The 144,179-nt window shown below is 43.1% G+C and overlaps 1 long non-coding RNA gene across 7 annotated transcripts; it reads left to right on the top strand.

The window, feature by feature from the left end:
* Positions 1 to 49,166: 49,166 nt before the first annotated feature.
* On the top strand, positions 49,167 to 106,627 carry LOC122158300. Of its 7 annotated transcripts, none has more exons than XR_006168199.1 (7): positions 50,954 to 51,336; positions 51,434 to 51,545; positions 52,705 to 52,837; positions 57,564 to 57,774; positions 62,925 to 63,053; positions 71,226 to 71,396; positions 105,923 to 106,627. It is a non-coding gene; the product is annotated as an uncharacterized LOC122158300 (long non-coding RNA). The 7 variants fall into 7 exon arrangements; XR_006168200.1 differs by lacking the exon at positions 105,923 to 106,627 and adding an exon at positions 82,911 to 82,959; XR_006168201.1 differs by lacking the exon at positions 62,925 to 63,053.
* Positions 106,628 to 144,179: the final 37,552 nt, after the last annotated feature.

Below are 144,179 nucleotides of genomic sequence, written 5' to 3'. Positions count from 1 at the left end.
TGTTTTTCTGATATTATAAACTGAGAACTGCCAGACAGGCAGTGTGCTCTGCTATGTGGAAGAGGCCTTGGTGGATGATGACGACTGAATTTGGAATGCTACTGCATTGAGTGAAACAAATGGATAAGGGCTGTGAGTGAAATCCCTCTTTCTTGTTCAAGTGCCGGGCTTGAAAAAGCCTTCAGGGTGCACACATCTTCCTACAGTTGGTGGGATTCTGGTACCTCAACTGCCTTTGTGGGTGGAGGCTGCTAGGGATCTTTCTGCAGAAGTAAAGGAATAATCTGTGGCAGATTGGATATGAAGGACCTACTGTTAAGACCACAAATAAGCATAGACCAATGTGTTCTGTACTGAGAAAGAAATTTGTGGAGATATGTTCACAGCTCCCAGGCTGTTAGAGGCATTGCTTTCTTTGCCCTTCATCAAGGAACTGAATCTCAGCTTAAAGCAGTTGGATTTATTTTGTTCTGCTGTTCCCACTGGCGGGTTCCTTCAGACCCTAATTGCTGTAGTGGTTAGAAACCCTCTTTAATTTCCAACCTAAATGCATTCATGGCCAATTTATATTGTGCTCTTGTGCCAGTGTTGGCCATTAACTTAAATAGTTCTTTTGTCTTGTGGTGTTTATCCTCAGGATAGATTTGTAGAGAGCAGCCTTCCCTCTTTCACCAGCTATTTTACTAGTCTAAACAAGCTGAGTCTCTTTGGTCTTCCTGTGTTAAACTGTCTCTTTATGGTAACTGATCTTCATCTCTTACCCAGTTTGAAGTCAGCTGTGCTAACACAGATGCAAAACTCCTTCCCATCTCTAGTGGCTGTATCTTCCCGAGTTCAAGTGCATTTGCTCTATGGAGCCAGAGGCCCAGCATTACCATTCTCCACATGTACACCATGGATCATGTATCCCTGCTCTTCCCACTTCTGTATGCAGAAGTTAGCAGAATAATTCAGTCTCATTATTAGAAAGATTTGTGAAGGACATCAGCTATATGTCCTGCTGTAGCAAAAACTTCTGTATTTCATTTGAGTGGATAATGCAGAGATTTTGCTTTAGGCTGGCTTCTCTCATGTGGTGTTCTTGATCTCTCCCTCCTGTCTCCTCTTCTATTTTTTCTGGCAGAGAAATGCCCTTATGAGGGTAATTGATGGGATGGTGTGCAAGAGCAAGCCCTGCTTTCTTCCTGCCTTTCCTTCCTGCCTGCCAGCACAGTTGTATTCAGCTGGAGGATCATACTGAATATTTCCAGCTGCTCTGACATCTCATAGCTTGTCAGAAGTCTGAATTTCTCCTTCACTGGCACAGACTTAAATGCCTTTTGCTAGACCTTCGTCTTCATCACACAAAATATCAGTGGTACATTCAGTTTTCATGATGAGGAGCGATCCTACTGGGACAACATCAGTGAACTTCTGAGTTAAAACTGGTAAGCTTTGAGGGTTTTGTTCAGTGGTATTGGCAAGACTCTGGAACAGTTCCCTGCAGGTCTAATTATTTTTACTAGAAAAAGTCCCATTGCAATGAATGGGAAATTTGGACCATACCGTGATTTCAATTGACTTTGTATTGTATGACTGTCATGTTGGAATAATTCATAATGTACCACGAGATGGGACTGCACTGTGAGAGGAACGTGCTTGCTGGAGTGTCTTATATAAGGAAGACTATGCTCTAGCAGTAGTTCAGTATCACATTCTGACTGTGGTTATTGTTTTAATTTGCAGTGTCTTGGCACTGCAAGCGGTCACATTTGCTAGTGTTTGAAAAGAACAAGGGGAATAAAATATGCAAGAGCATTAGAATATGATTCGGCATTTGACATAAAACCACAAAATTAAGGCAATCCAGACACATGCCTATTTTTCAGCATTTTGTTTGCATCAACATGCCCCTCAGTTTCAGCTCTGTGATAGCTAGCACTTAGCAGCGTTTGTGATGTTTAAGAGTAATTTAATTGATTTAGAGATGTATGTGATGGTGGTATTGTGCTGCAGGCTTTTTCCCTCTTATTTCAAAATCCTTCTTTACATTGGAATTGTAGGTGGGATTAGCCTTAGTCACTGAGCTGGACCTACAGAAAGTTCATGTGTCCGTGGGGGTCACAGCTAATACGGTAGGTACTTGGAGAGACATTATTTCTGGCTCTGGCAGTGGATTTCTGGGCTAGCCTTGAGCAAGTTATTGTCACTCCTTATGCCACTCTTTCACTTCAACCTTCTCTGTTCATGTGCTTTGAGACCCTGCTAGGTGTATGCAGGAGTTGGACATCCCCAAAATATCATCTACCATTTGGTAACCCACGCAACAGTGGGTATGTTTGTGTCACAAGCGCTGCTCCACTACTGCATTTATGAGTATTCCTAGGCCTGATCTTTGGAAAGGTCTTTCTCATCCTGACAAAATGCAGTGTAGAGAGGTCTAGGATTGCTTTTTTGTTGTTGTTTGTTTGTTTGTTTTGTTTCTTTTGAGGGGATGAAGGAGATCTTGAAGATAAATGGTGTGGAAAAAAAGTTCAATTTTTATGCTGTAAACTTTTCTTGAAACCTCCTAAATCTCTGCATTCTTAAAGAAGTTCTTTGTGAAGTTACTCAGGTCAAATTTCCTTTATCTCAAAAACTTCTGGAAGAAGATCTTTAACCAACTCTCTAATATAGTCCTGGTGGAGACTGCGCAAGATATAGTTCAAAAAATCTGGGGTCAGAAACACTTTGTGTTCTTAATTTGTATTCTTGGAGGCGATCTGCTCCCTTTCGTGTGTGGCAGGAGCACTATGTCCTCCTATTACTCATGCTATACCTGGGTTGCGGGTCAAGGAAGGCATTTTATCTAAAGAGCTGTGCCTCATCCGCTGTTAATGAAGGCAGGAGTATGGAACTGAAACGTAAGAGATCAAGTTGAAAACTCTGAGTCAAAGCTGATCACTACATCTTTCTCTGGCTTCAACTCCCAATTATAAAGCTGAGCAGAATGATGCTCCTTTACTTGCAGCTTGAGCTTGTCCAGTTTGGCTTAGGACTCCCATGATTCCTGTGCAGTGGCTGGCATAGGGCCTCAACTTCTGCAGAAGAACACCAGGCGTGGTGACAACAAAAGTGTTTAATAATGTCTGTTGAGAGATGGTTTGTAAAGTGAGAATCCCCAGCACAGTTCTTAGACTAAATGTTGATCCATGCATTAAAGACAGAACACTCTGTTATCATTTAGATAGAATACAAAGATATAAAGCTTATGGTCCACACACTGCACATCCTAATTCTGTTGATTGGAGACAGCTTTGCGAATAGAATAATAAAACACAAAACCCCAAAGGTTTTATCACAGGAGTACTTTAGAGGAGCAAAGAGATGTTGTCTGCTTTTGTTTCCGAGGGCACCCTCCAGTCACTGTTATGAAGCAGGGCTTATTAGCTCAATAATTAATTCATTGACTTACAAATAAAGGGTGCAACACACCAGGGTGCACTTTTTAAATGAGAAAATGCTACATTATAGCTTCCAGATTATTAGTGAATTAAATCTATAGAGTCAGGATAGCTTCAGTTTAGTGGGTCAGTAAATAACTTCAATGAGTGAAGAATGTGGGCAGGAGAAAGGAAAAAGCCCTGAAAGAAAACTTCCTACGGCTTGATCCTCTGCAGATGAGTTGCACTTACAAAAGCCAGAGGAAAACAGTCTGGTCATGGCAGGAGCATCTAACAGGGCTGCTGACAGCCAGGATCGTGAGAAAATAGCAACAGGTTGTTTTAATCAATAGAGAAGGAGGGATGATTGATTCTGAGGGTAGCAAGGGGTTACTCAGCCAATGACTAGCCCCTTATCAAAGTTATCTGATAAAACCCTGGATTATGCTTGACTCAGAGTCCTGGCTGTTTGAGGAGAGTTCAGATCTGGATTTTCCTCTTCCCCCAGTGCTCATCTCTGTTGAAATGCTGTTGCAGTTGGTGCTCTTTGTTCTTCAGAGAGAAACAAATCCTTTTCTGCTGTAGCACTGGTGCAGAGACTGTGAGAAGAGATACCATCTCATTGTGGGATGGGGACAGAGCCAGAGCTGGTCAGGACAATTATTTGCTAGGTTTATTTTATACTCAGCTTCTCCATGTCAAAAGTGAATGGGGAAACTACAAGGTAAATGTAGGAACGTTATCAAATTATTTTAAACTTTGCTATCCTCCCCATCTTTACCTGTCTGCAGAGCTCCCAATCCTTCAGGAATATGTATTGTTAAAAGTGCTGGCACCCCTTCTTCAGGGCAAAAACACCGCGTGGTGCAATGGTGCTGAGGTGCTGAGTGAAATAAAGCAGGTGGGAACACTTCAGCCATCGTTTAAGCAGTTCTGGAACTCTGCCCTTTTTCCTGTGCCTGACTTGAGCTTTTTCTTTAATGACTTAGCCAACTAGCTCCAGTACAAATAATTTGTGGGATGCATTTTCTTTTGAATTTCTGGCCACAGCCATTTGTAGCTTATTAGTGTGTCTAAGCATGAGATTGTCTTTAGAAGTATTGCATGTGTCTTAAGGTAATGAGCCTATTCCATTGATGCTCTGAATGAGATTACTCTGTGCTGTACCAGGATTACAATTTGTTTGTGCTACAGCATTGTGCAGACACCACAGAAAAGACCAAGACCCTTTCACACTTTGATAAACCCACATAATGAGAAAGTTCCTTCTCTGTTTAGGACTGGCTGAACATTTTTGAGCTGTATCTTTTCAGCAGAAAGTATTTTTGCCAAAATGAATACGTATGTGGAAAAATCTACTGAAGCGACAGAAAGACGCTTTGCATTTGCAAGAAATAAAACGTATTTAATCTTGTTTTACAGCTGGTGACCTCAAATATGATAGGGCTAAATGAACCATTCAGTATCTTTTAGTGAGCCTGTGGCAGAGCTAGAATCTCAGTTTTGCTGCTGTAAGCCCTATTTAAGGAGATTTGGACACAGAGTCGTCTTGTTCCTCCTTTATGCCTTTTAAACTTGGAGCTGTGGTTTTTGTGGACCCTGTGACAAAGGAATGGGCAGGCGAGGAGGTGAGCAGTCACAAAAATGGCAGGTGTATCCCTGTCTTTTCTGTTACTGATGAAGATCACTCAAACCTCGTGCCTTGATTTCTTTAAGGTAGTGTTGCCGTTTCAGTTTTTATATGGTTCTGAAAGTGCAACCTGCTGGTTTTTTTGCTTGCTGAACACTGGGCCAAACAAGTGCTTGTTACTTGTCACCACTGAGAGCAGTGGATGGTTTGCACGCTAATGCGTTACACTTAGGGTTTCAAGGCAGTGCTATCTGTAAATACCTACAGGAGATGTGGACAGGTCCTGACCCAGCATAGTCCTTACACACTGCTCCTGCTGCCTTCATTAGTGACATTGAGCAACTCATTAGTTACCTTCTATTTGGCACGCTCTAAAGTATCTAGATCAATTGGAAGGTAAGAACACTGGCTGACATGCCAATTCTTTGCTGCATGAGGTTTGCTCAAGAAATCATGGGCAAATGCATGAAAATACAGGGAAGATCTGTTTTGAATTCTAATTTTCCTGTTTATGCTCAGACGAGTCAAACTATTCTCAAGGTATTTCAGCATGTAGCATAAAAACTGCTAATTAAATAGATAAATCGAGCATGTATGTGCTGAAGTATTTTCTGCTGCTGGATGCAAAGAGCATTTATGTGAGGTATCAAAGAGCAAAAGGTGTTATAGGTGTCTCAGGTGCTGCAGATCACAATTGAAATGCTGAAAATTTACAGGGCAGTTGATGAAAATGAACTTGTATGTGTTTTTATGATGAGTGGTGAGGCACTGGCACAGATTGCCCAGGAGATGGTGGAGGACCCATGCCTGGGGAAATTCAAGGTCAGGCTGGATGTGGTTCTGAGCACCTAGTGGAGCTGTGGTTGTCCCTGTTCACTACCAGGGAGCTGGACTAGATATCTTTAAGAGTCCCTTTCAGGTCAAACAATTCTTTGATTCTGTTGGTGATCCTGGTCACAGATGCATCTTTACATAGTGCTTATGTAAGTGTGTCTTAGCATAATATAAGGAAGAACACTTTCATGTCAGGTAGCTCCTTAATTATTAGGTATCCTTCTTTTGGTTAAAAAAAAAAACAAAACATCAAACTGATATCCAGAAGTAACCGATGTCAATCAAACAAAGGAGGAGGAGGAATCGGACTAAACTGTCTCAGTGTGAGTGTAATCCCCGACTGTCTTCCTTGACTCAGCCTGAAATACAGGCTGTCAGTTCTGTTATACTGTATTAAAACATTTTCTTGGAGATCAGACTAGAAGCCGAGCAGGGACTAAGCAGTCCTTGTGGATGGAGCATAAGCCTGTTACTATCAGTTCTATTTTGCATTTGAAAGAGAAGACACTGCAGCCAGGTCTGGCTGTATTTCCCTGAGTGTTTCCTTATAGCACTAATTACTGTCCCCGGAGCCCATGTCCAACATGCCCAGAAGGATAAGACCAATATCTTGTGCTCAATTAAGGTGTTTTTTCTTTTTTCTTTTTTCTTTTTTAAATATAAACCAAGGCATTTGACCTGCTGGTTTGTGGGTCCTGTTGCTAGGAGTAAATCTGACCTTCGGTAATTAGTGCTGGACAGCTTCTTTTGGCCTCAGCTCTGGGATGAAAGGTTAAAGCGCTGCAGTGCTGTTCCAAATCCATTAACCAAACAGAGTCTTAAGGAGCCTTTGGACTCCATGACCTTACCCAATCTCTAGTAAACAAATTCTTTAAGCTAATCAATGCAATGGAATGACTTTGAGGCCTTTACGTCTACTACTCTGTAGTGTTTTTAATTCAGTGCTGTATGGGGAGTGATGGTCTCCTGCTCTTAACATTAGGCTGATAACGCTCTGAGCTGTGTTTCCTGCTTCTTGCTAGGAGGCTGCTCTCCACAACACTATTTTTCAGACAGCAGCGATGTGCAGTTCTGCTATTAGGCACCTCTCGAGCTGACAAACGCGCTCAGCTCTTTGAAGCCTAAAAGTACGTGACTGGCCCTGTGCAGGAGGTGAGATTTTTGCACGCACAGCTGCAGCAATGTGAAAACGCTCTGTGAGCAGCCTGCGCCATCTTCCTGTCAATGCAGAAGCAAAAGGGATGGGAGCGATGTGTAAACACGGAGAGATGTGAAGCCCAAGAGAATGGATGACTGAGTCACATCTCTGTGATAGATGCAGACATAATGAAAAATCTCAGGTTTCTTGGGGACACGCAGAAGATCCCAGTGGTCCCGGCATTACGAGAGGCCCATCAAACAGCATTAGCAGCCTAATTAAGTGTGCAGCTTAAACTTAATTTTCCTGGTAGCATTAACACGGATTAAACATGATTCATTTTGTGATGTCCTTGGTTCTTATTTGGTGTTTTTCATTTGCCTTCCCACCTTGTCATTCTGTCTCAATCAGTGACACTACTGTTTTTAGTCTAAAAAACGCACCTGAGTAGTATTTAAAAATAGGATTTTCTGAGCGAATCTTTGAAATATACAGCACCTGAGTTCCTGTCTCTCAAGAAAGCACTCCTTCTTTTAATGAATAGGTTAATTATGTAAAGCATGAACACGGCAGGTAAATGGTGGAAGATTTGCCAATCTCTAAATGAGGAGGAGGATCTGTTTTATGAGAACATTCTGTATCGTTCTGCTTGTTTTTCTGCTGTGCAAGCCAGGTGAGGCTGTGCACCAGCACCAATACGAAACTGTAGGTATCCAAGTATGTTAATTCCCATTTCTGCTTTGTTTTCTAATCTATGTGTCCATTTCTAGTGCAGTCATACAGTACATTCTTATACAGGAGAGCAACAAAGCAGTACCCTGGGCATGAGTGCTTCTCTTTGTGGCTCTCTACAGAAATCTGGAAATAAGTGAAAGATTCAGATTCCTGAGGGTAAGAGGTTAATCTTTTCTGTTTTTTTTTTTTTTTTTTTTTTTTTTTTTTTTTCCCTCCCCCTAGAAAGACATCTTTTGCTTTTTATAATTATTTAAGTAATTTTGAAGTGCTAAATCTTGCTCTGGAGGTAAACCCCAATTCTGTGATGCCCAGAGATTGATTGTACACATGGTATTGATTGGCATGCAAATGAGTAGGCTGTATGGGAGCTGTTCTTTAGGGCTGAAATATTTGGTGGTCTCTTCAGTCTGTTAGGAGTTAAAACTCATGGAAATGACACTAAAACCTGCGTGTTTGGTGGCAGAAATAGTGGCTATTGAAAACTGACTTTCAGGGATCTGCATGCCGATGTGATTTTTAATTAGGTGATCACACTGCTTTTCTGTTTGAGTCTCTAGGTAGATTAACAATATTAACAATAGAAACTACAGGACGACTTGAAATAAACCGCAACCCTCTTTTTCATTTTGTGAAAGGAATGCTCTGAAAGGCAGTCAGGTCCTCCAACCTAAACAAACAGGCTACCTCTTAATTCCTTTGATGTGTCCTTGAAATCCGCAATTAGCCCTTACTGTACTGGGAATCTCCAAATACGTCATTCTCTGACAGAATTGAATATGACCAGAAAAACCTTCTGAAGCAGGATGCTACAGGATGCTATCATAGGATTTTTTTCATTGGTTGTGTTTTGTTTTTTTTTTTTTTTAATGCCTGCTGTTAAATTATTTTTTCCAAGTGGATGCTTATTTTATTTTCAATATCCCACTGGGCTTACAGAGCCCGGAAGGTTGCTCTCTTGCTTCTGCTGCTTCTTTATTGCTGTAATCTCACTGTAATGCAGAGGGATTTGGTCAAGAGAAGCATCAGAATTTCTGTGATGAATGCTTTTCCCCAATGCATTGAATTATGATTTCTTAGTAGGAGCGCTCAATAGTGCTTTTTGATTTCTAATTGTAGCATAAAGGACAGTTTCTGCTTGAAGAAGCACGCGTCCCATAAGCTGAGCCAGGGAAAGGGAACAACCTGAATGATTTCTCTTTCTAAATCAGCAAAATTTATAAAGGCCATCAGAACACGTCAGGGGCGTGCTAAGAGGTGCTTCAGCACAGAGAAGGTGCGATCTCGTGGTTGAGGTCACACAAGAAGGAGGGAGTAATTAGAGATGGTTATTTAAGGCCTTCTCCTACAGGTCTGGTTACAGCAGACTCTTTGGCCACCCTATTCCTGCATTCATTTGATATTTTACTCTGTAACTCGAGGACCAGGAACGAGCTTAATGCTTACAAAGCGGTGATGACTGATGCTGGGGTGGGGCTGGACCCACACCGGTCACCTGGAGCCTATGGACTGCTTTTACCTTTAAAACATTGTTCCTATAATGACAGCATGAAAAATGAAAGCTGCCCCAGTCCCCCTGCTTCTTAATGTTCAGAGATGCTATTCACAAGCCTGAAAGTAGTAAGGTAATATATCTGATTTCAAAGAGACAGACAACTTAATTGGTGTATAAATTTAGAGCTAATAACACATACTTTTTTTTTCTTTTTTTTTTTTGGTAATATATTCTGTATACTTTGTATGTTAGCCGGGTAATTTGTTTTTGCTTGCTACCTTAGGAAGCTGTGGGATGGTGCTATTTATCTTATTTCTTGTGGGAGATTTTTGTAAAGTGTATGCTGTGTTGCTGGGAGAGTACATAACAAAACAACCATTGCAATTTTTACTAATCTGAAGCCATTTTCTGTAAGAAGCACAGAATGAGCCTTGAGCAGAAAAAGTGCATTTAGTTTGGGGCTGGTGCATGAATTTTCCAAACAGAATACCTAATCAGAGAGTGAAGTTTATGTAATAACAATGTGGTTGGAAGTGGCTCCTTTATTTATTGATATAAGTCATATAGAAAACAGAATGTTGAGAAGCAAATTGTCTGCCAGTGACATTCCCTCTCAGCAGTGTCAGAGTATTAACTTATGCACCGAGTAGTCTCTGTTCTAAGGGCTCTTGAGGGTTGGATATTTGGAAAAACTTCTCTGGAGGAGTGGTGGTGCAGTGGCACAGCTGCATAGGGAGGTGGTGGAGTCACTGCCCCTGGAGGTGTGGTGATGTGGCACTAAGAGATGTGGTCAGTGGGCAGTATTGGTGGTAGCTGGACAGTCGGACTAAATCATCCTGTTAGTCTTTTCCAACCTCAATGATTCTATGACTTATCAGGTGAAAAACCTCCTGGGTGGCCCTTCAGATGCAGAAGATTGTGCTCCCTCCCACAATCCTATCTCTACTCCCTCCCTGCTGTTGGGAGGTTGTGGTTTACGCCACTCTCCTTTCCTCTAAGACAAAGGGACCACAAAGGGACCACTGTGAGACGGTTCCTTCCCTTTCCAAGTGCCAAGCATGTTTCTTTGGTTTTGCCTCCTCAAGCATACACATGCACTTGCATATGTAAGTGTAAATAAAAGCAAAATGCCTATCACTGAAAGGCTCCCTGCTCTGCCTGCTGAGAGAACAGATTATGAGCATGACAGCTGTGAGTCACGTCATTTGAAGTATTGCTGGAACATGCTTGTTTCCTTCAACATGAAGCAAGGTGTAAAAGACGGGGGTTTTTTATTTATTTAAAAAAGGGAACAAAACGACAACTTCACGCTTTCACAGAGAGATGACTTTCCCTGCTATACTATTTGCTAAGTTAAGGAGCAGCAAGACTCTGTCTCCCTCAGTGCCTCCAGTTCAGCACAGGACCAGAGATGCCGGATGGAAGACAGGATTGTGTCTGACCCAGCTCTGCTCTGCTGTTTCTAAACAGTAGTGCACTTTTTTTTCTTTTTTTTTTCTTTTTTTTTCTTTTTTTTTCTTTTTTTTTTCTTTTTTTTTTTGTTTTTTTTTTTCAGAAGCAAAAACAAAATGAGAGAAGCAATAGAATAGTCTAATTCTGCTTTTGCTGAGCCATGGTTCTGTGAAGAAAACATGGCCAAAAAATATGCAAGCAAGGCAATCATCCCCCCTTTTTTTTCTTCTTTTTAATGCAAAGCATCACTGTGGCACATAGTTCAGTTGCCTCTTACACTCCATGATAACTCTGGGGGTGGTGACCATCACAATAGGGTAGAACTGTGAGCCTAACTTCAACACTCCTCAAGAGCAATCTGATCTCTTGAAGGTCTGACACCTATTGATTCTGAGGTTTGCACTGAAGCACAGAGCTTTGTACCCGCAGTAATTGACTGCGTCCAGCACCTCTGTACTTAGAGTAACAGAGTTCCTCAAAGCTCTTTATAAAGAAGGGAGAGATTCTTCTGATCATACAGTAGCTTAGATTGGAGAGGACCTTAAAGAGCTCCACCCCCCTTCTGTGGGCAGGGCTGCCATCCGCTACGTCAAGCTGCCCACGGCCCCATTCAACCTGGCCTTGAATGCCTCCAGGGTGGTGGCATCCACAACTTCTCTGAGCAACACGTTGGCAGCCTCAATCCTGCTTTGTAACACCCATCTGATATATGTTCCATCTTTGTGCCCCAGCTGTGACAGGAGATCAGCCTTAAGGGAAGCCTATCTTTGGTTTGCATGACTACTTCCTGTAGTACATATGCATCGTGATTTGGGACTTCTGTTACACAAGTTTCTCTCTGGACAGCATTTATCCATGGTTGACTTTCTCCTAAATGCTGAGAATGTGACCAGCTTTAGAAATGGGAGGTCAATGCAGTGTGAAATGAGGGCTGTGAGAAAACTGGCTTTAGCGCCTTGGGCATCCAAGCAATTCCTGTACTAAGAGCTCACACAAAGCTTAAAGTAGCTTTAGAGACTGTAATGTTTCACACTTATAATGGCAGAGTCTTAAGAAAATACATGGCATAGATAAAGCACTGTCCTCTGCTCAACCTGCCTGACACTTTGACAGAGCTGGAACACCCCCTTGTTAGGGAGAATCCGCAGGATTTACTCCGAGTTTGATAGCAGGGGCTGGATGCAGCTGAACGTCTAGTCACTGTTCATATACAAAGTGTGTGCACTTTAGGTTGTTGAACAAAGAAAAAGTTGTGGTATTGTTATGATTACATTTTACTTCATTTAGCAGATTCCTGGCATCTTCCTCGGTGCAACATAGCCTATCTGTGTCAGCACATTAAACAATTACTGTTGTTTATTATTTATTATGCGCTAAATGCTGACAATGTGACACACAAAGGATATAGGCTGAAAGAGAAGCATTTATGCAGATGTGATTTATGCTTCTTGCAAGCTGTCTTTGTAAGAATTTTGAGCTTTCGTATTTGCACATTTCAGGTTGGGGGGTTTTACAGGCTATTCAACTAATTCAGTCCCATCTTTCAAACATCTGTCGCCTCTGAAAAGTTCTGAGTGTAAAGAGGAAACTGTTATTTATAAGAAGAAGCTGTCAAAGATCAGCTCTGCTCAACAATCTAAAGCATTGCTTACGTACATCAGCACTAAACTATGCTCATTTGGATAGCATGAATGGCTAATTTTAGCTTAGAATTGGAAGCAATTATGGGTTCAGGAAAAAAAGTAGGGCTGTATGTCATTAGTAATTGATTTCTTTTGTGGAAGAGCTTGGAATGAGCAGTTAAGAAAAACATTGTTAAGTGATGCAACCTGTCGCATGCAATACGCAGATGTTTCCCAGATTTCTGTGTATGTGCCTCAGGTGGATGGATACTTGGTGTTGTTCCCCCTCCTTTTTCTGATTCCTTAAAAACCTCTATTGTTTTCTCTCATGTCTTTCAACTTCTTCTGTAAAGCTTACAAGCCAAAGATAGATCACATTGGCAGCATTGTGCTATTCCTGCACAACGTGGACAATGGTATGTCATAGCGTAGGAAGCAGTGAGTCACTTGTAAGACACTGTTGCCAATTTTAAACATTTCAATGTCTTACAAATGAATGAATGTCGTACCTGTGCTTCTTGTGGTGAGCCATGGTAGACTGACCCAACAAAACAAAGATGTCCTGTGTAGTGATTAAAAAAATACTTGGAAGCACATATGCAACATCAGACCACTGTTTCTTCTTCCCTTTCTGCTTCTTGGAAGAATTTGTGATCTTTCAAGAGACCATTTCTTCATCATCTAGGGAACAGCTACTTGGTTGGTTGGGGATCCTGACCTCTCACAACCATACGATGGCTGGGGATGGAAGGGACCTTAGAGACTTTCCAGCTCAAACCCTCAGACATGTCAGGTTAAAGAAATTCTTGCATTCATTTTTCACTGACACTCACATACACAAGGAGCTACCAGAAATAACAGACCAGTTGCTGGGACTGAGATGTCATCCTTTCTGCTGCCAGTGCTGTACGCTGTCCTTAGGGTAGTTAGAGTCCAGCCAAAAGAGAAAGAATTGCTGCTTACGAGGATCATGGTATAAAGGATCAGTTCATTATAAACACCAGCTCTGGGAATGCTTTGGACTAAGAGAATACATTAGCCTCAGTGGAGATAGCAAGTAGGGAGAGAAACGATGAAATGATTGTTCTGTGTCTGGAAACCAGAATTTCAAGGCTGCATTGGAGAAGCATTTCTTTTCTGGGAAGGGTTATGTTTACGAGTTTTTTTGCAAGCAGACATGAACTGTGAATCTGGGTTGATTAGTTTAAGCTCAGTGTTATACTAATATGATGATGTGGCTTTTGGATGAGAGCTAGCTTGTGTCTAGTTAGTTCAGCGTGTGGGCAGGGTGAACACGCATCTGTCTGCACAAAATCCTCTTGACCTGCCAGGTGGGATCCAGTTCCTACAGCATTGTGTAAGCTCATGTGACACATGAGAGAATATCTGACATGTCCTGTAAAGGGCTGGCAATGACCCCTACAATAGGATCTGACTTATGCTTGTCTGGAAAGGTAGCTAGCAGCCAAACTGGATTCCCAGCAGCATCTAAAAAGGGCTGAACACCTATGTGAACCATATGTTTGCTTTGCAGATCTACGACACGTGCCTGTTTTACACAGATATCTGGCAGAGATTGGCCTTCTCTGCATGGGGGTAGGCTGAAATGGGATTTGATATCCCTTTTGTTATGAGAAGTACATTTAGGAAATATTGGTTTTACCAGGCCAGGAAGCTTGAAGATTGAGAGATTCTGATTTACAAAGACAAATACGTGCTGAAAAGTTGGCTGAAGAATAAATATTTCCAGTTTGCTAAAGACATTTTTAATTTGATTTGGGTTCGAAGATGATGAGATCGCTAATTTCATGAGCGACTGTGAGGTCAAAGGCCTCTTACTTCAGGTCTTGGAGAATATCTGCCAAGTACCTCTGCTCTAGGACTAGCACACCTTGCTAGCTAAGACAGCAGAGCTGTAAGGAATCCAGGGTTCACTCAGAAGCCAGTTGTGGATTAGGTCAACTTTTGTCATGACATTTTTTTTCCCCAATAACATTTTTTCAGCTCAATAAACCATTTTTTATGATCTTGTTTCAGCCAAAAACTTCCAAGAATCTCCACTCGCAGTGTCTGAACCACTGGAGATATTTGGCATGAGTACTTTCTTTCCTTAAGATTCTTTATGCTGAGAAATATTGCACAAAGCCTTCATTTATTTCATTTTTGAAATTCATATGTAAGGTTTATGTATACCTCTGACAGATTGTAGGCTGCGCTCCCATCACTAATCCTCCTGTGTTCCAAAAGACAGAAAAAAATCTGTGCAAAATTTGTAGGCGAGAGCAAAATATACATTTGTATTTTTGCACTCAATAACTTTCTCTTACTACGTTAAAACTGAGTCTTAACATTCAGTTATATCAAACTTTATCGAGTTTGATGTCTCAGTTTCTCTCAACTTTCTAGATTCCCACACAGTAGTCAGTGTGCTTTTGTAGAGTTTAATTTCTGAATGTCAAAGGTATCATTGCAAAATACTAAATGTCCTATAAAGTTGAAAAATCTGAGAAATAACATTGCTGCTCTGATTGTTTTTACCCGGAGCCTCGTGGTTCTGGGTGGTCTCACAGTTGAATAGTAGATGTTTCTTGTTTTTGTTGTATCTGGATTAAAGAAAACAAACAAACAAAATCATTCCCTTTTATTCTGATTTCCTAAGGGATGAGGCTTGAGATTATTTTCTGCCTGCCAGTCGGTCTCTTAATAACTTCTGAATCCACTGGCTGGCTGCAGCCACCTTTGACATAGGATAGCCAGCTCTCATATATTGCAATCCTGCCTGTTTTTGCTGATCAACAGCTGGGTCAAGGAGAAAGGCTTTATTAGAATTCCCCCTGAGGGAATGGCAGGGATTCCTGCACAGCATGTTGGTTTGGGTCCAGTTCCCAGTTGGTCTCCTTATGGGGATATGGAGGCACCTGGAAAATGATGAGACCAGAGTGGGAATAGGTAAATCTGGAGGTGTGGAAAGGAAAGAGGAATACGTGAGGGTTAGGAAACATGAGGAAGGATGGGATGTTGCAGTGTGTGTGAAGAAGGGGACGCAGTGAGGAAGATGGGCTTGTTGTAGGAATGTGCATGAGATGGGAATGTTAAAGAAAAATCAGTAAGGAATGGAGATATATCCAGTGCCTCGGAAATATGTTTTTAGGCTTGATTTCAACAGATACACTGTATTTCAGCATTTTTCTGTTTGAACTCCAGTCCTGTGTAGTCCTCAAGGCAGAAAGAGAAAGGTGAGATGTATTTACAATTCTGTTTGTGCATTTGTATCCCAGCTACTTGCTGGGTGACAATGAGTAGTTAGACAACTGATTATTGAGTGTTTGCTGATGATCTGGCTAATCTGAGTCCAGAGTGAATGCATTTAGCGTCTTGATTTCTCTATTGAATAATATTGTGGCATTGGTTGCACACAGTACTTTCTAACATCTTATTAACTAAACAAAATCACAGAGTACTTTTAACAATAAGTGGTTTGTTTGTCTGCATCAATATGAATTCAAACCATTTTTACTGTCACTGCATACATATAAACCATCTCCTTCTGAAAATTAGATTTGTTCTATGTGAGAAAAATCTTAATAGAAGCTCCCATTACCCAGCACGTCCCTGTACATGGGAATTCTTCTGAATTTCACCAAGTTTTGCAGTAAACAAATGCAGCTCTTGGAGGATTTCATCGTATGCTATGGAATGAACTTGTCAGGTTTTCAAACCCTCTGCAACAATACAAAGAAGTGATTCAGTGTTTTGCTTCCATTGTTAGTGATTCAGGAAAGGAATATTTGCAAAGATGTAGTGTAAGACAGCACCAAACTGGGTGTCATTTTTGTTTGGAAGATGCTATCATTATGCTCTGTGCCTTTCTGTTTTGCAGCGTGACGTGTTTTGATCAAGAGGAGATCAATGTAGGCAGAATTAAATGGGCAATGTGAGACCAGCAGCTGCTGTTTGACATGCTCTGTCCACTGTTTCATTTTATTAAACCTATGAGGAAAGATCTTGAGCATTAGTGATGAATGTGAGCTCTTGGGTTTTGCCTGGTAGTTGCTATTGTTTTTCGTATGAAATTGGTGCAGTAGCTCATTAAACAAAAGGCAATTATATGTATTAGCAATAATGATAGAATCATATGGAAAAAAAAAATCACAACACATAACACCCCCCTCACTCCCCCTCCCCACCCGCCCAATGTAATTTTAGAAGCATATTATGCAAGGGGTTAATTTGAGAGCTGTTTTTTTCTTTCACGTTTTGAAAGCTTTGCTGTAATTTTCTATGAAATTTGAGATCAGTGAGTCTATAATATCTTATGAATAATTTACAACACCAACAGTCTTTCTGTGGAAGAATACTAAATTAATTAAGGCCTGGAGGAATTTCCATGTGTTTAAGCCACATTATATCTTCAAGGTTTTACTGCTTCAAAGACACTGAGATGAACTTCTGGATTTTCAGGTGTTAACGGTCACAGGAAAACAAGATTGGTGCCCTTGTTTTAGCCTAGAAGAACTAAAAGTCTTGAGAGTGTGTTTTCTGTGAATCTATTAAAATGGTGGTAACTTACACTCCGTTTGTTCCTTCGCTTTCTGGGATGTTGCATTTAAAGGCATTGCCATACTGTCTCCCACACCACAGGTGGGTTGAGAAGTGACACACTCTGCAGCTCCAGAGCCACTTGTTAGGGTGACTCATTTCTCAGGGTTGAAGGAGATGGGAGCCATCTCCTGATGATAGGATCAGGCCATAACTTCGCTATCCCTGCTCTGAAAAGCACAAAGTGTACTTTTAAGTGCACCAGCCTGTGCAGGTAAGCGTTTTTTTGGACCTGTTGGTCAATCTGCAGGTTGATTGATCAGCCAGAAACCAAAATTTCACAAGTATTGAGCCACAAGCATCTCCCACAGCTGGTATTACAGCAAAGGCTGAATATGGTGAGAACACCATTCTTCTACAGATACGCTGTTCATTTAAACAGAACAAAATAGCTGCTCTCCAGCTGCTCTCGATGCCCTTGAGTTGAAATGCAAATACAGAAAAAGCATGCACCACTGTAACCAGCTGACAGCCGTTCCCCTTCCCTGAAAGCCATTCAAGCAAAGCAAAGAGGAAGTAAATCCCCCTCTCCCATAATTAACCACTGTCAGCATCCTCTTCCTTCCCACTGCTGACCCACTACCATGAGCAGAGTGAATTTGGTCTTGAGGAGAACCCCTTCAGTATCTTCTCATTTAAGTTCCCATTCAGTAGTATATTTATTGAACCAACCTAGTACATACCTCCAGGTATGGACTCAGAGTCTCTGAGTACCTCACTGCCACTATGTCCTTCTTACAACATTTCTGTACTATCCCCACTTCAAGGAGAGTGAGATTACTTTGATGAAGCTTCATAGGGGGATTTGTGACACACGAGAGGAAATGTATGTGGTCATTTTGGTATATTCCCCATTTAACACCCCTTCTACTTTTCATACTGTTTGCATTACTTTGTACCTGTTTCCTGTGCTGGGACAAAGTAAATAATTTTCCAGCTGGGAAAACCTAGTCCTGTTTTTTTTTTATGACTTAAGATAGCTCACATTAATATGTAGTTCCATCAGCCAGCAGTAGCTGTTGCCCTGACCAATATCTCTGCACTTTTTCTCAATTTGTGTTCTACCTTGTCTATTTTATAGAGCGTGGATGGTTTAAAGACAGTTAGGACTTCCTGAAGTTTCTGGTAGAGCAGGAATATGGAGAAGATGTGGATGGAAAGGACTCTGTGTCATTATGGCTACCAGGACATCAGAGATTCAGCTTTTGCACAGTGTATGTGGGTAGAGGAGTTGGAGATGGTAGAGCCAGTGCTGTCAAGGCTTACCATGGAGATTTCATGTTATGGAATGAACTTGATCAGACGCTGTTACACGTAGTGTGCCTGTCCAATGAGTTGCAGCCCAAAGGTCACAAACCATTGTGTCCCAGCCATAGATCCACAAGGTAGCTGGGGAGTCTGGTCCTTCCTCAGCATAGAGCTCTGCTCCTTGCAGGCATGCACTCAAACACTTTGCTGAATGAGGCTTGCTCTGGCACCACAACAAATCTGTATGTACACTAATTCAGAAAGGAACCAGGGCACGGACATAGGGTACAGAAAGCTGCAGTGTCCTGCTGTAGTCAAATTAGTGACTGTACGTGTTCAGGCTATTGAACAAATTAAAAGTGAGGGTGGAGGAAAGACAGTCAATGAAGCCTGTATGACTGTAGACGTTGGGGGGAAGTCGGGCTAGGGCCCTCAGCAATACCCAAATTGTCCTGTTTGCCAACATCCATGGAGAATTTACACATCAAAAGGAGGGAGCGGAAATGGACATGAAAAGGGACAGCAGTTGCCAAGTTAAATAAAAGCCCCTCAGTGAACACGAAGAGCAGTAAGAGCTGTTTGGAAAGTTGGCTGCAGAAGAAGAGGTTATGTGAGAGCTTATACCCCACCGCCTTCTTGGCCCCTTGGGAACCAATACAGACATGGAATTCACTTGACCCGCAGGGCTGCACAAAATATGGCCACACATCAGTAAAGCCTGCTGCTGAAGTCATAGGAAACAAAAGCAGGACTGTGCCAGATGCCAGACAAGTGGGATCAGGTAGCAGGAACCACAGCCTGACTTCAAAACGCTGGAGTAATTCAGGGCTGCTGAATTTCCACTAGGCTGAATCTGAAGAAAATAAAGGGGGAGAAATGGCTTCTTTTTTTTCTTTTACTTTTTTTTTCTCCTAGTGGCTGAATGTAGGTTGAGTTTGAATAAGCAAGAGGCAATATTTCTAAGAAAGGTTTCTTTTTAAAATATGAGATTTCATAGCCTTGATATTAAAGCAATTTCTTGTTGTGAATGAAGAACAGGCAGTGTGTTTAGGTTGGTTACAAACATCCAAATCTTTCCTTGCCTCTTTGCTTACAGCAAATTCATAGGTAGTCTTGATTTTCCCCGTCCCATTCCAGTCTCCTTTCTACTACTGATTAAGACACATTGTCAAACAATGTTATTCCTGCTTGAGTGTGTAAGATGTCTTGAAACGATCTGGGGTTTCCAATGCAAGCACTGAGAGCAAAACTAATTGTTGCCTTGAGCAAGAAGCTTCCGATGAGATGCTGATCCCTTTTTTTTCCACAAGCCCAAACCTGAAAGACTTCTATGGACACCAGTGCAATCTCTATGGATGTGCAGGAGAGGTGAATCTGCCCTCAAGTCCTCCCTCTCGTGTCCCAGGGCTCAGAGAAGGGGGTTGAGTGGAGGATCTACAAGGGTTGTTGCCTCATTATGCAATCTGCCTCAACTTTGTGATCAAAGGCTGCAAGTGACCGGAACAGGCAGTGTCCTGAGCTTTCCCATTCACTAGGCACAGCAGCCTTAACCCAATACCACAGTTTGAGCTCTGATGCCCATCATGTCTGTGTCTACCTTTGTTCCAGCTCCAGGAGGCATGCAGTGTGCATATGTAGTTGGGTGGTGCTGAGGGAAGCAGAGGGTGCTTAAAGACACTTTGGATCAATTAGGGCTCAAGTCAGGGAGAGACGAGCCAAATTCCTCTCGGGGTGGCTCTATCTTCAGTTGCAGTACGGTGCGGATGAGATTACAAGCAGCTTCCTGCTGACAAAGCTTTGGAGGAATAATAATAACTATGGAATACTATGGAATTTGGGAATAATAATATTGGGGAGGATAATAACACCCTCTAGGGAATAAGGTTGTCTGTCTGTTTCATACGACCACGACACAGAGCAGCTGTAGCTTCTTATACGTAGCAGGAATTAGCAGCTTCTTCAAGGTCTACATGCCAGTTCCAGTTGAAATGTTCCCAGCATGTGTTCTGGCACTGCAGATGGGAAGAGGATCTCCCGGCAAAATAAAACAAGGGGAGCTTCCAGATCTGCTGGAAATCTCTGTTTCCTGTGCCTGGGAGTAAATAGCACTCAGAGATTTCACCTTGGCATCTGGTCTTCCTCCTTCCAATCACTTAAGAGCAGGTAGGCTTTTGCTGCATTATTTTCTCTTTAAGAGCCAGATTTCTATTTACTTCATTGCATTTATATTTATTGCATAGCTTCATCAGTTCAGAGAGGCTCTGCTACTTTAATTAAGTTGAGACTGTAATACTCCTAAAAGATGGTTTAGGATAGTGAACCCTGAAATCAGGACAATGTTGCTAGAAATAAATAACCTGATCTACATTTCTCTATGAGAATATGAGCCAGTTGTGATGTAATTGATTTATTTTGCCACCACAAAACCTCTTTGCTAGATTTAATACCTGAGGCTAAAGGGGCTAACCTTTTGGTTAGTTTTAATAGTGAGAGGACATTGCAGGAACATGCCTGGGGGGTGTAGTTTTCTAAAACTGTCTCAGTAGATGAGGAAAGTCCCCAGGATGAAAATCCTGTTTTGTAAGAAAGAGTACGTGTGTGTTTCAGTGTTGTGTCCTGGCTGGCAAGCCCTCCAGGATGGGAGGGAGTTGACCAGTGTGCCAGCCCTGGGGCAGCATGAGAACAGTGACTGCATGCGTGCTGTGCAGCAGAAGAGCCGTGTCCCAGTGGGGCTGAGCCCTGGGATGGTTGCTGTTACTGATCTGCTGTTTGTCCACCAGCTGCTGACCTTGCCTGCCAGCTGCAGACATGGAGATGGCATCGATTCCAAAGGGACAAAACTGGGCGAAGCATAACACGGCTCTTCCTTGGCTGGCCCTGCACAACAGCAGGGGGATTTGCTCCTTAATTTAAAGGGATCAGCAGGCTCAGAGAGCTCAGGGCTAGCTAAAGGAAGAGCAGAACAGACAGGCAGAGCACGTCTGAGCTCTTAGCAGCAGCATGCAGGCTGCTTTGCTGTTTCAGCACTGCCTTCTGGTGTCTCCTCCATTGGAGCCAGCAGTGCCGCAGAAGCAGCTGCCTGCTTCCTCCTCTGATACCCAGCAAGGTGCCATGGTGGCAGCTGCGCCCGTTAGGAGAGCTGCTGAGGATGAGTGACTGAATCCAGGGGGATTTGCTGCAGGTAGGACTGGCCTTGGGCTGTGTGCATGCTGGTCTGCACAGGCAAAGCACCATCTGGTGAGAGGTGAGTGCTGCAGGAGGCAGCAAGGGCAGGGAGTGCTTTTCCGAGCCAGCCGTGCAGACACTCACGTGTATGTGTGTGTATTTATATACACACTGCAGCAGGACTGCTAGGAAAATAAGAAAGGCTGGTGTGAAATCACATCTCTATCAAGCACAGATGCGATCTCCTAATACATAAAGCAAACAGGCAATGATGGCTGAAGCTAGAAAACCCTCTGAGCTGTAGAAAAAGAAACAATCCCTAAAGTGAGAAATCAAACTGCACTGCCTGGATCTATTTGCTGTGAGGTTCAGAAAAGGGGAGAGAAATCAAGTCAAACTTGGTGGATTTTTGATTGGAAGAAGTTCTGCATACTGCAAGAGCCACAGTCAAGCCAGTTTCTCAGAGATGCCCTTAAGATGATAACAGTGGTTGTGACATCAGGTGTGTAAAGGAGACATCTGACAATTATGCCTTTCATTTTCTTTCCCATGCTTGAAGCAAGGTGCCTTTTTGATGTGCAGTGCACACGAGTGCATGCATTTGTATTTATACACACTCCCAGCTCTATCACTTCAGTACAGCCGTGAATGGCTTAGCTGAGCATTTAAACAAATGTGGGGCTGATGTACACACTCCAGCATCCAATGCAACTGTTCCATTTTGGCATTTGCATTTCCCTGCAGCTGTACAAAACATGTTCTTTCTTGAGGCACTGTGGAATTATAAAGCTGCCATGTGGATTTTGCTTAAGAAAAGCCATTCCTGTGGTTTATTTCCCAAACATTGATGAGTTATGTGACAAAGCAGCTGGGCTGAGGGGTTCGGCACCTCACAGTGCCCAGGATGATTGGATGCGTGTGATGCACGATGCCTGCCCAGAAATGAGCCCTGGTTCTGGAGTTGAGTGATGGAAAATAAAAGACCCAACAAAGTTACAGAGGTGGATATCTTTCTGATGCTTAATGCCGAGCTTGGACAAGCCAAGAAATTCCTACTGACACTGTGTTACACAGCCAGAGCCAGAATTGTAAATAAAACGGTTGCATTAGTTCAGATATGAAGAATGTTTTTTCCTGCCAGTGAAGAGTTAAAAAATCAGAAACCCCATGCTCTCTCTTCCCTGCGTGTTTACTACTGGCCACTGCGGGAGATGGAGTATTGGCTTGGAAGGCCTCTTATTGACCTTATTACATTCTTATAAAAAGCAAGCTGTTTTCTGGTTTAGAGCAGAAATTTTCTGCTCATAGAAAAATCTTTCCTGGATATTTCTGGCGCTGGAGCCAACCTCGCTGTAGGAACTCCGAGGCCTCCCAGGTAATGGCATGGTCTGCAGGAGGCCATTAAGTGGTATTCTGCAAGATGAAGAGGGCACTTCCAGGCTTGAGTTACGTGAGAGTAGTTTAAAACCATGGTGCTCACTGTAGTATTCACCGCCTGCCATCAGAACTGCTTGAGAATCAGGCAGCAAAAGCATTTGAGCAACCAGTTGCTGAGAACAAGAGAAACTCTGACCTAGGAGAGGGATTGGACTCGTTATTGTGTGACCTTGTGGCTCAAGGAAAGAGCAAAACTTGCACAGGCTGCAAGATTGTGGACTGTCATTATATGCACCAGGACTTGTTCCAGCGATTCCTTCTCTTTCCAGAGCCTTCTGGCTGGAAAATGAAGAGCCTGGAGTGAAAAATACATTTTTTTCTTGGACTGATACGGGGAGAGGAGTGCAAAAAGGATCATTATTACTATTATTATTATTATTTTTACTACTGTAGAATTGATGTTTTGGAGGGAAAAATATTGCAATGTGCTGTCTCTGACAATGATTTTTAAGTCCTAGATGCTTTTGAGAGTGCATTGGTACCAAGCTCTTCTGGTGAGAAAACATGAGAGGGAGACCTGGTTTTATTGAGGAGCCAAAGAGAAAGGCATGAGGGCTGTATTTCTTGATGCTCTTGAGAACTGAACTACACAAGGAGGAAAATAAGGCTGGCAGGACTCTCCAAAGGCCCAGGGTGCAATCCATCCCTGCTCACAGTCATGAGTCTGCCTCTGCAGCTTGTATAATATGTGATCTGGGAGATAATATATATCTTGTATAATATGTGATCTGGGAGATAACGTGGGAGAAAGCTGTGGGTGCGGGACTTGTGCTCTCCAACGAAGAGCTATCTAATGTTCCTTGCTACCTGTACTGTGATTGTGGAAAGTTTCTCCTTGCGTATTTATTAGTCACAACTCATAGCAGATCAGTGCAGTTTGTAACTGTGACAGTAACTGACTCTGTAAACCATCTGATCAAATCTCGGGTTAAGATGACATGGCACATGCAAATCATATGCAATGCTCATGCACAGTTCATATACAAAGATCACACTCTACTACAAGCTGGCCTTCCGTGACTTCAATTAAAGCTTTGCCTAAGTCAACTTGAGCTTTGTACACATAGCTCTGTGTGGGCTTTGCACACGATTTGCATATGTCATGTAATGTGGTATTGTATACTAGCTGTCTCTTCCTAATTAATACATGATAAAAAACTTGTAGAGAATAATGATTAAGAAAAATTTGCGCATAAGGAAATTGCTTGCAAATGACCACACTAGCAAAATAACAACCCAGTAATATTGCAGTCCCATTTATTTTCTGTTAGGTTTAATCACCACTAATAATTCAGTCAAGGGTAATTAATCTTTGCTGATCAAAGTACAGGAAAGGGCTGAAGTACTGTAGCTGCATCATAATGACATGTAATGCTGATGATGCACAATTGCCTATTTGCAGAGAGATGTGAAGATGTCCTCATCGGCATACAATCAATGAGCATGAGTTCATTATCTCTCAGTAGTGGATAGAGGTTCAAATAATGAAGTAAAAGAGCCCCCAAACACATAGGCAGATGCTTGCAACTAATTCTGAGCTCATTCCCTGAGCTGTTGGGAAACGGAAGTAGAAACCATTGATGAAAAGGACACTTTATATTTTTATTACTCTTTTTTCTTTCTTTATCGGTCTGTCAGGATGAAACTCAGCTTATGCTGAACTGAAGAAGCAGAACTCCCAGACCCCTGAGATTCCATAACAGGGTCATGTTCCCAGGTTCCTTGTATTCCTTGAGTCAGTATCAAGATGGAAGTTTGTTGCCTACTTGGGATCAATGAGTACTCTGTTAAAAAAGATTGTTTCTCTGGATGTCTTGATGCCTTATAGCTGTTGGCTTGGCCATCTTCCCCTGGGACAGGTGGTTTGGTGAACCATGGACTGTGGGCAAGAGATTGTGCAGTCAGACCAGAGTGTGGCTGAGAGCTCAAGGTGGTAAGCAAGTGATATGTCCATTTTAGCTCCTCCTCTATTACTTTTTGAAGGAAAGTTTCAGAGCATGATGTCTGGAAGTAGGCACAAATCCAGCTGGATCATTTTCATCCCTATGGCCAGGGAAATGGACAGGGATGTGTTTCCTCTGGGTTTACTTCGGCTAAGTATTAGATATATAATATGCTTGAACTTACAAGGCTTGAAGTCAATGCTGTGCTGCTCTGTTTTGCAGATGACATTAAAAAAAAAACCCAACACCTAATTTATTTAGTCAGAGTTCACTTATTTTAATCTTTCAGCTAAGTCCTTGTTTGGGAACTTTGATCTGAAAGTGATGTTTGTTTTCAAAGTACCAAGAAACATTCTTTCCGTGTCTGAATAATTTGCTTAAAATTCTTCTGATATTCCTTTCTACTGATAATGCCATCAAGTATCAGTGGTATTAAAAAACAGCAACACCTACTAACTAAAAGACAGACAGTATTTAGAGCTATAATGGTCCTGGTGAATCAGGACTGGAAATCCATCAGTTTTTTGGCTGCTAAATCATTTGCATGCTGGGCTGGCATTTATCTTCCAGAATAGAGAAACCTTTCAGAGAACAGCAAATATCTGGCAGGAGGCCAGAGGCCTTGGATGTAAGACAATTAGCACAACAGGGGGATAGATGGGCTTCCGGAATTAGACATGAATAAGAAATATTTGTAACGTGCATTTTAAATTATTGGTTTGATCACAGTAAATGTTTGTCACATTTCTCTTATGGGAAGCACAGTGCTGTATTAGTTATCTGGTTTTGCTTTCTTCTGCAATTAGTTTCAGCACTGAGTGGTAGGACTGGTACATACTGCACTTGTTGTCCTGCTCTTCATCTTTAAAAGGCGACTGTATTTGGTTCAAAACAGATAAAATGGCAACTCACTGGTTGTTGCAAAGACAGACTAATCCCCCTTAATCTGCTGCCTCTCTCTTCATACATAGCTTTAATTAGACATGAGGATTTAAGCCTTTGCATTCTGAGGCATGTTACAGTCAAACTAATAATTAAGAGGATATATTTAGGTGGTTTAAAAAACCCACTGTACTTCTAAGTAAATCTTGATGTTTCAAATTGCCAAAGGGTTTCAGGCTCCTCACAGCGTCACAAGCTGTAAATTTGCTCTTACAACTGTCAAAGGGAAATATCCCGATCCTAGAACATAAACAATCTGTCAAGTCTTGAATATTAAAAGCTTTCAACCGTCTTGTGGTACACTGTTAGGATGACAAGGCACAGTTTCATTGATTAGGATCACACGAGCAGAATTCTGGAATATCTTTAAGATTTATCTAATGAAGATGAAGAATTAATGAGGGCTCTTAGTTTTGGCTAATGTTAGGGAGTGAAACTAACAGAGACGAGATATGTGGAAGCATCCTGCTGCTTTACGTGGCTGTTCAAACCTCAGCAGGGACATAATGTCTGCTTTTGGACACTGCCTTCCATGAAAAACATAGGTAAACTGAGAGGCAGCAGTTCAGGAGGGAACTGAAAACGTGAATCTGAAAAACGTTATGTTTTATTTGTCTAGAGAAGAGCAGACTGGTTTGTGATTTGGTGATCTTCAGATGTGCAACCAGCAGCTGCAGAGCAGAAGGAGGAATCTGGTCTCCACAGTGGATAGAAGTAGTAGTAATGGGCTTAAAGTTCAGAAAGGGAAATTCCATTAAAGCATTAAGGAATTTCCTGATGAAAAGGTAGTTAAAAACTGGGTGATACTGTCTGGGTTAGATGTGGAAGCTTATTGAAGGTTTCCTATGGCAGGCTAAAGCAGTATCTGTTAAAGGTTGTTTAAAACAATGTCCTCATTGGCTTGAATAGTTTCTTGAAATTGTTTTCAGCCTCATTTCTACAGTTTTCACTAATCATTCTCTCCTTTCACACATGGTCATCGTTTATGGCTTGGACAGTTGACAAATAGCCTCCAGGAGGATGCAATACATTCAGGTGCATGGACAACCTTGAGGAATTCTCCCCTAAGCTCTAGTTCCCATGGGACGCAGCAATTGTGTGAGATGTGCAATTCACTTTTCTGAACTACAAAATATTTCACTTTTAAATGCCAGAATATATTGAAAGTTACCCTTTTCATCCAAAATCTACCTCTGTTTACTGTTTTTTGGGTGATTGTTTTGGAGGTAAAAGTAGTTATCTTCACTGAGAAGTGTCATTTTTTACTTGTTCTAGAAAATGCATGGAAAAAGAATCTTCCACAGAAGATTCAACTTACAGGGAAGACAAGGAAACATACAATCCTTCCTTGCTCTTTTGAGTTCATTCCTACATGGGGAATTCCTAGAACTGACAATCTTTTTATGGTATCCACTGCAAAATGAAGCAAGGAAGCCAGGAGCTGCAGTGACTTCTTCATGATTTCACTCTTGGGAGGCATATTCCAAACTTATGAGTGTATAGTGCTAGCAAGAAAAAAACCCTGTTTTATGATCTATAACATCTGGTTATGATCACTTCACCCCTGGTAATGTTGGGGAGAACAGGGCAAAGGCAAAAGGCTTTCCTGAAAGCAACTGCTCCACAGCAAACCTAAGAGGAAGGTCTCTATCAGCTTCCCTTGGTTGAGATATTATCAGGTATTCCTGAATGATTTCACAAGGTGAGTCAGGTTTCCCTCCATCAGGGTCCGCCTTCTCCATGGTAATCATGTCCCTTCTTTCTTGCAGTTTTTCTAATCTGTCAAGGTTCCAAGGGCAGAGTTCCTAGAGCAGGCTGGCTCCTTGGGCTTCATTCCTAGCTGCATTTCTTTTGCACCATTTAACTTCAATCCTAGTTCTTTCTCTCCCTCTGAGTCTTCAGTCTAGCCTAGTTTCAATTGTTCAAATGACATCCAAGGTATTTTGAAACACTGGCTTAAAAGGTTTTCATACCTGCACTGACAGTAGTCCAGAATAACTGGCACTGCGGGACATCTCAATCTCTCCATCTTCCGTGTCAGGAAAAATAAAGTGGCTCAAAACTTTGCAGGAAGCATCTTCCTCCTTTTACCACATTAGTATTTCTCTTGGCTATTTCCAGCCACCTTACAGTTGCCACATGGGAAATATCTGCAGTGCCAGATTTCCAGTCCCTGGATTTATATTGTAATAAAGCCTTCTAAACATCAACACAGAAGCTAAAGCGTAAGTGCAGCCTTTTAACTGCAGTTTCCTATGTACAGGGTCAGGTATTTAGGAGGGCCAACTATCTGATTACTAGTAAATGTAAAGCTATATGTATAGAAACCAGCTATACGTGTACAAATATATGAAAAACTTCATGAGGAAGACAAGCTGGCTTTGGAATTGTCTTTCCTTGAGTGAGTAGACACCCTGTCCCAGAGCCTTGAGGTGATCTGGAGACCATGGTAATGGAGCACGGTTCTGCATCTCCCAGAGACTCATTCAGATCTTCCAAGACTTGCTCCTTTCCCCTTTGCCTAATTTCACTGAAAGCTGCTGGAGATAAGAGGCAAATTCATGGTTAACTGCAGTGAGCCTTGTGTTCTGAATGTAGTTGAACCAACCCTGTGTTTTACTGCAGACTGTGCCTGGCTCCATGAGAGTTCCCTGATAAATTAACAATCACCAGGATGTTCTTTAGCAATGTTGGGTTTGTTAGGTGAGGCCAACCAGCCCAGCATATGGGGTAATGTCAGTGAGTTGCACTCTTAAGTATGACTCAGTCTGTTGTTCTGTGTTGCAGTTCTGGGGAAGTTTTGTCATGTCAGAACCTGCAGGGTAGTGACATCCTTGTAATTCCTCTGGAAAAAAAACACAAATACAAGTCAGAGGCTTTAACATACCTTCATTCTGATTGCGCTGTGTATAAGCACAATTTCAAGTTAAGCAACTGAGAAAAGAATGACTTGAACTCAATAAATGACAAAATAAAAATAGTTTCGTGCCAGGAAGTAGGAGGAATATTTTTGTAGCAATAAGCCTTCATCAACCAGAGTGCCTGTAGGTATCCCCTTCTTGAGTACAACTGCACCCATGTGCCCTCCTCTTGCTTCTTCTCCTCCCTCCACTCCTTAGCTCTGGTATTAGCACTACAGTCTGATGCCACAAGGCATCAGAAAAGGGATTTGAGAAATTGACTTTGTACCTTTGATCCTGGGCACATTACAAAGCACTTCATGCATGTTCTGGCTGCCAGCATTTGTATAACAGGTTCTCTGCAGACATGGCATTTGGGGGTCTGTAATGCTCTTGAACTGGGCACGGCACCGCACTGTTCCTGTACAACATAGGCAGAGCTCCAAACAAGGTATCTACTTGGATTAGGAGTTTCTCGGTGACAGTGTTAGTAATATGCAGTCCTGCCATTCTTGTGCTTCTTGTCATTCAAACCAGTTGACTGTGTTTCAGCAAGTGAAATACTTTACTTGCTGCAGCTGATCAGACCTGCTGTGAAATCATACTTCAGTGACTGTAAATCAAATGCGCTCCATCTCTCAACATCATTTTAACTATGTGTGGGATATTAATTATAGGTTGTCTTTTTCAGATCTGTACTTCTGAATTACTTGTTGCTTTAGGAACTGAAAAAACAGCCACAGGAAGACAAAGGCTCTGCAGTGGCTTTTAGCCTCCCAGGACAAATCCCTGAGCTGACATCATCTGCAATTATGGTGCACAAATCCAACCACTCTGACATAAAGGTGGTAAATTATTCATGGTTTGGCAGCCACCATAAATAAGAGCGTGCTTTAAGAAACCTCAGAACTGCAAGACTTGTTTTGTCACCACAGACCTATTCGGCCAGTGGCCTATCTCTGAAAACAGTGCTTTGAGTTATGGTGACAGAGCTCTAGGGTAGATGTATGTGGAATAAATTATTTCCCCTTGATTTCCTGGGATTTTCTTGGCTGATATTTATAGGCTCTTGGATTAAAATCCTTCTCAGGTGGGACTGTGTAGTTTCTGTACCAAAGACCTTGCATTTTATACTGAACCAAAGCTAAATGCCAGGTGATTGCAGCAGAAGATTTGGTGGATCAGTGCAACGTGGGAGGAAGGTGAACTTATACCTTGACAAAGAAATTTCCCATCTTGCTCTAACAAACCAGTGCTTGCTTCTGTGTGGGGCAGTGTTGGACTGAGTGGGGCAGTAACCATGAGAAATACAGGTCAGGATTGTAATTGAGATTTGTGAGTTATTGAGTTTTTAGGAGCCCAGGTGAGCAGTGCAAGTATATATAATTCCAGCTTCAGTTATATTTGGTGTCAAGAGAAAAGGAACAATTCTTTTTCACTTCTTGGCTGATTACATGAGAGGCCCAGTATGAGTTAGAAAGTCGAAGTTACCATAAACAAGCAGCACGACTCATATTGGTGATCCTGGATTGCTTCACAGATAAGGAGGCTTCAGATTGGACTGAGACATTCCTGGGAGACAGAAGAGGAAGAAATATTCTTTGTCATCATTGCTTTGTCCTTATGAGGATGAGAGACAAGCTGAGGCTGACTGAAAGGTGACAGAGTCATCAGTCTGGCTGGTTGTAAGGATATGATTCTGAGTGGTGAGGAAATCCAGCACTGCAGCCCACTGTAGCTCTTGTTGGTCATGATTTCTTCCAGGAGACATCAGTTTCTGCCTCGCTATTGCACATCCCTAGTGCAGACTGGATATAATAGTTCAATCCTAAAAGGCAATATCAGTCGTGTGGTAAAATGAATTTTCTTCTTGCTGTTTGTCCTATTTCTTATACATCTTTGCCTTATACCGTTATTGTTACCATAATGAAAACGTATTTATTAACTGAGGAGCCCTGGGGAAAACTGGCCGGCTATTGTCTCCTTTGTGGGAGGTGTATCTTGTTACTCAGAAAAAAATCCTTTTGCATCAATTACTTTATTGATTTTCTTTGTTATTAAAGGCCTTTTTTACTCACAATCAGTTACGTTATCTAGACATAAAATAGAGGCTGGAATAAATTTTTCAGAAAGTGTGAAACTGCGAATGAACAAATACTCATGGATCTTCACAGTGAACAGGGACCATTATGAGCTTCTGGCTTGACCTCTTGTGTGACTGAGGGCAGGGAATATGACCAACTAACTCATCTATATGGTATTAAAGAAATGTGCTCTTTGGAAACTGCATTTTAACTAGTCATTGCTCAGGGACTATGTGTTTATTCGATTGCCCTTACGCAAGCTGAAAATGTAGTTTTTCTCCCTCTTTTCCAGTTTCAGCCCTTAAATTTATTCCAGATCCATTTACCTGGCTGTGCTGGTGGCTTTGGGTAATGCCAGAGAGACCCCAGCAGCGAGACATGATGGTGTGTGCTCAGGCATCTGTTTGGATTGAACCCAACTTCTTGTCATGAGGAAGCTGGGGAACAGAGGGAGGAATTGCATAGTAAGGAATTAAATACCCCTTGCTGAAATGGATACTGGCAGAAGAGTTCCTTGAAATTATTTCTTCCTGCTAGTGAAGATGATGAAGTGTGCCGTGATTGCCCACAAAAAATATCATTTGATATTTCAGAGGCAATGTTGAGTCCTGTTCCTAATCCAGAGGGGATAACTGAGGGTCTGTTAGTGTCTGCAAGACATCATCCGGACCGAGATGAGTGTGGTCTGCCCAGGCTCCTTCTCACTGAAGCAATATGAATGTGATGCTGAGCTGGAACTAATAGGCTTCACTGGGAGGACAGGATATATCAGCACTGGCCAAATTTGCCAATGCTGTCCACATAGCTTCCCTTGGCTCTGAGCAGATCCTCAGTCTGCTTGCAAACTACTGAACACTGCATTGCCAAAAATTCTTCTTGAGACTGGAATGTTCTTCTTCCATCTATGACCTGCCTAGCTAGTAGCATATTTTAGGATTTGCACAATGGCTGACTACAATGGGGAAACTTTTCAAGGAAGAGGGCAGTGCTTCTAAAGCAAAAGGGGTCTTGGAAAGGGCTGAGAAAGGATCAATGAAGCCATTTTCATTATGGCACCCTGGCACTTTTTTTGGAAACTCTTTTCCATAGATACTCAGCCTAATGAATCCTAAGAACACGTTTTTTTTTTTTTTAAGACTTCTAGAAGTGAAAACTGACCAGGTAAGATTTAACTTTTCTGTTTGGCACCATGAAATGCCTGTCGCAGCTATTCTTGAAATGCAATAGACTGACTTCAAAAGGAATCATACAATAATCAATATTTCCTGAGAGGAGTATCCACTAAAGGATAGATATTGACTTGAGAGAATGAGATTTATGCATATTAAAATACATCTGGGTGATGATGCACAGTGTATTAGGAGTTGGTTTAAAAAAGGCCAAGTATTGGTTGTCCTTCCAATTAAACAGTGAACCTATGTAAATGAGATGCATCTGCAAACTGAAAAGAAAGCTTTTTTTAGACAGGTTTTTAAAATCTCTGCACCTTCACAAAAATGTCATGCAAAGAATGACAAGCATTGCCTCCTAGCAGCCGTCCAGGAGACCCAAAGCATGAAAGCACCACCAGCTACAGCCTGGCAATTCCAACTTCCCCTGCAGAACAAAATCCCAATAAAACACTGAATTACAGGAAGTCAATAATTTTATCCAATTAGCCAGGATAAGTGGGCTGGTGCCAATCTGGTATCTCACACTCAAGTGGGATAGACACAGCTGCAGTGGGATGCCGATGACAGTTTTTTCTCTACCAATCTGGGGTAAACATAAATCAGCTCATAAGCATCATGTTTCCAGGGAAATTGGTAGTCCCTTCCTATGCAATTCAAAAGAAATGATTCTGACTCTTTCTCCATCTGCTCGTATTTGAGTTGGAGTGATTGTTCAAAGGTGGAAAGCTTGGAGATGAAGCACTCAGATTCCTCTTCACTTTCTGGAGCTGTCAGTCAACATTAGCACATTGCTAGCATAACCCTGTGGCCCAGAGTCTATGCTCTGCCTCCACCTTCATCATCAGTGGATGTGGGAGGAAGGCCTGCAGTTGGGGTAGTGTTCCTCCAGGATTTTGTCACCAGCATGCTGCCAGAAAATGGCCATCAAAGGAGCCCCACTTCCTGCAGTTCACAGCCTGTCTTGGAGAGCAGAAATGTGTTCAGTCCTGAACACTGCAGGAGGGAAACACATTTTCTGAACATGCTGGTGAGCTGATGGAAATGCATACATGAATACTTCATTTGAGGTAGGACTGGAGAGATTCACCCCTGCATGCCTACAGATCGTTTCAATAGTGCTTGCACTTCTGTGGGCTATTTTGCATTAAAACATAACAAAACACTCAGGAATTCTAAAAAGAAAAGACTAAATCAGATGTTTAGTTCAGTAGATATTACTGCTATATTTATAGATACCCAGTGCCATGTAGAAAAAAAAAATTGTGAAGAGGACTTTGCAATGATGCCCATCACTGTTAAATGGTCTGAATTAAAGGAGAGGGGCACAAGTTTTTGTGGAGGGGAACTGTGTGGTAAGGCAAACAGAGGAGATGTGGGGAATCTAGCAATGCTTAGCAATGCATCTTTAAAGACAAAAATACCTAACAGCATCAACAAATGTGAAAAAATTGATAGCCCCCATCACTTTTTTCACCTTGCTCCTAGTGTGTCCAACAACCAGCACACCCTGCAGTGTCTCTTGCAAGGGACACAAAGGTGAGTCTTAGTGAGCATTGGAATGGTGATGGCAGAAATGTGTGCTCCTGGAATGACATCCGCTCCTTGGCCTTGCTTAGAGTAAGAGGGATGCCTGAATCAGTTTATGTCCCAGATTATTTAAGCCTGACATTCTTACCCTGTGTCTTACTATCTGCAAAAGGTTTGGCATGCTCAACATACTGTGAAAAAGACACATCACTGAGCCATAATCACTGCAGCAGTTGTTGCGTATTAAGCATGTATATAAAAGAAAAGCATGTATCACATCAGTGCTGTCATTACATAGATGCATATGCTGCAAACATAGCAGCTTCAAAGCTTTTAGTGTTTGTTTTCAGCACCTAAGATTCAGCTTTGAAACATGGAAGAATAATGTGGATAAGACAAGGTGCCTTAGAGCACTCAAAGTTAGATCTGGGAAGTATTTTGAGCACATGACACAAAGTAAGGTGATTTTTTTTGGTTCTGAATAGTTTATGTTGTGCATGTATAGAGTAAGTCAGTTCCTAGTATGGCTACTGCTTCTCCTTCGCTTCCAAGAAATCCAATTTTTGTTTTAAAAATGTACATCTAATTAAAGGACATGTAATTCAGCAGAAAGTCTTTTAAATGCATAACTGATTATCTACTTCCTGTAATTGCTGGTTTGTATATTGAAACTTAGATTGAGTTGGCAGACAATAAAAGATTATTTTTTAATTAGATATACTCATCCCTATCATTTGGGAATAGAGGATATTTTCCACCACTGCTATTCTTCCTATCCAGCAACACACGCTAATCTCTTGCTTGCTATCAATGTCATTTTTTCCAAATGAGAGAGAAACAGAAGCCTGCCTCTCTTGCAGCATGGCTAGGCTGTATTTGTCACTTCCGATAATGTGTTGATAGCGGGATGTATATGCATGCATTCAGTGGTGCAGAGCAAGCCTAAGTTCCAGGGCTAGTTTAAAGTACTGAGAGTCACTTGCAATCTCAAAGTATTTTTCTTGTTCATTCTTCATTAGAAATTCTACTTTTACATCACCGGAATGTAAACACAGAATTATGACCCCCAAACTATTGTTTTATGGACTCCCTAAATCATTTTTCTTTCCTTGTGATAAATGAAGCAATTTTTCTCTGTCTTAAAAGGCATCTCCTGCAACCTCTTGCCCTGCAAACTCCATCTGAAATGACAGCATCTCTGGAGAGCTTTCTCTGCGGGATGAACTGAGTTGCAGCCTACGTTTGGTTTAACACAGGCTGTCACAGGTATCAGAGTGTTTGGAGCTCTCTGGTAGTACCATGGCTGCAAAACAGGGCATCTAGCTAGTGGCTTGGGAGTAAGCTGTATCCAGAGCAAGCACTCTCAATTTGCAATTCCTTTCTCATGTGGGGACCACATTTCAAAGCCAGAGATAGGGTCCCCACATCTCTCTAACTCAGTTTGTTCTCTTCCACCCACAGCTGCTTTGTGGTCATGTGGGAGCCAGAACAGCTCATTTCATGGCAGCATAAGGGGTGGTAAGGGGTGGTTCTGTGTGTATTTTTAGCTGTACTTTTCAAGTCATTCAGAAGAGGAGGTGGCAGAAGCACTGGCCTCCCTTATCAGATCCTCTTAAGAAACTGGCGTGAACCCTGGTGTGTTAGCATCACCATTCTTGCTTCACATCTCTAGTTAGAAAAGGAAGTCTTGAGATCTGAGGCAAGGCTGTATCTAACTGGAACTACACTGAATTTTGTTTGCCCCTTATTCTACTTTGCCTTCTCCTTCCAGCACCTGCAGTCTCTTCAGCATCCTCCTTCAGACTCTGCTGGTTCAGTGCTTATACCATCCATCACTGCTTTCCTCTTGACTATTGTAAATCTCCTTCTATTGCATTTTTTCCCCATGGGTCCCTCTCTAAACAAAAGGGATGTGATTCTTCTCTCCATCCCACTGGCTTTGACCTGTTGTAGTTTGCCATGACATTATTCATGATTTAAATGAGGCTAAGCAAGAGAAGAATAGTGCACTGAGATTTTCATTATGCTGAAGTTGTGCTATTCTCTTCATGCAGGCTACGGTACTATATCACCCTGTCCCTTCACTGCTTTCAAAGGCTTCCTTTCCTCACCATCAAGCTCAGCAGAATATGAAGGACTTTCAGAGCTTGAACTCTCCTCACCCTGCTTCTCTGATCTCACGCCCACTCCCACACACATTTATTTGCCTGTTCTAATCTGGATATCTCCTGTGGCTGCCCAGCTCTGAGCATCTGGGCGTCTATTCTCATTTATTCCTCCCCTTCCTGATGCATCAAGCTCCTGAGTCATTTCCCCTCTCCTGGTCTCACCTCTGTGGCTCCCTTCATTCCCCAAGCTGGTGAGCAGGCTGTCCCACCGCAATGCCTTCTTCCACTTCAGGACAGGGATGGTGGGGGTGGGTCCATGCCTTGCTTGCTCTGTGTTAAGTAGAAGCCTCTTTTTCTTATGATTAGAGGTTTTACTTTTTTCTTTTCTTTTCTTTTCTTTCCTTTTTTTTTTTTTTTTTTTTTTTTTTGGTAGAGTAGCTCTGTGAAATGGGATTTGGGTGTTCTGGTTGACAGCAAGATACATCTGAGTCAGCAGTGTGCCCTGGCAGCCAAAAGGGCCAATGGTACTGAGCTGCTGGAGCTCAGGGGGTGTTGGGACACCATTCTCAGACATAGGGTTTAGATTTTGGATGGTGCTGATTTTGGAGCCAGGGATCTAGCTTGATCCTTGAGGGTTCCTTTCCAACAGTATATGTCCTGTGATTCTGTGATTTTCTGACTGCATGAGTGGGTGAGCCCAGCCCTGGTCTCCTCCATTGGTTTCTTTCTTCAGAATTGCTGCTGTGCTGCTACATTATGTAGGCTCTGTAGCAGGACTCCCCACTCCAGTATCCTCTATCCAGGGCTGCTTTCCTCCTCTTTGCTGCCCCAAAGGGCACGTGATTGGCAGGGTGCCTGAAAATTATGAGGTGTCTGCTGAAGGAGTGTGTGGCTATCTGCTCCTGGACGTGTCATGACCATGGGGTGCTTCTGCTAGCAGGTCTTGCTCTACCTGCTGTGCCCCGTGGTGTAGTTTAGCTAATGTTGGCAGCACGTGGGTATCCCAGGATCAGCTGGCAACTAGGGACCTTTCTGTGATTAAACACTGCTAATAAAGCTTTGTCAAAGCTGATGTTTTTCAGGCTGCATTTTAATGCCATTGATTTGGGATCTGTGCTCCTGTGACGCGATCCTCATGTGTGCAGGCGGAGGCGGCTCGTTCCTTTCCTTCAGTAATTGCTCAGCTGCCCTTTATGTGGAGAAGGGAAAGTGAGAGGTGGCAAGCAGCTGAGTAACCTCTAGCTGCTACTGCATCTTCAGGAGGCCTTTCCATCTGGCAGGTGTAACCTTTGGAGAAGACATATGCTATCATCACTCTTCCTTTCCACCCACCAAGCTACAGCTGAGGTGGTGTGTGATTGGATGGTTCGCAGAGGAACCTCAGGGCAGGGCTGCTTGAAATATCTGGGTATCAAATATACTGAGCAGCTCTATAAAGCTTCCTTTCTACCAGGGAACATATACATCCCTAATGCTGGAGCAGATTCAGTGCAACATTTTGCCTTTGCAATTGGTCCTTGCAATGCCTTGCAGCTTGACGTGATACTCATAAGTTTGTGATTACCTAGATAGTAAGAAAGACTAATTTTATTTTTTTTAAGACGTGTGCCACCCTTCCAGAAGTTTGGATAGCGTCTTACTTAAAGTGACCTGAGAGAAGCTGTGCCTTATTCTGAACTTTGATAGTTTGTGTGAGGCTGATAGGTGAGGGGAGAGAGCACCCTGACCACGTACCACTCACTTGTCCCTGATGTGCTCTTTACAACACCTCTGCGAGAAGGTTTGGCTGCAGAACATGATCAGATGGGAAATGGTCAGAGCTTTATGTCCATTTACACAAAGAATACTGACTTTGGGATATGTGTGACTGCAGACTCAGTTGTCTTCTATGGGAGTGAGTGTGGCTATTGTACACTGTGGGCAAGCACACTCTTCCACTAAAGAATTTGAAGTTACGAAATTTGTTACCTCTCTCTGGGATTTCAGAGGCTCTGTCTGTTCAAACAGAGTAAAAATTTCAGACACATTGCCTGCATGTACTTGTATAAGCTGTAGAGCACAAGGTATGCCCAGCACTTCCAGAAGCCACGGGCCTCGGTCTGTACACTGGACAGATTGTCTGTATGTGCACAATAAATGCCACGTGTTTCCATCCACAGACCATCTGTGAAACGTAGGCACAGTGTGTCAGATGCTTCCGGAAAACCTGGACAGAAATATGGCATCCCTATGGCTGATGCTCTGCAATGTATCAGAGAACAGAAATTTCAAAGGACTTTGGGCTTTCAGCTGCTGCTGATTTCAGCACATCTTCCAGAGAAGGTGCTGTGCAGCACTTGGCCTCCGTGACTGGGACATTTGGTAGGACAGATGTTGCATGTGAAGGTCATAAGGTGACAAAAGGAGGCTCTTTGAAGACAGGGGTGCAACTTGGAAGTCTACACAGCGCAGCTGGGGCCAGGGGGAAATTTTATTATGATTTCAATGGGATGAAAGGGCTGTGTGATGCTTAATGGGACTCTCCAGAGGAAGAAAAAAAAAAAGCACCTACTGGCATTGATGGCTCTTTTATCTTCTCACTTATTAACCACCCTTGAAATAACAGACTATTGTAAAAGTATCACTATTTTCCTCTCTGATGGATACTTGATTCATATTTTTAAGCAGTGCATGCCCTGCCAAATGAGAGTGATGTGTTTCCCAGCTGATAGCTAAATAAGTGACTTACTGTCTCACTTAGTAGCTCTGGTGGACTGGAGCTCCACCTGATGAGCCCTCCCCATATAGAACAAAATTTACTTAATTTTGCTCTAATTTAGAAAGATATTTGCATAGATCTTCGGCAATGAGAAATTGCCCAGAGGCTTTTCTCTTGCATTTTCCCTATGGGAAGATTCACATTTTAAGCTCTCCCAAACTAAAAGGTCATCCCATTTATTCCAGGCCTTTCTGGAAACTAACCTATAGCCAATATTTATACAGGAGAACACTCTCATTAGCTATTTCTCAAGACTATTTGGAAAATTTTTCAAATGTGCAATTCTCCCCTATGAAAGAATGAATTGAAGGGAGATTTTTGGAGAGGAGCTAAGTACAGCTTAGGGAGGTGACAGTGCCCATTGTGCCACTGGGGCTTTACTGCCTCTGGAATTGGGATAGGTGTCTGGGAGCAATTCAGCAGTACGCCAGATCTAGTTCACCTTAAACTCCTTTCTTAGCTCGCCTAATTCTCCTCATCTCCCATTCCATTTCCTTTTCTCTGGAACCTCCTACCTGCCAACTCTGATTCGTTTTGCTGGCTCACAGTAGCTGCAATCCCAACAATCCAGAGACACTACTGAAAGCTGTAAGCTATCTGTGCTTAGCTTCTTCTCCCAGATGTGGTCCTTCCCATCCTTTTGTTATCATCAGCCATCTTGCCATTCCTTGTCACTGGTATCTTTGCTGAAAAATCATTGTAAGATGTCCATTTAATTTTGGGGCAGGAATCTTTGTGTCTTTAAGCTCTTGCTTGCTTGCCCCACATCTTTCCCTGTTATTTATTTTATTCATAGGTCTTAACTGCACATTCCTATTTGAATTTGTATCCCTTGCAAGACCTCATTCTGTTCAACTTCTGGCATTTCTCATCTTTGTCTAGAGCCTCTTGACCTCTAAAGTACTGTTCCCTTTGCTGAGCTGTCTTTTTTTCCATTCTTTGCTGGCTCTTGTTTGATTGCTATTATCCTTTGTTGAGGTAGCTTACTCTATTAAATTTAGAGTAATTATTACAGGCTTTGGTTTTCCCGCCTTGGGAGTTGTGCTGGAGGTAGTTTCTATGCTTTTGGCTGAAATCTCAGGCTTTTCCCACATTCAAGACTTGCTGTTCTTTAGTCCAGTGGAGTTCACTAATTATTTCCCTTAATTTCTCAAATTTTTGCCCATTTGAAATGTAGAACTTTAATTACAGACCTCTTTTTGTTTACTGTTCCATTTAAATTAAACTGAATCAACTTGTGATCGCTCAGTCAAAGGTTATTTTCTTTGATCACTTCTCCTGTAATGTGCTTGCTGTTTACCAAAATGAAAGCTTAAATAGCCTTGGTGGTTCAGCGCACTTTGGTGGATTAATTTGTTGGCAATTACATCTAAGACTGTCTGGGTCATGCTGCAAATAGTAGCTTCTGTATCTGTGTGAAACTGTATTTATTTATCTCAAATTTAGTTCCTTAATGACGTGGTACATCATCTGTGATGTTGATAAAAAAGCAAATCAGATGTTAAAAAGCCTGGAGAGGAACAGAGAACAAAATATAGAGCGTTTTTTATGTGACTTTGTAACTCTTCAGTGCTACGGGCATTTCTGGTACACCTCATCTCTTAAAAGACACAGCATAAATGGAAAATGATCAGAGATGGGCAGCAGGAATGGAATGTGGAAGAGCTCTTTTTTGAGGAAAAACCAGTGAGAATAAAAGTTGTCAAGCTAGAGAAGGGATAAATGAAGGTATCTCTACTGATGGGCAGGATAACATAAAGACAGTAAATAAGGAAGAGCTGTTCACTGGAAGAACAGATGATGATGTCTCCAAAATGCTTCCCACGTCACAGTCAGAGATAACACAGGAAGATTAATGGCAATTTATATTTAGTTTTCCTTTCTTTGAATACTTGTACAGGCCAGGGCAGCATTCAGCTCTGCATGCTACGTACTTGCCATTTTGCTTAATTTCCAGACATCTCTTCAGATGGAAGCTTTTCAGTGCTTTCTCTATGCTCTGGTAAGCAGCAGGTCGTGGTGAAATGCCACGGGAGCATACACCTCTGCCAGTGTTGTCTAAGAAATAAAGGTAGTTAAGGTCAACCAATTAAGGAAGTGTGACTGGCTCATAAATATGTCCGAGGTAATGATCTCGCGTATGGTATGGCTGTGCAACTGTGTTCTTAGGGGGCAGAAATTCTGTGACAAGACCACTGGGCCCTGCTACCAAACTTCATCCAGTTCTGTCTACCTCTCCGTTCACAGAAGATGCTGCCAAAGCTGAGTTCGCAACATGCAAACCTCCAACAGCTGCCTGATGTTCTTCTAATCTTTCACATATGCTGCATCCAGCCTCCTCACGGTTACAAAAAATACACACTACAGTTTTTTTTAAATCCTGAAGCTTCCCACGAGGTCTCTGTTTTGATTTATGTCCCCCCCTCCAAAGCAAAGGTAACAGGCACTTTGCCACTGCCAGATGTGCTCAAGTAATGGGTGTGAGTTTGAATGACTGGAGTCTTCTACCCTGCTCTTGGTAGCTAGATGGTAAAAGATACAGATCTGTACTGGTGCATGTGGGGAGAGCACTCCATTTTCTCTGGATTGTTTCATTCCTCAACCTTTTGTCTTTTTTGCTAAGGTTCTGAGTTCCTCAGGCAAACTTTCTCTGCACTGTTTGTTCCGAGCCAACAAGAATGAGATCATAGTTTGGCCCCTAAGCACCACCGTGAGGCTGGGATGAATGATCCTATTTTTAAATGCACAGGTCATGCTGGTGCACTCTCACTTTGACGCTTCCAGACCAGTCATATGCGCATTGTTCTGATGATCGATTTTCTTGTGGTTGATTTGAAAGACATCAGTTTACTACAAGTTTAATATAAAGAGGAATATAAAGAAGCAGTGTTCCTATTTTGTCTCTCATGCAATAATCTCCTTTGGATATTTTCCAAGCTTCCTTCTTCCCTAGGATTTGGTATTGGAGTTTTTTGTCCCTGGAAATCTTTGACTGTTGCCCCTACGTTAGTCTGCCTTTAGAGCATCTTCAGTTAAAGCTCATCAAAAATTAATACTTCTTTTTTTTTTTTTAACTCATGGACGCATTTACTTTAACAAATACTTTTAAGTTTCTCCCTGTTTCTTCACTACTCAGACTTCATGTTTTTTCATTAATACATTCTAAATTAAATCTTTATAGTCTTCTTCAGCTTCATTCTATGCCAGTCTATGACTGATTATTTCAAAGCCAGAACTGGAATTCTTCATGTTTTCTCCAGCATTTCAGACTACTTTTCCTGGGCTGCCACCTTTGTTCTGACTGTGTGTCAGAGCTGTTTTGTCCTTTTCTTTGTCTTTGCAATCTCAGGAAATAGTCCCTTGATTTTTCCCCATGAGAGAGTCACCAGCAGCTTGTTGTCTCCTTGCAGCTTACCAATTCCTGACTCATTTAATGATCCTGAGCCTGGTTAATAGAGTGACTCACCAAAATATTTCACATCTCTTTGTATCGGTTGAAAGCGCCCTTTTGCATCAGCATGCATTTATACATAAATATGTATGTGCCATCCTGCTAACTTAGGGCTCTATTTACCTGCTCATGTGTCTGTCTATCACTGTTCTCAATGGAAATTACATCAATGTCTTTCCTTTACTTTGAAGCGATTTCTAGACAGCTACTTATCAAAGAATATTAACACTGATGGCAGATCTATTTCACCATTCCTGCAATCAGCAATTCTACCCATTGAAATGGTTTTTATAGACCCATGACTGATGCAACAAAAAGAGAAAACTGTATCCGGGAATGTGGTCATACTTCATGTAGCATAGGGCAGTAGGACCAAGTACAAGGGACTAAACAGGTGTGGTATTCCACTATGCATGCAGGGAGAGAAGAATTTAATTCCATCAAATTTAGTTAGCTATTAACTTCAGCAAGGCAAAGAGCCTTGCAGGATTCTCCTGTGAGCAGATATCCTGAGAGCTGATCCTGACAAAAACTGCTGTGTAGGCTGTGGTGATTTTAAATGCAGAGCTTTTTTCCTTCTGTTTCCCTCTTTACTTTGGCATGTCTTTTCTTTATACCTTCTGAAGTTTAGCATCTGTCAGAATTTTTGGACTGGACGTTTTTATCGTTGTTGATCAGCAGAATTATTGTGCACTGTAAGTTGCAATTATTTCACAAGTGCTACTTACGCTATCTGGTTTTGGGCATCTAACACAGATGGCTAAAGTGTCTAGGATCCCTGTTCCTTCACAGAGATTAATCTGTCACGTTCCATGAAAAAGCTCACCCAAATATCATTCTTGGGATGTTGTAGGAAAGCTCTGTGCTGAGCCTCCTGGAAAATGGGATTGAGTTTGCATGGGGGAAATAGTACTGTATTCTTGCCTTCTCTCATGGCTCCTGGAATGGGCAGGCACTAAATCAAGCTCAGCAGCAGAGCTGCTCCGCACACCAGTGCTCAGTGCTGCAGCTGGTATCAGTACAACCGTCACTGTGCTCTCGCTATAGCAGTCCTTTCAAATGATACATGAGATGTTCCTGGCTTGGATTCAAAGGGCAAAGGGGAGAAGGATAACAGTACACACTCTGGCTTTTGAGCATTTTGTTTACTCGAAGATCCTTTTAACCATTCAGCAGTGTGTGCTGTTGGGTTAAGGGAAAGTCATTAGTGTTGTCCTTGGTAAGTGGATCAAGTAATAGTGCCATATGTTCTGATGCAGTGAAATGCAGTCACTGTCTAGAAGCCTTTTCTTATGGAAAATCCCAAACTGGGGTCAAATTTACGTGCTTTGCTTTACCCTAGGGATATGCACCATTTGCCAATATCACTAAAGTACCTGAGTTTGCATCTGTACAAATCGGAGACATAGGAGATCACAGGAAACACTTCCTTCTAAAATAAGGATCTTCACTGCCTGAGTTTGTTTTAAAGCAAACTCTGTACATTCCCTTCCTCGTGGTGTCAGAGCTGTGTGCCACCTCTCCTTATTTCTTATTTCCTTATTGTGACTTCACTTCCACAGCCTCAGATATTCCCCAAAGAGCACCGCTGTGCCCCCACATCCAGCTGCTGAGGCACAGAGCTCACTGAGAGGTGTGAAGCCCTGCCAGCTCTGTGAAGCCATCATCAAGACAGCAAAAATTACACAAATGGCAAATTAGTAGCATTGGACCCTGGTGTGTTCTTCACAAGAGGCTCAATTCTGTGTTGGCTCACATCTTAATCCACCCCAGCTGACACGCATCAAGCATAAATCAGCAGAGGGCCTGGCCCCTGTACTGTGCAAACATTAACTAATTAATCCGCCTTATAGCCATTGGAAGCTGCAAAGGAATTATTATTGTACTTCTCTTCACAGACTGTGCAACTGAAGCAGAGAGGATAAATGATTAAAGGACACAGATATGATTATCTAAACTTGGGTGCAGAAGGACTGCTGGATATTTATAGAGCACACTTAACCTGTATTTTTTCTTTTCTTTTTTTTTTTTTTTTTAACAGTCTCAACTGAGGAATAAGCAGGAAGAGCTTGGAGACAAGATGACAAGATCCGGGCCTGTCCTCATCTCTGTCACACTTATAAATCTAGAGAAATTCCACTTGTTCCTTGAGGACATGCAAGGATTTTATTATAGCAGTGTTGAAAACTGGAATCCGGCACATCAGATTAACATAAAATGCAAGGGAAAAGTACCCAGCAACAAGCAAAGAGCAATACAGAAAATAGGTTTGTTACAAGCAAATTGGATGTGTTTGTTTTCTTCTTTTTTTTCCCTCTACATTAATGCCATCCAGGCCTCTCCCGTATATTCTTGAGAAAATGACTTCGTTATATCAGAGAAATATATTGAAAATGAAATCAGTGGAAGCACCAAATGTGCCCAGACATGACAAGACTTTTAAGTAACAACAGCAGAATTCTATCTCCTTTCCTGTTTGTTCCATGTTAACTTATGGAGATTGGTGCTGACTTTCTGGAATGGCTGCAGCAAGCTGTAAATGATGTATGAAAATGAAATGAAAATTCTCTGCCCGAGCCACTGTGCACAGCAATTGCTGCTGAGCCAAATTAATAGCTATTTGCTCCTGTGTGCTCTGACATGGGACGGAGCCAGAGAAGCCAGTAGTAAAGAAACTGGAACAGCTATCCACAGGTATCCTGGACAGGACTCCTGCAGATCCTTTACTCCATCTTCAGTGGTGAAGTCCCTTCAGAGAGGTGAAAAGGAGGAGACTCAAATGTTTTCAGCCCTTCCTGGAAAAGTCCCAGGGGTTGGCTCACAAAATCAGAGAATATCCCAAGTTGGAAGAGACCCGTAAGGATCATCAATTCCAACTCCTGGCTCCGCACAGGACCACCCAAAAATCAGGCTCTATGTCTGAGAGCTTTGTCCAGATGCTTCTTGAACTTTGGCAAGATTGGTGCCATGACTGCTGCCCTGGGGAGCCTGCTGCAGTGCCTGACCACCTGGAGTAACAAGTTAGGTAGCAGAGACACCTACTCAGGCCCTCCTTTTTCAATCTCTGTTTCCTGTCTTTGTTTACTTACCTCTTCCCCATTTTTATCCAACTGTATCTGTGTTGCAACATCACCACCCCTGGAGATTAGGGCTGTGCAGATGGAAGAGGGTAATGAGGGTAATTAAGGGAGCACATGTATGTGGGTACAATTAGCACCTGGTGATTATCTGGGTAAGGTGATGGGCACGGTGACAAAGGACATTTCTGGTGACCTAGTTACCAAGCACTCTCTGGTAGTCATGCAACAGTGCAAAACTGCAAACAGTGATTATTAACACCATTAAAAATTCATGCAAGCTCGGGTTCTGCAAATGCTTTGCCATGTGAGTGCTCTCTGTGGAGGTAAAGAGGGCACTACAGCAAGCACGGAAAACCAATGTCCAGGTTAACAGTGCACTTGCTGCAAGGTGCCCCTCGGAGTTTTGGGCTTGGCCCACGCTTGTGCTGAATCCAGCAGCATCCCATCTCAGCATCCCTGGATGTTCACTATGTAGCTGGCCCTCTGATCCTTCCCTTGTTCATTTTTGCATGGGTAACACATGCAAGTGCAAACTAAAACCAACATAAATTAAAAAATAATACAAATTAAGCGAATGCCCCTTTGTGTGATACTCCTTCACAGCTGAGAAGTAAAGGGAGATGGGATTTAATTTAGGCCAGTCCTCTGCTGCATTTCAGATAAAGCATTTTAATCTAGTTGTAGGTTGATAAAAATACCCCTCTCTGATCCTGCAGGCAACTTTTTCTGCCAATTTTCTTTCCAGGGAGGAAGAGAGGAGGAAATATAATTGAAAGAACACTGCAGCATAGAAAATGACACTGACGGAGTAATGCACTTTGGAACGGTGTGCTCTGCCAGCTCCTTGTTTTCTACTATTTTTTTTCCTCTTTTTACTTCAGAGATTTCAAGCTATTGGTAATCATCAGTATGATTAGCTCCTTTTTTTTTCTTTTTTTTTTTTTTCTTTCCCCAGAGTTTCAGCCAGGTAGAAGTCTTTTAAATACAGAATAATTTTGGGAGTCTCATTCCAACTTTCACAGTACAGCTTGTTCTCTTTCACCCCAAGCTGAGATTTTTCAGGGTTAATGTATTCATCTAATTGTTGCATGCATGTGTGGTATTGCAGTCCACAGTGATTTTATGGACTTAAGGCTATGGTAATGACTTAATAAACATGCATGTGTACATGATTTGAAGGCAATGTATTCTCTTGAATGTAATATTTCAGAAAAGACAGAATGAAAAATAAAAGGGTGGCCAGAGGCGCATCTCAGTAGAGGCGTGAAATGCTGAGCTTTTAGTATTTTTTCCAAATTAAGGACTCTGTTTAGAAAAGGCATTACCTGTCCAGTTTCCTGACAATCTGTGAACATTTGAATAATCAACAGCAGCAACAAGACTTTTTGGGGTCCCTTTGCCTCCGTGCTCTTCTTTTGAGCCCTACTCTAGCTTCTTAGTGTTGGCGTGTGCCTATCCACAGGAAAGCATGGCTGAACCGAATGAAGAAAAGGAATGGGATACGTTTGATGGACAGCGTTCAGAAGATGCATGTTAAAAATCTCTGATGCTGCCTCTGAGAAAGAGAAGGGGGTGGGGTGGAAAGGACAAGTTTCTGGGGCTGGTGAACTAAGCTACACCAGCTGAAACAAAACCCAACACAAAAGCAGCTCTGTTGACATGCACTCATTTAACACTAAGGGGAGGGCAGATTGGACTTTGTACCTGATGGGTAATCTCTTACTCTTGAAAGTTAAAATGATTTTTCCTTGTCCCTTTGACAGTTGTTAAGTCTGATGGTCTGGATGCAACTTCTCCTCTGGGAAATGCTCAAATGGCACTGCCCCTATATTTTTGTATTTTTCCTGCAGCTGGATGAGAGGCAAAGTTTTTGAACTTAGAAATTTAGAATTAGATCTTCAGCTCAATTTGGAATAAAACTTGGCTCAGGTTTTAAGCAGGACCTCAGCCTGGATATGGGAGGCTCTGCTGCACACTGAGGGCTCACACTGAGAGCTTTATGTCTCTTCTTCCTTCAATCTGTTACCTGAAAATGGTACACTGCGTAATCTGGCCATCACTTGAGATGTAAAAATCCTCTTTGATCAGCCATGGTTAAGCAAGCTTCTGCCCAGAGGCTGTGTTTGGCCTTTCCTAGACATGTCCCCCAGTGGGATGCCTGTGAATCCCTCAACAGGATTTGATGTTTGTTGCTCCTCAGCCTGCTCAGGGACTGGTCGGGGAGATAGGCCAGTGTGGGCTGTGAAGATAGATGTGAGGAAGTCTTGGGATGTTCAGGAAAGCTCATGGTTCATGGGAAGGACCATCCCAGGGTCCTGCTGCCCTTGACTTTGCTATATGCATTTCTCCACACAACTCCACCCTTGAAAGTTCACTATGCTGAAGGAGCAGGTTTTGTCTTTGTTTTTCCTTCTGCCCAAATGATGCCATTTTCTCTCCAAAAAGATGATACTTCTTAAAGGAAGGGCTGATGAAAGATGGCTCATGAATTTTTCTCTTATTCTGCCGTGACTTTGAAGCACTGATGAGATATTCCTCACTGCCCCCTTCACTTCCATTTACTGTTAGTAAAATAAGCCAAGTTTAACAAACCTTTCCTTTAAAAGAAGGAAGTGGAATTGAAAGTTCAGACACCAAGTTGTGACCCCTTTGAAGCCTGTGTTGGTTATGGCTGTTGGCTGCCTTGGCAAGGGCAGCACCACTCTCCCAGCTGCTTGATCCAGAGGAAATAGCGATGTTATCATGGCTTTCAGCTGGTTTTATTTGGTCTGTCAGAAGGTGTGATGTAGTAGTCTCCCACTTTTGCATTTGCTGCCCTGCATATTTAATGAGCAGGAGCAGTGTCTGTGCTGTCCCTGCAGACCAGCCATAAGTCTTATTTAACAGGTGTTCAGCAGCGCTGGCAGCTTAAGGGTAATATCCGACAGGCATTGCCCTTGGCGTGCAGCACCATGCCTTCATTCAGACTGTAGTGCCTGTGCTTCTTGCTGCTTCCTAGCCTCATTATTTTTCATTTTGCTGCTGCTGGTTTTGCTAGTAAGATCCCATTTGTCAAAACTGCTTTATCGAAACAGGGAAAAGATTGGGTTAGGGGATTGTGGTGCACAGTTTCTCAAAGGATGAAGTTACTTCCATAGCACAAGATCACATCAGCAAAGAACTGAAGGTGACTGCAAGCACATTCAGGTGAATGGCATTCATTATTTGTACGTACAAACAAGATGAAGCTATTGCCCTCTTGGGAGGTGCTATTTAAATGAGGAAAAGGCAGATCTTTCTTCAAAGAGCGTTCAAGCTAACCAAACAAGGCAAGAACAGGAGTAAATAAATATTACCCTGACTCCTGAGTTCAAATGAAGGCCGGAAGATGCTTGATGATTTGCCTGAGGTGATGTAAGTAGTCCACAGAAGAGTGGAGGTAGGAACTGAACCTAGAGCCTCTTACCTGTTGAGCAATGTCCTCTGAGATGGTGTGTGGTCAGGAAAATGGCAACATCAGCAAACTTGAGCTTTTGCCTGTGAACTCTGACACTTGAGAAAAAGTGACAGCATAAAAAAAATCTTTTTCCTGACAATATTTTCCTCATCTATTATTCCAATATCTAACATCTATTATTCCTCCCTCCCACCTCTCCCCCTGATGGTCCCTTCCAACTAATCTATTCTTCCTACCCTTTCCTGTCCTATCCTATTCTGAATTTTAGGAGGAATTTTTTTCACACAGAGGGTGGTGATGCACTGGAACAGGTTGCCCAAGGAAGCTGTGGATGCCCCATCCCTGGAGGCATGCAAAGCCAGGCTGGATGTGGCTCTGGGCAGCCTGGTCTGCTGGTTGGTGACCCTGCACTCAGGAGGGGGGGTTGAAACTGGGTGAGCATTGTGGTCCTTTTCAACCCAGGCCATTCTATGATTCTATGATGATTCTATGACTATGAATTTCCTCAGTGTTCCAGAATTCTGGATCTCAGAAACATGTTCAAGTTAAGAAATGGGAATATGCTGGCATGTTTTACAGGACATTCTTCTGGTGAAAAGGAGGTTTGTACTTTGTACAAAATTTTTAAGATTGCCCCTTCCTTCATTATCATATTTTATATAGTTAAAAATAGGAATTATATTCATTGTGTTGGAATATAAGCTTGCAATACACTGTGTAGTTATCAGAAAGACTATTCTTAATTACCTGCAAAAAACTTTCATTGTCTGATGTACTCCATGGATATTATCCCTTAATTAGCTGCCTTATTTCAGCTAAATTGAAGAAAGAACGAACATTCACCACAAACACTTTTTTTTTCTCAATTATTATTATTAGCTCCAGTTCCATCCTCTGCAATGGAAAAGAGAAATGAAAGTACTTTATTCTTTCACTGAGTTGAAGTGTAAAGTTTTGTCTTCTGATGAGTAAAGAGAAGTTTGCTCTTAACTCTCTGCTTTCCTACGAGCCACTCAAAATGGAGCACAGGCTGGATTTTTCCCCATGGTTGCGAAGGCAGCTCCATTTTGAAGAAGGAAGTTCAGTAATTGCTGCCTGACAGACCTCCCTGTCAACTCTCTGGGATATCAGTGCTGGATTGTTTGCTGGGAAAACATCTAAAGTCAACAGAGGGAGGTACTGGAAATAGCATTCAGATGGGCAGGGGATATCTAGTGGTCAGATGGAAGCACATGAAAGAGTCGTGCTGAAGCTGGGTAAGGAACCATTTAACAGCTGTGTAACTGTGCCTCTTTTTTGGCTATCAGAGTTTCCCTGGAGATTTGGCCTGCTAGCCAGCAGTCAGCTTGCCTGCTGCTGGTAGATGCAAAGGTTTTTCTGTTGACTTACCCTTGGCTTAGGCGTGAAAACCTTGCCTTGAGGTTGAGGATAAATACTACTGCATAGCAGAGACATGTGGGGCTGATTAGTTTCGGGCTAGATAGGGAGAGAGGGTAGATGGTTCTCAGTTGGAAATGAAAATAGGAGGGATGTTTTGTTCTGGGAAAGTCAGTGCTTAGGCTGAGGCTTTTTCCAGACAAGTATTTTGGTACCCAGGGCACAACAGAGGTAAAATTAGGTCCTGTAGGCCAAAACTGTAATGTCAACCTGCTGCGACCTAACTCTGCGGGTGTCTTTGTTTAGTATCTGTCTTTGACCTCTTAGGTCTCTAAAAATCTGGTTCAGTGCTTCTGTGTACCCTGTGCTGCCTTGCCTCAGTGATAAGTAGGATTGCTAGGTTCCCTAGCAATGCTAAGTGCTGGACAGCAGCTCACGTGTGTGAATGAAACACCAGCCAAGTAGAAACTGAATCTCTCCCCATAAGAAGTGACTAAATACATTTTTTTGTCATTGTCTTCTTTTTTCTTTTTCATGTTGGTTTAGAGAGCTTTGCTTTTATACTTCCCCGTAACACTTTATTTTTACTTTTTATTATTATTATTATTATTTTTTTGCAGTAATCCTATGAGAATGGCCATGGCTGTCTTCACTGATGTGGAAGGAGGGCAGAAGCAATGACTTCTGCACTGCTTTAATTACAGATCTCGCTAACTGCCCTCCAAACCAGCAGGGTTTTGCTTGGAGCTGTTTCTATAAGCCAGAATGTCCTTATGTAACTGATTTACACCTGAAAGGGTAATTGCTTCCTGACTCTGCGCTTAAGAATTTCTAAAACCCAACAGCATCTCATGCAGTTTCACCACACACCTCCTCCTCACTACAAAGCTGGGCTTTCCCCACTTAGGAAAGTTTCCTGTAGCTGGAATTGCTTGCCAGCATGATATAGTCAGGACCAGAATGTCCATCCTTCTTGAAATAATTGGCAAAATCCACACAAGCAGGCTTAAAATGGCAGGACAGTGCACGAGAAAACACTCACATGGGAGATGCTCCTGCTGAACTGCCTAGTGCTGTTATGACCCACACTTACATGGTGCCAAAGAAGCAATCATAAAAGAAAAAAGCAAAACTAATGCACCAGAATGCCACTTTCCTGTGGCAGTCCCCAAGCAAATTTGGCTCTGGCAAGGATAGAAAATAATAACAGAACCCTGTTTGGGGGTGCACTGCTGTGGAGGTGCTGGTGCTCTATAGGCACTTTATGAGTGATGTGACAGCTTCCCTGACTGAAGTAATTCTGAGTATTGTAACACGAGGTGTCAAGGCAGACAGCAGAAAACATTTCAATCCTTTTCATTAGAACAAAGTGTTATTCTCTTGACGGCTTTCAAATGCATATTGTTTAGCTATTATGTGCTAACCTTGACTACCATATTCCTAGCACAATAGCAGTGGGAGCTTTTTGCTTTTTTGTTTGGCTAGTGATCATGCTAAGAGGATTTCTATTTTGCAGGGTCAGTAAATATTCTGTTACAAAGGGAAAAAAAAAAAGAAAAAAGAAAGAAAATTGAAAGGGTGTATTTATGTTACAGTAGCAGTGTCTGAGGTCTCCCCTTCTGCTTCATATGTCAGAGGTGGCTCTGATGGTTCCCCAGTATGGATTTATATCCCAGTGGAACTTGTACTTCTGGTAATCAAAGACTGTAAGTGTATCCTGCCTGGACTGCTCATATTGCTGGTGACAAGTGATGCTAAAGTGACTGCACTGTCAGCTACTGGAAGCCTCAGGCAACATGCAGCAGGTAAATGGTTAATTAAAACAGTCCTTCGAGGATACCTTTAAGGGAACCTCCGTGGGGAGTTATTGATGGAAATGGCTGCTTCGTGTTTTCTCTCAAGGCTACATACAGGGCTGGTTGCCTTAACTGCTTTTGACATTTCTTCTCTCTGACCATGAGGTTGCTGAGATGGGAAGATTAAGTTGCTCGTGGAAGAATGAGACCTGACACAGGTGAAAAACACGGGTAAAGATTTAGAAGTGTGTGAGCAATGCTTGAAATCTGACAAAGCTTGGGCTCTTTTTTAGAATCAGCCACTCATCCTGGAGGGCAGACATTGTCACCTTTCTAAGCCTGTGCTTGCACAAAGACCCCATTGACTTTTTTTCCCTTCTCCTGAGCTGTCGATCTCCACATCTCTTCCTTTCCTCATCTTTTTTTTTTCCTTCCCATCATTTAATTCTGCATTTTTGATTAGCAACCTCATTGTGTTTCTCTTAATAAGTAGCAATTCCCATCCCCTTCCAAACCATTCCTCACGACCTATCTCTTCCCATCCATTCCTACATTTTCCCTTGCCCAGCTCCCACTCCCATTTCCTCCTGTCACAAACTCCAGCTCTGAGATTACCCTCACCCTCTGCCATCCCTTCCTCTCCAGTGCCTTCAGCTTTCTTCTCTCCACAGTTTGATTTTCCTTCTTCCTCAGTGCCAGCACCTGACAGAGAAGGAGTTGCTGATTATATGTCTTCATTGTAATTAAACTGGGCCAGAGCCCATTCTCTGGCACTAAGAGCAAGTGGCACAGCCTGGCTCGTGTCCATACAGCTAAGCTCTCTTCCTTCCATAACAGGATGGCTTTATCCTTTCTGCCTATTGGGAACAGCCCTTGGCAAGTGCTGCTCCCTGAACCCTGCCCAGACACAGTCTCTGAGAGTACTCCCTAGGACAAGCCAAAACTTTGCCAGGGAGCATGCTAATAATTAAACACTATAGACTGTGCTACACGACTTGGTGCTGCTTTAATTTACTCATAAAAATGCAGCTGAAAGATTGAGGGGGAAATGTCCTTGCTTTCAGCCCATGCCACAGCTATGGGGGTCAAGGAAAAGCTGACTCACACCCATTTTGCTCGGGCAAGGAGGGCAGGCTCTGAAATGTGAGCGTGAGCCTCTTGAGCTGGTTATCTTTCAAGCATAAACTTGGCTAAATATGGGCAAAGTTTTTTAATCTGGTGGGGGTGTGAGAAGCATGTCTTTGATTAAACTCCTGCCCTCCTGCTGCTGCTGCCAAGCTGCTGCCCCCAAATATGAGCTTCCAAACAAGGGTTTCCTAAGGATTTTTAAATCTGAGTGAAAAACAAACATCTTTTTTCCTGCCTTTCCCCCCCTAGGTGTGGATTGAAGCTTTCAGCTGAAAGAGAACACCCACGTGGGAAACTTCAGCTCCTTCAGTTAGCATTTAACAGAATCTGCAGCAGTTGAGAGCAGGGTCATCCTGCATGTGGGCAGCGCAGAGCTTCAGCAGTAAGTGGTAACACCTCTTTCTGCCATGTGTAGTTTGGGTACACGTGCAGACCTGAGGACTGATGTTTGGCACAGCTCCTTTGACAAATAGTATTTATCTGAGGCCAAACCTCCATTCAAAAAAAGGTTCTAAGCTTCTGGGATGTGTTTGGGAATGATGCTTTGAACTGGGTTACAGTGATGATGTATGAAAGGAGGCTTAGTGCTGGTCCACATGCAGTGTGAGAATCCTGTGTAACCAGTGACTCTAATATGCACACCCCCTCCCATTTTTCTTTAATATCCTGAATGGACTTGGGATGGAAAGTGCATATACATCCTGGTGTGCAGCACATCCAGTACCTGTATATATATCTTCCCAAATCCCAGCAGCACTATGTTTTGAAATGATCAAAGTAATAAGGTAGGCTTTTTTTGTTTCCATGACTTTGGAATTGCTACATACAGCCAACAATACTAAAAAAAAACTAATAAAGACTGCATTACTTAATTCTTATGTTATTTCTAAAATAACCATACATATTTTCTGACAATTTTGCTTGTCATTTAAGCATGAAATAATGGGGAACCTGTATCTCTAAATCACGCGTTTAGGGGTTGTATTTTTTTGTTTGTTTGTTTTTTGGGTACATAAATCTGTAGATTGGCTCATTGGCTCTCTGCACAAGAAAAGTCTTGAAATCTTTTTGATCAGTGAGTGTTACCTGGAACTTGTCTTGGACTAAGGTTTCAGATTTGACCCTGCAGATGGTGATATGTTCATCGTCTCATACTTTATGTAATCACTCCTTATGCATATTGTGAGCAAGGATTATTTAAATATGGAGATGGCCATAATCTTCCACATTACATTTTGTTCCTCATTCCCCTTACTTCCTTAACTCAAGCTGCTGTTCTGGGATTTTGTCCTTGGGCAGTGATCGCTGTATAGGAGGCTGGAGTTGGTTTCCTCGGCCCCTTGTCTGGCTCTGTGATCCACAGACATCTGCTACAGTACAGCTGCACACCTCAGCCTGGAGTGGAGGTTGTCCTCAGTCATCCTGGCGAGTGCAAGGATGCTTGCTTCTGCGGTTTCCTTTTTGTCTTCCAATCAAAATCCTATTGTCTTTGTGTGATATTAAAGCGGATGTTCAAATTACTTGTGTATTAGGACACAGTAAGCCTGTCCAAGGCAATGGAAAAATCCTGGATGGCCCTATCTTGTGTTAGAGGCATAAGTAATTGTGCCTTTGTGCACTGTGTGGGGACTGACAAGGCTGTCTCCCTGGGGAGAGATTGGCAGCAGAAGACCATTAATGTGCAGATAAAAGCAGAGCGTTATCTCCTGATGTTGTTTAAGTCATTGGCAAACTTGCCTTTGACTCCAGCAGAGATGGAAGCTGAGCTGAGATGTTTGTCTTTTTATGGACGGATTTTTCATTGCAGCTCAGAGATAAAGATTTTTTTGGAGAAGGAAGGCAGTGACTGTCAAGACAGAAAATGGCTGTGAGACCAGCAATTGCATTGGCAGATTGGAGTGCTGTGGGACCTGTACATAAAAGCTTGAGCAGGCAAGAAGAGATTTTCAAGCGGGGAAAACAAATAGTACAGAGAGATAGGAGTGAAAGGTAGACCACTTGAGCAGAGGTGGTTGGTGTTAGGAGTGGTCCACAGGGCTCAGCACAGTGCAGAGAGCACACAGATCTCAGTGTCTGAACTCTGCTTGATGTGTCACTTATGTGGCTCAGCAGGCTCATAGTGGAAAGGTTATCAAAAGAGTGCCAGCCTCTGTGAGAGAGGATGAAAACAGCATAATCCATAAACAAATACAGACTCAACTGCAGTCTAAAACTTGTTCAAATAAATCTAATGCCTGCTGTTGATTTGCTGCCCTTCACATCTTTCCGAGTTCCCCACACAAATTCTACAGTGCTGCAATTTGCATCTGAGAGGCTGAGTTTTCTTCAGCCTATGAACTGCTCTGAGCTTTGCAGTTTTTGGCACAGATATTCCCACTTTCTTTCTCCTCCTGCCTTGTGTAGGTGGAAGCCCTGTAGAGAGGACAGCAAGGTAAATAGAGCCGAGCGGAAGATGTTCAGGGCAGCTTTCCACTGGGGAAATCAAGGTCTTGTGCTGAAAGCCAAGTGTCCTTGGCTAGACGTCATCTCAGTTCAATCTGCCCTCATCACACTCAGGAGGGATTTCAACCTTTCCAGAGCAAGCCTGGAGTAATAGCTGAAAGAGCTTTTGGATTTTTATGGATTTTGGCTCAGAACAGGCTTCTTTCCACTCCACAAGAAAAGTAGTCTGATAGCCCGATTTATGCACCCTCATTTTTTGGTAGGGCTTTACGAAGAATTTCATGAGAGAGTGCTGAGCCTCCCTGCCTGGCTGATGTGTACGGCCATGGGCCATACTGCAGATGACAAAAGGTGTGATGACAGGAGTGACTCTATGTTTCTCTCTCTCTTGCTCTTCTTCCCAGCTTCTCCCAGCTAGACAGTGCTTCTAGTGCTGGCATGGGGGCTGATGTAGATCTTTTGTGAATTAGAGCTTTTACTCACTGAGTATTGCTCCTACATTTTAGCGAGGTATGTCAGTCACAAGAGGATCTCATAGGCATTGGAGTTAACACAAAGCTAGCACCACAGTGGGTGAGGGTGGAGAGTGTACATGGAGGAACACCTCTATTTGGTTGCTGTTAAATCAGCTTACAGTGTCTCATGTGACTAACCATAACCCCAAGACCTCTGTCTAACACATAAACAAAGTAAGAGAGTGAAAAAATGCAGCATTTTCTCTTTCTTCCCCTTTTCAAGTATTTTTCTCAAGTGTTTGCCAAGAACTGGGTTCTGTGCATTTACGTAAATAACCACAGTACAGCACCACGGTTAGAAAGCCTTTAATACAGTTCTTAATCTTACTAGCTTCCTCATGTAAGCTTTGCTAGTGCTGGTGAATCTGCTTTCTGCTGTGCCCTGCTGAAAGGCTTTATGAGATATTTATTGCCTGTGTGACTATCTCTACCTGAGGGAGATGCTATTCCCATGGGAGCACCACGGAGGCGTGACACACTGTGCCTGGCATGCTGATCTTCCTGGCACAATGCTGGCTTGAAACCCCTCTCTGTGCAAAGGATTGTTGGGCCAAAATCTATCAGGTCTCGGAAGTAATTTGTGAACTGATCTAATTAAGGGATGGGACTGTTGTATAGGAAAGGGCTTTGCTGTGGCGGGGAGCACTTTATCTTGGATACACTCTTGCAGCCAGTCCCAGCTAATCAAGTGGAAATCCCCATTGGTTTTTAATAATTTGTCTGCCAAATTCAGCATTTTAAAGAAGGCACAAACTGAAATAATTTTCTGAAGAGTTATTTCTCTTCCAACCAAGGATTGCCTCAGCCTGGGACACGGTAGGCTGAGCTGGACGGTGGCAACAGCATCAACAGTCCCAGACTGGGCAAGAGGTAAACTGGATCCAGGGTCCAAGCATGGAGCCCAACCACAGGAGCAAACTGAGATGAAGTGAGAGCTGGAGGCAAGGCCGAGCATAGGCCCAAAGTCTATTTAGGAGACATAGCCAAAGACAGGACAGGAGATGATCTACAAGGTACTGCTATGCCTAGAGCAGCCAAGAATTTGCCGTTGCTTCTTTATTAAAGAAGATGTTGTGTAATTATGATACTTCCAAGTCTCTGCTTTATATCCGGAAAGTTTTAGATTCTAGATGTCAGGAAAACAATGTGAACCGATAAGAACGGTGCTGTATAGTCCCTAAAAATCAGTTATAATCCCTAAAAATCAGACAAAAATATTTGTTACTTTCAGTGAAATATTTCTTGGATTGTCTTATTTTCAAATGGAATTTCACAGGGCTTTTTGAAGATCTTGGACCCAATTTAGAATAATCAGTAAGCATGCTAGAAGTAGTGGCTTTTGAAATTTATAGGCTTTATGGCTATGATTTTTTTTTTTTAATAAATGGTGTTATGAGAACAAATTTGCTATCTGTCTAGAGGTGAACTGTTTCAAATATTCTCCAATATTTATGAGAGAAAAGCTGATTTTTTTTTTTGTTGCCATGTGTATTTTCCCAAGAACTCAGACTTGTCCAGTATAAGAGGTCAACTTGCAATAAATTGTGGTCTGATTTCTGGATGGTCCTGTGTAGAGCCAAGAGTTGGACTCAATGATCCCTATGGGTTTCTTCCAACTCAGACTATTCTGTGATTCTATGAAATTGTCTCAAGACTGAAGCAAGTACATTTTGTTTTTATAGTGTCCTCATCATGATGTATTTTCTTATGGTTGTTGTCTGGTGTTCAGAAGAACATGTGCCATGTAGAATTTGAGGGTGCTGTTGGGTACAGCAAGATCAGAATCAAAAAGCAGCTATTCACAAAGCTCAACTGATTACCATTATTACAGGTAGCTTTCTTCTTTTTGCAAAGCACTTAAAAGGCCAGCTTTGTAAAAGCAAGGCATGGTTATTACTGTTTATTCCTGCGTTATTATCTCTGTTCCTCACCACTGATTTTGTTTCATTTATCAGTCAAATTTTTTTATTTATTGAAGAATAAAATTCAAGGCTTGATTTCAGAAGAACAAAGCCTCTGCTCTTAGCACAACCATTAGATTATCCTTCTAATTGTCTCATTCACCTTTCTCCTTTGCGTGGTTCATCATCTCTTCTAGTGTGGTAAGACAGGAATTTTCCTCATAAATGTATGTGTTTTTTGTTTTTGAAGGGACAGAATGACCTCAGAATGGACTCATTGTCATCTTTCTAGCTTCTGTGAGAGCAGTGAGAATGGCTACCTCCTGGAGTCAGCACTAGAGAGGGATGGAGTCCCATTGGTACAAGACACATAAGGAACTTAGCTGCAAATCCAAAAGAATCTGAGAGTGGAAAGTGGGACAGTCCAGTGGGTGCAAACCAGGAGCCCCGAGGAGAATCCTGTGAGTTAATTACTGAGCTTTGGGCTTTGCCTTCTGACTCTGGGCCTTTCTGACCATCACTTCCTTGCCTTCCCTCTTGTCTTTCAAACACCTACCCATGTCAGTTTCCTTGTCCCACACCTCACTCAGCTTTGACCTACAGCTTTTCACCTGCATCTCTTCTGCTTTGCTGGGTCTTACACAGAATTAACTTGCTTGCTTCCCACTTCCTCAACTTCATTGCACAGACTTCCCATGCAGACAAGGCAGAGATCTCTGGAAGACATCCTTGGAGAAAGAGTAAAAAAAAAAATAAGGAAAAATGTAAGTAGTTATATTCCCTACAGTGCTATGCAGATTCCCTATCAACTTTGGGAGTTCAGGCTTGAGAAATTAGGACGTTTAACCAGATGTCTGGGATAGACTGATGACTTCAAATGTCTTAATATTGCATTACCTAAAATTGCTGTAAAAGGGAATAGGAGAGATTAGATACAGCACTGAATGGAAATCAAACAGCTTTGACATGTCTTTGGGCACCTGACATGGGAGCAGCCAAAACCTCTAATTACCTGGAATTTTGGCTTAACTAGTACAGTGGGGAGCTGAACACCAGGCTTTCCTTTAAAAGAAAGGAGAGTTAAACATGCAGTATTTCAACTGTATTTATATTAAAAAAGAGAGAAAAGTTCCATCTGCTTTTTTGTTTTGCACACAGAGAAACTTCAAAGACTTTTTCATTGTTTATTTTTATAGATGGAGTTATAAAAACATATATACAACTGTACAAATACACAGCATTGAACAACAGAAGGGCGTGTGTATGTGTACATATACACTCACACTGAATTATAGATTCATGGTGGATCCAAAACCACTTATTTATGTAAACAAGCCATGAGTGCAGGGCATGATCCCTCAGAAAGTACCGCCCTGATAAGAAATCGTGCTTTTGGATGAGCAGGTTGGGGAGCTGCACGTTGGCAAGGACAGGAAGGGTCACCTCCTGCTGAATGCGCGCTGCTGGAACATCCCTGGTCCTGCTGGGGCTGCAGCTCTCTGGTCCTGCAAACCTTGCTATTTGAATCTGACGGCAGCAGCTTTCCCCTTCCAAGTGCCATATCACTCCCTGGCACACTGTGTGCCTTGGCTGAATCCCTCAGTGCCCTGGTGGCTGCATGTGAAGCTGTGCAAAGCCTGGCTGAGCATGGCAGCGGCTGCACCTTGTACCTCTTGTGTGCAGGATGAACCAAGGCAAATCCTAAGTTGTCGCATTGCATTTGGAGTAGTGACAACTCTTCAACGTATGGAAAGGGGCCAGCTACCAGACCAGCTCAGTTTTCCTTGTTTAATCTCTTAAGCACATTTTCAGGCTTAACTGCTTGAGTGGCAGAACCCCCATCAGCAATTTAAAAAAGCAATTATTGTGAATCTGTTCAGAAAATACTTTTATCTGCAAGATCCTGCCCAGCTACCACATAATGGAAATGGTATGAATCACCCTGAAATATTAATTGATAAGATTTATGACCTTAAAAATATTATGAAGAACAGATTATAAGACATGCGCAGTTTGGCTCTGTCCAAGGGGGACACAGCATTTTAATGAAAGAGTGCTAATTATCACAAAAAAATGGTGGAAAATTCTTCAGTGGAGAAGAAAAGTTCCACGTGTGATCAGTCGTGCATTATGCCCTTCATGTAACACAAAAGAGAGCACACCAGATAGGTTACAGCTCTGCAAATCCCTACTGGAAAAGCTGCATTTGCAGAGTATTTTTCAGAGCTATGTGCTCTTCTGAGCCTCCATTGCAGAGGCGTGCACGGCAGCTCCGCTCCCTCTCATCTTCCTGCTGCTAGCTGCTCAGTTTTCATAAGAACGAGCTATTGTCTGTAGTTATTGAATGACATTTTGGAGAATTTCCATCTGTATTTTATTGTGCATGCCATGAAACTTCCACCACCCTCCACTGGTTATCGCGTTGTCGGAGATTAAAGAGAGCCAGTGGCTCGCCTAATTCACCGCCTCGCTCCTGCTCAAGCTTGTCCTATTTTCAGAAGTGTTTACCTGATTAGCACATGCAATTACTGATGTGTGCATAAGGCTCAGCTTGGGTTTTGAATGTTCCCTGAACCTTTCCTTCTAGATCAAAGCTCCCACGTCCTCCCGCGCTCCATCAGCCTCCCGTTGCAGTCAGTGCGACTTTGGCTGTTAACTTTGGCCCGCGAGCACATTCCTGCAGCTCAGGATTAGGTGTGGGCTCCAGCGCTGTGCTGCACCACGACCTTTGTTAGACACAGCATCTGAGCCGCCGTGTTTTTACATTATCAGTCAGCGGTGAATTCCTTACCCATTTTTTTAATGACTTTTGCAGAGAGCGGTCAGATGCTATTAAAGTTTTACTGAATTAAATTGAAGAAACTAATTTTGCTCTTAGTATTTTATTTCAGTGTGTAACTTGATTTTTAAGAAGCACTTTGTATGGCGTGGCCATTTGCATTTGCTTTATAAGCATAACATAAAGGTTTCCCTGGAGTCATGGATAAATTGCCTTCTACGTCCCCATCCTAATTAACACCATGTATGTTGCCTAACTCCTTATAATTCACCCCCATGCACACTATATAGAACATGATTGGAAAAATAATTTGAAGCAATGAGAAAAAAAAAAAAAAACTTTTGTCATATATAGGATACAGCCAAGTACATTCCCAATCAAATTAGATTAAAAAAGAAAGGACAGCGGCACTGAGACATCCGGCATTGAAAATAGACACCGAAGGCTTAATTAAAATGTGTGGCTGTGTTTTTAAAGGAGACTGCAGCAAAGGACAGACACAAAACACTTCCTGCTGAACAGCGTGGGGACCTGGCCATGTCTCTGTGACCAGATTGGGGCTGCTCCAGTCCTGGGGAGAGTTCCCAACCCTACAGCTCGTTCTGCAGCCCCAATAATTGCAGGGCTGGGGTCTGCCATGCAGACTGATGAGCTGCTGCAGCTGAGTAAGTCCACATCTTGCCTTGCAGCAGAGGGGGGCAAGTCTCTGAATGCTTCTAGACTGTAAGTGCTGTCTGAGCAGGCTGTGGGGATTTCTCATTCTTCTTCCTTTTTTCCCTCCTTTTTCCCTGTGGAGCCCTGAAGACTAATGCAATTTGGAGAGAGAGCAAGTGTCAGAGGGCTCAGTTCTCTATGCACCAGCAGTGGGACCAAACTCCAACTGGAGAGGTTAGCCCCTTACCCCCTGCTCGTTCACACAAGTTAATCAGATCACCTGTGTGTGATCCAGGACACTGCTGCAGGACATTGCTGCACCCTGCGTCAATTACACATGGAGGCAGGCAAAGAACTGAAGCGGCCCACAGCCATTCAACAGCAGCACTTGTCACATCAGCCAAAACAGCTGTCACATTGTCTGGGAACTGCCCCACCCCTGGAAGTGTCCAAGGCTAGGTTGGATGGGGCCCTGAGCAGCCTGAGCTGGTGTCTGATGTAGTGCTTGGCAACCCTACCTATGGCAGGGGGTGGAACTAGATGATCTTTGAGGTCCCTTCCAATCCAAACCTGTCTACGATTCTATGATCCACCACCCTTGTGCTCCTTTCAAGCAACACTCCATCTTTTCCATGGGATCAGCAACCTTGGGACCCCATGAGCCTTTAGACTCTTCCCACTGCTTGGCTCTCCTCTGTAGGGATCGTCATGAGAGGCTTTTAAAGTCGTGTTGCACTTACCAGAGGAAGAAAAGGGAAAAATATAAATATACAGTCATTGTTTCTATCCTTGCACTTAAAAAATAAACATTGCCTTTTGATGCTTCAGAGAAGATGTGGTGTCATTTCCTGAAGGAGAAGGAGGGGGCAAGAGGACTGAGAAGAAAGGCAAGTGGGAAAACAAATGCTTTTGATTTAAAATAAAATAAATAAATGTATGTGTTTATATTGTCCAGGGGGAGAGAGAGAGAGACAGAGAGAGAAAGAGAGGAAAGAAAGAAAGAAAGAAAGAAAGAAAGAAAGAAAGAAAGAAAGAAAGAAAAAGAGAGAAAGAGAGAAAAGAAAGAGAAAGAGAGAAAAAGAGAAAGAAAACTGTCCACCCTTTTCAGAAACCACTGATTTTCCATGGTAAAGAAAGAATTTAAAAAAACAAACAGAAGTTCCTTGCTTGCTGATTGATTTGGGTAAGTAAATGCAATACAAATTTTCCTCCCTGTGTTGTTTGGTAACAGCCAGCCCTCTGTCCTTGTGCAGATGTTCAGGGAACAGGGTTCACCCTGAGCCTCCTCAAGCTCAGAGTGGAGACCAGAAGACACCTCTTTGCCCCGAGTGAGAGCTGGGGCTCCATGTCCCAGCATCATCCATATGCGTGTCTTTATGCTCATCCTTCCACTGACACTGAAGCAGGGTCTGGTGCAAATCCACATCTTGCTGACCTCAGCTTGCATCAGCTTGCTTGGCCCTACCTGGGGAGGGGGATGCTCCCACACATTGAAATGGGTGGGATTGCTCCACACTGATCCTTGTGTGGAACAGGTTGGGATTGCTCCACACTGATCCTCACTGGAACAGGTTGCCCAAGGAGGTTGTGGATGCCCCATCCCTGGAGGCATTCAAGGCCAGGCTGGATGTGGCTCTGGGCAGCCTGGTCTGATGGTTGGTGACCCTGCACTCGGGAAGGGGGTTGAAATTAGAAGTTCGTTGTGGTCTTTTTCAAGCCAGGCCATTCTGGCTGTGATGATTCTATGTACCAGAGACTGGGAAGGAACATCAGTCTGTTCAGATTCTAATTTTACTTGGAGAGAGGACTGCGTCTAATACAGGCTAAGGGAAGAAGACAGTATCAACTAATTGGTTACAGCTTCACAAAACAGCGCGAAGGATACACTGGTGGCATAGCCATGGTGGTCTAAGGGATGAAACTAAAGCATTCAAAAGTATACCAGAAATGACTAAATTAGCTCCAGCTAAAGGCAGCTGAAAGAAATGTGCCTATCTGAGCAAAGCCTGCCAAAATGAGCGAGCTGGATCCCCACCATACAAATAGAGGCAATCTTCTCCACAGCCCCACATATAATGCAGGTACGATTTAGTATGACTTGAGAGGAAACTTAAACTACTTCTGCCTTCCCATGAATTCTGATCTTTCTTCTTCTTTTTTGTTTTTTTCCTTTGGAAGTAAGAAAATCTTCCCTGAGCATCCATTGTTCCTGTGTGGGTAATGAAGCATTTGCTCTGGGAGCTTTGGTCACTCTGCTACTCACTTGCAAGGTGCTGGGAAGCTGCTCTGCATTCAGCAATGCTGCAGGTACTTGAAATGCCAAAAAAGTCGAGCATGAGATGTTTATTAATTGGGAAATGCATATCTTGTAGGCTGAAATGGAGCGCAGAGAGGAACTGATTCAGGGTGCTGAAACACAAGCTGAAGTTTATTCGCCTTTTATGAAGGGAAAGGATAGTCACAAACCAAATTCCTCCCTGCATTAACCAAACTGCCAATTGCTGGGTACAGCTCTCTTTAAATCAAATATTTCCTGCTCTAAACTGCAGCTGTCAGTTCTTTAACTGAATATATTGACTATGAAACCTATCACCGGGGAAATCACATCCATATTCTATTCCAAACATACAGTGGTTGTTTACCAATCTCTGAACTCATAAATAAGGTACAAAAGAAGAGTACAATTTGGAATTACATAAAATGCTCCAAAAATTCCTCTAGTAAACTGAGATCTGCTTTCCTGGTCACTGGATATGGAGCTTTGTGCCTTCCAGCTTTGTGCTTTTCCTTCCAGCTTCTCCTTTAGGATACAAAATCATGTAGTATGGTACTAACGCTTCTTACATAAGCTTTGCTCATCAATACAGTACTAATGGGCTGATGGGCAAAGCTAGCTAGAAATGCAGATGAGATTAATGTAAGGAAGAATACGTATTATTATGAAATGCAACAAAGTCATATTTCAGGATTTCCCACAGATTGGAAGTGGGAAGTAAATGAGTGGAATTGGTCAGTGTGAAAATCAGACAACTTTAGATTTTTTCATATTTTGAATATTTTTTTGAGGCCTGTGCAGTCTGTGATTGCATTTATTATATTCTGAGAGTATCCCACAGCGCTGGTTTCCTAATTTTCTAGCTCAGTATGCATCATGGCCTTGTGCACCTACAAAGATGGGGCACCCACAGCTCTGGTCAGCAGTGCCAGGGCTTCACCACCAGTGAAGGTTTTCCCCCTGACATCTAATTTGTATCTTCCCTCTTTTAGTTTAAAGCCATTTTCCCATGTCCTATCACCATCTACCCATGTAAAAAGTTGATTTTCCTGTGTTTATAATCTCCCTTTAAATACTGAAAGGCCACAGTGGGGTTTCCCTGAGCCTTCTCCAGCCATCCTGCTTTCTAGCACCCTGAGATTCAGTGGGAAAGCTCTGCTTTTTGAAAATAACTTTCCAAAGCTCCTCTCTTTGTCTTTGGAACGGTTAAAAACCAAAAGCCCACATTCAGATAACCAGAACAGTGGCTCCAAATATTTTGTCTCGAGCCCCTTTCTGGTAAGGATCCACAGACAGCTCTTGAGCTGTGCACGCTTAGCACGAAGCAGTGCTGCGGTCACAGTCAGGAACTGGGCTCAAGCACACTGTCAGGCTGGGGCTCAGCAGAGTGGGGCTTAATTCCTGGAGCTGACATGGCTTTCCTGTGTGATTTTTGGCCGGTCACCAAATCTCTCTGGGCCTCGTTCCCTGTCTGCAAAATCACACCTCTCCGACCTGCTGCCCCTCAAGGGAGTAAGGAGAGGCCGCCTGTGAGCATGTGTGTGCAAGTGGGGGGCTTGCCTCTCGGACAGGGCCCCCAGACAATCTCACAACTCCAATCATGAGATAAAGCAAGGAGATTATCCTAAACGGTCTGGCAGATGTTGGAGAGACTCCAGGCCTGGTGCGGTCGGGAGGTGCTGCGCAGGCTGCTTGTGCAACGCTGAGGAGCCGTGCTGTCCTTTTGCAGCCCGCTCCGGTGAACAATCTGTGATTTATTTATTGCAGAGCAGTTTCTGAGTCACCTTTTTCTCCATGTAATGAAAACAGTGAGAAAGTGAGTCATTTGGAGAAACACAGCCTGCAGCACTCGGCTCTCACCCTGCTTCCAGGGGAGGGGAGAGCCCTGCAGGTGGGCTTGGAAGGGAGGGAGAGCAGGAGAAGCAGCTTGCTTCTCCCCGAGGATTTTTGTCTGACCTTGGAAAAGTCACGTAGCCTCGTTAGGATTTAGGCCATGAACTGGGAATAGAAACCTGGCCTTGCACGGAAGGGTGTTTTTTTTATAGGATGACACCGTAAGAGCTGTGAGACTGTTGGCTTCTGTGCTAACAGGGTCTTTCCAGGAGCTCTGGGCAGGGAGAGTGATGAAAGCACAGATGTAATAACTGGCTGGAAATATGTAAAAGGTGGATGCAGAGATAGAGAGAGCATGCCATTCCCCATGGATAGGGGATAGGAAAAGAAGTACTATCCTGAAATTACAGAAAGGAAAGAAATAGGGTAATTGTTAGGAAAAACCTTCTGAAAGTGCAGTACTGCATGCTGGAATGGATTGTCTGGGGAGAGGGAGGACTCCTCAGCCTTGGGATTTTGACCCTGGTTAGATGCACATCTGCTTGGGGTGTTCAGGTGGGGCTGCTTCAGTCTGGTTTTTGGGTTGTTTTTTTTTTGGCTGCATGCAGAGAGGAGCTAACTGCATTCCCTGAACAGGCTGGGTTTTAGCAGGTCCCCCTATGACTAATAGTTTCAACATATCTGAGTGCAAAGATGACAAATATTTAACTTGCCTAATTATTTGCTTCACTCAGTCTGTCCTAATGCTCTTTGATATTTTTCCTTCTCCCAGTGGCATGGGTAAGCAAACTCAGTGCTTCCTTTGTCAGTGTAAAATTTACCTCTCTGTTCATCAACGCCCTCCTTTCATGCTGCCATCATTCCTTGCTGCCTTCTGGTCTATCTCCATTTGTGAGACTTCCTCCATCCTGCAGGCATCGTGTACCTGTTTCTGGCTGCACAGATTTGCTAATCAAAGCATTTGATAATGGTTGGCCTTTGGTCTCCTCCTCCTGCTGGTTCGTTGAAGTGTTCAAGCTTTTTGGATGCTGTTGCCCAGAGTTCAGAAGGAACATCAGCAAGGCTGGAACTGTAGAGCCTTCCTGAGGTGTTCATCTAAGAAATGGAAGAGTGGATGAAACTCAAGGATGCATAAAGACTGGGATAGGAAGAACTTGGCATTTAACCTCCAGAGTGTTTCATTATTTCACAAATTAGTGCTAGTGATGTTTCTGTCTGAACAAGCGGATGGAGGAAGGTGTCTTTCAGGAAGAGAGGAGAAAAGCATCTCCTTCAGCTCAAGTAGAATCATAAAATCACAGAATGGTTTGGGTTGGAAGGGACCATTAAGATCACCTATTTCCAGCCCCCAGCTATTGGCAGGACACCTCCCTGTAGACCAGGTTGCTCACAGCACCATCCAGCCTGGCCTTGAATGCTTCCAGGGAGGGGACATCCACAACCTCTCTGGGCAACCTGTTCCAGTGTCTCACCGCCCTCACAGTAAAGAATTTCTTCCTAATATCTAGTCAAAATCTGGCCTCTTCCACTTTAAAGCCATTTCCCCTCATCCTGATGCTAGATGCCCTTATAAAAAGTCCCTCCCCAAGTAGACAATGTGAGGGATGTTGGGTGCCCTCTACAATAGCCACAGATGGAAGTGGTGGGTGAGAAAACTCAAGTGACAAGGACAAAAAGCTGTGAGCTGGGCCATGTGAATGGTCTCCGCATCAGCATGTGGGTGTTTACAGTCGTCAGAGCTGTGAGCTTCTACAGAAATGAATCAGGTTGAATATTAACAATTCAGAAAGAGTGGTGATGCAGTGGCAGAGCTGCCCAGGGAGGTGGTGGAGTCACTGTCCCTGGAGGTGTTCAAGAGCCGTGGAGATGTGGCACTGGGGGATGTGGTCAGTGGACATGGTGGGGTTGTGTTGATGGTTAGGGTTGATGATCTTAGAGATCTTTTCCAACCTTAATGATTCTAATGAGAGGTCGAGAATCTCGGAATAGTCTTAAGAAGGAACTTGACAGATTTTCAATAGTCTCCTGAGTCCTTCCAGTCCTACGTTTCTAAAAAGATGCTGGAGAAAAAGAAGAGCTAGAGATAGGATAACAGAAACACCAAGACAGCTCTCTGAAAAGAGACAGCAAAGAATTAGAAATGTGTGAAGGGAGAAGTGGAAGTTGGTGAGATAAAAGTTGAAAAACCAAAAAATTCTGAAAAGCACACCCAGCCTCTATCAAACAGTGCAGGGAATGCAAATAAAGCTTTGCACCACCCCCTCCTCATCAGACAGGGACTTCCAGTAATACTGAAAAGTAGATCTATCCCCCGTTGATGCAGCGTGCAGGGAACCTGTGGGAAGCAGCTACCATTAGGCATCACTGAGCCAGGGCATCTAGCAGGAAGGATTAGAGCTGGAGAGGGGTATTGAGGGCATCTGTGGTTATGTATGTATGGATAAAAATAAGTATTATAAATGCACAGGCTTCCAGGCACAACCTCAAACTCCTCAGGGCTAAGAAACCTCCCTTCCAAGTAGGTTATTCCATAGCTCTCCATGGCATTAGCTCCTGTCAGAGACAGGATACTGGACTAGACGGGCCCCTGGCAATTCCTCTACAGAAAGTGTATTTCCAAAATAAAGATCCTGAAAAAAAAATCCCTGTAACAAAGAAGAAGTTATTGAGTTGTTTATTAAATAAATTCATTTGAATAGGGAGAACAGCAGATCCTTTGTTCTCCCCCTCAGTTTGAACGGTGGGGCTTGGAAGGGAAAATGAAACCACCGCTCCAGCAAGCAGAATAGGGTCCTCAGTGCTTGCTTCTAGCAGAATAAAAGGCCTATATTTAGAGGATTCCAAGTATTTGAGATATACTGAACTGGTGGCTGTTTTGGGCAAATTTCCAAACCCATCTGATTTTCCACATAAGTGAAACATTTCAGTAACATAAGAAGTTGCAAAAAAGAGCTGAAAATGGTGTTTTGCTATCTTTACAGCCGATCTGCCATATTTAATACAGTTTTGAGAGAACACGTATGATAGGATTTGATACAATTGATATGAAGCTGCATCTGATTTTAGAATGGGTGTATATTTTCATGCATGTATCCACAAATGCATAGGCACAAACATGCTCTGAATGAGCACATATAGATATACACTGTGTAAGTTATTCAGGCTTTTCTCCTGTTCATTGCTTGCTTAATTATTCATTCACTCATTGTCTTGAGACACCTGTCTGTCTATCTAGCCATATATCTACCTATCTATCATGGGACCGCTTGGGTGTATTACAGCATAAGATCTCTAAATTTGTGCAGAATGTAGTGCCTTTGGTTTAATAGCTCTAATAACTCTATTTTAAAGGAGAAATACAGATGCATGAGACTCTGATAAAGTATGGCAATTGCAGTGCCTCGGTGAATCACTGTAACAGGTGTGGAGTCCTCTAGTCAATAGTTTGCAGATACCTTAGGCTGATACAACAACCATGCCAGGTGCAAATTGCATCTTACTTTAAGAGAAGTGGTTTTTATAGCTACCTTTGGAGTATCACAGTGGAAATAACAGCAATTTCTGTTGTGAGCCTTCCATCACCCCATGCAGATCTCACTCCCTTCCCTCCTTTTTTGATTGATCATACATTTTGCATAGACCATTTGGGTTTGTGATTCCTATGCTTGTTCTCTATCTCGCAGTAAATCTTCACACAGAGGAAAATTACAGTGTGAGTCTTTGATTTCTGCATCAGTTTTGTGTGGCCCAAAGACACTTGTCTTAGCTCTTCAGCTCTTTTAGTGCTGCCTTTATTATGATGTGATCTTCCAGGTAAGAGCTGAAGACAGTTTCACGCTTCAGATTTGCCTCTATGCCTCGAGTTTGTAATAGCCGGCCACAGCTAAAGGCTTCAAATCAGCAGTGGACAACTTTAAGCACAGAAACTTAAGTGGAGTTTAGATGGCATAAGGATGACATAAGTATAAGTCAAGCAGACCGTCATCAGATGCAATGTCATGAATGCCTGCAAGTCACTCACTCCTGAGAGACAGGATGTGCTGTCAGTCCTTGCCTGATCTGACTGCTCACGGCCTTGCATACATGGTGTGTTTCTGCAGAGGTGCCTCAGACACTCATCTGCTCTAGGAGCTGCTTAGAGAAGATCCAGCTTGTGAAACTCAAGGAAACTCAGAAAATTCTGTGATGCTGACAAACCCAGGGCGTCACAGAGCTAAAAGAGAGAGAATGGTAACACGTCTGAGATAAATGGGCTTCTCCTGTGTGACCCATGAGCACCAACAAACATCATGGAACGACTTCTAAGGGGCTGTGAAAAGGAAATGCCCAGCAGAGGAAATCTACTAACAGTTGATTTACTAATCTACTAACACATATGTCATGGAGTTATTTTTGTTAATGCACATGCGACAAAGATTTTACCCTCTCCTTAGTTAGGAACTATTATGGGGTCACCACTAGCTAGATATTATCCTTATTTTATAATCGTCCAGGATATATAGGTTGACATTTCCAAAATATTCATTACTTTTGGTGCAGTGAAAAAACCTAGCATAGGAAATGAAGAAATGTTGTTTCTTTTCTCCAAGCATTACTAAAATGATTTGTTTCAACCTATTTTTGAACATTTTGGTAGTGCTTTTTCAATATTATATAAATAGAAAGCCCAACAAATTGCTACAAACAGCAGCTTAGATCAAACCTGTATTGCTGACTGATTTGAGGAAACATATACACGAAAGCTCTCTATTTTAGACACATTGGAGATTAAGATGTGATCTCCAGTGCTGTTCATTGGCAACCAGTTCTGCAGACTCAGTGTTTAAGCTAAGCAATTACCTGTATGTTAACATGAGTTGAAAGGAGATGGATAGAAGTCAGGATAACTCCACCCCCTGGAAATCACTTCTTTGTGAATTCCTCGCCCTATTCATCCTTGTCAAGTTTAGTTCTATTGAGCATGTTCTTCTGAAGTTTGGCCTTTTAGACTCAGGAGAGGACCCCCTTGATAGATCCTTCTGCAACATATAATGCTTTTAGAGCCTTTCATGCTGTTCCATTTTCCTAATGTGGCCTTCATTATCTTCTATTTCTTGTCCTATTATTTTTCTTAGGAAGGATGTTCTGATTCTAATACTTTACAACTTTTTAAAAGCCACAAACAGTTATTCAAAGGCCTGACTCTTTCCTCCGATGCCACTTTGTGATGGTGATTTTGCATGGCCTGCTTGCCATTGAATCATATCTGAAACAGGTCTCACTGGCCAGCACTATGCTCAAGCCTAAAATGGCAGTTTCCAAAAAGCACTCTGGGTGCTGCTCTCATCCAGCAGCCATTTCTCACAGAAAGGGAGGTGTCAGCATTGACCTTGCACTGATGAAATCCTTGGCTGATCCCGACAAGGTTCACCTCCCTCAATATTAGTGCTGAAGCTGACATCCTCTGGACTCCACAGAGCATGACTGGGAACAGCACGACCTGTGGAGCCCAGCAGAAGGAAACACATCAAAATAAATACCCTTTTTCTCATGTGCAAGGGCAGAATTGATACCCTGGTCAAAAAGCCAAGTGCTGCCACAGCAGTTCTTGGTTGTAGGCATGTGTTTATTGGCTTTAACAGGGTGTCAGAGAGTATGCCTATCCAGACTTGTGGAACAGATATTAAAACATCCCTTAAAATGATTTGTTATGTATGGTTAGTGTGGCGTGAAGAGTCCAGGGTCTTAACTACTAGATGGGAGCAAATATATAGAATGCCTTGCTTTGAGGTTTCATATCACACCTGATAAATTCGCTTCCTGAAAAGGAGGGAGTAATCACTGGGCAGATCTGAAAGATCTGGATGAGGCACTCTAGGCTGCATCCTTACAGGAGGCAAGCTGTTCCACCTGGGTACATCCAGCCCTTTAATTTGACAAGTGCTCCAAACTTTGCCTGTGTGCATCTCAGATCTCCAAAGGATCTGATTGATGAATGAGTCTACACAGCACAAGCCTAGTCTGAACCCAGCTAGTGTAAATTATCTTGGGACCTGCTTCACCTGGCTTTCTCCTGCCCACTGCAGGAATAGCATTCTTGTGACAAAGTGAGAGCCCTTGTGACTGCAACATGAGACCGTGTGCTTGAACTCAGAGTGAAAAAGGGAAGGAAGGAGTGATGGAAAGCATCACCTGTGCTGCCCTTATGGAAGTGTATTTGATAGAGCCATCAGTATAGAGCTGCTACAAAGATTTAGTGGAAACAGCAAGTGTGGAAAGTATTTTCTACTGACAGAACAGCTAAGCTAACTTTACAGTGGAGACTTTACCTCTCGCATTATCTGACTGCTGGGATTTAAGCCCTAATCCTTTTCATTTTTTGTTACTTCCAGCACCTTGTGGCTCGAGGTGTGCTTGATGAACAAGGTTGAACTGGAATCTTTGAGCTGGAATCCTCTTAAGTCTGAACACTGGAAAACTGGTGAAGAGTGAAGTGGGAAATACAGACGTGTGAGCTCCTAGGCTCCTGTGCCTGGCGGACACTGCAACAAGATCCAGCACAGGTGAGATCTCTCCTGGCTGGTTGAATCTGATCTAAATCTGCACAACTGCTGAAGGTCTAATCCCACTCCATACCTTTACACTCATCTCCGCTTCAGCATGACTTCATGCCACCTAACAAACCCTACAGAAACAGTAGAGTGGTTTCTTTTCAGATGGCTTAGGTCTGCAAGATAGCTGAGTGCAGGGAGGAGGCAGTGATGTCTAGTGAAGGTAGCTCGTATCTCTTTGCACAAGTCCACTGCTCTGCAGCTTGGGACAAAGAGCTGCTGCTTGTTCCTGAGCCAACAGATTCTGACTAGCTGCACTCACTGCTGAAGAGCAGCATTTTGCTGCACAAGCCATCATGTCAGCTTTACAGTCATGGTAATTTCTCCATGGCAGGCAGAGGAGCTAGCCCTCAGTGAGGCATGCAGTCATGTTATGCTTTGAACATAAGCTGATTTTGCCTTGGAAGTAAGATACCACATTTCCTGGCACCCACACACTGAGCATTCTCTCCTCTCACACACATGCAGCCAGTTTTCAGCTTTGAATTCTCTGCGTTGAGAATAGTGATAGCCCACTCTCCCCCCAGCACCCAGATTTGTTCACCGTGGGTGATCAGCCATTTCCAGCTTCTTCAGAGACAAAACCTTTCTTTGCTTTAATCTTTGAGGGCTGCAGAAGTGTCAGAGCAATGAAAGATGGGAATGAAATTCTCTGCCAGCCTTCATGCAATTATTAAGCACTACATTCAGAAGCTTTACTTTGACAATATATGAATAAAGGCAAAAACAGCATTTCACGGCAGATTATCCATCCCACCTGGGTCAGGACAGGATGCCATGATGCACAGTGCCAAAAAGAACACTGTCTGACTTTGAGCCAGGCTGGAGTTTCAGAGTTAGCAGCTGAAATTGCATTTCATCACAGGTGGGAGAACGTTTCATGGGAAGAGAGGAGACCTGATGCACACTGATTGTGGGTGTTCACCTCACAGCCGTGTGGCAGCTCTGCCCACAGCAGGGGGTTGCAACTCAATGATCTTTAAGGTCCCTTCCAGCCTAAGCCTTTCCACCTATGATTCTGTTGAGAATATTTGTTTGCTATGCCTGAGCAGGTAACACTTGGAGAATAGAGGCCCTTTTCATCCAATGGTGGATGAAGGCTAGCAAGGTGACTGCTTCAGGAAGATGCTGTTGCTGGACCATTTTGCACTTATGGATTGATTTAGGCTGGTATTTCACTGAGAAGGCAGGAGAATGGTGGAAAGCAGGGGCACATCTTTGATGCTTACGCTGAACTGAAGGAATCCCTGTGTCGGATCCCTCACAGTGTATGTGTAATAGTGGTGGCCATTCTTATTCAGCTCTATAGGAGCAGTTCTTTTCTGGCTAATTCACCAGCTGTGTGCTAACTGGCAGCTTCTGGGGCTCACATGAACAATGGTACATAGTGCACATATTCCATAGGATTAAAAAAAATAATAATCCTGCTTTGTTTTAGGCATAACTAGTAATTTGACCTTGTTTTTCTTCCACATCATAGTGCTATACAGTATGTGAGCACCATTCTAAAACTCTGTTCTTTATTGGAAGCTTGTAGAGATGTCCCTGCCTATAGCAGGGGGTTGAAATTATATGATGTGAAAAATCACTTCCAACCCAAACCAGTCTATGATTCTGTGATTCTAAGCTAAATGTTTAAAGGCATCCCCTGTCCAGCCATCATCCTCAATCAGTACTGAAAGACAGAATTCACTGAAATACTGTTCATTAATTAGATTGTGGCCCAGACCACAGCAGCATGGGTTCTGAACACAGAGGCTTATTTCTGTTTGGTTATTGAAGGATTGTGAAAAGGCTAGAGACAAGTTTAGAAGATGGTTCAAGAGGAAAGCTGCTTGCTGGTGTAAATGCATTAATTATTGAGACAAATTTAGCTGGTTGGAACACTGCATAAATCAGCACATGGTCTGAAGCTTTTATGGAAATAATTGCATGTGCCTTTGCAGATGTCGAATTTCTAAGAGCCAGAGCTTTGGAGCTAGCAAACACGAAGGCAGACGTAAGAGGACCCGGCTGCTTTCAGGTTCCTGCTCAGCCAGACAGCCGAAAGAGATTTAATTTCTCCTGCAAAAAGTGAGACTGAGTGTCACTGTTGAAATTCCATACACTTCCCATTTATTACTCCTATGTGAAGATGTATTGTAGATAGTCATAGAACCAGAACAGACAAGTTTACACTAACTCAGGCTACATGACGAGCTTGCCAAAAACTTGAAATCATTGTGGGATATCTGATAACACATTATTAGCACTGCAAAGTAGCTGGATATCCCATGATCTTTCCTTCCTTGCCTTTCTCAGAATCTAAGTAGAGCGTTCCTGTTTCAGGAGGTTTTCAGAGGCTGCTTCACATTGGCTTCACACTGTTATAGATGAAATCTCTTTTTTAAAAAAAAAAACTTTTTTTTTTTTCTTTTGTGATGGACTTGCAAAATAATAGGCAGTGGTAGCAAAGTGATGGTTCATATATGGTCTGACTCTGAAATGGAAGATGTAGCAAAATGCCTGACAAGAAAGGCCCATCCTTTTGTCTTGGTGTGAAGATGGCATCAGGTAAGGCTGTATGTGTGCTTACCCACACAGTGATGTAGGAAATCAAGCACAGGGATCAACTTACCATGACTGATTGCTATCCTATTTAAGGTTTCCTTTGCTGTCCAAATTCCTTAACCAATATTGCTTCAGCTGCTTAACAAAAAGAAACATGAACGTTTGGTTTGATTCAGCAAAGTATTTTAGCATTCATCTAACACCAAGCACACAGGAAAACTGATTTTCAGGGGTCACGACCAAAAAGCCACATGAACAGAAGGATAGCTCTGTATTCATCTGAATAGCTACCTCCTTCATAGATAGTTTTTAAGTCAGACTGTTGCTCAAAGTTGCCTTATTCAGAGAATTCCTGAGATTTCTGCTAAAGAGGTACCCACATAACCCATGGGGGAATATGCTCGCCTGGCAGGAGATGCGGGTGAAGCTGCCTCAGCCAGTGGAGCCCTTTAGCAGAAGCAAGCAGCTAATGCTTTGGTTGAGAAAGTGCTCAATTACACTGAGATTGCCTGGGGAGGACAAGGAGTCTGCCATTGGAGGTCTGTAAGGATGATCTCCAGGAACAGTGCAGTCAAGCTGATCCTTTGTGAGAGCAGGATGATGGAGCAGATGACTGCCAGAGATCCCTGGGGGATTTCATGGTCCCAACAGAACTATAAGAACATGAATAAAAGGTCAGATTTTTATACCTCATTTGTGTGCCCTGTAATGGAAGAGTGACAGGTAACTGTTAAATCAGTTTTTATTGATAAAATGCCAACTATCACTTAATATTTTAATCTGCAGGTATGGATTTCACCATAAGATGGAAACCACTAGATTCTAAATCACTATTTTCTTCAAGCATGTTTTCATTCTTGTTTTTTCATAACCTGAACAATCTGATCTTTAGGATATGATTGTAAAACAGTTTCCTATAAGGGTAAATTTTGTGAAAAACACAGATCTGATAAAACAGCTTTTATTTCTTTGTTGGATTGACAGCATGTTCCCTCACACTAGCTGATATTTCCAGATTGATTGCTAGGAGCAAGTCATACATTAAAGGAAGAAAAAAGAAAGAAAAGAACCTGGAGAGACTGATACCACACATCACGTCACTGATACACAACGTGGCATTGCCAGGATAGACTGACTGAGCAAATCACCAATTTAATTTGGAATTAAATGCACCAAGGTGGATATTTTTCTTACAATTAGTGATGATGTGGCTCAAGAAGTAATTTATTCCTTCTTTCTGGGATAACTGATGAGTTATGTGCTTGTGATGCATGTTGACATGGTGTAGTCATACTTCTCAGAACAGATGAATGGCTGAGAAAACCCTCCCCACTACACAGTTATTACTCAGCTTGCATCACATGGGAAATAGGTCTGAGAAGAGTGACTACAGCTTTGCTGCATAGAGAGAGCTTGAAAGCCTGCTGCTGGCTGCAAAAGAAGCAAAACTTTCCTTGCTGTCTTTTGGAAGCATTGAACTACCAGCATAAAATTTGTCTGGTATGGGAAGCAGTGAGTATACTCTTAACTCTGGGGAGAGGCAGTCTAGTCACAAAGAGTGTTTCTCTCCTCCCAGCATCCTGGGTGGTTCTTGCACCCAGGTAGGCTGGGCCTAGAAAACCTGTTGAGTCTTTCATCAGGTCCTGGAAGGCACAAAGGGACACGAAGGGCAGAAAATTTGTCTCTGAGGATGAGGAAGATGCCTCAGCTCAGCTTGCTTGCTGAACTATTGTGAGCACTGCACTGGAGACATATCACCAACAGACTCATGGAGTTTATCTCAGTTGCATGCCTGCCATCTTCCTAGTTATTCGGGAACACATCTTGAGGGATAGGTGAAGTCATTTGGTGAGTCAGGGAAAGGCTTTGATTGAGTGGATGCAATATGTGAACATCACTGTCTGTGACTGGCCAGCTTCCTTTTTTACCTCAGAATAGCATCTGGGAGCTGAATGAACCTCCTCACTTCTGGTGGGCTGACCTTGGGAGGAAGTGGTAGAGAAATCAGCTGGGAGTAACCAGCTATTCAAAACAGATCAAAATCCTAACCAAGAAACTTCCTGAAAGGGTTACAGGGGAGAGGATGTGGAAACACCCAGGACATTCAGAACCTGCTAGCCAGCAAACTTTTGAAAAGAAACAACAAAGCAAGGCGGCCTCTCCTCCACTAATTGAGAGAAATAAAGAGTTGAAATACCCCCTGGAACCGATGAAAAATCAAGTCAGAAACAGAAATATTCATGCATTTACTCTACTGGAGGGTAAAGAATTTCCAAACCCAGTTTCTTTTGTGGAAACCTGGCTTCCTAGGGCTCGGAACGAGATGTTGAGAATATCCCACTGCATGTGGTTTGCTGGCTCAGGATCACTGCCAGGGCCATCACTCCCAATAACAAGCAAAACAAAATTGAGCTGCCAAGTTTCAAATGTTCATGGGAAAGGCAGGCTCATGACTGTAGAGAGTGCAATGAGGAAGCACGGGTTCATTTACTTCCAATTCAAACTGACTGTCCACACTTGTTTTGCCATTGCCTCAGATAACACGGTTTCTTGTACTGACAGAGCCCAGTGAAAGTACACCCACAATTTAAGATAAGAGATGAAACTTATGGAAACAAGAAACCATCTGGGATATTGTGGGTTGTGATGCCTCTGCTTGAGAAGTCCAGAAGCAGATGTGAGACCCCTCTGTGGAGGACAGCCTTCAAGTCTACGCAATGCATGTCCTTTCCCTATACTAAATGCTCTCTCTTATTCTTCCCAGGGCTTTCTTCCCCTATCCTTTCTTTTTCATGATTGTAGTCTTCCTGCCAGTATGCTGACTGATGACCCCTTGTGGGCTACTACCCTGGTTCAAGTGTGTGGTTGCTCTTGAGACTTCCAGTCACTGCCAGGAAGCATCAGTGTGATACGGGGCAGCTCCCAGTTCTGCTCTGCCCCAAAGCTGCCCTATAGAGGTGTTAATGATTTCAGTGATTTTCTTCAGTGACACCTCACTCCCATTAACCAGCTCACTGCAACACTTTGAGCACCCAGACAGCCTCTTTTGAAATATTTTTGATGCTGTCTTCATATAATGTTGCCTCTTCCTCAGTATTTTAACTTTTGTACTATGTCAAGTACACGGAAAGAAAAGAGAAGAAAACTCTCATATTTGTCTGCACAGGTGAGTCTAGGACCATTTATAAAATTGTAAAAAAATACTCCAAAATATTGAGGTTAATCATCTGTATTTTAATTTAAAAATATTTTTAAAACAATACATAACAAAAATAAAACGAAGGATAAAGAAAAAATATACTTGTTTTTCAGTTACTTACAGGCTTTCTTCTAAAGATACTCTGTGTGATGGACCCCTGAGCTGCTAGGGCAGCTGGAGAGGTGTCTCTATTCTGACAGAATGGAAGTACCCCAGTGTTCATTAAACCTGATTGGGTTTTTATTTTATCAGCCAAGCCCCTTCAGATTTTGCAGCATCAACAACTGTTTGAGTTCCCCCTCCAACACAAGCCTCTCTTTGTCTTAATGTCTTCCTCCTGATGTGATGAATCACTCTGTGAAGCTGCTGGCCTCTCTCCATTGCATATGGGGTGCTCAGGCCTTCTTGGAGGTTGTGAACTGGGAGGGGAGAATTTAGGAGTGCATATGCACATGGTCTTCTGTGCACCGGGAAATGAAAAAAGGGCTGGCAGCAAACCCTGAGCAGCACTGCTGTCACCAGCACCTGGCAGAACCCTTGTTTTCAACTCAGGAGCTCACGTACTGCATGTTCCAAGGTGGCAGGTCCAGGCAGGAGCAGGGAGAGCTCTCATGGCCCCAGTGCACCTAGGGCAGACCAAGCTGTGACTCAGTGAGCAAACACAGATGAGCAGTAAAGCATCAGCTGGCCTTGCTGCTGATCTCTGATGTGTCTGTTTGCTTCCCAAAGGATTGAGCAGTGAGGGAATAACCAGATAAGGCAAAAGAATGGCAGAAAATATTTGCCTCCTTTTGATATAAATGTATTTCCAGAACAACAATTTCCCTCCTTGATGACATTCTTATAAGAAGGAAATAGTAAACAGAAATAATAAACAAATTCATGTAAGTCACTAAATAACAACAGTAATAATATGAGTATTTTCAACTAATACTTCATATTCTTTTGCAAACAAGAGGAGAGTATGCACTAGGGAATGGTGCTGCATCATCTAAGAAATAGGAACTCCTGTGTTTCCCTAATTTTTCTTAAGTTGTGCCAGGGGATGTTCAGATTGGATACTAGGAAAAATTTGTTCTCAGAAAGAGTGGTGATGCATTGGAACAGGCTGCCCAGGAAGGTGGTGGACCCACTGTCTCTGGAGGTATTTAAGAAAAGAGCAGATGTTGCACTGAGTGTCACAGCTTAGTGATACAGTAGGGATGGGATGATTGCCAGACTAGATGATCTTAGTGGTCTTTCCAACCTTGATGATGCTATGATTCTTTCTCTCTGGTGTCCCATCAGTATCTTATTAGGCCAGCACACATGGGAAAGAGGCTCTGAAGAAATCCCACTGATCTCATGGCACAACTTATCATTTTGCAAGTAAATCCAGCCCTTGGGAACTGAGGGGACTTTCTTGAAAAACAGTTTCTTCCTACTTTGTTGTTTGGGACATGCTGTATAAACTCTGGTAGAGGCTGCGTAACATGTTGGTAAAGAAACACAGAACTGACACTGTGCTCCAGCTTACATCAACGTTGCCATGCAGTAGAAAATACTTCCTCACTTCCAAAAAGGTTGTTCGCAGACATTCTGCTGGCCCAAGGAGAACATTTTTGACATCTTTCATCTCTACCAGCAGCAAGGTTGTTGTGAAAATTACCTCAGCTGAAACAGTTTACAAGCAAGAGATTAGCTGGAAATAAGGTCACCTGGGAAGAACACCCCACCTCCAGGTTTTCTATGAGACTTCAAATCTGTGGCTGTAAGGGAAGCCCTAGTGGTGGGTGCAAACAGGAAAAGGTTCAGAAGATAAAGTTCATGTCTCTGTTAGCAAATATTGTACCAAATCATTCCCAAATGGTGTAGACTGCTGAGGATTGCTTTTGTTCAGGCTGAGCTTGCTGTTTCCTTTTTGTGTCCCCAGGATGATGGGCTCATGTTGAAGGTGAGTGAAGGGTGGAATCTGTGGGGCTGTTTTCTCCTCCTTGCTATTCAGTGGGATCTAGTGCTTTGTAGGAGAGGTATTTCTGAAGAGCTGAGAGGAAGGTAAGGGCTACAAGTAATGTTCATATAGGCAAAGCAGTTCCCTTCCCCATCTCACAACGCTCAACGCAAATAGTTGTTGGCAAAATCGGCCTTTTGTGGTGAGAGAGCTAGAGGAAGGCTGGTGAGAATGAAAGTCATGGGGTTGTTGAACTGGAAAGAAGACAAAATCTTTTTTTTAATGCTTGTGTTACTGTTCTACTAATCATAACAAGAGAGAAGGCTAGAGGAAGCCTTATCTTTTGGTCACAAAATAAGTGACCAAAAGAGCCTCAAATAAGCCCAGAGCAAATCTCTTCTAGTAAGAGTTAGCATGGTAGAGAGCAGTGAAAATTAAAGGATTCATAGGGTTTCTCGTTCAGTCAGGAGCTAGTGTTCCCTTAGAGCCCAGAGCCTATCTGAATTAGCCTAACAAAGAATGTGCTGTTGGCATCTATCATCCACCTGTGTATGAGCCCAGCATCTTTTCCAGGAGCTCAGAGCACCAAGCAGGTAACAGAAAACCCTCAATTACAGGTGATCAGGGTTCTGCCCAGAGCTCCTACTAGTGGATGCATGGTCAGTCTTCCTAAAACCAAGATCTATAGTTTTAAAAAAAAAAAAAAAAAAAAAAGCTAGCTGCTTTAGCCCATTAATGATTTCATAAATGCACGTGTCTGAGTAATGATTCCCTGTGTTATGCCTTCCTCCCACTTGTATTAAGCCATCATGCATGGCTAATCAAAACTTTGCATTAAGACCTCCTGGTTTACCCATTCTATGCTGAGAAATTGTGCTGGTGTTCAGCAAATCACTGACCCCTATCAAGTCCTTACAAGTACGAAATCATTCATTTTATTTATATAAGTCATCCCACAGGCTAGATTTATAGGGCAGACAAAGTAAGTGCACCTGTGCTGGTCCAGTGGTAATTTCATCGTGTTATGCCCAGGGGGAGTCTGCTTATGGGCAGCATTGAATGAGGTTTGGCTGGAATGACACAGCTGGCCAGCAAGAAGGGGTGAGCAGGAACAAGGCTCCAAATGAAATTGGCTTTTGTGGCTCTTCTATTTCTAATAACCTATATTAAAGAAAAAATAATAATCCTTTTTGAACAAGAGGGGGAAAAAAGCACTCCTTGGCTGCATGAGGATTAACAAGGCAGTTTACTTTAATGGAAGGGAGGAAGCCTATTTTTGGAAAGCATGGTGGAGGAGATGACTGTTTTTTTTTCTTGCAGTTGTTTGCCTTGCTTCCCTGTTGCTCTTTTCTTCATTTCTCTAAAACAGACTCAGAAAGTGGTACAAATCATGTTATTTGGTAATAGGCCAGCCTGGTGAGGGGAGAGGTTTAGCGGCCTGTGCAGAGAATGAGCACAAATCCTGTGATTTGTTAATTGCTTCTGCGTGCGCAACTTTCAATGGCTGTTTTAAATATTTACCTTCCTTATTCTCCAAGGATTTCTGTTTGTTACTTGTAAATCCTTCCTGAGTCCAAATCTGGGGGGGAGGGGGTTTATAGGAGATAACACTCAGAAGGAATGATTTATAGTCTTCAACTTTCCACTTGGAATCTGGAAAAGCATCTCAAGTTCTCCATCATGGCATAGGAAAGAAATAGTTTTGTTTAAGTAAGAATCTTCACACAGCTTCACGTCTTTGCATTACTTTGAGGACCATTAATTGAGACATTCTGCGTAGGTCTTACACAGCACTGTGTCAGAGATTTTGGGTCCCATTGGACCCCTAGTAGAAATGCCTGGATGGGGTACTGTTCCATGGAGATGTTTCTGTGTGGTGTGAATCATGAGAAAACATCCAAATATCACAATTCTTTGCTTTTCAGTGAAAGTACTTCAGCTTGATTAAATTGGAGTTGTAAATTAGTTACTCTTCTCTTTGTAAACTGCTTTGGTTATTTGTGGTGATATTTGAGTGTCCTTGGTGTGCCACAGTGTTATCTGGGGATAGAAGTTTTCATTTATCATTTGGGAAAGCATCATTTTAAAATGCCTATCATCCAGTCAGGAAGGATAAGCCTTCTGAGTGAAGACACCAATTATAAAATCTGTATACTGAATGCCTAAAGGTTACAACTTGCAAACAGCCAGATGATGAGAAAACATTGTGCAATGCTAGTCACTAATCATATCTGCTTAACAACGACATTTCCAGGAATCAAGATCAATTTGCCAATGATTCATGAACCATAGAAAGCATGAAATTTGTAACATAAGTTATTTGAAGTGAGTGTTTTGATCAGTTCAGTAAGTGTCAAGAGCTGCTTCTCACTAGTTGCAAGGGAGGAAGAAATCCAAGCCAGCTATGTTTTTCACATAACTCTTTTTTCCCAGTTAAATACTGACATCAAAAGTTTGTCAGACTAAGATGGAATCTTTCTTCTTCAAAACTAAAACAAGTCAGTCTGTATCATCTCTATCCATAAAACAAAATTCTGGCCCTACTGAAACCAGTGACAAAATTCCAATTCATTTAGTGTCATGTCAAAGGATGGATTTTTAATGACACTCTTTGGAGCAGTTATTTACCCGTTGTCCTGAGAGAGCATTTCAAAAGGATCTATTTAAGGTGCTCTTCTGTAAGAATTACCTTGAGGCGTGTGATACCTTACATAGTCCACTGTGTTTAAATACTTTCTTCAATAGCTCATGTTTTTATTCAAGAGAGGAGATGGATAGGTCTCTTCTGCTGGCAATTCTTTCAGAGTGTGTCAGGGCAAAGGGAACCTAATTAGAGAGAAGAAAGAAAAATGTGGAAGTGACTGTTTGCAGAGAGCACTGTGGAGAGGAAGCTTCGTCGTGCGTCGTGCCTCTCTCCCATTACACATGCTGAGGCTGTATTCCTCTGACCATAAGATTAATGATGCCAAGCCAGACATTATACTCATGCCTCAAGGGTCACAAGCAAACTTCTTCTTTTATCATCTGTTTCTCATTTTACTGGCCACTAAGGTATTTACTTAGGAATTAATATATATCCAGGTTAAAGTAGATTAAACTGAAAACATGACACTGTTTACTGGATACATCTGCTCTCATTAGTGTAACTTGTTGCTGTTGGCATGAAATAGTTTAATTAAAACAGCACCATAGGAATCAGAGCCTGGTCCCAGTGAGACTCCTCAGGCGGATATAAAGAACTGGTACACATCATGCAGGCTGTAGAGAGAAGCCAGGGCTCTCCTTCCCTGTCACCCCTTCAGATGGTCCCTCTTGGGAAGGAGAAAGAAGTGAAAGTGCTGAATTCCATAAGACCTCCCTTTTCTATTTCCCCCCAGTTATACCCTATGTAGTTTGGTCCAGCTTGTATCATTAACACCTGTGAATGCTATGTATTTATTGGTGACTTAGTTGTGGGGTGCATTGGTTTGAGAGTTAGCTAAAGAAGGTAGAAGCCCTGGAACAATGATGCAGCAACCAGCTCCATAAGCACTGATGTAGCACGTGTTTAATTCTGAAGTGTGGAGGCACCATCTTCCCTGTTGCCCTGGTGATTGTCTCAAAGAAGTTTCCCAGTACTGGTGGTGCCTCAGAACTGAAATGGGTTCCAGAAAATCCAGTGATTCCCTTGGAAGTAATGAAAAAAGGGAACCAGCAGTTTCATTTGCTGCCTTTTCCCTGAGTTTTGAGGTGATACCTGGCAACTGCATTTAGAGATTGGTTTTTTTTTTTTTTTTCAATTACGTAGGTTCGAAATTGGGCGCAGTTGGGAAATGGTGCTGACTTGTGAAAGACACAGAAATCTCCAAAGTAAGTTATTAGTGCCTATTCTTACTTAAATGTTAAAATCTGGTAGCCAGGGAACTTCTTCAGGATTTTGAGCAGAGAGTCAGATTTCAGACATGCCTATCTTAAGCAGCTTCTCTGTCTTTGGAAACAGTTTTCCTATTTTCCAGAGATAATTCACCCCAATACCTAAACATAAGCACCTGAATGCTTCTATTAGGCACAGAGGCTCAGAGCACTATGAGACAGTGGAGGAGGGAAAGGCTTAATCAGAGAGTGGCTGAAATAGAATCATAGCATCGTTAAGGTTGGAAACGACCAATAACATCATCTAGTCCAAACACTCAACACCACCTTACCCACTAAAGCACATCCCTCAGAGATGGCCTTGGCAATCACCCCTACAACATATTTTCTTGTTACAGTAATACTAAGCAATACTGATGTTCCACCTTAAAGCAAAGGTGACTCAGTTTTCTGGTGGTGTGGGAGGCAGTAGGCGATCTGAGTCCTGCCACATCTGACCGACAGTGCAGTTTCTGTACCGTTCTCAGTTCTGTCTTGGTCTGGTCACTAGGTGAAATGGCCATGTTTTTGAGGAAAAGATGCCATCGCTTCTGCTTTGGGAGAAAATCAGCCACCTACTCCTCACATAGCAAGCAGAGTAGTGTGGTGAAGGCATTTGATAACAGAAGGCTTGTGCAATCTGAGACCCCTGCTGTCCATTCTTTCTGCAGCAGTGAGTGCAGTGAGTGCTTTTGAAGCACTTACAGAAAAATGCCCATCCTGCCAGGACTCGCCCGTCCCTGGTGTGTGAGGACTGAGATCTGTATGCACAGACTTTTTTCCCCATGGTACTGCACATCTGAGATGGAGAAACTTTCGCATTTGTGGTGGCCAGGCAGCTTTGGAAGGACTTTTGGCTAGCTGGGCATGACAGTGCCTTAGGTGTTGACCTTGACAGAGCAGAAATATATCTCAATGGTGGTGGGCTATATGAAGAAGTGGGTTGCCGGTGCCTTCTTCCCATTTAAACAGGCAAAAGCCAGAAAAAAAGAGAGGATGGTAGACAAATGGACCTCAGAATGGAGTCTCAGGGTAAACCACTAGACATCTAGAGGAAAAATAAACAGCTCCTAATGGTCTCACAGTTTTGGAGGTCATAGGACTTGACTTTGCCTGTTTGAACCAAAGCTTTGTTTTACTACTCTTTTTTTTTTTTTCCTAAGAGTCTTACTATTTTCCCCTTGTCTAGCTGCAAGGATAAGCTGCAGGTGGAGCCAGGAGCAGAACCTGGAATGAGGATGCACTTGTTTAGATGAACACAGTTTCCATGTATAAATGCAATAAAGGGAAAGCACTACATAAATTCACTTGCTGACTGTTTTGTTCCCGTGTCATGGCCCAAGAACAATCACCCAAACTCATCCATGGGTGAAAATTGTAATATTGGAAAAGGCCTCTATGTTTGCTCTCCGTGGTATTTCTTTACAATGACATTCCTCTGTAAGTGGATACAGAAATAACTTCAGATTACAAATCAGAGCAGGCAGTTGTATTTGTTTAGTGGTGTAGCTGCATTGATTGGCATTCTCCCATTCAGGAGGGATGTTTTTAGCCAGCCAGAGAAACAAATACCACTGCAAAAACTACATGGGTTACACCGAGAGCATTCAAATATAAAAGCATCTAGGTGTTTCAGGAGCCAAAATAGGACTATTTTTAGATGGCAGTGGTTAAGAATAGTTATTTATTGTTTGAACATAGCAGCACCTACTGGTTCCAGCCAGAAATCAAGACTTCATTATAATAGGTGTAAAATGTAGGAAAAAGAGGTTTCTTCACCCCTTGGTGGTTTTACTTTGAGTAGGAGGCAGCAGGTAAAGTGTTTGGACAACTCCAAGAAAAGGAAGGAACAGGAGGGAATGGTAAGACTAGTCTAGCCATGATATGCTAGCTGTTTTGTGTTGGGCGGGCTGAGGAGCCAGGAAGGTGGTGCTATCCCTAGGTAGCTTTCTGTAAAACAAAAGCTAAGCTATTTGGCTTGGCAGGTACCAGGCTGATATGGCTGTGCTCATTGTACATCCTACCTGAAGGAAGTGGGATACCTTGGAAGTGTCCTTTTCCACCCAGCCCTACCAATCTGCAGAAGCTACGCAGAGAACTTATGAATTAGTGTTCCTCCTCTCCGTTCCCTAGCCTTGGTCCCCAAAATCCAGGCCTCTACTTCTGTGTCCATGCTACCAACTTTTGAGCAGATATCTGGACTGAAAGGCAAACAGAAAACATCTATGTTTTCTCCTGAATCTGTTTGCAAATCCTTCCTTTTTTTTTTTTTTTTTTTTTTTTTTTTTTTTTTTTTTGAAACTGGTGACCAGTCATCTTCCCTCCTCCTAGAGAATAACATAAATTTCAGAGTAGTTTAATGTATTTTCTCATGGTAGAGAACTGAATTATCTACAAATCCTATGCTTTTTGCACAAATTTTAATTTTTTTCCATTATTCTCATGGAAAACTTTCTTGTCTTAGTGCTAAAAGCAAAGTCAAGAAAACATTTGTTTTTCTTTTTTTCCACCAATAGTTTAAATAGATAAGATCAAGAAGAGTTTTGCCTAGGCCAGGAATCATAGAAAACAAAGAATAGTTAAAATCTGAATTCAATTCCATTTTAAGATCTCTCTTTTAGAAGTATCTCTGCATAATGTCTCAGAAATGTCCAGGGAAGTTCTGTCATTTCTGTTTTCCATCTCAGAATGAAATGAAAAAAAGCAAAAAGCCTTACAAGAAAACTTGTTCTTAGACAAGATTTCCAGTTTCCTATGTTTTCATCCTCATGAGGCTTACATACAGCATCCAGACTTTTTCTTTTTTAAACTGAAGCCAGAGTCAAAACCTGCTGAGGTTTCCCCATCATTAATTAGAGCGTGCATGTGAAATTATTTGCTGTGAAGGTGAAGTGTAGTGTTAAATTAAAATCAAATGCACCAAGAACAGCTCTCTCATGCTTTGGCAAGTGATGGAGTTGGTCCTTTGATGGGTAGTTCTCATTTTGTCACACTGCTTTCCTAAATGATTCCTAAAAGGATGCAAGTGAACTCTTGTTGTTTTGTTATTTTTTTTTCTTTTTTTCTTTCTTTCTTTTTTTTGAAATAATGTTAATCCCAGTTTGGGGGAAAAAAAGTGCTAATTTTCTGTTTCTGCAGAGAATTCTGTTCACCCTACACGTACAGGAAAAGCCATGCAGCTTTTCTATTCTCCTGCAGAGAGGTGCCAGGTGAGAGCTGCTTTTATTTTCTCATGTTGCTGGCAGGATGCAGTGTGGCATGGGGCATGACTGTTGGCCAGGCAGTAGTTTGTGTGTGCATGCTGGGCTCACACCCTAACACCATGGCCAGTCTTCTGTAGGCAGCAATAAGCATTTCCTGGCTGAAATGAGAGCCCCAGTGCTTTGTTCAGTTGAAATTTGCCATTCTTGCTTTAACCAAATGTATTTTGCTTGCAGCAAATGCAAGCAGAGATTTGTATTGGAGAGAGAAGATGCTCCAGAGATTAAACACCATGATTGTCTCTTGCTAGCCACCCCTATTTTGTTAATAAACTTAAGGTTTATTAACATACAACAGAATATCTTCAAAGTTATGGATGACAATTTGCTGTCTTGATGATTGTTTTAATGCAACTTTGCAGCAAGTGTTTTTTCGTTGTTTGCTTCTGAAAGCCAGGAAATCTTCTGAAGTAACAAGATCCATTTGCTGTGAGTTGATGCTAAGATACTTCAAATTAAAAATAAGTAAGAATTTTAAGCATAGGAAAATCTTACAACTGTAACAACTTTCCATCCCTCAACTTTTTAAAATTGCTATTGAATAGGATCAGATAAGGTTCCCTAAGTGTTAAGTCTGGAATAAGCAAAAACAAAATTTTGGAAGGCTGAAAGATTTGTACATTTAAAACCTGTGAATGTTATATAGGAAAAGCTTCCTGGCTTTCCTGTGTACTACTAACACCACCAGCCTCTGAAAATGGCAAAATAAATCCAATTCCTTATGCTCAGTCTAAAAATGTCAAAGACTCATAGACTGAAATCACTTAGTGATTATTATTTTCTCTCTAGTAATTAAAAAAAAAAAAAATCAACAATAAATTAAAAATACTCCCAAAACAACAAACCCCAAACCACCAAGCTGTAAGCTAAATTCCCCTGAAACTGGCAGATGTTTGATCCCAGTGACACAAGTAAGCTTGGAATTATATCAATTACTCTCCATTAATACCTGAGGGCTTGCTGCTATGATGGTTAATAAGCCAAATCCTATGGTACCCTTTCCATTTGTGGGGAAGGTCAAGTGCAATTAAGGAGTGGAAGATCTGTGGTGGAAGCAGCTCAAATGCAATACAGAATGTCTGTAAAACAGGGTCAGGTAGTTCAAACACTGCTGGATTTGATCAGAAGGTGGGCTCTGCTCCATGCCATTCAGGCTGAGAGGTCTATGATAGCTTGCTCCACTTTGATCCCCTCTATACTCTGCACCTATAACTTATGGCTGCAGCTCAGCAAGGTGCACAGGGTGGTAAGCACATCTGGGGTCAAGCTAAAGCAAGTAAATGCAGAGGGAAGCCAAATGACCTCATAACTTTTTAAAATTTTGAAACAATCTTCTATAAGAGAAATTAGCAGGTATCTGGACAAACTGTTCTGATGCTCGATTACCCAGCCCTACTGCTGACATTATCTTTAATTTCAGCGTAGATTCCATCAGCCAGGGTGCACTTTGCACATCTGATTGAAGACATCTACTCCTCAACAGGATGAGGTCAAGTCATCTCTTACTGCGACCCAGTCTTCTTGGGTCTCTTGGTTGACTTGGTTTCTTGCAAATGTTGTCATTTCTTCCTAAACTTCTGTTAATAGAATCTCCCAGGCTTTATGACTCCTAACTTTCCAAGAGCTGTTACAAATTCAGATCAGTGACTCAGAAAGCTGGTCCACATGTTTTTTTTTAAGACAGCTGTGATCTGCATGGTCCTGGCCTTCAAACATGCTTGGAGAGAAAATAACTATATTATCTCCTTTTCCTGGGACTCTCAGCAACCAGCTTTGGTTGTCTACAAGCCAACATCCAGCCTAAGCTTGTCTGACTTGCTCGCTCCTAACTCAGTAGTGGAGAGCAGAAAACACTAACAGAGGAGATTCCTAACATCCAAGGGTAGCACAGCCCTCTGCGGATGCCTGTCTGTCTCTGATGATGAAAGAAAAAGTCCAATAGACTAAATATGTGGCTGACTGTTGAGTTTTCTTGTGGGCTGGAGAAAACTCCTGCCTTGACCTAGTGTTCCACATCCTGTAAGTTGCACCCAGAGGAGCTCTCTGGATTTGTTTCCCACTCAAGTGAAAGAGACAGTCACCAGGTCATGACCCTTTCTTAGAGATTTCTTTCTCAGATATATTCTTACGTGAGTCACTGTGTCTTGAAAGCTATCTCAAGCAATAGTCACTTATATCTTAATGCCTTCCAGACTCATTTCATTTCTTCCCAAGCCATCCCTTGCTTCACCGCTATTTTTCTTCATTTCTTCTACAAACCCAGTTTGCTTTAGACCAGGCCTTCCCAGCCTGCTGAGACTTCCGTACTTTCTTTTATCTTTTAATGCACACAGAGGCACATAGGTAAGTGTGAGTCTGAGAAGTTCATTTTAAGAGATAGCAGAAACCAGTGATTCCTGAAATGTTTAATATGAGCGGGGTATGGTTGCCCCGTAAATAAACACATTAAGCAGGCTGCGTTGTGTTGACAGAGGTTTCCCTCACCCATCCCAGCCTGTCATTGCAGGTTCTGAAGGAAGTTCTCCAGAGAAAGAGCTCTTTTGTTTCCTCTGGACTGTGTAGTTTGCATAATCTGGTTAAATACAACGAATACACACATGCACAGAGGATTGTGGGGGAAAATGGCTGTGTGAGTAAAGGCTGAGCGTTGTGCCTAATCTGACAACAATATAATCAATCGCTTATTTGTGTACACTGGAACAACTTCTTGGGACTGCAGCCTATTCCTGTTTCCCAACAACGCTGTCATTAAAACAATGGGGGCTGTAATTAGTGTGATAAAAAAGGCATTATTTCTCCGGTTCTTCATCTGGCCCATGTGCAGAAGGAAGAGGTTTTCTTTATAATCTCTGGGACCAGAAGGCTCCTTCTCCCGCCGGCTCCACGGACACAAAAGATTTCTCCGCACCGGAGGCCACAGTGTGAGAGCCTTTGTCTGAACTGAAAGGGCGCAGCCCAGGCCTTCTGCCAGCACCGGCCGTGCATGAAAGCAGAGCCTTTATGTCCCCACGAGCTGCTGAACGGCACACAGGGCTGTAAAATCTGTCCTCTCCTATCACCTCAGCTGCCACCGTGCTGCTGCAGTGCCACCGGGCCCTTGAAAAAGGCAGAGTCTGTGCCTCGCACCCTTGCCAAGCTGGGGATGGAGAGCAGGCAATCTTGCTAGGCTCAGTAAGGAGGGTGGCTTAGGGATGACCTCTCAAACAGTCGATCCAACTATTTCTGCAGCTGGGCAGTTCTGTCCCAGCAAATTTTAGCTTTGATTCAGTTTAGTTTCTTGTATAACCTGCTAGTAGGGCAGATCACTTGTTTGCCATGAGCTTGCTGTCCAAGTGTGTTTTTCTTCTGGTCTTTGTGGAGAAATGCTTTAAATGAGGCACATAGCTCATAGAAAATCTGAGGACACAGCCTACAGAGCCAAACTGCCAGCTAGGTGCAGTCAGCATCTCTCCGCTGCCTTCAGCAGAGCTGCATTGACTGGCACCCCTGAAAATTTGGGCTGACTCCAGCAGGGGCAAATGGAACTGCAGTGGCCAGAGAGAAGAAGGCACGCCGGCAGCAAATATTTCCCTGCGATCTGATGTGAGTGGCTGCTGGGGGAACATTCACCTCCCCACTGATGAGAATGGCTAAAGCATATCAATAAGTGCTGACATAACCAGTGCTGTTGTTAACACCCTCTTTTAGAACAATGTTTACCCCATTGCAAGCATAATTGATGTAAATTGAATGTGTCAGGCTGAGCAGAAGCCTACCCCCTCCCTGGAGCTGCTTGTCCCTCTTTTGACAATGTTCAAACAGCAAGCCTGCTCACATGTGAGTGGAGGCTACCAAAAACATTGCATCAAAAAGCAGAAGCCATCCTATTACAATCTGCAGCTTGTCAGGATTTGACAGTGTTGTGAAATATAAATGATCTCTGAGATAGCAACGCCTGCCTAAGTCACCGGTAAACAGCTCCCTCATTAAAGAGATGCTTTAGGAATGACAGCACCAAATTACACTAATATTTTGAAGAAGTGCTCTCCAGGCAGAGATCCTAAAGCAAGATTTGCCATTCATTTGCCAAAAAGACGATTCTTTGCTAGCAGAGGCAATGTAGCCTTGCCTTTGAAAAAGAGACACCATTAAGCAGGATTTAATTGAGACAAAAATGGACCTCTTTGGGTGTAAGAAAAAGGATGATGAAAGGGGAGATAGATTTTTTTTTTTTCTAATGCTCCTTTTTTTTTTTTCCTTCATAAAATCATCTGTAACCTTCTGTGACCCATAGATTGTCTTTGGTTCTAAGTTTGTTCAATGCCTAATTCAATATCCTTAGATATCCTTAGCCATGACAGTAACTCATAGGTTCTAACCCACAATACAATCTTGCTAATGGTTATAAATGCCTAGATCTGAAACTTGCTTGATCTGAAAGTATATTCTACTGTTCAGTGCCCTCTGTAACCTCTTTGGAGAACAAATTCAGAAACAACTCTTGGGAAAGAACCCTGAGTCATCCTGCCTCTCTTTTTAGCATTTGGATTTTCCTTGGAGATTTTTTTTGGTTGGATTGTACCTTGCTTTTGCTTATCTTTGAGATCTGTTGAGATTAGAGACCAAGATAGACTGCCTACAAATGAAATCATTAGAAATTTCACCTGCATTGAGTCAGATAGCAGGATAATACAGGCTGCTTGTATTTCTCAAGTGAGGAATCACTGAGATCAGCCTGTGTCAGAAAAACCACTCGTAAGGACAGGCTATAGGCAGGGATAGAAAGCATTTCTAAAGATTTCCAAACTTCTCTGGGGGATGAAAATATTTGATGCTTGTCAGCAGGCTCTGTCTGAGCTTCTTTTATAGTAACATTAACCACTAGAGGATCAGTTTGCAGCAGGCTGTCTGCTCCTTCCCTTCAGCAAAGATCTGGGCTCTTCTTTAGCACAGCTCTCTTGTACCTGCCATTGTGCAGCAGAGAGACCCTCCACCCATCACCATCCATAACAGGAACTCAGCACAGGAAATTCTTCTGTGTGCTTAATGTGTCAGTGAAAGTTATTTCTACTACAGACAGGTCCCATCAGTCCTGGATGTCATGTTTTCATTACTTTTTTCAGTTGCTCCTTTAGGAGACTTTTTTCATTTTCTGAAGATTTTTAGCACATCCATCCAGCAGCTGGTGTTAAGGCGATAATCTCTTCCTTTCCTCTTCTTTATTTTTTCCACTCAGAATCTCATATAGAGGCCCATATAGCTGGCTGCAGCCATGTTAATATGCACAAAAAATGGCTATAACATCTACTGATGCATCTGAAGACAAATGTAGGCATTTGAAAACTTATGTGGTCACTCCTCCTTTTTTTTGCACTTTTAAGTTAGACTAGTTAAGTTAGAAGCAAAAACTTCGGATTAACTCTATCACCTAGATTTTACCTTTAATATCCTTACAATACAAATATCCTAAGTACCCCTGCTTTTGTCTTACAAGCATAGCATATATATGCTGAGAATAAGAGAAACACAGTACTATAGAGTAAAGGAAAATATTGTTTTGATACTAAGTCCACCAGATTCTAATATATAACAGTTTTATCCACTCTAACACAACATTTGGAAATATTTGGTTAATATAATGCCTGAGATTTTTGAAGAACTAATAATAGATTGCACTGACTGTATAAAGAGTAGGCATTGTGTTAAATAGATCTCTATGAAGAGTTTGGTCTCTGCCAAGCAGATGGTGAGATGGGAGCGTCTCCTTCGCAACAGTGGAGACTTGAGCAAATTTTTGATAGCTCATTTGGTTTGTTCCAAGATTTTTGTTGCTTTTGTCAGGTGGAAACAACACTTAATCCTTGCTGTGTTACAGAGTACTGAGCAGTAAGAGTGCTCAGCTCCATAAGTCAGCTTCAAAGCCAGACATGCAAGGCTGCGAGAGGTGTCATCACCTACCGGTGCCAGCTGGGATATCCTTACTTTGTCACAGGCTGAGAAGAAGGGCCCCACATCTTCTGCATTTTCCCATAGGTTTCAGGTTTGAATTTCTTGCAGAGTGAACAGTCTCTGAGTGTTTAGAAAATACTGAGATTGTATTAGACGCAGCCACAGAAAAGTACCATAAAAACTATTAGCTACATATGACATAAGAACTTACTGCATTCCCGGAGCACATGGCTACTTGTATTGGTCTGTGTTCATCATTCCCCACACTCCTACCTTTGCGTGTTTTTAATAAGATTTTCTTTCTTACTTGGTTTGAAATTAGATGCAGAGGCCTGATACATTTAATCTGACAAGGAAGCCACAGCTGTCAAGAGCTGTAGTAAGGTGTGAATGAAAAGCTTATGCTGACAGAGGAATCCATACTCATAGCTCTGATTTACTTGGGCAGGTTCAACTGTAGTCTGCTGAAAACACTTAGACGTTACACAAGAGCACAAGATACCATGATTCCTTGCCAGGTTGCTTTTCTTAACACTGTGTGATTGTTCTTTTCTTTCCTCTACATCTAAAGCAAGGGAAAGAACCTGACGTTCATTGTGATGCCCATTGAAAGGTTTGTTCAGCCAATGTAAAAGGTATAATTTGTAATGTCTTCCTCGCAATAGCTTCCTTAAATTACTTCACATTGATCAGTTCATGCTTTTAATGGGGATTTGGCTTGTTATAAAGTGGAAGTTACTTATTCTGGTAAGAAAAAGACAATAGCAGAGCAGCTGGCAAGAAAGGGGTGGAAAGTTATATAGTTTCAACAGTGGTATAGATCCCTCTTGAAACCACAAGGTCAAGAAGATGGAAAATGCAGTGCTGCTTTGTCTGATGAAATTACAAATTCATGGAATCATAGAATAACCCAAGTTGCAAGGGACCACAAGGATCATTTGAGTCCAGCTCCAGGTTTGCCTTTCGATTCTGCATCACTGATCTTCTCATGGAGACTACACTTACAGGTGGCTGTCAGAGGGTTGCTAATGCTTCATGCAGCCTGAACCCAGGAAGATCTCTGAAAATGGGAATGTGGGACATTCAGTAAGCACTTCTTTGAAGCCTGGCTTGTTGGGAAATGGTTAAAAACTTCCCTGCAACTGCCCAGACTATAATATTCAGCAACAGCACAAACGCTGGTATTCTGGTTGGCTTGTTACATCTGTGTAAAAGTAATATTGTGCATATTTTTTAAATATACAAATGCTGTTTATACACATAACAGAAAATAATAAATACATGTAAGGTTAATTCTACAGCAGACTTTTAGTACACCAGCAATTGGGTGCATAAAAATCTCACACTCATACTCTATAGTTGTTCCTCTAAAATAACATTATTTTTTCTACAAAGCCCAATTAAACCAACAAGAATTCCACCAAGAATAGAAAGTTCTCTGTCCTCAGACAGCTAATATATCTCACTTAGGCTTTTGAGAGCCCTAAAAGCAAAATTTAGTAGCTTGTTTTCAGCAACGCTCTTCTACAAGGAAGAAAAAGGAATAATTTATTTTTGATTCATAGGAAAAGTTACTATGCAGGGGATTGTGAGCTGCTATTTTGATGACTGTCTTTGTGGGATATATTATAGGCTCTAATTAAGTAAACCCTCTCACACGTCTATAAAGTGCACTGTTTGGCAGTGGAACAAGCACTTGCCTATGAGTGGACTTAGATCAAGCCTGTAGCAAAGACAACTATCCAGAGTTCTAACAGTACATGTCAGATAAGGCTTCAAAGCATGTAACGTGTTAAAGGGAGGAATTTCAGAGGAATCCATACTTTTCTGTTTTGTTTAGTATGGTTTAATTCCCCTGCAGTAACTTAGTATGGAGCCAACGAGCACAGAAGAGATGAGGAGTCCTGCTTGATGTGAATGTGATGGAGAGTGAGGGCAGGGCCCAGAGAAATGTCTCAGGGAAGCTACCCATAGTGAGACACTATTGGCGCAGTGATGGTCTAGTGGTGCAGCCCTCAGCTACTTCCTTCATTTGTTCTTTCCTTCCTTCCTACTTTCCTGCATTCCTAACCTCCTGCTCTCTCCCTTCCTTCCCTTTCTCTCTCCCCTTTTCCCTTCTTCCCTCCCTTCCTCACTCTTTCCGTTCCTTCCCTTCCCCAGTAAATATTCATACCTTCCATGTAAATATTCAGAAAACAGAAAAACAAAACAAAGAAATATCATGGTGCGTCACAGACCACTTGTCCAAAGTGCCACAGCTGTCTGGGATTTTGATGCATAATGAAACAAAAGTCCTGTAACCTTCCTTTAGCTTTTAGGTTTTGGTCAGGGCAACCTTGAAATAATGTTTAGCTGCATTGAAATAGTACATTTGGACTATCAGCATAAAGAAGATGCACTATACATGTCAAAACAAGTTCTTATGTAATACAGACCTCTGTGGTTTCACTTACTAGTAACACCCTTCATAAGTCATAACAAGGAATGAAGCAATCTCTGTGATATGGAAATTTCTTCTCAAGTGCATAAATTATGTCTTAATGCTTCAATTGCTTGAAAAGTGGGACAGTCCCACAGGTCACCATTTCTATTCCAGTGATAAGATTTGCAAATATTAACAATGATTTCTGTTTTATGGGGAGAATTACCTTTACAGGCATGAGGGGTTCAGTTTAGATGAACGGGGTGAGGGGAGTGGAGGAACCTTAATTGCATTAAATTAGCAAAATCAAGTAATGTTGAATGCTTTAGTTAAGGTATGTCAGCATCTCTTGCTGTTTAAAAGTGTGCAGTTCCTCATGAAGAAGTACATGTGGCTTTGCTTTACCGTACTGAATTCTCCTTGTTTGAGCACTAAAAATGCATTCAGGCAGCCTCTTCAACTCGTACAAATAACATACATTGAAATGGAAAGCAGCAAAATGATGAATATTGTGTAATTCTATGTTAAATTACAAATAAATAAAACATCTGGGACCAGATGTTGCCGTTGGATTCCTGTATGGAAACGCCATTCCTTTCTGCAGTTTTGTGTGCAGACTTCTGAAAGCAGAGTTCAGCCCTTGATGTAATGAAACAGTGTTTTTAATGTAATATTAATGGAAGATGATTTCTCTATTAAAAACAAGGCAAGGTGGTAGATGGAGAGATTAGCATATTTTATAAAAACAGCTGAGGGTGTCTACAACAATCTTTCATAACAGTGATTTTTTAAAAAGGTTAAAAGGATGTAAAAACAACAGTGAAAGCAACTGGAAGAAACTTCTACAAAGTACCTGCAGTGAGAAAGGGAGCAGGCCTTGTAAGAAACAGCTCAAACGTCGCTCGGGAGCTTCAAAAGATAAAAGACCAGTGATAATAAGTATATGAGGATAAAGTCATCTCAAATCGTCCAACTTTGGGTGGATTTGCCAAGCACGCAGCTCTCATTTTTTTCCTAGTTGTCAGCCTGCTGAAATCTTTTCATCAGTGCAGAATTTAGCAATACCCTGGGGTAGTAACAGCAGCCTCCAGCCATTTATTCAGAGAAGAAATTCCCCTTCACAGAGGTATGCAATGCTTGTCTGCAGACAGCCTTGCAGGATTTGATCTTCAGCAGGATCTAGAAGATCCTTTCTCACCACGGCTGATTTCTCAGTGGAGTCAAGGACAGTGCACAGTAATGCTTGTGGCAGCAGGCACTGCTTTGCGACCGCTTTGTCACCCAGCTGCCACCTCCTGCTCCCCTCTGCTTCACCTACAGGGGCTTGTCTGCTGTGTGCTCTTTCAGGATGGGCAGAAAGCCTTTGAGAATGGGGTGGATAAATCTGGAAGCCTTTTGATGCCAGTGTTTGTTTTGAAATGTCTTTTAGGCGTTAAGCTTTTGAGATACACATCTCCTTTTCCCAGAAGTGCCCTGGGGGTCACCACTGCAGCCTTGCTCCAGTGGAGTGCAGCACATCCAGGCTCAGCATGGGTGGTGGACTTCATGGATGACCTTTTCTACAAAAACTTTTAGCCAGAGCAGGCAACCCTGTGAAAGGAATTAAAGAGCCAGGCAGTAATTCACTGCTTTCTGCATATTTTTTTTTGAGCTAAGGAATCCTTCTTGCTTTTGCTGATTTCTTTCCCCACAAGCCAGGATGGTGCCATGTTGAGGAGTAGCTCTGACCCATGTCAGAGCTTCAGCCTTCACCCCTCTCCCCCCATGTTGAGTTTAGGGCAACCATTATATGGCATCTGTAAGCCAAAGGGCTTCTGTAGAACTACATTGGTGCAAAGGTCAATGCTGTCAGGTGTTGCACCATCCAGCCCCTGGGCTGTGCCAGCAGCCCGGTACCCAGGGCTCCAGACCATCTGTGGCAATGGCAGCTCCAGGTATCTTGGGAACTCCCAAAATTCAAAATACAGGCTCAAGTGTACTAAACAGCATTGTGGAAGCAATAGTAGGTGTCTGGTCCCAGGCAGCTGTCAGCAGTCTGTGCCTTCAAAAAGGTGGTGAAGGAAAGATGCATAAATAGCATCTACCTTTGCTACAGGTTATTTATTGAACCAGAATACAAGCAACCCGTGAGGGAGACTAGAAAGTATTTTATTTTGGTGACAGAAGGACTAACTTTTTGTCAGTGTCCTTAAAGTTTTACAGCACTATCCTCCTCCTACTTCTTATTCTTCTCTCTTCCTTGACCCCTACCAGCTTGTGCAAACTCAGTCTTATGCACAAAGCATCTGTCTGCAAAGTGCTTAAAGCTGAATGTCCTTGGCTTGTGGTTCTTAACTTTTCTCTGACCCTGCCTATGGATGGCAGTTTCCCCTGATCAGGGTAATAAGCTTTCCCTTCCAAATGGGGTGGATAAATCTGGAAAACTGCTCTGTAGCAAAGCATAGGGCAGGCATTTGCTATTTGCTGACCCGTGTTTCCTTGAAATGGAGGAAGAGCTACTAGAGAAAAAACAACTGTTAACAGTGATTTGGTCAGCACTGTGTGGAATGACATCAGCAACAACCCAGCCAGATGGGACTGAGCACAGTGTCTGTGAAACTGTTCATAGCAGTAGTGAGCACCTTCAGACAGACGCTTTCCATTAGACTAAACACAGATATTCCTTTAAATGTGTGCAAGGAAATGGAGCTGGAGACTGAAGCCAACAGTTAAACACAGCTGTTCCTTTGCCTTGCTTTGGAAATTTCCTTCCTCCCTACCTCTCTCCCCCCAATTATTTTTCTTTTCCTGGCATGAGCTCAAACTGATGGAAGGAAAAATGCCTGAGAAATCCTATGTACGTCTTCTTCTGCATCTTGGGCTTTTCAGAGCAAGCCTGCAGTTTCCCTTCCAGTTTCACTCGTCCAAATGTTACCTAAGCTAAGTCCAAGTGTTAAAACTGGAAGGGAAAAATGGAGTATGCCACTCTTCAGGTGTAAAAAAATATTGTGCCTGAGCTTTTACAGGGCCTTTTTAAGTGGTGTCTCTGAATAACACCTGCACTATACATTTTATATGTCAGTGTTCCAATTTATGATGTTTCCTTTGGCTATTGCTTTGTGCTATCCTGTTTTTCATATTTGACAGGAGCCCCTCCACCACATCTCTTGAGTTTTTGTACTTTGGGGTGTTAATAATGAACATCTTATGCTTGTTGCAGTGCCCATGTCTGACAAGGATGAAGCTGGCTTTTAAAAAATCCTCATCTGAGCTGAGTGGAAAATGATGTTCTCACACCATGGGACCTTTTTTGGGGCTTCAGTATTTTCTCCTCCTATGCAGAAATAAAATTCATGATAGGTTTGTGATGGATCTCAGTGCAGCAGCATAATTTTGGTCTTTATCAGTTAGGTTGGGCTGTGTGCTCCATCAGTCTTTATGACTAGCAGTGATGTCTGCTCCTTCAGAAAGAATTAGCCGGTCAAAATGGAGTGAAAAATACCTTCTTAAATGGGTGGTGTGATGGCTGAGAACTATGGCCACACAGATGTGAGAACAGCAAGTGCCTGTCCTTGTGCTCATTTCTCTTTGGGTCTCTGTGCAGGGCTCTCCTGCAGCTCACAGGCATTTTCCAGCAGGACTCTCCAATGGGTTCCTGTCAAAAAGAGTTTGTGTCCCTGAATCAGCATTTTCTGACTGGAAAGAAGAAATCCCAATCATTTCTTCTCATGATAAATGGGTTGATCAAGAGTCCCTGGCAGAAAGACTTTGCCCATCACTTGTGATTCAGCATGGATCTAAAAAATATATGGCAGCCAATTGGCCTAATGGAAGATCTCCCAGCCTTGCAGTGTGCAATAGAGTTAATCATTTTTAAACAACTGCATGTTTAAAATTACGTGTTTAATTATCTCCATCAGCCTCCTGCGAACAGCACACAGTTGTTCCAACACCATCAGAAAAAGAAGGTTGCATTATCAAAAACTTCAGCTATTTTCCCCGGCTAATCTAGAAAGAGAATCCCAAACTCACTGAAGTGCCCTGGGCAGACATTTAATGGCAGTTACAGGCTATTTCTTTGCTGGAAGCAAGTCTATAATAGCTTTTTAAGCATCATTCAGTCTGAATTATCTGCTCAAGACATGCATATAAATCATTCTGTATTACACAATGTTCTTTTCTTGCCCCCTTTCTTGAGTATTACTTCAGCAATGTAAGTTCTAGAAAAGAAGCAAATTTTATTTCCTTTAGTTACTCATCACAGCTAGTGGGATGAACTGAGTTATGCCAGGAATTTTTGCCCAGTTTGTCATATTCAGAGGAGTGAAATTCTATCTAATTAAGTGGGAGAGGTGTTACAGAGAGAGGAGGCAGTAGCATACTTATTATTATTCATTGTTTCACTCCTGCTTGATTTTCTGTCATTTAACTAGCTGCATATGCTCTACACTGTTACAGCGTCTGAATGATCCATCAACTGAGAGAGGGTCATTTCCTAATGCTGGGGCTATCGACAAAAAGATTTTCACAACCTAAATTAATTCCAGCTCTAATTTTCAGTTATTTTATATAGGCAACCTATCGATGTTATCTTTTTGAGTGGGTATCTGTAGGATTAAATCTCATTCTGCCTGCTTGTGGTGTTCAACAGTCTCAGAGTTGCCTGGTTGGAGAGGAGATGGTCCTGCAAGATTCTGGTAATATCATGTCCAGCCCATTGTCTCTTCAGGGAAGGCCAAGCACTTGGTGACATTGAGCAAGCAGCCTCATCTACCATTGTGCTCTTGCTGAGCTGGAGCAGGAGACATTTACATCCACATGAACATACACAGAGCTAATCATAAAATGACTTGCATTGGAAGGGATCTTAAAGATCATCTCATTCCAACCTTTCTGCTGTGCATTGGTTGCCCTCCATCAGATCAGGCTGCCCAGGGCCCCGTCCAACCTGGCCTTAAATGCCTCCAGGGATGGGGCATCCACAGCTTTTCTGGGCAGCTGTGCCAGGGCCTTACCACCCTACACCAGCTTTGGTGTAGGGAAGTCTGCTCAATCTATTTCTAGCTGATCATGAAGTATGAAAAGGGATATGTAGAGTAATTTTGGCAATGAGTGGTTAAAATGCAGCAATACTTGCAGCTTCTTTCTCTCTGAAACTGGCGCCTGGTGGTAGGACCATGATATTCCCTATCAATTGCAGGACAAAGCTTCTATATTTTAGCAGGAGTGACAAGAAGGAGAATAAAATTTGTTGCATGCCTTTTGAGCTGTGTACCTGACTATTAGCTAATTGAGACACAGCAGGCTAAATGGGTCAGTGTCCTACACAAAGGCTCAGGTGAACATAATGGGTCTGCAACCCCATCTCCACCCATCGCCCCTTAGTGTGCTGATTTGAGAATTAACCTTCCTGCCTGAACTCAATGTCCCTGAAGTGTGTCCAAGTGACATTTCTGGAGTGCAGATATCACTAAAGCTGCCCTGCAGTGTTAACATCAGTGGGATGTGCTCTTCAGTGATCTACCAGCACTATCACTGGAAGAACATTCTGATCAGTGATTCACCCCTTTCTCTTAGAACTGAAAAGAAATGTTTCCTGCTAAGAGGAAGACAAGTTTGTTTCCATAAATGGTTGAGCTGGTTTTCTGAAGCTGCCAACAAAACTACCAGGCAAACAGTGGACATGTTTACATGGTGCTGACACTCGCCTACTGGGACCACTGCTGTCTCCACCACCTCACTTCACAGAGGCCATAGACAGCTGTCAGATGATAACAGCTTTGGATAATTAGTGTCCTTAAGGGCTTGAACTGAGGGCTCAAGAATCAAAAGCTGTATTTGAGAATAGCTATTCCCTCCTCACCCCTCGAGACCAGTTGTGTTTGTCAACCTCAACAATATTATAAAAAGTAAGACTGAGAAAACCAATATTACAAACTAAATTGCACTTACTATGTCTTGAGCTTACATTTCATTAGAAATCCCTCCTTGCTCAGGATACAGTCTTTTCAAGTCGTTAACATAAATCCTGAAGTCCTTTCTCAATTTTTACTCATACCTTGGATGCTTTCTCATTAAGTTCAGTGGATGCCTCTTTGTCTGATTGAAAACTAAAAGGAGGCCTTGAGATTTGAACTAGTGGGAATTTTGCTTGAGTAAGCAGCAAGACATGGCCATGATAATAACCTTTTCTTTTTTTCTTTTCCCCCCCTTTTTCCCTATTGCTTTTCAGACAGCTCTGAAAGAGTAGGAGGAAAGCAGTCAGGACTCCCTGCCTTTTTGGTTTGTTTTTGAGGATTTGCAAAGTGTTTTTCTTTCGAATTTCTAAGCATAAGGTCATTTCAACTGAAAAGCCATCATTTTTCACTTACTAAATGTCAATTAAAAATGTTAGAGGTTTCTTTTTCCTACTAAAACAACACGAAGAAATCAAGATAATTACCAAAATGCCTAGGTCAGCAAAAATCCAGCCATTTATTGGATTGAAAAGGCCCCAAAGTTTGAACTGAATTTTGTCCTTTTTAATGTAAAAGTCTGGCTGTATCATCCCTCTGGAGACAGTGTGCAAACAAGACACATTGACAAATCTGTCTCTGATCATACAAGATAGTGCTGGATTAGGGGCTACTCTGGCTTGCCAGTCCCAGAGATCAGCGTATGTAAAGGATGCTGTCTCTCACCACAAACATGGACTACTTAGATAACAGCAACTTCACTCCTTTCCTGACCTCCTAAAAAGGCTCTTCTTTTCAAGGCAAAAATGAGAGCAAAGGCAAAATTGTATTTCAGAACTTTTGGACAGAGCAGAGCAGTTACCCCACCTTCATTAGTGGACAGTGATGGGTTGTACGGGGAAACCTCATTCTCAGAGGAAGCTTTACTTTAATCTATTTTGAAATTGGCTTAGAAATTATTTTAAAAACTAATCATAGAATCATCATAAAATCATTAAGGTTTGAAGCCAAAACTACTGAGATGATCTCGTCCTGTCAAATGTTGCTAAAGGTGACTTGGTCCTAGGCAATCTGCTCTAGGTGTCCTTGTTTGATCATGGAAATTGGGCCAGGTGACCTCCAAGAGGTCCAATTTCAGCCATTCTGTGATTCTGTGACTAAAACCCTGAGCAGATTTCTCTAAAACAAAATCAAGAACACATTGGAGGACGCAGCCTTCAGCTGGAGGGTGACAAAAAGCAGCTGCAGGACAGTAACAGCTTGAACTGCCGTAGACATTTTTGCAATTAGCATCTGAATGCACTTAGCATTTCCTGTCTTCACCTGTGGTTTTAACCTCAAACCTCCTTTGCTCTATTTAGTGCAGCTGTGCTGCTGTTTTATAGCTCCCTGTTCTGCCAGAGAAGTTCAGAAGAAGCCATGGCAGAAATGACTGAGGATGCTGAGAGTATGCCCATGCCAATCTCCACAAAAATGAGTCTTTCTTTCATACACCACAATGTAATAATGGACACTGGCCCTTGCTCAGCCTCGTTTAATGACCCATAACTGAGTGAATAATTCATTCAGTGCCTGGAGATCTTGTGCGGAGACTTGTTTTTACCACAGGGCCCTGGGGAATGAAAACAGCAATAAAGTTTCGGCTCTTAACCCATCCATTTACAAAGCCCAGTGATATTATTGCTTCCATGATCAATTTAAATGAACGTGTTGGAGTTTTACTAGCAGCCTCCTGTATTTCATGCCCCACTATGTATTTTTTCTTTCAGAGCATTTATAGCTTACACTCCTTGTGGGTTTGAAGGGAATAGGAAATTCCCAACTGCAAAGTTACACTTTTATTTAAAGCTTTAATTGTTTTAAAGAAGAGCCTTTCTGAAATTTAGCCCCTTTGGAGTTACTGGTGCTGTTTGTTATCCTGTAAACTCTTTTTAAGCTTTGGGACAGGTTAATGCTATTCAGCATTGGTGTAATTTTTCTTAGGCTGTGCTACCATGTTTATACGAGGATCTTCATTTTGCTTTGGCAGCACAGTTTCTTTTCTGCTTCTGCAAATTACAAAAAAAAAAAAAGAAGAAAAAAAAAAAGATAAAAAAAAAAAACCTTCCTAAGCTGGATTGCTTTGCAGCTGTGAAAACCTTTAATAACTTCAGTCGGATTACAACTACATCAAAGGTATTATATATCCCTGAGTAACATATTTACTGGGCTTTTCAACAGCTGTATAATTAGCTCTGAATGACTACTTTTTTCCTCCACATCTTTAAATATCCATCTTTCAAAATTCACAGAAATTCAGAGGATGGTTTTCCCTTTCACAGAAGATGCAGCCTACCAGCTTTTTTTTTTTCTTTTTTTTTTCTGAACATTCTATTTTCCCTTTTACAAAAGAAAAAATAAGAAAAATACGTTATCCCTCCATGTCCCTTGGTAACCAGAGGCAAAGTGTCAGCAACCCCCCGGCTCGCCGTGCCCCTCTGATTGATGGGAGTGACTCAGGCAGGGGACATGGGGACAGGGCCCTTTGTGGCATCCCCCAAGGAGGCAGCTTTGAGGCAGCAGCTGTCCCCGGAGCCTCTCACAGCCCCTTGCACAATGGGGGGATGGCAGAAGGTGGGGAAAGCGCTCGTGCCTCCACAAGGAGGAATAAAAGCTCCATATGTCCAAGGCTTCAACAGATGCTCTTGTGGGGCCAGCTCCTTGATCGTTGCTCCCTAAAAAAGCACCTCCATCACCGGTGCTGACAGCCCCTATAGATGGGGATGTGCCCCCACCAGGGTCCCACCATGGCCGTCAATGCTTTTTGAGAGGAGCAGAGCTTGGGGCCAACTTGGACAGCACGTGGCCAAAGCCCCTCTTCCACAGTGACCCTACAGAAATCCGCTGGGTCCCTCTTTGGAGCTTTTGTCATGTAATTACTTTTATTCTGGGACCAGGAGGGCAAATAGGCTTTAAAATCCTCCTTAGCACTGCCTGAGTTTTCTTTTTTTTTTTTTTTTCCCCCTATGCTGAATGGCAGAAGGGAGTGCTGCAGTGCCTACCTGACTGGGAGGCTTGTTGGTTTATGCCTGCTGGTTTATGCTGTGCTGGTTCATCCCATGGCAGGATGGCAGAGGAAGGTGAAGGGAAGCTGCTACATAGCCTCTGTGGAAATGCTGATTTCTTCTTTTCATTTATTCTCAAGACCACAGGACTTTGAACTCAGTTTTTCCTTTGAAACAGCCTCCCAAGATGAACTCTGAACCCAGATTTGATGCTCCACACATGGTTTTGGCACGGTCCTGCACTGTGCTGCCTGAGTGGCACCGATGTGCAGTAAAGACCCAGCTGGCTGAGCACTTTCAGGACAAACAGAGAAGACAATTTACTATCTGATTTTATGAGAGCCATTTGCACTTTGCAGGATTTTTTAAGCAGCAAAACCCTTAAGAAGCACGTTCTGAGCCTGGTACCTCGGAGAATTGCACACACATTTCCTGTCAGCAGCCGGAGAATGGTGTCTCACACCTGCTATGAAGAGATTGAAATATATCCTTAATGGCTTGATTGCTTTGCATTTCCCTGGAGATGGGATGACACACTGTGGCATGGTTTCTTTTCCACAAGGAGCATCCCGAACAGCAGAGCTGATGCTTGCTTGTACTGATGCTCCCTGGGATTTAACCTGTGCTTAAGATCTAGCTATGCTCATAGGGATGCTCCAGGCCTGGGAGGCAGCAGACATGGATCATAGGCAGTTGCAGGCAGGATCCTGAATTAGGGCTGGTTTAAAGGTCAGCTGATGGCTGGGATAAACACCCAGAGGAAAATGTTCCTAAAACAGATGCTTTGTTGCATGTATCATCCTGGGCAGCACTCTGAAAACCTGCAGTGAGAGAAGTTAAAACACATTCCTCAGTTTCCTAGCTCCATGCGGTTTGTCAGAGCATCCCACCACTGCCATATGAATGCTGCAGTGATGCCAGGAAGATACCTTCCCACCTTGGCCAGGTAGAGCCCGCGCATACCAGGGAATGGCAGAACAGGTCTTCCCCTGCATCCGCCCTGCTGTGATGCTCCACCCAAAGGCTGTCCCTGTCAGTGATGAACCTGTCATCACACAGCAAATATTCAGCACCCAAACACCATCCATTTCCAAGAAGATGAGCCCCAGCCTCTTTGATGCATGGGAAGGAGGTGCACTAAGGATGACTAAAGCACTTCTGTAGAGTACCCTTCTATTTCAGCATCTTGAACAGCTGCATGTCACCAGCCATTATCCTGCAGACCTCCGTACCAGCCCACCCCACCATGCACCCAACCTATGGAATGATTTTTAATTTCAGCAGAACACTCTGTGTCTTCTGTTGAATGTGATGGAAACTGGGAGCTTCCACCCCATGGGAACACAGTGCAGTCCCATATCACACTGATATGAAAAGGAAACAGTGGTGCTTTTCTGCCTCAGAATGTTTCTGTTTTTCAGGCACCTGAATATAAACTCTGTAAAAAGGGATTATATTAGATATGTAAATATTAATATTTATGAAATAAATCCCAAAGTTTCAACTCTTCTTTGGTTGTGGATATGTTGAAGCTTATTCCATGGAGGATGTTCTTTTGCTAACAGGTAAAAATGGTGGAAAAATCAGGACAGGTGATACCTGTTTTGCATTCCAATTAATGGAGGGAAAGCCCTGGAATTTGAGTAGCAGTTTTTTTTGTAACTTTCAATGAATATTTTCAAAGCTTTCTCAAATAATGTAATTTTCTTTGAACTTCAGTTGCTGGAATATGCCCAGAAATTTCTCACAAAGATAACCAGCTTTTCTTCTCACTGCCACTCCTTCACCTGCAAGATTCTTCAGTTGTGATTCCTCTTTCAGGTTGGGTAAAAAAAGGCTCTTCATCAGAGGGTGGTGGAACATTGAACAGGTTTCCCACCGCAGTGGTCACTGTGCCAAGGTTGCAAGAGTTCAAGAAGCATCTGGGCAACATTCTTAGTCATATGGTGGTCCTGTGTGCAGCCAGGAGTTGCACTCAGTAATCCTCAATGGGTCCCTTCCAACTCAGGATATACTATGGCTGTGATTCTCTGTTCACATTCCCTGTGCTTCTGTGTGGATCCTTCACTCCTTGCAAAGGCAGCAGGACCTGGCCATTGCAGTCAGGCTGCTTGCAGGGGTGGCTGGATGTGGTGCAAGACCAACTAACTCAGGCCTTAGTGGACCAAGTGTAAAGATGTATTCTTGTATTCTTGGGTCAGCTTTGGAGGTTTCTTGTATGTTTTGGTGTGAGGAAGAGTAAAGAATGATCCTTGAAAATATCTTTGCAAAATGGAATTGAGATAAAGTGTCCATTTTTAATTTATTTTTTTTTAACCTAGGTCTCCATGTAGCAGCAGGAGGAAAATCCATCCCACTTCTGTCAAAATCTTCAGGAGAAGATCCTGTCAAACATATGGGGATAAAATAGCACATGCCAATTTTACCCACCCTCCCTGGTCAAATCTAGTTCATTTTGTTGTCCCTGTGCCAAATTTCCAACTGTCGAGGAACAGAATAACCTCCTCTGTGAAGTCAAATGGAAAAAGCCAGCCTGAAAACCAGCTCAGGTTGACCATGGAGAATCATGCCTGCTGTCAGATTTGCCTGACCACACCACTCTGTGCTCATGCCCATCATTCCTCTGCATCAGGGCTGGGCAGGAAGGAGGCAGCCAATGTAATTCAATGCCCCGTAATGTTTTATTTACAGCCGTAAGTAACTGCATACACACCCTCAGTTTTCCTAAGCTATCCTGTTAGCTGCTGAAGAATGGGATGTTTCCAGGGTGGTTCAAAGCCAGCTGTGTCCCAGCCGAGCGCAGCACTTAGCCCCAGGAAAGCAGCCCTCCCTCCCTGTATCAAGAGCATTGTGAACTTCAAACACTTCACAGCCCTGAGCTGCCTGTAGCTAATTCTGAGACTGGGAAGCCACATCTGTTTTGAAGAAAGGGTCTGATTTTAAGTGTTTAAACTAATGGTCAGCTACTCTGTTGTGGTTTGGCAGGCAGGGGATAGGAATGAGGCTGTCCCTTCCTGTGCATGAAATCCTACCCCCAGGAAGAGATCCCCTAAATCAAAAGGGCTTTCTTACACAGAAAGCTGCTGGGATGCAATGGCACATCTCTGGAGGGAGGGCTGGCTGCGGTCTCACTGCCACTGCTGCTCATGCTCCTCTGGACCATGCACAGCATGTACATGTAGCATCTGCTGTGCATCTCCCATAGCACATGCACCATAGCCCATCACACTGCTCTGAAGCAATGAAACAGGAGATTCAGTGTTAAGAGTGGCTCCACGATCACAGCCTATGTTAGAATCACTGAGTTACCTGAAGTCTCTTGGTTTGTTAGCCCAGAGAAAAGAAGGCTGAAGAGAGGTTGAGTATTAGGGAAAGGTTTATCACCAGAGGGCAGTGGGAATTGAACAGGCTTCCCAGAGCTGTGGGCATGCCCCTGAGCTGCTGGTATTCAAAGAGCATTTGGACAGTGCTCTCAGATACAGGGTTTGGATTTTGGGTGGTCCTCTGTGGAGCCAGAAGTTGGAGTCGATCCTTCTGAGTCCCTCCGAACTTGGGCTATTCTGTGATTCCATGAATTCCATCAACCAGTATGTCTGGAGTGAAATGCTCTGGCTTTTGTCTTCTGTGTCAGTTACACTTCAAGCTGTGAGCTTGTGTAGGGTGAGGCAGTGTGGTGGATGCCCCATCTCTGGAGACACCCAAGGTCAGGCTGGACGGGGCTCTGAGCACCTGATGGAGCTGTGGGTGTCCTCGTTCACTGCAGGGAAGGTGGATCAGATGGCCTTTCAGGGTCCCCTCCAACTCAACTTTATGATGATTCTGTGATCATGGAGGTTCCAGTTACTCACAGACTATGGAGTCATACTGTATCTCTCAGTAAGAGATTTGACCTCATTGTTGTTGTGAAAATACAGTTGCCCATATTCAAAGGGCAGCCATGTGAATCGCATTTCTGCAAGATGTTTGAGAGGAAAGGCATTGAGCTTTGGGTAAAAATAAAAATAAATGATAATGTCATACAGTCGATAAAGAAAAAAAAGAAAGGAAAAGGAGGAAATGGAAACAAATAAAATACTCTACATGGTGGTTTGTAATGGATCTGACAAGTCTTGAGGCTACCTCAGTAGCATAAGCACACATTCCAGGATGCATTATGTTTTATATTGTACATGTTAAAATATTTAGTAACTACATTGCTATAAACATTGTTTTGATCTCAAAGTGCGCTGTGTTTTAAAGCCTGTTGTACTCCAGGAAGAATTACATTCTCCAGCCTCCTTAATAAAAGCCACAATCTATGATGCTCTTGATGTGCACAGGCCCAGACTACACAGTATGATGACATTCTTCAAGAGGCCTTTAATGAATTAATGCCTCTCGAAATGGTTTTAAGCTTACAAAAAGAAGATGTGTGCATGATCCTAAATCATTTGGAGCCATTTTATTCAGTGCCTATTGATTTTAGTGCCAGTAAACCTCACTACTGCCTGCCTCTGATGAGTATTACATTATATCCTCCATAGCACACAGTGGGATTTAACGGCGCCAAAAATGTAATTTCAGCACAAAATTCAGAAGTCATTATGACATCAACTCTTCTTTTCTTCCAAACTGAAGGTACCTGAGGATCAAGCCTCCGAAGGAATTGGAACTGTTTCTCCAAAATGAGTTCAGAGAACTTGCTGCTCCATCTTTGTACTGGCCATTGGAGCTGGAAGGGATTTAAAAATAAGAAATGCCAAAGTTGGTGGTTTTTTGTTTTTTTTTTTTCCTCATGATGTATGCTTTTGTTTTTGTACGGCCAAATTATTTTAATACCAGTAATGATAGATGATGATCGCTGTTCCTGTGCTTGGTACCCATCTGCAGAAAGAAGCCCTCTCTCTTCTCATCAGTGCTGCCATCTGAAGGGAGGTCACAGGGAAGGTGCTCCAGACAGTGTAAGGGCTGAAATAGCCATGCAGCCTGTGCAGAAGTGCTGATGTTCACTTGTAGTCCTCACACAGAACAACCTATGGGGGGATGTGAACTATTTCTGCCCCAGGTTGTGTGTGTTTCATAGTTTTTCCTTTCTCCTTCCCTTTTTCCCTTTTCCCTTTTCTTGTAGTTTCATTCTTTTCTTCCTTTGCTCAGAGCTCCCAGCAGTAATGTTCCCAACCCACACAGGTATTTAAGCTTTTCTAGAGTCTCACTGATGTATGCCAGCAGGAGAAACCTGTTCTCTTTGCAGTTCTCAGGGAAGAAGCTGAAGATGAGGTATATTCTCATTTCCCTATTTAAGGATGCATCTTTTTCAGCTGTGCCCTTCAGCCTAGCTCTGCAAGCCCAATGCAGCTGGTTAAGCAGGGCACAGATCTGATCCACCTGATCCTGGTCTGATCCACCAAAGAGTACTGCCATGGGACTGGGAGTTCTCCAGCTTTTAAGAACTATGAGACTTCAATTGTGTCAGTTCTCATGGAAACAATTTTGATCATTTCCAGCAAGTGAAGAGACAGAAAAAAAGAGGAATGCTGGGAAGGAAAACCATGAGCAAAGAAATTCTGCACCTTGGGAACAGTTATGGATACAATATTGTGGAGGTAATGGGTCTACAGCAAAAAGGGATGGACTATCATCAAGTCGACCTGGTCCCCTTCTGTAGTGTCCAACCAGGGAGGAGAGCTGGCTGTTTTCACCAGCAGAAGGTCTCTGAAGGGACAGATTGGTCTCTTGGGAAGGGTCTCATCCACACTCGCATCCCAGGATGGGGTGCAGGGGGGGAGGTTGCCCACCGCCTGCCTCACTGGGCTTCTGCCTTCCGGTTAAGTACTCCTGCAGAGCTGAGACAGAGTGCAAGAGCTTTTCAGCAGGCAATTAAAAGCAGAATGTTTTCTGTAATATATAAACAAGCCCATTAAGCCTGACTTTAATGGGCTTAGATTCTGTGATAAATAATTGAAAAGAAAGCTGAAAGTGAATTTCAAAGATTTCTCCCCTCCCTCCTCCCTCCCCCTCCTTTAAAATGTATTTACAATACTTCAGTACTTTATATAGCTTGAATGTTTAATCAATTGTCATTATAAAGAGTTTGGTTCCTGGAGCTTTGTGATGCTTACGTGCTAAACAAGACACTTGACTGTCAAAGACACAGGGAGAAGCAGATCATGGTTTGAGGCTTTTGAGAGAGATTGTAGTGGATGGGAAGAGCTCACTGTTGAAGTGTGGCTTCTCTCTGTAGACAAGTAGGTGAATAGCCAGCTTGAATATCTGCTGTAGCAGAGATAGGGCAATGTGATGGCAGAGAGGGCATGGGAGGGGACCTGCAGATTGCTTGCTGGATCCTGATGTTTTCTTTGTCACTTCCAAGGCAAAATCCTAGCCTCAAACAGGACAGAGGGATGGGATTGCAATTTGAAAGTAACAGTAGGTAGAACAGGTTATCCAGAGAGGTGGTGGATGCCTCACCCCTGCAGACACCCAAGGTCAGGCTGGATGGGGCTCTGAGCACCTGTCACTGCTTGTTGCAGGGGCATTGGACCAGATGGCCTTTAAGAGTTTCTTCCAACTCCAACAATTCCATGACTCTGTTTTCTGTACAGTACATGTACATGTGATGTGCCTTGCTGCCAGTATTTTTGCTGGGTTGTGTCTGATTAAGGACATCAGCGTGATGCTCTATTCCCTTCTTGATGAGTGCGCATTTATCGAGCTTCCATTAACACGAGGTTTGATGAGCTGAGAATGTCCCTCAGTGCCTTTCAACATACACATTTGTAATATCTGGTACATTAGCTAAGGCTTACCTTGCTTTAGCTTTCCCATCAACTGCAGATTCATGCGCTATGGCTGAATGCAGGACATCTCTGGAGTTTCACAGCATCCGCCCCCAGACCCCTCTTGGTCTCCCTTGCTCCTCCCTGGTGTAGGTTTAGGCCAAGAATGATGCTGACATTTCTTTGCAGAGGAAGCACAGGAGATCTCTAAACTTCAGAAACGGAGCATGGATATATGATTTTTTAATAGAAGATGGTATATGAAAGCTCTCATACATGTTTTAAGGCACTGAAGTGCTCTGGGACCTACAGAAACAGGACTCAGTGGGGAACTTTTCTTTCCTTAAGAATTTTCCCCTTGCATTGCTCCAAATGACTCAGTTTCTGTGCCTCGGTGTTTCCATGGGCTGAGAGGCTGCTTGCTCGCTGCCTTTGCTGGGATGTCAGCAGCAGTGACTGCCCCACAGCTCTGCGGGGATCGAGCTGGCACCAAAAGAGCTAATTGGAAAGAGAAGCTCTGCAGTACGAGCAGACTGGCACAGTAATATCCCTGCTAAGCAACCCAGAAATAATTGTCCAGATGGCTTTAAAAATAATAACTATATATATTTTTTAAATGATAAAAACAAAGCAAAGGAGTATGCAAATGATTAGAAACTCACAGCAGAAGGAACAAATCCTGCTCAGAGCAGCTGTGCTGGAAGCGACACAGTGTCATACCGGCTTTGCACCAGCATGCCTGAAATCACAGCTCATTCCAGCAGAATCCCCTAATCACCGTTCCATTAACTCATATAACTGTGTGGGACTAGAGGAGATTTCTCAATAAAAATGATGGATAAGTAAATTGGGAGAAGCACTCTACCACTTAGCAGGTGTGAAATGATTGACAGCCCCGGTGCTGTCGAGGGAGGGCTGTGTGCGCTGACTCCAGCATCGCTGTGTGTCGTGTGTGTCTCCAAGGGTGCATGAGATGGTGATGTCAGAGCAGGGTTAGGGCCTTATTAATAAAGCATTTCCATAAAAGCCACAGTTCCAAGATGCGGTGTCCCACACCGCCTGATGATGATGTCAGGATGCTTCTGGCCAAGAATGGTGTGACCTCCTGCTGCTTTGGGAGCTAAATGTGTCCAGGAATGCCAGAAGCACCCCATGGAGCTATGTCCAGGATGAGAACAGGAAGGCTGGGGTGAAGGCAGTGCAGCAGAATGAAAAATGGTGTCTTTGAGGATACACTTAGGGTTAGGATACACTTATTTGGGAACTTTGGAGAACCATCAGCAATTATGCAGCAGTAGGCTAGATGGAATGGAAAATGCAGTCATTTAATGGGAAAACATTGTGGAACTGCACCTTTATTCTGATTAAAACTCAGCCTGAGTTCATGTCTTCTCCTCAAAGTGGGAGTTATGGATAAGGCAGAGGTTGTTGCTGTCCCCTTTCCCTCCAGGAGCTGACAAGATGATGTAATGAAGGAAGTTCCTGAGTCCCGTGGGCACAGAGGCACTTGGCTCTGCCCTGACATGCTGCTCCTAACTCCTGCCAGGAGCCTGGTCTGCCAGAAATATCCCGGTGGCCAGCAGGAGCACCTCACCCTGCTATCACATCTTACAACGTCTTTTCAGGCTCCTCTGAGACCAGCCAGGAATTTCTCCTTGTGCTGAAATTCCCACCACAGCAGCTATATCCAGCCAGAAGGCATTTCTGAGCTATTAGAACACGTTCAGCAGCTAATTAGCAAAGAGCCATCAATGACACCACTTGGAGATGAAAGCAGCCTCCCCATTGTCTTGCTGCACCCAGGGAGACAGAAACAGTGGGGAGTCCTGGGTCTCTGCTGAGATGTGACTGGGTACACTGGAGGGGCACGGTTCCTGTCCCCATCCCAGTCCCCTTCTGATTTCCACCTCCCCATCTTAGAACATCACTATTATGTCTGGGGGGATCAATGCAGGGAAACGTCCTAGCCTGAGAACAAAGAAGGAAGGGAGGGATCAGGATTAATTTTTCTATGCAGTGCCTGGAGAATTAGGTGTTTGTTGCAGAGATTTATTGAGGGAGAAACAATGCTTTGCCTAATCCTTTGGCAGGAGGTGCTACTCTGGCTAAAGACTGTGTGATAATTAGCATTGGGAAACCCCCTGCCCCTCCTCTGCTCTGCCTCACAGGCATCTCAAGAACTATGGAATCCAGTGCTAAATTGCATCCTGGTGTGGTAAGCAGGTCCAGAGGTTGGATGGGATGGTTGGCTTCTGTTAGCCACCCCTGCAGCGTGAGCTGCCCCAGAACACCCTGAGGCCCTCTATGGTGCTGCAGTGCCAGAAGGCTTCCCCGAGCACTTTTTTTCTTGCTGGGATGCTTTTGTTGTGCTTTGCTGCCCAGTGATGCTTGTTTGATTGCTTGAAGCCCAAAGATTGGGTTCGGCACAGGCATCCCCATGGAAATTTTTCTCCTAAAGAGTAGTAGAAGAAAAAGTTTTTCCTGAGTCCATGCACTGAAAAAATGACAAATAACTGCTTGCTTGTGAAACAGGGAGGATCCCAGAGCGGGTGTCCACAGCATCATTGCAGTCGCCTCTGTTGGCAGGGAGGTGATGCTTCAGTCCCAAGTCCATGCTGAGCATCCTGACATATGAGGAAAGTCTGAAAATGGACAGGCAGAAGAACTGAAAGCTCCAGGCAAAGCAGGCTACTGGAAATCACCGCAATCACATCCTATCAACTGCCTGGTCTCCTTGCTCATCTTTTACAGAGAGCAGTTCCCTTACAGATCTGGAGGCAAGTGGCAGCAGTGAAACCCAAGATGCGCTCTGAGGTTGTGAAAGAAGCAATCAGAGTCCTGCTGGAAAAAGCCCCGAGGCTGGCTTCACTGCACAGCTGATGTGCAGCAGCGCACAGCAGCGGTGGCCATATGGTGTGCCACTGCTTCCCCTCTGCAGGTGGCTGGGAACTGGCAGGCAGAAAGGTGGGGAAAGGAAAATGATGTTTACAGAATAATTGTCCAGTGTTGGTGATGAGTGAGATGTACCAATTAGTTACAGGAGCGAAGGTTACACTTGACCTATTCTCCACCACCAGTTGTTTTTTTTTCTTTTTTTTTTTTCCTCTCAGCACTGTGCTTAATGCTTCTTCATACTGGATATTAGGAAAAGGTTCTTCACCAAAGGGTGGTGGGCATGGAACTGGCTGCCCAGAGCACTGAGTATGGCCCTGAGCTCAAGGTGTGCTGGGATGCTGCTTTCAGACATAGAGTTTGGGTTTGGGTGGTGCTACAGAGCCAGGGCTTGTATTCAGTGATCCTTATAGGTCCCTTCCAATACAACACTCTGACAAAGCCATCTATGCAAGCCAAGTTTTTCACATGTGACTAATGGTTTTGGATGGCACCATTCGGATCATCTCATGAGACTGAGCTGTGTCACACTTTGCTCACCTGAAAGGCCTTGCCATGATCTCAAGTTTGCATTGTTTTACAAACCACACAGCTTGCATAGGTACAGAACCCTGCACTCTTTATAAGGTGTGAGGATCAGCTTGGGAAGATCCAGGAGAAGAGAGGCTTTAGACAAACTCCATGAGCTCCTAGAATCTACCATCCAAACTTGGCAATATGAGAATGCTGGATCGAAACGTTTTCAGTGCATTTCCCAGTGTTGCTGGCAAAGTTTTCAGATCACTTGATATATTGTTAACAGTAGCTACGAAACTAATTAACTGAGGAAAATGGTATTTAACTGTCAATACACTTTTGGAACTCTGCCCTCTTTGCTGTAAATTTAGACATCCATTCTGCAAAACCTCCTCCTTCCCAGTTGCACAGCTCCTTGACAGCTCCTGTTTGCTTCCTCAGGCCCAAGCTGTGAGAACTGTGTTAAAGCAAAGGCTGGTGCATCTCTGCTCCTGGTCCCAGTTTGGCAGGATACCACATCCCACTGCTGCTGGGCCTGCTCTACCCTGTTGTCATGGTTCTTACAGGGCTTTCTCCCAGGTTGGAGCTTGTCCCTGCTGCATCCTTTGGAGCTTTGTCCCTACTGTGTTTGTGGAGGAGCCCTGAGAGCTGCACGGCTTCCTTGCACGGTGCAGTGCAGGCTCCTGGTACCAAAACAAGGCCTGCTGCTCCACACAATGGCCCCATGCATGCAGTGGTCTTGCAGGGAACAACAGATGACTGTGGCTTAAGAGCAGATGTGCATGATGCTCATGCTGGTTTTCTGAAGGAAATCTTTGGGGGTTGGTGGGGGAGGGGGAGTGGGGTAGGTCTTTTGCAAGAAAATATGATGGATGAGATTAAAAAAAACACAGCACAGGAGAAAACCAGCTGTAGCACCTTCACATGTGGTGGGCTTGGAGGACCTTGCTGATTTGGGGTGGTCTGAAGTGTATAATCTAATCCCATGTTTTTGAAATAAGGATGCAGGGCTAAATTGAGGTTACAAATTTGCTCCTGGATTTACAGTTTGTCCCTTTACAAGCTCAGCATAAGGAATGGTCTCTACTGACAACTGGAGAAGGCAGCAAGGTCTTTGATCCCTTCACAGCTCGTCAGGGTTGGACAGTGAGGTAGTGCCCTGAACTCCACATAGCTCCTTTGGTTTAGTTATGTGGAAACCACATTATATTATAGAATCATAGAATCATTTGAGTTGGAAGTTAGCCTTAAAGACCCTCTGATCCAACCCCCCTGCAATGCACAGGGACATCCATAACTTCATCATGTGCTCAGAGACCCATCCAGACTGACTTTGGATGTCTCCAGGGACAGATCATCCACTACCTGTCTGGGCAACAACAACAACAACAACAAAAAGACTCTGCAGATCTAGTCTGTCCTGAATAACACCAACCAAAGTGGGATCTCTGGCCATATAATTTTTTACCACTTAAATGATGTTCTGGCATCTCCCTGCTAGGTCTTTGCTTGAGTTTGGTACAGTTGAGTTTAGGATCAATAGCCCAGCTTTCCTGAACATGCTGCAGAAGACAATATGGAAAAAGCAGCAGCCAAAATAGCAACAACAGAAGTTGCAGCAGGCAGATTAGTGGCAGCAGCAGGCTCTGATCAAGCTGCTCTCCTTCTGTCACCATTCTGAGTGCTTATTGTGTAATGCTACAAACTGCTGCTGGGTACAGGGCTTTACTAGCAAGAGAGGATAAAGGGCAGTACAAAGTCTCCATAGGAATGTGTGAATCCACCTGGCTGCTCTTGCTGGATGCCCTCCCTCTGATTTGCTCACAGTGTGATCAGGCCCACCTGACTCCAGTCCAAGTCACACATCCTGGGGAAATGGTTGAGTTTTCTCTTTGGTGATTTGGTTCTAAGCCTGAGGGCTGAAGACAATGAAGCTTTGGTCACCTGCCTGCACCCCCTGCCCGTCTCCACTGTTTCTCAACGTGTTGGCCAATATCAACAACATTTATCAAGAGGCTAAAGGTTTTCAAGTTATGAAATTCCTGCAAGTTCTGTAAAAATAGGAGACTGTGTTGAAGGGAGAGGGTTGAATCCATGCCCAAGCAGCTCCTTCACAAAGCTCCTGGTGCTACCTGTCCTGTGCTTTGCTGCAAAAGTAGAGATAGAGAACATGGCACAGGCCGGTAGTACCACCACGGCATGCCCCAGGTGAAAGTGCATGGAGGAGATGGAGATGGTCAGAAGAGACCCCGGGGAAGGAGTGGGTTCTACACTGAAGATTGCTGTAGAAGGGGATCTGTTGGCATTGTGAGGGAGACTTGCACAAAACTTCAGAGGCAAACCTGTAGGAATCTAGTTTTAATTGCTTTTCTCTGCTGATAGAACCTCTTAATAATGCACCAAGGGTCTCATTTTGCTTGGTCTCCCCATGCAAGCCTGATAAAGAGGAGTGCAGCTGAATGCCCTTTAGCTTCTTGGTTATCTCCAGGCTGATTTCACTCTGATCTGCTGATATAGGATTTTGGGGAGGAGCTGCCATTCCTGTTCAGGGACTATTGTAACCCAAAGCAGCCTTGAGGAAGCTGGGGGGTGCACAGCAAATCCAGGCTATGTCAGCTGTGCCAAAGCACTGTGTGCTCTTCCAAGTGCAGAGGAAGAGGAAGGAGACACCTACTGTCCACTCACCATTGGAGCAACCATGGCCAAGAGTGCTGTTTTGTCATTTTAAACAAAAATCTGCATTATGAGAGCTTATGTAGTCTAGCCAGGGTCTAGATCAGGGCTGTGAATACACTGTGAAGCCCTAATTTCAGTATGGATGAGAGCCATGCTGGGCTTGGCCCATGTGCCCACTGCTGCCATTAAGGAATAGTCCTGCAGGTTTTGCAGCGATTCAGATGAGCTGGAAATGGAGAGCAGGTCTGAAAAGGATGAGTTTTTTCTTTCCTTCAACTTTGGAAAACAAAATAGGAGAATAAAATGCTGCAAAACATCAAGTCTGCCACCAAATTACTTTTTAAAATGCCTCCAACTTCACTAAAGTTGCACATGTTATCATTAGACGTTGCTTTTTCTGTTTCCTGCTTATACCTCTTCAAAGCTGAATGCAAAAATTAATGCTGAACCTCCTTCCCCTCATAATCAAACCTTGTAACGCTGAGAAATTCAGAGCGAAGATTACATGGAACAGTCATTTCATAACAATACAATTATGATGAAATCATTTTAGCATCTGTGGTCTGAGATGAGATTAAATCTATTTTAACGAGACGTTAGATGGGCATTTTTCTCCCATATTTTTTCCTCATGGCGCCATTATATGCAGAGTTAACTTTTTTTTTTTTTTAGTTGCTTCACATTCTGATTTTTCCTTTACAATAAATCCAAATTCTATGTGGGGAATTAAACTGAGAGCTTCTTCCATTTTTACCATTTGTTTTTGTTCTTAAATTGCTGATATACTCCCTCAATTTTAGTTTCACTTCCTCAGAATTACCATATTGTTTTTCTTCCACCCCCAATTCCCTCACATTTCCCACACCATTTCAAGACAGGCTCACCAGGCAGCACCATGATGATGTGGCACTGAGAAACGCAGTTTAGTGGGATGGTGGTGATGGGTTGAGGGTTGGACTTGATGATCTGAGTGATCTTTTCCAGCCCTCATGATTCCATGATTGTATGATTTTCAGGTTTACTCCATAGCACCACCCATCTGTAGGCTGTCTGTTCTGCAGGACCTGGACGTAATATTCACAAATTATTGACTCTCATGTACATTAGAAGCTTTGATTGGTTATATATATATATATATATATATATATATATATATATGTATATACACATATTTCCTTTGGAGCCTAATTTGGATGGTAAAATCTGGGCTGATCTCAGATTTCAAAGCAAACCCAGAGCTCTTTGGGGATTGATATAATTTGAAAAGGCATGGGCTGTTTCCATCTCGGCTGGGGAGTTTTTTCTTCTCTGCTTCAGTTACCACAGCTTCTTTCCAAAGGCACCTTCTTCCTTTGAAGGGAAATTGTCCACTTGTAGATCACCTTCCATGGTATTGGTGAGTTATCCAGCCAGCTTCACCCGCAGCCAGACAGCTGCTTGCTCATCTCTCTTTTGCTTTGAAGAATCAGGTGGACAGATGGTTGTGATCTTCTCAGAGAGCAAATCAGTTCCTTTGTCAGTGCAATCGGCTGTGAGGGCAGCCAGAGGCTTTAATTTGGGTACCTCTGCAAGAGATGGCTTCAGAGACACCCATCATCTGTTAGACCTACCAAGATGAGAGTGTTACTAAGGCACCACATTTGTTGAAACCTTCCTCCCCATAGAAAAACAAAACAAACAAACAAACAAAAAAAGTGGAGAAAAAAAAGAGCTTCATCCATTGATCCAAGGGGAGGAGCAGGAGATGGAACTGGTGTTACAGATCACAGAAGGCAGAGTGAACATGGTGGAAAAATAGATGTCATATTTTTTGTCTTCAGAGCTGGAAGGTCTAATCAAGCACGTATTGAGGAAAGGGAAAATCCTGAACTCCATCTGGTGCAGAAAAGAGTTATGCTGCATCTCTTGGAGCCCTTGAATTAAATACATGTTAAGAGGAACTGATAAAGATAAAACAGTAATGGAAACTCATCTTAGAAAGAGCAGGTAGGTCCCAACTGTCAACAATAATCTGAACCTATAACAAGTGCTCTTGTTTGAAAATGAATCCAACTGAAAATGAAAGATTAAACAAGTACAACAACGTAAGAATAAATTACACATAAATCTCTCTGGTATTCAGGATCAAAGGGAGATTAAAGAACAAGTTATGGAAATGCAAGAGAGGCAAAGAGAACCTATTAAGTGATATCATTTAGCAAGTCTCTGAGTAATAGAGAGTTCACATCTAAGTTTAGAGGAAAAGGAATAAACCTGTAGCTGCTAAGAAGGACGACAAATTATATGTGGCATTAATGAAAACATGACAAAGATTTTTATAGGCCAAACCTATCAAATAATATGACCCAGAAGCAGAGCTCTGGAGGTGCTGGTATGAGAAAACCGCTTTCAGTTGTATTTCAAGGGTGAAGGATGAGGAACAAGTTCTTCCACCGCCGCCTGCCATGCTGGTACACCTGCTACATGAATCTGGATTAAGGGCACCCAAGCAAGGGTGGAGGCTGCTCCTCGGGCAAAGGGATCCTGGAAGCCATGAAGCCCACCTGCCACCTCCAGCACAGGGCTGTTCAGGTCACAGCCTGTTCTCCACTGAAGATGCTTAGCAGGGTCTGATCTTCCCTTGGGAAATTGACAAAACCAAAGTTAAATACCTCTCTGTCTGTGCAAAACCATATATGTGCTTATGCAGGTGAGTTCATTTTCACTGTAGTGTTCACTCACTGTAAGATGATATGTACATCAGAACTTTTGTTCTCATATTTCATGATCTTCTGGCTCTTATGAACTACGTAAACCAGAATGGGAAAAAACGTAAAATTGTTTAGAGGGAACAAGTACCTCAGTTCACCTGGAGAGTCTCAGCAAAAGCAACCCTTGAACCCATCAGCCCAGAGCCTGTGTCTCAACTGAGCTCTGCTGTGTTCTCTGACAGAGTGACTGCATGGCAGTAAGTAGTAGCTACTTCTCAGCCTCCTAGGATAATAAATTGCTTTTATCTGTCACAGCTGATCCTGGCCCAGGAGGAGCTTTCACAGGGAGATGTGTAAGAAGGGATAGTGTGACAGGATAGAAAACAGCACAGTGATGCTCTGTCACAGAGGTTGTATGAATTCATACTCCCCTTCCAGGTGGGAATGCATGGAAATTTCTGGCACCTGGTAATAAGCTGTGACGTTTTTCCCATGGAGAAACACAGCCTGACTCTCTTTGGGTAAATAGGAAGCCATATTCAGAATGCAAGGCAAGAAGCTTCTGGATCATCTGGGAGGGTTGAGGAGCTTCATCTTACTCCAGTGGCACACGAAGGCTGAAATCCCAGCAACTGACTCTATAGAGCCGATGTGTGTATGGATACTCCATCTTAACCACCACCTCAGTGAGAGGAGATTGGAATCTGCCCAATGGTCTCCCACGAATGAAGCAATGAAAGTGCTGATATCCTTAACGGTGGTTGCAAGTGCAACCATTTTCCTGCAGCCTGCACTCTTCTTCCAAGATTTGGTGACGTGGCGCTGAGTGACATGGCTCAGTGGGCATGGTGCAGATGGGGTGACAGTTGGACTAGATATCTTGGTGGTCTCTTCCAACCTTAATGATTCTATGATTTATCCTTTCTCAGTAAGAATTAGGTAAGAATGTTTAGGGAAGGAAGAAAATTTAACAAGCTGTTTCCAATATTTTCCTGCAGTGAAACCAGTTGGAAATTGACTGAGAACAAGGTGGGGAATGTATTTGCATGTGCAAAAGATGATATAGGAACAGCTGATATTATATCAAAAAGAAGACACTACAAGGTAGTTAGAAGGAAGTTTTGGCCTTCATTTGGCTTCCCAACCCTAACAAATATTAGTCTTTGATAGCTTTGAAAGTTCCTTCTTGCTCACACCTCAGATGGGTGTATATTTGCTAAGTGCATTGCCTGCAGGCAGTTTGATTTATGTTCAAATGTTTGTGGTACACGAGGTGCACACAAATCTATTTACATATACATATATATACACTTAGTCTCATGGCATAAAAAGCAGAGACTTTCAGTGTACATTACACAGAGCAGCTCAAAGCTGTGCCTGGCAGCAAAAAGCCTTGTGGAGGTCCTGACCTAGTCATTGTGTGAGTTTCTCTGTATAAGCACTTATCCATGCAGCAAATACCAGTACATAGGTGCACATCAGATGCTCCTCCAACACATCTGACTTGGAGGAGTGGATCAGGAATTGGGCAAGGTCCAGGTGTGGAAGCATGGGCAAAGTGTGAGCATCTTATATAGGGGAAGAGGAGACACTGTCCCAGCACAGAGTTATTGCTATGCCATCACTGATACTGGGACCTGGCTGTACTTAGACCTCTCTGCTTGCTCTCAGAGAGGAAAGCAGCCACTATAATGGACCTAGAATTTGCCTCCTGCAACACACTCCCTTCCAGGGGCCATCTCTTTGTCCTTGCTTGGAGCCACATTGTTCTGCCTGCTATATAGTCAAGCTGCATAAATAAAATATCTCCTGCATCTTTCATCATTAACTGAGTTCTCATAGCGCTTTTCATTTTTAGACACTTCACCTTTTCAAAATCACTGATTAAATATTAATAAATTAATCTCTCACACATTCATGTGACGCATTCTAGACATTTTCATGATGATTGTCCTATGTTCTGCTTTTTTATTTGAATAGCAAATAAATCAAGTAGATGTATCACTCAGTACAATTAGCTGGCAGTTATGAATGGTGCCAGAAATCAAGGCTGGCAAGCTGATTTCTGCTACACGTGTTCAACTTGTGCTTAAACACAGGAGATAAAAAATGAACTAGTGTCATGAATGATTTAAAAAACGTTTGTGTTCTTCAGAAGATTGTTTACTTGTTTGCTTTTAGGATTAATGAGTCCATTTTAATGGAAGTTATTAAAACCATCATTGATCATCAAGGCCCTGTGGCCATAGGAGCATCTCTGGGGAAAGTGAGAACCTGTGTGACACTGCCCTGGAGCAAGGGACTGTGCCACCCCACCAGCATAGCAGTGAATTTGGGAGCAGAGCTTCTGAGTAAGAGAATGTATTATCTGTATTATCCAGAGTCATTTCAGGAGCTGGACTTGATGGTCCTTGTGGATTCCTTCCAGCCTGGATATGCTGTGATTCTATGCTTTCCAGGAGGAATGGAGAAAGTGTACTTCCAGCCCATTGATTCTGCTCCCTGAACTGGTGGCTAATGTCTGGCTGCTGATAAGATGAGGACATTTGCTGGCCCCAGGACCGAGCACACCTTACCAGCAGCCAGTGCTCTGCACTCAGGAGACTGCCTTCAGTAATGATGGGTGTCTGATACAATTAATGTAAATTAATTGATGCCTTGATGACTAAAGAGTGTGTCATTAATTATGAAGTTACCTTGTTTTGAGAGCCAGGGTGTTTTCCAGGGATCCAAATCAGTTGAAGAATCACAGAATTGTTAAGGTTGGAAAAGACAACTAAGATCGTCTAGTCTAACCATCAACCCATCGAACCCCGTCCACACTGATGGAGTCTTAGACTGCCCAGGAACACTTGCTCAAGGGAAAAGGTCCTGTCAAGAACAGCTAGCACATGTGAATAGGAAATAACAGGATGAACATTGCTTTTTTCATAGGGTCAGCATCCCTGGCTGCTCACAGGAGCATCTGGGCTGACTGCAAGCTTCTCATTGAGATGAGCCATCACATTCCATTCAAGTTCAGTGAAAATCAGGAACGTCTGAGGTGTGATACAGCTGATCTTCTGACATCTGCTTTGTAGCGAGACAAATCAGACTCTGCTCTTGGCAAACTACTCCAAGTGAGGTGAGGCAAATCCCAACCTAAGTGGCAGCGCCTACACCCTGACATAAGTCTTCCAGCCCTACTGCCTCTCCTGGAGACTACAGAAAGGTGACTTCTGGAGGTGGTGGCTGAAAATGAAGAGGCAGCAGAGATTGGATGCAGGTGGGGAGACAAGAGGTGGGGCTGAACAGTGCTGGTAAATCTGCATACAGGTGTTTCTAGTGCCACCCACAGTAATTCTAGGTGTTTCTCTTGCACCCATGGCCACCTTTAATTACCTTCTGGCTGATGATTGCTTTGCTGCAGAAGTGACCCTTCCATCCCCACTCAAAACAACAATTCTGCACCAGTAAAGCTGTTATTATGTCCCTCCAGAACTGCGATGTGCAGAGCAAAGCCAAAAGGGAAAGCAGGAGGACGTCTGCCAAGCAATGATGTTACAAATAGCTGCTCCACTGGCAGCTCCATTGCCAGAAGGCTTATCGCTTCTCTCCCATGTGCTCAATGCTTCTAGAAAAGGCACTGTTGAAGTAGATTTTGATGTTCTGCTCCTGAGAATCTAGTGGCTGCCATGGTTTAGGAGAACATTAACAGGAAGTGTCTTGAAACCAAACCATATCATAGAGAAAAGATGAGATCTGTGCTTGCCTTGTGCTTCTTGCTCCTTTTTCCTACTTCAGTTCAATATTTTGACTCTTGGTAATTATTAGAGCCAAATGCTGTTTCCTCACAAAGGGTCTGAATCTGTTTAGCAAATATTAATGTTTAGCAAAATATTAATTAATTAACCCTGTGCTACAGAAGTAACATGAAACATTATCAACCCCTTGGGGTAAATGCTGTTGAGCAGCAGTACTACTGGAGCAGGGGCAGGGCTGGAGACAACACAGCTGGAAAAAAAAAAAAAAAAAAAAAAAAAAAGTCATTATAATACAATTCAGCTGCTCACAGCAGATGTTGGATCCACCCACAGCTTTAAGGGGAGGCAGAGCTAGAAATGAGCATAACGTTGGCTGCAGAAAATTAACAGGGAGAGCAATGGCCCAGAGTTAAGCCTTTGTGTTGAGATCAATGGAGCAAGGAGTGGTATCCTGCACCCTGTGTCATCCACCCTCCAATCCCTACATCTGGGTGTACAGGTATGATGTACCTGACTTTGGCAGCGGGCTGTTAAGGGAGGGAGTCTAAAAGTATTTGGTGAATTCAGATCACTGTACTTTGTTTGCATTTTCCTGCCTCAAAATCACCTTGCTAGGCTCTGACAGTAACTGTCACACCCAGCCCTGGAGAAACTGGAGGAGGAGTAGGAACTTTTCTTCCATTGCAGTTTGATCTGCAGTGCCCTCCAGGCTTCCACAGTTCCATTTTGCTTCTGGAGGTTACCCAGCCTTGGACATGAGACAAACTGAGCTGCCCTGGAGAGGCTGTGGGTGTGTGGAGTGCTGAAGTTTAAAGCTTGACTGAGCAAAGGACGTCAGGTCAATTCTTGTGTGAGGAGGAGATGAGGGAAAGGACGCAGACGCAAACTAATTACAGGCATTAGGTCTTTCTGCATTGGAAACACCAGCACTTTCAGAGCTCAGCTCTTTTGAAACTGCAGGATGGGACTTCTAGATCATTATTATACATCCTCTCGCTTCTAAGGACAATTAAGTTGCCCAATAGCTGTTGCCACAGCAACTTTCCATTTCATTTGGCCTCCTCAGATTTTTCCTCCTAAAGCACAGCAGTTCTGAATTCCCCATACAGCAGTATATATAAACATATGTATGTATATTTATGTACACACAGGGTAGCTACAAAAGGGAAGGAAGCTAGGAGCTCGCAAGGAGACGTGGAAAATTCTACACAAAGATTGCAATAACACCAGTTAAGGCTACAGAAGATACTCTGGCGAATTTCAGCCAATCCTATACTCTCAGATCCAGCCAGCTATGTACTGGGTTACATTAGCTTGAGTGTGGCCACCAGTTCAGAAGAAATTAGCATTTTCCTTTACTTGGCGTGACTGAGGCCATACAATGTTCAGTTTGGGGTTTCCATGCTCAAGAGGGGTATAGAGAAGCTGAAGAGGGTGCTGTGGAGGTGGTCTTGGGCCTTAATTTATGGACAAGAAGAGGCCACAGCCATGAAGGAGCCAAGCTGTTCTCAAATGTGAGGCAGCATTTTTGAATGTGGCTGGGGTTGTTTAGGTTGAACAGATAGAGAAATTGCTTGGAAGGAGGGTGCTGCAGCACTGGAGCAGTGTGCTCCAGCCTCCATCCTTGAAGGTATCACAGCTCAGGCTGCCTGACCCAGCTGCAGGTGGAAGGTTGGGCTGGAGACCTTCAGAGGTCCTTCTGGCCAACATCACTGTGAATGCACAGAGTGCTCCCGCAACCATGTCACACTGGTTGTGCTTTCCCTGTCTTGTTGATGGCAGCTGTTAGGAAAAAAATAAATGCACCTCTGTTTCTCTTACCACAATCTCACATAGATAGGGACGTCTCTGGGACACACACAGGTGTAGCACAGTGGGGATCCATGTGCAAATGTAACAGATTACTCTTGCTAAGGAGCATGTGTGAGCCTTCCAGCGCACAAGCAACTCAGCAAAAACTGAAGTAAGACTTTGACAGGATCTGCTATGACCACCCAACAGCTGTGGTTTTAGCTGTGGTTTCCCTGCAGTGGGGCACTTGCAGCCTTTTCCTCATCGGTGTAAGTCCTTTTCAGCCAATCAATTTTCTGTTTAACTACCAAATAATGGATCTCTGTTAACTCTTTAGTGAAGCTGGAACCTCAAATACATTTGAAACAAGAGCCTAACTAATGTGGGCAGGTATGTAAGTGTGAGGATGTGTGTGTCGTGGAAGGGAAGGGAGAGGGCTGACCAGAATCAAACAAAAATAGAATCCTAATCTCTTTTCTTTGTACAGCAAATTGGAGCAGATAGTTTCCAAATGAAATCTGAGCTGATGCCAGCTGCCTGCAAACTGGACCTGATTTAAAAATAAAATCTCCCTGCCTGCAAGTCACCCTGTATCTTCTTGAGCACAAACTCCTTTCACTCAGAATTGGAACCAGGAATGAGCTAGTGTCCGTTCACTGTGCCCTAAGAAGCTGATATTAGAAGTCAGCAGTGTGAACTGAATGCAGTTGGTGCCAAGTGCTGACTGGTAAAGGGCTGCAATCCCTCCGGATCTGCTGCCTTCAAGAGAAATCCCCTCCCTTCTCTGGAGGAGTGCTCTCCTCAAAGAGAAGTTAAAGGAGGATCAAAGGTCTGATAGTGGTTTTAAACTAAGAGATCGGGTTTTTAACTAAAAGAGGGTGAATTTAGGTTAGATGTTAAGAAAAAAATCTTTAGTCAGAGGGCAGTGAGGCCCTGGCACTGCTGCCCAGAGTGCTGTGGGTGCCCCATCACTGGAGGTGCCCAAGGCCAGGCTGGATGGGGCTCTGGGCAGCCTGAGCTGGTTGGGTGAAACCAGCCCGTGGCAGGGGTTGGGGCTGGGTGGGCTTTAAGGTCCCTTCCCACCCAAACCTTTTCATGACTATGATTCTATGAGTAAGGACCAACTTTTAAGCATCTTAAGAAGTCCATTTTTGCCACTGGAAAATCCCAAGCAGTGAAACAAGTTAGATGAGCAGTGGAAATGTTAAAGCAACTTTACAGGGACAGTGGAAGAAAGAAGTAACTCGTGATGCACAACCATATTGAGTAAACACTTTGCACACTGCTGTGATGGGATTCAGCTGACCAAGGCATTTATGTGGGGAAGGAATCATGGCCTCATTGCAATCAATAGACACGCTGCCACAGATTCAAATGGAGCTCTGGTTTCGTGATGTTTACATTGCAGCATAAGCTAAGATGCCTGTGAGCTGTCAAAACCCTTTAGAGCCGTTTGTCCCAACAACCCTGCAGTATCATCCCCTAATACTCTATTATGCAAGGAGACTCCTTTTATTTTTATTAGATTTAATTCACCAGATGGCTGCTTCCCCCCTCCTCTATGCTTTGATGTAGAAAATGTGAGCAAATGATTTTGCTGACTACAGATCAAGGCGCAGATCAGCGCTATTTGCCGAGCACAGCACATGAAAGGTGCAGCAGGGACTACTGGGCAGATCTAATGTGTTTGTAAACAGTGACAAAACCTTTACAGGCACATCCAAGGTGAGGTGAGATGTGCTGGGCTGCAGGTACAACTGCTTCCAGAGCTGGATGAAGAGGGGAAGGGGATGAACTTCTATGTATTGAGGAGAGATTAGAGCTGCTGGTGACACTGAAAGCAAATTAATGAGAGAGCAGAGAGGCTTCAAAAAGGAAGGAATCAAAATAGTGTGAACGGGTGGCTCTGTTTTAGGAAGATGCTGATGGGCACAGATGGGCAGGCGTGCTCAGAAGTGACCCAGGACCCAGGTTGTGGTACCAGTTTCACGGCTTGCTTTTCACAAAGTAAGGCTGTTAATTGCAAATTTCAACAGAAACAACAACAAAAAGTGTGTAATGGAGCCTGAAAGTTTCAGAGCCAGAAAGAATGTCATTAAAAAATTAAAATTCAAACTCCCTGCGGCCTGCAAACACAGCCTTGCTGCCTGAGAACAGTACTTCTCATAGAAAACCTGTCCTTTCCTGCAAAGTGATGTTGAAGTTGGAAAAGTAAAACTAACCAAAACTCATCTTCAAGCACGTTGTAACTGGAGAAAAAAAAAAACACAACAAAGCCCCAATTAAATGCAAACATACAGCACAACTTTCTGCAGAACTGTGATACATGGGGAATGGGCTGTGCTCCAGTAATTATGTTGCAGCCCCATTTGGAAGAAACTTTACAGGCATGAAAGACAACAGAAAGGGCTGTACTAGCTCGAGGTGAGACCTCATCTCACCCAGATGCCCACAAAAGGTGTAGAACAGCTGTCAGAGAGCAGTGCCTCCCCAGAGCTGCTCTCCCTGCCTGCAGCAGTGGGTGGTTGGAGGACCTTTTGGGACAGTGCATGATGCCAGAAGCATTGCAGCACCTGTAGCCCAAGGTGTATATCCACCTGATGCCACACACATGCAAAAATGCTCTTCTCAAAGATGGGTCTGTATAATTACAGCATACGATATGAAGTTAAAAATATATCCATTTTTAAACCAACAGCTTAGTTTTATTCAATGCTGAAGCATGTATGAGTATTTTCCAGAGCAGAATGCAATGGCATCCTGCTGATCTTCATGCATCTGCCTCCTGTGTGGACTCTCTAGTGTCTAATAAGATACAAGTCATGACTAACCTCATTGCAGCCTCCCAGTACTTGAAGGGACCTTATAAGCAGGAAGGGGAGAGACTTTTCTACACTGTCTGATATTGATGGAGCAAGAGGGAATGGCTTTAAACCAAAAGAGGGGAGATTTAGGTTAGACGCCATGAAGAAATTCTTTACTCAGAGGGTGGTGAGGCTCTGGCACTGCTGCCCAGAGAGCTGTGGGTGCCCCATCCCTGGAAGTGCCCAAAACCAGACTGGATGGGGTTCTGGGCAGCCTGAGCTGGTGGGAGGCAATTGGATGGATGTCAAGGTTCCTTCCAGTCCAAACCATTCTATGAAGATCTTCCAGCTGTTGGGATGTTTGTCTACGCATTTCCCCATGTCTAATTAAGATCACTGCTCACTCTCCCCCTTGGTGCTGATGCTAACAGATTCTCTCTTGCAGTGGCTGCTCCTTTTTCCATGAGAAATGAAGCGTTGTACTGCTGGGACCTCTGCTTCTCTGGGAGATCTGAATAAAATGGGTCAGTGGGCTTCAGGATTTATTAAGACGTGGGGGCTGGTTGGTGGGCACATAGGAAAGCCACTGACTTGCTGCACACATTCACCTTGCTCCTGTTAGAAACCAGGCAGAAGGGACCTAGGTGCAATGCAAGTCTGGGAGAGGACCTGGAGCCAATGACACAGCAGAGCATCTTTCTCCTCAAAAAGCAGCTGTCTGCACTCTATTAAGTTATATGCAACTACTTCAGTGAATAGAAAGAAGGCCTTGGCTTTAAATAGGGTGAGATCATCCCCAATCATATCTACCTTGTGCTCTGGGACTGTATGCAGTGTTTTTTTTTCCATGAATTCTCCACAGTTTGGATTTCTGATCTAATAGTTTCAAGTTCCTATAGAAGAGATGGTGTAAAACACTTCTACACTGCTCTGGAACTTGCCCCTTTAAAACACCACAAGTTCATTCCTTCAGTGACACCAATAAATCTGGAAGGGAGTTGCTGGCTTTGCTCTCACAGGCAGAGCCGCACATTTGCACAAACAGAGTTAAACTGCTTGGTTTCCATTAGTAACATGAACAGTAAAAATAGAGGACAGGTGTTTCTTAGGAGGTGTGAAAGATTAACAGGATTTTCTGGAATTGTGGATGACGCTGTCACTGTAGGATATCTACATTTTTTTCACCATAAAGAATACGGGAAGATTTTCATAACATTCACTGGTGCTTCGTGAAATTCAGACAGGCTTGTGCCTGCTGTTCCTGCCATCCCTGCAGGCAGAAAGGGATTGCAGCAGATAACCCCATCCTTTGCAACTGCGTATCCTGGTTCTTTTAGAGATGTCCTTGCAAACCCTCAGGAGCAATTAGCCAGGACCTATTCAGAGGGAATTACACAAGGGGTAGAGGACCACTATGGCAGCATCCATTCACTGGTGGAACAAATAAGAAGTCTGAGATTGCTGTGTGGAGTCAGCTCAGCAATTCAGGTGTGGTCATTTTTAGTCATTCCTAAGAAATGGAGATGTTCTGCCGACAAAACATGGCGATGAGAGCAAAGAAGCCCAGGATCCATTCCTCACTGCTCATTTCCAGCCTCCCCATGTAGGATGTCTTGCAAGGTCTTCCATCTGGCTTCCTCTGAGTGTCTTCTCTCAGTATCTCAAACAACAGGTTTACCACAGTGGTGGAGGTAATGGCTGGGAAGGGGAGGTGGGGTCAGAGTGGCCTTAGCCCATGTGGCATTAACCTTTCTCCTTCCCTTGCTGAACACCTTTTGCCAAAAGGGCTGTGCCTGTGCGCACCATGGACTCTGCAGAAATGCATTTTCCAGCTTCAGCAAATGCCATTCAATATAACACCAGTATCAAATGAACAAATGTTGTGGATGAAGCTACTGGACCACATACTCGTCTACAAGTCTGAAATACCTTGCTGAGCCAGCTGAAAACAGTGCTGCCTAAGAAAGCTGGCCAGGCGTTTCCCCCTCCTCCCTTGCGTTATTTACCTCTTGCTTATGTCAAATGGTGTATTAGGGCTGTAGTGTAATATACAGCATTTGAACTTTTCTTTGTAGTGAACAATGTCAACAGACTGCTTTTCCTGATGAAAAGATCCTGAGCCCATAAATACCACCCTGGCGTGCTGTATGTTGCTCCCATTATATAAATCTCCCCACAGCGCTCACCTCTGATCCTGCATCGCAGTGAGATAAATGCAGTGCTTAAGGCCTGATTTATTTCAGTCAAAGGACAAATAGGTTGATATCAAAAGGGGCTTCATAACAATTAACATGACAGGCAAGGAGGATTAGCTGTTGTGATTTTAAGCGTGGCGGTGTGGCATAAGCAGGCAGGTGCTGTTATTTGGGCAGCATCCCTCCCCCACATCCCTCCCCATTAAAGAGATAGTTATTGTACTGCTGTGAAAAGAGCAGCTGCTATGCCTGCATTTCCCTATCAGCCACTGTTTCTAGTGTTGGTATGAATTGGGGACACATTGTTGGGCCTTAATTAGCCCTGAGTCCTACCACCACGGCACAGCTCTGCTCTGACACACACCCCAGGATGCTTACGTTGAATGTGCTTTAATCTCCTTCCTGACTGCTGGGAGACAATCTCTGCAAGAATAAAAAAAAAGGAAAGGTACTTTAATAGTATTTGCAAAATGCTCGGCGTTATGCTAAGTGGTCAAATTAAATATAACCTTCTCTCTTGACTCTAATGACTGAGCTCCTCTCTGAGTCCCATTACAGTGCTGCTGTTACAGACTCTACAGTTTGGACAGACAAAAACCTACTTTCAAAGAGATGAAATACAGTTTCCAAAACTGGGTTCACTGTTCAAGAAGAAGAAGACTGGAAAGGTAGGATTTGTGCACGTTGGGCAGATACTTGTGGCAGGTTGCCATCTAAGTTAAGCAGGACTGATCCCATGTTGTTCCTGTGGTCTTGCTGCTATTACAAAGGGTTAACACAAAACACAAAAAAATCCCTGAGAATGTAGACTAGGCCAGATCATCAAAGCAGTAGGGACATTTCCTGGCAGTATGGGAGCATTTTCTAGCACCTTCCCTGCTCATGCTCCTCTTCCTCTCTTTGTACAGTCTGTCAAGAAGAGCAAGTCTGGTTTTCCCATGCAGTTCCAAGTCTGCTACTTTTTTGCTACAGAATCATAGAATGATAATGGTTGGAAAAGACTTCTGAGATGATATAGTCCAAATGCCCACCTACCACCAATAATGCTCACAAAACCATGTCCCTAAGCACTACATCTACTCTTTCCATATATGCCTCCAGGGTCGGTGACCCCACCACCTCCTTGGGCAGCCTATGCCAATGCATCACCGCTCTCACCACTCTTTCTGAGGATAAATTATTCTTGATAGGCAACCTAAACCTCCTCTGGTGCAACTTGAGGCTGTTCCCTCTTGTTCTTCCACTAGTTACCTGGGAGAAGTACCCTGGTAGCTCTGCTAAACCTTACATCTGGCTCAAGACAGGATAGGGCAGGAAGATTTTTATAAAGCAATCTATGCCCAGATGAATATCTTAGGGTATTTTCTGCATCCTGACTGTATAAACATTCTTCAGTCTCCTAAATGCACTGTGCCTATTCAAAAAACCCAACCAACACTATTTTTTCAGCCTTCACCTCATACTGCCCCTGACAGTGTAAAACATCTGAGGAAAATGAAGTCAGTGGCAAGCTCTGAAGAGTTAATCTCCCTGTGAGCTGCCTGCCAGCTGCTAGGAAGATCTTTGCAGCACAGCGATGTTTTCACCTGCTGTTTCTGTAGCCTATAGCAAAGATGTGAGCAGGAGTATTTTTGTCTGGAAGTTTGACCAGATCTGACCCTCCTAGAGTGAGGGCTCTGAGTGCTCAGAGGGTATGGGGAGACCGCAAGTAAAAGCTTGGCTGGGAGTGCTGCAGGATTTCTCAGTTTGAGAAATGTAAGGAAGTTTCAGATGGACTTGAACTTTACCCAAAATCATAACATTTGCTGCTGTTTCTTTCAATCTCCTTTCTCCTCATTCCACACAATCATGAGTAGAGAAATTCAGGTTTACTATCCCCAAAGTTGTCTGCAAGCAGACCTAACGCTGTGCTGTTATCGACTGAGTCATGCACATGGGAAGTGAATTTGGGTCAGAGTTAGCAAGTATCAGTTATCGACATTCTGTGAGACTTTGGCTTGAAGATCACAGAATCACAGAATGGTTTGGGTTGGAGGAGACTTACAGATCATGTAGTTCAACCCCGTGCCAGGAGCAGGGACCCCTTCCACTAGACCTGGTTGCTCAATGCTACAAAGATTGCATTTTACCCCTTCTTTCAGTGAGATCAGTCCTAAATCTGTGTTTTTTCTACCCAGACTATACCTGCAAAGGCTGTAAGAGCAGAACCAGTGTCTGTGAATGTTATAACACAGCCTTTGCAGCCCTGTAACAGCAGCTGGCACCAGATCACAGCGCTTGATTTAAACCCCACTCCTTGTTCAACAGACCAAAAATTAAAATAATACTGAGAGATGACTCAAACCTGTTTTTTTTTTTTTTTTTTTTTTTTTTTTAGCTCCTTTATCTGAAAGAGCAAAATGTATTTTTTTAGACTAAATGACTTGTCTTTCAAAGAGATGAAAACAATAAGAAGCTGTACCAGGTCCCCCAGGAGCAGATGAGAACAGTGACTTGCTTTGTAACATTTGTCATGTGCACTGAAACATCCACTGAGGTCTTGCCGAGCAGGAGATTATTTTCCCATCCTGCAAATATATTTTTTTTAAGATTAAAAAAAAAATCCCGACTTAAAGAGGGTAAAAACATCAAAAGCTAAACACATTGAGAAATGAAAATCTGAAAAAGGCAGTCCGAGTCTCAGAAATACTTCCCTTTGATTCAAAGCATCCCTAGTTTGAAAGAATCTCGCTCTCACTAGTGTAATTAATTTTCTGGGCAGAAAAAGCAAGCAGGATTTTTTGTTTTCAGTAAGTTGCAGCTAATTCAAACCCCCTTTCTCTATAGGGGGGGAAAAAAAAAGGAGGAGAGAATATAGAAGTTTGAAAAAGCATCAAAACTGACCATTTCCCAGAAAGCCAGTTTTCATTTCTAGGGATCAGCACTTTTGAACAAAACAAGGCACTACACAAGTTTGCTGAGCAGCCCTATTCAGGCAAGAGTGGAGGCCAGCAGGGACACTGCCTTAATGTCATGATGCAGTTGCAGAGAACAAAATGATTCTCTTTCCTCAGCATGTGTATGCATAGCAGAGAAATCCTGAAAGGGGGGAATTACTATGGTAATGACTACATAGCTGCTGCATGCTTATGCAGATTGATGACCAGTGAGCCAAATCCTGCGGTCCTTAAGTCAGTGAGGCTCTGCCTGCTCATGAACCTCTTAAAAACTGCAATCCCACTCCAAAGACGTGAAAATATTCCAGAGGAAAACAGGAATAAGGCCCATTCTTCTTACACACAGGGATGCTGTTTTTAACAAGTCAGGACTGATTTCTCCAGCTATGCAGTGGGTACGGGGAAATGACCCCTGGCCCCTGGAAATGGCCATAGCTTAGACTGGATTGAATAATACTCATCCAAGTGTTGGGATCAGTAGGGTTAAACCAGTGCAGTAGAAGGGAGCAGAAAAATGTCATCTTGCCCCTTCCCATTACCAGTAGTGTCTGGGCAAGCTGACAGGGAAGATAAAGTTCACTCTTCCCTCCACTTAACTGGTGCTGGGGAGGGATTCATGCCCTGGAGAAAAGGAGACATGGCATCAGTCGTGGCTTCTTGGCTTAAATGAAAGGAAATTTTGACAAGCATAAAAATGTTATTTTCTCATGAAAAGCCGCTGCTTTGCTCTGCGAATGGGGATGCTTCTTGAGAAAGAAAAAGAATGGGGAAAAGAAAAAGAGCCGTCTCGGTCTGGTGCTAGTTTATAATAATTCACACTATTGCCCATTTCTCACTGCATAATGATCTCCAGCACAGGAAAAGATGAACTCTTATTTCTGGTTTCACATTTTAAATATCAAAATAATTGGGCTGAGGAAAGGTCAGCTCTCCCTCACTGCTGTTAGCCACGCTCCTTCCCTCAGCTCCCATGAAAGCTTTTAGCACCTCCTAAGGGCTTGTGGCATTGTGGGGCCACAGCTGAGGGAAGGGATCGATGCATGCAGGCATTGCTCAGAGCACAGTGAAGAAATGCTATGCCCTGGTGGGTTGAAATCATGGTATCTCTTGCAGGGATGGAGTACATAGGGAAATATCTCCTTCATGAGACTCTGCCCCAGAGGGTGGTGGGCATGGAACAGGCTGCCCAGGGCAGTGGGCATGGTCCAAAGCTCCCAGAGTTCATGGAGCATTGGGACACCGCTGTCAGACACAGGGTTTGGGTGGTGCTGTGTGCAGCCAGGAGCTGGACTTGGATCCTTGTGGGTCACTTCCAGCTCAGAATATTCTATGATCCTCAGATTCTATAATTCACAGCTCCAACCCTTGCACTGCATAGGGCTAAGCTCAGGGCTCAGCAAAGCACCTGTATAGATCAACCTCAGGAAGAATCTTCAGTGCCTACGCTTTTTCAGCATTTACAGTGCATGTGCATGCATGTTTTTTGTATGCACAAACGTGGAGCATGCACATGCTTTCTGTGCTAGTTGATTTTCTTGGTGGTAAACAGCAAACCTATGTCACCTGAGAGGGCTGAGGAGAGATTAGCCGTAGGAACTGAGATTTTTTGCTTCCTGAGTGGCACATGTGTTGTCAGGTTGCTGTGTCTTTATTTCTAAGTGAATCATATTATACAAATCAATTCCTAATTCAATTAATCATGAAAAACATGCAAAAGAACATCTCCAGGAGCTGATTTAGTGTATGTTATGTACGGGTGATTGAGCAAAGAAAGTTAATCTGGGTCAGAAGACTTTGATTTTTAATTCCTAATGTCACAGATTTCCATTCTTTTGAACTCAAATCTGACTTACATTTTATTTTTCTGAGGGTGTAGCTTTATAGCTCCATTGACATTGGCATGTGTGGTCATGCATACTGAGTCTGTTCTCTTATGCCTGACGAACAAGAGCTTTTATGGATGCAGAGATCAATACAAGCTTAAGATCTATAAAGGACTGCCTGGCAGTATTCATATCCAGGACACCTCCAATTGCATTTATCTACAAAGTTGTTTACAGGAGGTGAGATTATGATTTTATTGCATTATGTTTTTCTGCTTCTCCATTCTCTGGGGAAAGAAAAAAAAAAAAACACAGATGAAAAATTCCATGGAAAATAGTATCCTTGTGCAAAAGAGATGTAATAGGAGTATAAAGTGACTCAGGTCCAGTTTGGGGAAAAACTCACAAATTCATTCTGGAGTCCCAGCCAGGACCTCTCTAGGATGTCAGAACCTCTTTGTGTGAGAACGGTTGAGTCATAGCCTGAACATGATTGAGCATCTGGGGAAAAGACTTGGTCAGTCCTGGAAGCACAGGTGAAGTCAGTTTACCTGTGTGACCAGAAGGGGTGGAGCCAGGCTGCACCTCTTAGACCTCATTTAAGGGCTGACTACCATTGCAGAAGGTTCTTTTTCTGGCAATTCCTCCTTGGTGAAGCTTTTCCCTGTGAACCTGGAATCTACAGATGTGGGTGAGCAATCTTCTTCCCTTCTTTTATAGTACCTTTTTATTGTGCTGGTCTTTTCTGTTGTCGCACCTCTGTTGTAACACCTTTCTTACCATGTTGATCTGTCCAATTGCTACACTCTTCCATGTTGATTGTGATATTGAAGACTTTAGTTGAAGTTGAAGTTGACAGTATACACATACATCCAAAATAGGATGGTGAGCTTTCTCTGAAAAGGATAGAAATCTGATGTTTCTCTTTTGTTGATAGCCCAAGGTAAGAGATGTTGCTATAAACTGCACGTGTGTGTGAATGCGCAAAGGTAGAACGAAAGGTGCAAGAGGTTTCCAGTTATCACTGAAACTATGTGTAATTTTAGTCTCTGCCTTGGACATACAGCAATGCCTGGTGTAGGGTGGGAGCCCTAGAAAGAGTGAAACTGATGCCTTGTCTCTCCTGTATCAGTTGCTAATTTCTGAGGTACATCAGCTCAGCCCAGATGAGATCACCTTGGTCAGGTATTAAGTGTTTCATCCCCAGACATCAGCTGTCGGCATGGTGCATCCATGCCTTGACAAGCTGTTTGATCTTACAGAGCACAGTAATGTGGGGTATGGAAGGCAGCTGCAAGACTTTTTTGCCTTTTAGGACCATGCACCCTTTAGTTTGTCTCAAATAAAAAGCACAGAATCATGGAATTAGAGAATAATTCAAGTTGAAGGTGATCTCAGGAGGTTTCTAGTCCAACTTCCTGCTCAAAGCACGCTCAGCTGTGAGACAAAATATTTCTTACCTGTGTCTGAGTAGCTAAGAAAATATTAAATCCCAAACCTAGGGCAGGGCCTCAAACCTGGCTAGGCTTTTTTTCAGGAATTTTTTGATGAGTTGCACAGAGATGTGGCTATCCTGGGAAGAAAGTTATTAATTCCAAATGAGGAGAAATTCCTAAAGGACACAGGCTGCCTTTGTGACTTTGAAGAAGGTCAGCAGCAGAAGAGCTGTGCATGGAGGGGGTTTTCAGTTTCAGAATGAGATTTTCTTCCAGCATAATCGAATATATGCTTAATGCAGGGAGAAGGAAATAAATGTCTTAGGGAGGCAAGTGCAGCATTATCAACACTTCATAGAGCAGAACTACTCCGGGTACATAAGCAGGTAATGCAGGTAATAGTGATGGATTCTCTTATCGCTCACCCAGGTAGAAATGGCTGGGCTCCAATGCTGCTGAGAGCCATGGAAGCACTTAGGCAGATAATCAGAACACAAAGCACGAAGATGACCCCACAAGAAGCACATTAGCTGCTAACAAGCCTTGCTATGCTTTACAGCCATGCAGCATCCTCAGCAGGAATTTTACAGGCAAAATGTTTTCTCCAGTACTCAACCCCTGCCACCCAAGTGAAGAGAGAAGGTCTGGATCGAATTCCCTTTCCCACTGGTTAAACAGCACTGCTGTCATTACATCTTGGATCAGGCAGTGCTTCCTTGTAGCACATCTTCCAAGGGCAGCAAGTATCCTGATCCTCTGAACCCACTGGCAGCCTCAAAAGTTTTGGTCAAAGACTAGATAATGCTTACTGGTCAAACTGACCAGTAAGCTAAAGACAGAACTTGAAGAGACATTAAGAAGCCACTGAGTCCACCTCCCTGTTCCAAGCCATTGGAAGTACATCATTTTCTGGTTAAAGCATTAGCAAGCTTTTTGAGTCCATAAAATTGATTGGTAAGACAATTAACCTAGCTGCCCCTAGAGAGCCTATAAACCAGGATGATGCGAGAAGGCAAGCCTCAAGCTGTAGAGGAATTTCCATCTTTTGCTTTTCTATCACTGCAATGGGCTGAATGGATCGCCGTGTTCAGAGTTTCTCCCAGCCCAGTGCAAAAGCTTTAGTGACTGTTTGTCTGAAGTACCTTACAGGAGGTTTGAAGAGATGAGCATGTTTCTCTGTCAGCCACCTTCTACTTCCAACAGCAGTGAATTCATTTCAGGTGACTTATTTTGCAGTTATCTCTCCTTTTCGTTCGCTGATGTGACAAGGATGGTTCTTTCTAGATACCTGGGAAGGTGAAACTATTTCACGACCTGAAAAAATGTCTACAATATCTCCTCAGTGGAATTGGTGATCTCACCCAATGCCCAGTTAAGTTGGTGGCATCTTTTTGGCATGTCAGATCTACTCTGCAGTTTGGCCCATGATTGTAATTTACAGCTGCGTCCCCAGCTGGCAAATCTGATGTTTCTTCTCAGAATCCTTTCCCAACAGTGGTAGAAGATATGTTGCGTTTACACACTTTCCACTTACAGGGCTTCAATTCTTTCAGATACAAAGTTCCTGTGATCACCTTGGATTTTCCCAAATCCCACCTGTTTTACTTTAATGAATAGATTAGGAGATGGGGCCTAACATCCAGCTTTATATAGCTGGAGCTTGCTCTTCTGCAGTGGGTTAAAGTCCTCAGGTCTCCCCTTCCTCTCCTCCCATTCTCCCCTGGCTGCTCTGTGGTGTGCAGGGCTTTCCATCCTCATGTCTCTAACTGGCCAAAGGGGAATAATGAAGCAGTGATTGTTATTTGGGCTCCATTGTATTTTGTTAGCTTGCATGCTGGTATGCTCTGTGCATTGATTCTGCAGGATGGCTAAATGTTAATATCCAGATGTTGAATAGGTGTGGCACTTTCCTCTCAGGCTGCAGTGTGACCTTGCTTTGCTCTCATTCTGCTGATGACCAAAAATCAAACCTCTGCCATTTTCCCAGCTGCTTTCCCACATCTCAGCACTCCTTATAGTGGCAAATATCTCCTTCAGCTTCCTGGAGAGGAGGATAATTCTCCCACAATAGGCATTGATCTCTCATTAGACTCCATCCTGTTAGTTAAAAGCCGTTTTTACTCAGGCAATCCAGAACTCATTTCCAACCTTAAAAGGTCACACTGTTGGATACTCACCCAGGGTATAATTTTTAACTGCTCTATTTACTGAATCTACAAAAGCAGTTATTGGAAGTGTTTGTATACAGTAATTTCTACATAGGCTCCCACGAGCAGGAATGCATGATCCAGGCTGTGCAACTGTGGTCAAGCTTTCTTCTATTCGAAGGATACAATATTATCCTATTTCACAGGAATTTTTCCATGCCACAGTGGCCAAAGGTAACTTGGTTAGAAGTGCACAGGGCAGACCAGGGCAAGGTTTTGTCCCATGTGCGTGGTCCTTGCTCTGCAAGTCATTGCCCTGAACTCAATCAGAACTCCAACTCAAGTCTGCATGTGTTTCTTACAGATGTACTGCTGTTTAACTGTAGATTATTGAGCCTATAGAAGAAGTTAATAGGGACACTGCTAGGGGCTGTATGGTGCATGAAGTCAAGTTGGAATTGCACATCTGGCAACAGGGTGGTTTAAACAGGCACAGCCTGTGCTGGCTCTTCCCCCCTCCTGCTCTGTGCTGTCTGCACTCTGTGCAGCCATGTTCAGACCCAGGGCCAGGAAATGCTGGGCCTTCAAATTAGCTCAGCAAAAGGGAGAAATGTCATCTCAGACTTGGACAGGGCTCTGTCTGAGTGAGTGAGTGAGAGCTGGGCCACATCCTGCACCATCACCAAGAAGCCCTGAGCCAGGGGCAAAGTAGATCTTGGCTGGAAGCTTTTACATAGGCCCAATGTCAGTGTGCAAGTTTGACTCATCAGTCTCAGTGCTCTGTGATCATTGATAGTAACTAGGAATCTTTTCCTCCTATCTTAATCAAGTGACAAAGAACTTTCTGAAAACTCTTTTCTTACCGTGTTTTATCCTATCCTGCTAACTTATTGTGTTTTTTTAACAATACCAGCTTCTTCACTTCAAGGATTTGTCTTCTGAACATGAAATGCCTCTTATCCTGAACATCTCTGGATGGTGTCCATGATTAATTTCCAGCTAACGATTGTTGCAATAGCTGTCCCTGACTCCCTTCACCATTTACAGCATTTCTCCTTCAAGTTAATAATAGGCAGCAAAAGGCAAGGAGGTACTCACAGACTGGCTCTATAACACAGTTGTGCATGGCAGGCACACTTGATATAATGCATATCATAGCAGCTCTGGTCTCTCCCTTTTCCCTAGGGAACCATAAGTTCTTTAATGTTTACCCAATAGAATGGCTCAGGATACATTCTCCAGAGAAGAAGTGTGAATTTTGCAATTTTGATTGACATGTAACAGTCCCTCATAAAGAGGGAACAACCTTCCTTGCAAAGAATATCACCAGCAGAGTTCCCAAAATAGACAATACTGGGACCTCTGAGACCTCCACTTTCCTTTTATATCCTCAAGCACCGTGGGCAGCCTCTGCCCAGTTAGCTGAGCACTTCCAGGCTAAAAATATCCCTTCTCAACAGAAGCTCTCACTGCAGATGCTGCAAGAAAGTGACAGCTACATTTGTCGATTCTCCATGGGAAATCTCCTTGGCAAGGTCTTGCTAAAGACTGAGGATTCCATGCAATGTTCATCTCCAGGGATGACAGGGAGGGAGCAAGTAGGCAGAGAGGGCTGCCCACCGCTGTGTTGTGGGAGCTTTCAGTTTGTCCTCTCAGTCCAGCAGCTGAAGCAGGGAGGTGGAAAATGAAGAGGATAAAATATTCCTTAGGCTATTAGAAGTGCAAGCAGGGAATTAATGGGTGCCCATGAGATTATCTACAATTCTGCCATCTCTATGAACGGTTTTGTTGCTGACTGAGCAAGGAGAACTTTGAATCAGAGACTATGCTATGGTGCAGGCAACAAAGATCTTCAAGGAGTCAAAGTATGACCTGAACAGGAAAGACTTTTCTTCTCCCAGGCTTGACAAAGTGTCACAGACATAACACTGATATTCACCAGTAGGTAGAAATCCGTGTAAATGCTGCTTCTCTTCTGGCCTGATGAGGAGAAGAAAACTGAGAGATCTTCAATATGGAAGTTGGAATGAAGAAGAGTGGACAAGTGGAATGTAGAGGACCTCGACAGTGTAGGTGCAATTAGCATCAAGCAGTGGGTTTACTGGTTTCTTAATCACAGTCCCTGCTTACTCTCGGAAGCCGAGAAATACACTGGAAATCGCAGAGTCAATGCTAATATTTTTTTCTAAGAAAACTGTCCAGAATAATGAGGGATAATGTTAATGTCTTTATTGTGGTTTTGAAATGATCTCTATAGCGAGATAACTTCACTTCATGCAATAGTTTCAAAACTTAACGTATTCTTTTCAGCTTAGTTTGTAAGACCGCTCTTTGCAATGAAAGCCCTTTCGCCACACAATCTTCTCACTCTTCTCTTTCCTTCTTCCTCTCTTCCCTTACTTGCTCTGCTCATCCCTTTTACTGCATCACACTGACAATCCTGAGAGGCTGTTTTGCAGAGGGAGAGAACTGGAAACAGATGTACAAGATCATGCAGGCAGTTCAGAACTTGGATAGAAGTGGATCCAGACCTGGGCTCCCATTCCAGTGTCCTTGGCTATAATTTTTCCATCTGTTTAAGCCTCTCTAAATCCACATTGATACAGAAAGGAATGGTTTGTATTCCCCTCTTTCAAGCAGTATCTTGCTTTCTGCCAGCACTAGCATTCAGTGGGGCAGGCAAGTGTGCCAGGATGCTGCTTTGGCTGAAAACAAATCCTTTGCAGCTAATCGCATTAAACGTATCTTTCAAAACCAATCCAACTGAATCCAGCAGCCTCAAAGTGGGCAATTAATGGACAGCCTGAGTGCTAAGATGAGAGTTTGTGATGTACTTTCGGGATATGGATCATCTGAAGTTAGCCATAGTTATTAGGAGATCCTGCACTTAGAGGAGTAGTTGCAGTGTATGTTAACCTCTTCATGTGAGTTTTAGGTCAGGAGCTTAGCAGGAGTGAAAGAACAGAATGGATTGCAATGTGTAATTGCTGCTGAAGTCTGTGTTGTCCTGGAGGTACTCGGGGCATTAACAAACCTGCTTCTTCAACTTAGCTGGAGGAAGGCCAATGGGAGTTTCCACCCAGCCGCTCCAATCTCTACTCCTGACTGCAGAGCAATGCAGATATACTCTGAGTTATGTGCCTTGCTCTGATTCTTACTTATCTGCTTAGATGTCATTAGTGCGGATTTGGACTCATCAGCAGGAAAGCTTTGTCCTTGTTTCTATCGTTTTGTTCTGTTCTTATCTCACGGCTGATCTGTGACACATCCTAATGAAGATCTGAATAAATCCAAAGAATCTTACAGGAAATAATAAATCTGATGAATCTGAGGTTGTCTGTCAGTGCCTAGGTTGAGCTTCAGGAAGGACGTGCTGGGACAGCCATGGGGCTGTGCCCTATGCAAGAGGCCTGCTCCTCAACAGGGTTGATTTTATGTTGCTCCAGAAGGCTCTGCTGGAGTCTGATTTTGGTGCGTTTGGCCCAAAGCTAGTAGCACATTTCCCCAAAGTAGCTAGAGTGCTCTCTACTAAAAAAAAATACTGATATTAAATATCACAGGAACTGATGCTGCCTCCTAATTAACTTGTATCTTTTTCCAGCTCTTTCTCTTGCTTCCTCTTCCTTGACACCTTCACCTGCTGATACAGAGAGTCTCTGCGTGCAGGAGGAAAACAAACCTGCCAGTACCACGTGAGTCCCCTCAGGATTTCCCACTTTGTCAAAAGCTGCTGAGTTGCAGGTGGGAACAGCGTGTTAGCAACGGCTGCATGGCCGCTCCGCTCATCCCTGCTGATGACTTTGAAAGCAGTATTTCCACATGAAAAAAGAAACAAATGCAAACCACATGACTGCGGAAGCAAGGATGTCAGAGAGGAAAACAGAGCTCCTCCTATAGCTGCCTGCAGGAGCCTGCTTCTCCTCTCTCCTGCTTCTTCCTTGGACTTGCTAGGTTGGAGTCTGGATAGGGTCTGGGTGCGGATGCTGCCTGCCCTGTTCCTCCACCCCATGTGTTTTAGTGTGGCACATCCTGCAGCTGCTATCCCACCTCACCAAAGGCTTTTCCATTACAAAGAGTGAACAGGAGGGATTTGTCTGGCTTTGAACATGTGCTGGAGTGGAGTAGCTTTCTCTGTTGGCTGTCAGCAGGCACTTCACCCCATCACCACCTGAACCTCTCCAGGTGACAGCAACAAGGGATCTGGTTTGACTTGAGTGAGCAGGTGGAAGGTGTCCCTCTAGGGGACCCCAAGCAGGGAGAAAGATGTCACCATAGAGGAACAGGCATCATGCTGCCTTGTTTTTGAGACACTAGCATAACAAGAAAGAAGGAACAAGAGACTGGATGAGCTTTTGTGAGTCATATTGCCAGTATGAGCATCTCTTATACCAAAATATCTATTCAAAAATAGCTGAGACATTCTGTGTCTGCTTATTTGGGATCCTGCTCTTGGGTTTAGTCAATACTAACATCTTTCTTATATCTGTGGTTGGTCAATGGTGCCTTTACTGGAAAATGGAGGGAGAAATCTGGGAGCTCTTGTATCAAACAATATTTCTTGGCAGCGCACTAAAAGGGTTAAATCGGTATTTCAGCAATGGGCTCAGAGCTGAGAGCCCTGACAGGGATGTGAAGACAATCTTTGGTCATTGAATGGTTCCTATTGCTCTTATATGACTGAAGAGGCACAATCATAAAATCCAACAGTGAGCACTGAAGGTAGGTGTAAGATAAATGCTTTCCTGACCAGAGTATTGGTTAGAGGAAAGGGGCAGTGATTTCTTTTTCTTTTCTTACGGAATAGAGCAGGCTGAAGTGATGAACATTCCCTCTCCCAATACAGCTGATTTGATGTCTTCCAACCCACAGGTAGCTGTGGTTTCATTTAGATTTGCAATCTCTACTCCAGGACTTTACCCTAAGGGTTGTAACTTTAGCACAAACATGTTGCATGAAATGTCTGGGCAGAACAGAGACTCCAGGCTATCACTGGCATCCGTGGCCATAATAACCTTAGGCGAGTAATGCAGAAAAGCCAACAGCTAAGCTGTCTTATCCTTGAACTGCTACAGAGTTCCAATAATTGTTATACCAAATTCTCCTCCAGAGAGAAAGCAAAGTGAGAGAGAGAAGGAAGTAATTTGTATTATGTCCAGACTGGCACAGGAGCACAGATATTGTACAGTGCACTATTAACTGTGGGATTCTATTTTTTACCATATAACATTGGTTAACCACCAGATAACCAGATATTGTTAGTTTGATAAATGCCACCACAGCTTGAAATAACTGGCTGGAAAGTTCAAAATGGGGTATTTGTCAGGAAAAGAAGACAAAATACAACTCAGACTATTTTATTCATACCTGGGAATAGATGGGCCAGAAGGTTTGCGGCAGGTTGAGCTAAATGACAAAGAAAAGAGATGGGAGAGGAGAGCTACACTACACAGCGTGTCTGATGGCATTAGGCCAGTTCAACCTAGCCCAGTGCTGATTTTATTTTGGTACCAAAATGATAGGTTTTATTCCTAACAAAGGTTGCTGCATTTGCATGGAAGGCTCTGAGTCATGCAAGCTGCCTCAGCCAGAGCTGTGCTCCTGTGCTGCTGGGTGTGGAGGCGGTGGGGTTATGGAGATTCATCTTCTTCAGTTGTTTCAGGAGGAAAAGATGCAGACGTAGAATCTCCCAGTGGCTGGTCTATGAGTGGGATGATGCTGCGGGCACAAGAACATTGCTTTAGGGCTGAGAATGTGCTCTTCCATGCACAGAGAATCAGCTTGACCCTTCTTAGAAGAAAATTGTAAGCTGCATCAGGAGTCCCATCAAGACCATATTGATTCTATAATAAACATTGTCTTGGAAAGACATAAGAATGAGAAAGTAGTCCTGCAAAGAGGGTCCCCTGGGTGAGGAGTCTCTGCCATCTGTGAGCAGTCTCAGTTCATCAGTGCTGCAGTCTAGGAGAGTATACGTGCTGCCTCCTGGGATATGTGGGCAGAAATCAGCCCACTAATTGATACAGTCTGTGAGCTCAACATTGGAAGTGCTAATGTGTCTAGACTGCTGCCGTCCTTGGGCTCAGAGCAGTGGCAGGAGATGCAGAACAGTCACTTGATCATCACAGAGCTGAGGAAATGGAGAAGATGATAGAGGTAGCTGTTATATTTCTTTTG

Source organism: Centrocercus urophasianus, unplaced genomic scaffold, assembly GCF_019232065.1.
Source record: "Centrocercus urophasianus isolate 14NV4802_14NV808 unplaced genomic scaffold, USGS_Curo_1.0 seq_14, whole genome shotgun sequence".
Taxonomy (NCBI): Eukaryota; Metazoa; Chordata; class Aves; order Galliformes; family Phasianidae; genus Centrocercus; species Centrocercus urophasianus.
This window is presented reverse-complemented; position numbering and strand designations above follow the sequence as displayed.